This window comes from Phyllobates terribilis, unplaced genomic scaffold (genome assembly GCF_046119375.1).
Source record: "Phyllobates terribilis strain yellow unplaced genomic scaffold, ASM4611937v1 Scaffold_7__3_contigs__length_470593459, whole genome shotgun sequence".
Taxonomy (NCBI): domain Eukaryota; kingdom Metazoa; phylum Chordata; class Amphibia; order Anura; family Dendrobatidae; genus Phyllobates; species Phyllobates terribilis.
In genome coordinates, this window is record NW_027362767.1 from 144,321,909 (window position 1) to 144,466,087 (window position 144,179).

The 144,179-nt window shown below is 42.2% G+C and overlaps 4 protein-coding genes across 4 annotated transcripts; 3 read left to right on the top strand and 1 right to left on the bottom strand.

The window, feature by feature from the left end:
• The first annotated feature begins 634 nt into the window (after nucleotides 1-634).
• Nucleotides 635-8,975, top strand: BNIPL (BCL2 interacting protein like). The gene is given in 11 exon segments (XM_073639372.1): nucleotides 635-659; nucleotides 662-725; nucleotides 4,221-4,325; nucleotides 4,419-4,480; nucleotides 4,582-4,806; nucleotides 4,902-5,066; nucleotides 5,152-5,254; nucleotides 5,594-5,725; nucleotides 5,990-6,076; nucleotides 6,510-6,608; nucleotides 6,727-8,975. Coding segments are annotated over 11 exon segments (1,101 nt in total). The 3' UTR covers nucleotides 6,761-8,975.
• A 3,154-nt stretch (nucleotides 8,976-12,129) lies between these two features.
• Nucleotides 12,130-89,055, bottom strand: CDC42SE1 (CDC42 small effector 1). The gene is made up of 5 exons (XM_073639373.1): nucleotides 88,872-89,055; nucleotides 34,998-35,241; nucleotides 23,972-24,082; nucleotides 23,740-23,825; nucleotides 12,130-12,906 (listed from the first exon to the last, which is right to left on the bottom strand). The coding sequence occupies exons 2-4, from the start codon at nucleotides 35,049-35,051 to the stop codon at nucleotides 23,751-23,753; spliced, it is 240 nt and encodes a 79-aa protein (XP_073495474.1). The 5' UTR covers nucleotides 35,052-35,241; nucleotides 88,872-89,055; the 3' UTR covers nucleotides 12,130-12,906; nucleotides 23,740-23,750.
• Nucleotides 89,056-102,197: 13,142 nt separating this feature from the next.
• On the top strand, nucleotides 102,198-105,713 carry MLLT11 (MLLT11 transcription factor 7 cofactor). The gene is made up of 2 exons (XM_073637627.1): nucleotides 102,198-102,480; nucleotides 104,292-105,713. Exon 2 carries the CDS (start codon nucleotides 104,298-104,300, stop codon nucleotides 104,517-104,519), a length of 222 nt encoding a protein of 73 aa, XP_073493728.1. The 5' UTR covers nucleotides 102,198-102,480; nucleotides 104,292-104,297; the 3' UTR covers nucleotides 104,520-105,713.
• A 14,465-nt stretch (nucleotides 105,714-120,178) lies between these two features.
• On the top strand, nucleotides 120,179-137,663 carry GABPB2 (GA binding protein transcription factor subunit beta 2). The gene is made up of 9 exons (XM_073639374.1): nucleotides 120,179-120,377; nucleotides 120,848-120,952; nucleotides 127,206-127,373; nucleotides 127,456-127,650; nucleotides 127,787-127,925; nucleotides 128,001-128,111; nucleotides 135,370-135,549; nucleotides 135,626-135,741; nucleotides 135,860-137,663. The coding sequence occupies exons 2-9, from the start codon at nucleotides 120,848-120,850 to the stop codon at nucleotides 136,151-136,153; spliced, it is 1,308 nt and encodes a 435-aa protein (XP_073495475.1). The 5' UTR covers nucleotides 120,179-120,377; the 3' UTR covers nucleotides 136,154-137,663.
• The last annotated feature ends 6,516 nt before the right edge of the window (nucleotides 137,664-144,179 follow it).

Below are 144,179 nucleotides of genomic sequence, written 5' to 3' on the forward strand. Positions count from 1 at the left end.
AAGAACACATACTGGTGAGCTGCCTGAGAAGGGCTGTGACAGGAGAAGAAATAAATCTTCTCGTCTGTTTGAGCGCAGAGGACAGAGGCTTGATTTATTTCTTCTCCTGTCATAGCTCTGCTCACACGGATATTTGTGCTTACTATAAAGATCTCAGCCGCTGTGTGATTTTTAGACTGCAGAGCATCCTGCCACGTGACCGGGACAGGCTTCTGTTTGAATTATGTGACGAATAGCCATTTTATTACATTTTTGGAGAACCCCTTTAGGAGCTACAACCACGTTAAGAACCAAACCAGCATATTGGTGGTTCAGGTAATGCTGGGATTTTCTGCTGTGACTGAGGCAGAGAGAGCTGCTTTCTTCATAGTCTTGACTCCATCCTACGCTCCCATGAAAGAGTCCAGTGAAGAACCTGTTGCTGTGGTGTCCAGAAACTTTTTGGGCCATGTAGGGCCGTTGCATAAATATTATTCCCCCTGTAGAATTTATGGAGCATGGGGGGGGGGGGAGGAGGGAGGTAAGAAGAAAAATAAAAACTCAGCTGAATTGACAAAAATGAGAAAAAAAACAACTTGATGCTGGTCTGAAAGGCAGAAGAACCGGTTTGTGATAGGTGTGTATTCCCTGCATAATGAGGCTGGGCGATGAGAAAACCTCACAACTATCACACATCACCTTCTAAAGATGGAGAATGCCGCCGAGCTGGGACCTCTGCACCGAAGGTGAGTGCTCTCCTCCGTCCCCCCTGTACGTCTGATTGGAATAATGGCGGTGTCGTACTATGGCTGCTGCTTCTTTGGCGATCGGAAATCATAATCATCTTGGGGAATAATTCCTATATACACACACACACACACACACACACACACACACACACACACACACTCTCTCTCACTCACTATCAGATGTAATCAGTCCATCTGTACTCGTATTTTTTTTATGGTGTGTGTGGCCTAAAAAATTGAGTCAGTGGTCCAGGTACTCTCTCCCTGCCATTGTCCACCTATTGAAGCATCATCTTATGTCCCATAGTGGAGTGCTGCTCTTCGCGTAGTACCATTACTGACATGACATACTGTACATAGAAACATCATTAATATGGTTTTTAATATCTGTAGGGGTTAATGGCAGGGAGAGAGTACCTGAACCATTGACTCACGGCTGCATCTGTATATTGCAGTAAGCTGGCAACCCCGGGGTTGTCTGGTATTTTAGGACGTGGCGTTTTTTTTTTTTTTTTTTTGATAAATCCAGGAGGAATAGGGTATGGGTTACATTATTTTGTGACACGTTTTAACAATGGAATTTACCTTTGTCATGATTCTAAAATTTGCCAGTGGTTCACGAGAAGAGCCCCATACTCAGGAGGTGAGGGAACTGTTCCCAATGACTGGTTTCGTATGACTAGAGCAGAGGAGTCCAGGGGGTGGGGTCTATTCTGAGCTGGATCCGCCCTTTTATGTGGCCTATAGTCATGGTGGCTTATTCCTGCATTCTGACGACTTTGTTGGATGCGGTAATCACTGGAGATTACCTCCTTGTAATATTAACAAGTCTGGCAGTATATAAACGCACACAGGATCTTTACAAGGCCCTAAAAATGTCACCTCCAAGCTGTACATGTCCTGCTCACTGGCCCTTTAATTACTGTACACATATATATCCATTACTCAGAAGTGAGTCTCAGGTGTGTTTGGCCCAAGGCAGCAGCCATATTTGTAGTAAAAGACACTCCCACTTTTAAAATTTCGGACAGGTGGGGACTTGCCCTTGTCTCATCTCCATGCTGAGGTGACAACCATAGGCGGCCATGACAGATCCTTATGAGGTTGTCACTAGTCTAGAGATCAACAGAGCAACTCAGAGCTTCGGATGTGAACTACAATTACAAGCATGCACGCTACTGCCTAACTGGGCATTCACATACTTGCTGATGGTCTCCATCTGTGAGAGTGTGTCCTACTCTATGTCTACACACAAATGATCGACACCCCTTACACCTAACTGCAAGTGGCAATTATATAGTTAAAGGGGTATATAACTTAGATTAGTGCTGGGTTACCCCACAGATTGCCAAAAGGGGGGATGCCTGTGTTCTCGCCTGGTTCCGGGTCGGAACATTGGGCATGCACACTGCCACTTTATCTAGAGATCATCATCATCATGCCCGTAGGTAGATGATCATTTTTTGGAAAGACGGATCCAAAACTATTAGTGTCGATACCAGAAAAGACATGACGGCACACTCTGTATTTAGACCTGCCCCTTTAATTAGGTATTATAAGACCACCTTTTTTTATTCAAATTAGCAGACACCTGGGGGATTATGGGAAGAGTCTCAATGAGTTGAAAGATCAGCTCAATATAAAAGGGCAGAGTCCTGAAGAATCTCTCCATACATGAGGCCGGACCTGGCGTTGTGCGTGTTTGTACTTGTGCCGTGTGTACAGGGTGTGCTGCGGGCTGATTGTGCCGTTACTAGGTAACATGAGCTTTTTTTGGGAGTCACCCATTATCCTGTACCTTCCCTACCCCCCAGCTACATGGGTGATGTCAGCCGCCTATTTCAGGGTCCCCAACCTCCTGGCACACAGCGTGTAAGTATCTTCTCAGCACAGTATGGCGGTATTATTTATCACCCCGAGTTCAACGAGCAACAATGGTGTATATAGAAGATAAAGGCGTATGCTATCTGCACATATTGTATGGGGGTACTCTATGCAAACGTAAGGGGGGGGCACTTATTTTTTAATGCTTATAAAGCACACCTGTGCAGCAGTTTACTCCACTATCCGCCACCGCGCCCATAACTACATAATGAGGTAAGAACTGGCAGCGCAGGATCCGATCATCCGACTAATCCAGTCACCTGGGACTATTAACCCCTAAGGTGCTGGATTTCCAGACTATTGGAAGTTGCACTGTTACGCTAGGGTCACACAGTGGCGGTAAAATCTGACAGAAACATCAGCAAACTTTCCGTTAAGGGGTATGCTGGTCATCAACAAAGCGTTGTCTCTACCGCCCCATGTATGAAATGGGGACGTCGCCCGTAGCAACCTATCTGAGTTCAGCGCCATCTATCAAGGCGGCCACGATTGGTTTCATCTTGGACCGCTCCTCCGATCTCCTTGTTTTTGCGATATACCTGCGCCATTTTCTGTAGTGATTTATATTACGAATCGTTTTTTATGAGCCGTAAAATCCTTTTTATGAGCCGGTGTTGGCCATTTTGGATGACGGTCATGTGATGTGTGTGTTTTATTGACTCAGTCATTGGATAGCAGAAATTAAAGAAACCTCATTGATGGGGTTAAGTCATCACGCTGGGCCTCGGTTATTAACACTGTCCTGGTGGCCTTTAGCAGCCAATCAGAGCTCAGCTTTCATTTCTTAAACTGCTCTGTTAAAATGAAAGCTGCGCTGTGATTGGTTACTAGGGGCAACATAGACAGATTGTTATTGTTTCTGTCTTTTGGAAAAAAAAAAAAAAATAGGCGACATCCAAAATGGCCGTCATCAGGGGGCTAGGAAGATAAATCACTGACAGAAAATCCATAGGAGATATTTACCATGGCAGTCTGTGCGATCAATGGGAGGTCAATCCCTACACGCCGCTCTGACCGAGCCTTAAAGGCAGTCTCCACTTTTCTCACCAGGTTCTATGACATAAAAATCCTTCATAAATTTTGTTTGTTCTCAGTAATGTGAGTGTTTGCCCTGACAGAACCGCCCACCCTTATGGGACCCGCGAGCGTCCGCCCTGACCGACCCGCGAGCGTCCGCTCCGACGGAACCAACCACCCTGACGGGACACGCCTGTCAGCCCCGGAGGAACCGTCAGCGACCGCCCAGACGCAACCGACCGCCCTTACGGGACGCGCCTGTCAGCTCCGAAGGGTCCGCCCCGACGGAACCGACCGCCCTTGCGGGACACGCCTGTCAGCTCCGGAGGAACCGTCAGCGACCGCCCAGACGGAACCGACCGCCCTTACGGGACACGCCTGTCAGCCCCGAAAGAACCGCAAGCGTCCGCCCAACAGAACCGCAAGCGTCTGCTCACAGTTTAGCCAAAGAGGCTGTTGAGTTTGGTTCAGGAGACCCGTGATCGTTCTTAACCCCAAGTGTATGAATCCGACCTTAGTAAGGGTCCGCTCACACATAGTAGTAAGTGTGGTTAAAATGTGACCCTCCATTGTCCCATTCTCTCCCGGCAGCTCCAGTGGCGTCGTGCAGCGTCCAGCAGCCCCGTCCGCTACCACCCGTCTGGGTATCGATGACATGGAGCTGAAAGAAGAATGGCAAGATGAAGAGTTTCCAAGGTCGGTCTCCCCCTCCCACCTGACACGACTACGGGACCTGACCTTACTAGACTGTTTATTATCATCACGTAACGTCTCGGTCTTGGTTTTTAGGTTCCTTCCAGAGGAGGCGGAGACAGAAGAAGATTCAGATTCCAAAGAGGATAAACCCTCAGGTGAGGACGGGGACAAACTTGCACCAGGTTCTCCCAGCAGCACAAAGTATTTCAGGAAATCTGATTTATTTATTTATTTATTGCCTTATCTGTGACTGCAGCTTGTCCTCCCAGTACGCTGGAGCTGTGTGGTAACCGCCACATGAAGAAACGATTGTCCGCCCCGGATATCAGCATTAATCTGGAGAACAGCCAGGAGTCGGCGGTCTCCAGTGACCCCTGCGACTATCAGACGACCGAGGAAGATTTAGATTTTGACATCGATGATCTGGAGACCCCAAACAGCAGCGAACTCCTGGATCTGAGCCACGAGTTTGAGTGGGAAGGTAATGTCCTCTGTGTGGACGGGCTACGGCAAATAGGGTCGGGGCCATGTGATCGCGGAGCGGCCATAGTGACCCCCCCATATCCTTCATTACAGATGACCTCCCGAAGGCCAAAGGGGCAGAGAGTTTTTCTGATGTTGAAAACCGCGTGACTGACATGGAAGATCAAAATGGCCGAAAATGGAGAATATTCCTCATGGGGGAACACAAGGTGGACATGACGGCCATCGAGCCATACAAGAAGGTGGTGTCCCATGGAGGTAAGCATAAAAAATGTATCTAACCCTATAACGTGATACTGGGCATTGAGCCGTGTATCTAATCCTATCCTGTGCTTTCCCGCAGGCTATTACGGTGACGGACTGACCGCCATTATTACTTTCGCCTCCTGTTATCTACCAGACAGTAATAATCCAGATTACCAGTACATCATGGACAATCTCTTCAGGTACACACAGTACAAGGCTCGGACACTGGGGGCAGCACCGCCACACAATACTGATGAACAATGCAGAAAGCCATTTAAAGGGAAACTCCACCCCAAATGCAAAAATCTATTCTGATGATCCAGGAGGAGCAGATCATGATCTGACAACCACTTCCCCTTAGAAATATTAATAAAAGGTTGTCATAGCTTCGCCCCCTTCCAAGCAGTAATATAGTCTTGTGTATAAAGGAGAACTCCACGCACGATTCTCTTTCTGATGTTAGATTTTTCAACGTCTTTTGACAAGAATTGTCATTTGGGTTGGAGTTCCCTTAATAGTTTGTTGTGCTGTGTATTCAGGTACATTGTAGGAACTCTGGATCTTCTGGTGGCGGAGGACTACATGATGATCTACCTGAACGGATGTACCCCGCGTAGTAAAATCCCCCCGATCAGCTGGATCAAGCGCTGTTACCAGGCCACAGGCAGACGGTAAGTGCGGGACGTCCAGAGACCCTCACGCTGATCTGTGCAATCGACAGTGTGGAAATAATAAAGGGAAACTCTGATTTAAAAAAAAATGGCATTTTTCTGTGGACGCCCAAAAAGTTCAGACTTTATAAAACTTTTGGATCTTTATGTAGAGAATCAATCAAAAGTTGATTGCAACGTCTTTGTATCAAGGTCTTGTAGGCGGTGTTCCCCTTTTTAAATATTTTTTTTTTTCATTCTTATTTTTTTTTTTTACCTTTTTAGGTTAAAGAAAAATCTGAAATCTGTCCTGATTGTGCACCCGACATGGTACGTGAAAGTCTTACTGGTCATCACGCGGCCGTTTATCAGGTTAGTGTCCCCCCCCCCCCCCCCCAAATTCAGGCATTAGATATTTAAAGGGGAACTCCAGTAAAAAAATAAAATAAAATAAAAAAATATATATATAACTCCAGTAAAACAGATATATTTTAAATTGATAAAATTGAACTCCAGTAAAAAAAAAAAATAAAAAAAATCGCAATAACCAAGCAACAGGCACAATAAAAAGTGAGTACCTTAAAGGGGTTGTACCTTGATAATAAGCTAATCACAAAGTTTCTCTCTTGTGATCTGGGTGGAAACCTGGTTGGAATTGTTCAGTTTCCCCACAGTGCCACCCATGGAGAAATGAGGAATTACAGTGTCTAATTGTGGGTCCTCCGGATAGCGAGATGCTCTTTGTAACTGCTCTTCATTCTCTCTCTTGTTTATTTTTTAAAACTTGTAATTTTATTTTTTTAAGCTCCAAATTTGGGAAAAAGATAAAATTTGTCAGCAGCCTCGCGGATCTGGCGCATCTCGTTTCGCTAGAAAACGTTCACATACCGGACTGTATTCAAGAGTGAGTCGCCCCCTGTGATTCAGATATTCTCTGCTTTCTCCACCTCCAGCCTCATCCAAGACTCACACTGTCTCTTTCCCCCATGCTTTACACTACAGCTCTGCTTCTCCTCTTTCAGGTTGGACGATGAATTAAAGAGAGAGCGCACGTAATACTATAGCTGTGAAACCCTATGACAACTCTTATACTACAGTGAGAACAATAACTTGCACTGTAAATGGAGACATGCACTAGAGATACCTCTTGGGTTGAGACACTACAAGGGCCCACTATGCGCATCCCTCCGGAAAGCTGCACGGATGAGACTCTGTACATAAAGAGAATAGCGCCATCTGGTGGCCAAAGTTCGCAAATTATTACATGTCAAAAAAATTGACTTTTCCCTATGATAACACTTCCAGCTCCACTGCCCTTTGGACAATCAAAGCCAAGATGGGATCCATTGACGTTACGTGTCCTTTCTTGTGACTTCTGACGTTCCTCTGTACAGCTACGACGTGAACGGAACAAGTTGTAGAATATTTTAATTTACTGTTTACATATACATGTATATATTTTTGTGTCGTGGTAACTTTTTTTTCTTATTTTTTTTTGCATGTCTCATACACTGCACATCGGTTAATATTTATTTTAATAATGTTTAAGGGAGGGTTTAAGTCCCCATGACAACACTTCCAGTCCCTGTGCAGTGGCAGATCAGAAACACCTGGATATCACCTAAACAAATCAGCTCTTGCATAATATTTTTATCAGTAATGATTATGAAATCACTACCTAGAAATTTAATTATTGAAACATTTTTTTAAAAATCAAGTCCCCATGACAACACTTCCTGTCACTGCTCTCTGGCAGACACTGGACAGCTCTTGGTTTAACATCTATATCAGTACTGTTTATAAGATGACCAAGAAAAAAATAAAAAATAAATAAATAATAATAATATATATAATATTGAAAAAAATGTCCACATGATGACACTTCTGGTCATTGTGCTCTGGCGGTTGAGAAGGACACTGGTTGAGGTGATATCCAATCAGCTCTTTCATTTTGTTTCTGGCAGAAAATGAGAGCTGGGTTGTGATTGGCCTCACTGACGCCCCTATGATTACCCCGAGGTGTTGGGGCAGGAAGTCTTGTAGTGGGGATTACAACATATGACAAACTTGGGGTCTAGTCCTATATATGACAATTGGTATTTACACACAGTCATGATGGTCAATTAATGGGGAAATATATCTTTAAAAAATATATCTTCTGACCTTTCATGCTGATTGGTAATGGTCTGTTCCTCATGGGTGGGGTCTGGCCTGTCCCTCATGGATGGGATTTAACATATCAGAAGATTTATTTTTGGGGGGCAGATTTTTCCTTTAAGTATCAGTCCTATCTATTACTTTAAATTGAAAACGATTAGATTTGGACATCAAATAATCTCTCATAAAAACAAAATCTTTTTCTTTAAGGGGAAGCTTCGCCTTCACTTATCGCCAATCAAGTCACTAAATCTAAAATCTTGCTTTTATGTCATGTTGTTGTGATTTGATTGCACTTTTTCAGTTTCTTTCTTGCCACATGATTGTACCTGGAAACCACCAGCAAGCTGCTGTTGATGATGGATCCATCAGTTTTCCGCTGTGTTTTTATTTGTGCCTTTAAAGACCTGTGACTTGCCATTAATATATAACTTTCTCACCTGGTGTAATTGCCGCTGTTCTCCTGAATCCGGCGAGGTTTCTCTTGTGTTCCTGCGCCTCTCCGTTCCTGAGATATGGCCTCCTCTTCCCTGTGTATAAATCTAGTCTTATTATCCAAGTGGGCGTACTCCTCAACGCTTCTTTGTGGGTGTGTTCTTGAGGACCATGCCCATTTGGAAAACAAGACTAGATTTGTGAACAGAGGGCCATATTTCGGGAACGGAGAGGCGCAGGAACAAAAGAGAAATATTGCCGGATTCAGGAGAACAGCGGCTTTTATATTTGGTAAAATAATTACATATTTATGGAAAGTGACAAGTCTCCTTTAAGCGTAGAATAGCACCCTGACAAAAATGGGTCTTTGCCTCTCTACTATAATTTAAGTTTTGATTATGCCCTCGGCACCAAGCTCGTTAACCCATAAATACATAATTGGCACATTAAATATTGGCATATATGAATGTTAATAATTGTCAGGTATTCAAGTCAAGCCCATATTAATGTCTGTGTTCTCCCGCTGCCCTGTGTACCTTTTATATCGGGTGTGTACCATATGTGTATATATATATATTACAGGTTTACATCAGGGGCTTTAAGTGACTAATTTCCACATTTTGACTGTTTGTACTTTTCCCCTTTTCTATTTAGATTTGCTTATATTAATAATAAAAAAAAGGTTTTATATTCTGAGGCTTTATTGTGGGGGCAATTTTGTGGTGTAAAAATAAATCCTGCCCCTAGATGGTGCACAGAGACATGACGCATCGCCACCTGGGGACATAACTTGGTCAAAATCAGCAGAAGAAATTTATACTATTAAAGGTGTATTCCCATCTCCAAAATCCTATCCCAATATGTAGTAGGTGGAATAATAATAATATTAGCAAATACCTCCAATTAGAAATGTAGTATAGTTTTTCTGATTCACACTGTTTCTTTCCTCATGTGCAGGTATCCGTGGTTACGACCACTGTTATAGTGACAGTTGGTTAGCTAGTTGCCAGTGGTCGTAACCACGGATACCTGCACATGAGGAAAGAAACATAGCGAATCAGAAAAACTATACTACATTTCTAAATGGAAGTATTAGCTAATATTATTATTATTACACCTACTACATATTAGGACAGGATCTTGGAGATGGGAATACCCCTTTAATTTACGGGGGTCAAACTTTAGAATGTAGGGGTATAAATGAAAAAGAAAAACTGTTCCATAATCAGCAAAGGAGCGGCGATTAGAGGAGGTACTTTGTTTAAATAAAATAAAAAATCCAATGAAAGGTCCTCTTTCAATGCAAAAAGAAAAAAAATCTGCCACTAGATGGTACCCGGTGACATAGCACAGCGCCATCTGGTGACATAAATTGGTGAGAATCAGAAGACGACTATAGAAGTTGCACAATTTTATGTTTATTTTTTTTTTATATTTAATGCTAAAAAACAAACAAAACATAATGCGTTTTATCAGAATTGCATTTATTGTGCACAGAAAGACCTCATTTACAAGCAGAACTAGGAACAACAGCTCCGGATACAATGACATAGAAATCCATATCGGACTGGCTTTATAGATCTGATTAACTAGAGCGACTCTGGATTTATCAACGCACAAAAAAAAAAAAAAAAAATCTCCAGGAATAGACCCGCTATTCCGGTCCAATCACATTATAACAGACCAGCTGCACATGAACGGGGTCGGATGTTTGTATAAAAGCTACGAATTTTACATCTACAGATCACAAGTCGCGACGTCCCATAAAAGGGGCGTCTCTTCGATTTTCGGTGCGATTTTTGTATATTATATGGGTTATGTCGCTGCGGCAATCCTCTAGCTCTCAACGTAGAAATACTGAAGTGACTATATGGAGTAGAAGGCTCGTGGCACAAACGGGCAAAGCAAACTCGAAGCCAAGCTGATAGGGATCGAAAACGTAAAGGCATACAAGAAAATCTATAAAAATTAAAGGGATCCTGTTATTAACCGAGGTACCCTTTTATAAACTTTGTGAGAGAGCTTAGTTTGTGAGGGTTTTTTTTTTTTTTTATACTCTGTCTTTTGCGCCAAATTCTTCAGTTAATGAATTTTGCGTAATGTGAAAAATTCTCCTTATTTGTTGTCTGTTATCATTTTTTTGCGCCTATTTATAGGGGGGAAAAAAAAAAAAATCGCATATTCCGCTAAAATTTAGCCAAAATTTTGGGGTGTTCATTTTGCGTCGGGGAGGAGTACATTTTAACAAAAAAATTTTGTAGCTTTTTAAAAAAGCCGCCATTGATAAATCAACTACATCTAGAAAGAAAAATCCACAACCGTAATGGCAAACGTTAAAAAAAATAAAAAATAATAATAATAATTGGCGGACGTGTTTAAAAAGAATTTTAAAGAAGTTGGCACAAATAAAAAAAATTGGATAAAAAGACTAAAAACTGGGGGGGGGAAGCGCAAACGCAATAATCGAGAGGACCTTTTCTGTTTGCTTCCATCTGCTAATTATGTCCTGTGGAGTCATGTGGGCGGGGCCATCAGGTGTATAGTCAGGTAGGCTGTAACCACACCCATTACTTTACTGGGCATGCTCAACAAGCGTGACCTCACTCAAGCCAAAATGGCCATGATTACAATCTGGACTGCATGACAATTAATAGGAATGGCCCCGCCCATATGACTACTCGCGGTAATTAGTATAAATTATACATGGCAGAAAATATTAAAAGTGATGAATAATATGGTGGTGGCGCTTTATTGTTGGAAGTGCAAGTGACGGGTTCCCTTTAGCTGGGAATGACTCCTTCAGGACAGCGGGTTAGAAGAACAAATTTTGGAAAAAATTAGCAAAAAAAAAATCTTCATTTGTGAAACCTTGGGTACATTTTAATGAACAAAACAGGTTTAGATTTTTTTTATGAAGGTTTTAGAATATTTATGGCAAAATTGTCCTAGTCCCGCCCTTTTAATAACATTAACCAACAGTAACATTGCACATAATCTTACACGTTGGATGAAAGTCGCCTGAATTCACTCGTTTTTGGAGAAAACGGCCGACCATGTAATGTGTGTGAGGTCTTCCCGAGAAAGATGATTGTCAGAAGGATTGGACAGATTGAATTTACATGCCTGATCCTATTGTTCTCAGGGGAGATGAGCTGCCTGGGAACCACTTTTTCCCTTTCCTCCATTGATTTTTGGTGGAAATAGAATATCATGTGATAGGACTGCCTCTTCACTTCCCAGTCTGATGACTGACTTAAAGATTGGGCAGTTTAAATACATATGTCCGATCCTTTTGATATCAGGGGAGATAAGCAGCCACTAACGCTGTCTGGCTGCAGCTTTCTCCCCTACCTTTTTGATTTTGGAGAGAATGTCCGACTATGTGATGTGTTTGGTCTCCTCTGGAGCCTTGCCAGATGGAAGATCTACAAAAGGATTAGGCAGTTTACATTGATATGTCCAATCATTTTTGGTTATTAAAAAAAAATAAAAAAATAATAAATATATATATATTATATATATATATATATACATACAAAACTTGTTCTTCCAACCTCAGCCTTCATTAGAGTCTTTTTTTTAAGCTCTTTTTATGTTTTCTTTTAACATTTTTTTTTAATTCTCCATTAATACTAAAACAAGCTTTAACATTGACATAATTTGAACGAAAAAAGAAAAGAAAAAAAAAACTCAAAATGGAATTAGTTCATACAACATATTTCAACCACATAGATTAAATTTTGGGTAGGCGGTAAAAAACTGTGAGGGAAGAGGGCCTACTACTAGTCAGTAAGTAAAGTGTCAGCTTCTGGCACCGCGGTCGGGATGTAGAGGTAGTAGACTGGCCTGTGTTTTATCATTATTATTGCGGATGTTTTGTATAATTTCAAGTGCAGTTTTAATTATTTATTTATTAAAAAAAAAAAAAAAAAAACTTTTATTTTATTAAGGCAGTGTGGGCAAATCCTCTAAAAAAAAATAAAAAATCAACTATGTAACATTGGGTCTTTAAAAATACAAAGCCATTTATAGAAATGTTATTATTTGTGCTTTGCATAATATATACTTATTTAAAAAAAATTAAATTTTTGTATTTTATTTTTTTTTTTTCAAAGTAATTAATAGAAAAAAACTAAAATAAAAAGCAATAATGTTTCCTAAAATTCCTATTCGTATAGAATACTTTTCGAGCAAGATGGCGAATCACAGAATAAAGAAAAAAAAAAAAAATGATTTTTTTTTTTTTTTTTATGGGAAGCAGTGAAATATTTTGGAATGTGGAGACAAAAAAAAAAAAGCACAGAAAAGTCTATGAAGTGTTTTCAATTTCACAATCTGTCATCACTTCACTCATTCCAGCCGTAAAAAATAAAATAGATAATCCACGGCATAACTCATACAGCAGGCGTCTCCCAGCCAAAAAAGAAAGCTAATACATACATAGAATATTCTAGAAAAAAATATTGCACATTCTTTAGAAATTTCTTTATCAGTTCTCCAAAAAATGTTTTCAGGCAAAAAAAAAAAAAAAAAATGTTGGGAAGATGAAATAATTTATCCAGTGGTTGCGGCACTGTGCTTTGTTCCTGCTCCTCGTGACGACTCCATCCCTGAAATAAATATACAGTAAATTAAAATTTTTCAGGAAAAATTGTATTTTGATAATCTTAGTTTTTTTTTTAAATAAGTTCTAAAGATGCAAAAAATAAATGATGACATTATTTCCCAAAATTTACAGGTCACTGAAAATTCCATATGACGGCGCTGCGGCACAAGGAATGTATGAAAAGCGCTTGTGGTGAACGGACGCCCACATGTTCTTCACAGCGGAGATGATAATCCATTTAGAAGTATAAAGGGTTTACTAATTGCAAGGTATTTAATCTAAGTCAATTACAGAAAGAAACTAAATCCAATTAGTAATTGTGCACAGAAAGTATTACTTATTAATATCCCGAAACTGGCAGATAATAAATAATGATGTTATATCTCTGTGTACAGCAAATGGGAAAACACCAAGATAGGTGATTATGGGCAATAACTACTATAATACTGCCCCTATGTACAAGAATATAACTACTATAATACTGCCCTTATGTACAAGAATATAACTACTATAATACTGCCCCTATGTACAAGAATATAACTACTATAATACTACCCCTATGTACAAGAATATAACTACTATAATACTGCTCCTATGTACAAGAATATAAGTACTATAATACTGCCCCTATGTACAAGAATATAACTACTATAATACTGCTCCTATGTACAAGAATATAACTCCTATAATACTGCCCCCTATGTACAAGAATATAACTCCTATAATACTGCCCCTATGTACAAGAATATAACTACTATAATACTGCCCCTATGTACAAGAATATAATTACTATAATACTGCTCCTATGTACAAGAATATAACTACTATAATACTGCCCCCTATATACAAGAATATAACTACTATAATACTGCTCCTATGTACAAGAATATAACTCCTATAATACTGCCCCCTATGTACAAGAATATAACTCCTATAATACTGCCCCTATGTACAAGAATATAACTACTATAATACTGCCCCTATGTACAAGAATATAATTACTATAATACTGCTCCTATGTACAAGAATATAACTACTATAATACTGCCCCTATGTACAAGAATATAACTACTATAATACTGCTCCTATGTACAAGAATATAACTCCTATAATACTGCCCCCTATGTACAAGAATATAACTCCTATAATACTGCCCCTATGTACAAGAATATAACTACTATAATACTGCCCCTATGTACAAGAATATAATTACTATAATACTGCTCCTATGTACAAGAATATAACTACTATAATACTGCCCCCTATATACAAGAATATAACTACTATAATACTGCCCCCTATGTACAAGAATATAACTCCTATAATACTGCCCCTATGTACAAGAATATAACTACTATAATACTGCCCCTATGTACAAGAATATAACTACTATAATACTGTCCCTATGTACAAGAATATAATTACTATAATACTGCTCCTATGTACAAGAATATAACTACTATAATACTGCCCCCTATATACAAGAATATAACTACTATAATACTGCTCCTATGTACAAGAATATAACTCCTATAATACTGCCCCCTATGTACAAGAATATAACTCCTATAATACTGCCCCTATGTACAAGAATATAACTACTATAATACTGCCCCTATGTACAAGAATATAATTACTATAATACTGCTCCTATGTACAAGAATATAACTACTATAATACTGCCCCTATGTACAAGAATATAACTACTATAATACTGCTCCTATGTACAAGAATATAACTCCTATAATACTGCCCCCTATGTACAAGAATATAACTCCTATAATACTGCCCCTATGTACAAGAATATAACTACTATAATACTGCCCCTATGTACAAGAATATAATTACTATAATACTGCTCCTATGTACAAGAATATAACTACTATAATACTGCCCCCTATATACAAGAATATAACTACTATAATACTGCCCCCTATGTACAAGAATATAACTCCTATAATACTGCCCCTATGTACAAGAATATAACTACTATAATACTGCCCCTATGTACAAGAATATAACTACTATAATACTGTCCCTATGTACAAGAATATAATTACTATAATACTGCTCCTATGTACAAGAATATAACTACTATAATACTGCCCCCTATATACAAGAATATAACTACTATAATACTGCTCCTATGTACAAGAATATAACTACTATAATACTGCCCCCTATGTACAAGAATATAACTCCTATAATACTGCCCCTATGTACAAGAATATAACTCCTATAATACTGCCCCTATGTACAAGAATATAACTACTATAATACTGCCCCTATGTACAAGAATAAAACTACTATAATACTGCCCCCTATATACAAGAATATAACTACTATAATACTGCCCCCTGTGTACAAGAATATAACTACTATAATACTGCTCCCTATGTACAAGAATATAACTACTATAATACTACCCCTATGTACAAGAATATAACTACTATAATACTGCCCCTATGTACAAGAATATAACTACTATAATACTGATCCTATGTACAAGAATATAACTACTATAATACTGCCCCTATGTACAAGAATATAACTACTATAATACTGCTCCTAAGTACAAGAATATAACTACTATAATACTGCCCCCTATGTACAAGAATATAAGTACTATAATACTGCCCCCTGTGTACAAGAATATAACTACTATAATACTGCCCCCTGTGTACAAGAATATAACTACTATAATACTGCTCCCTACGTACAAGAATATAACTACTATAATACTGCTCCCTATGTACAGGAATATAACTACTATAATACTGCTCCCTATGTACAGGAATATAACTACTATAATACTGTCCCTATGTACAAGAATATAACTACTATAATACTGCCCCTATGTACAAGAATAAAACTACTATAATACTGCCCCCTATATACAAGAATATAACTACTATAATACTGCCCCCTGTGTACAAGAATATAACTACTATAATACTGCTCCCTATGTACAAGAATATAACTACTATAATACTACCCCTATGTACAAGAATATAACTACTATAATACTGCCCCCTATGTACAAGAATATAACTACTATAATACTGATCCTATGTACAAGAATATAACTACTATAATACTGCCCCTATGTACAAGAATATAACTACTATAATACTGCTCCTAAGTACAAGAATATAACTACTATAATACTGCCCCCTATGTACAAGAATATAAGTACTATAATACTGCCCCCTGTGTACAAGAATATAACTACTATAATACTGCCCCCTGTGTACAAGAATATAACTACTATAATACTGCTCCCTACGTACAAGAATATAACTACTATAATACTGCTCCCTATGTACAGGAATATAACTACTATAATACTGCTCCCTATGTACAGGAATATAACTACTATAATACTGTCCCTATGTACAAGAATATAACTACTATAATACTGCCCACTATGTACAAGAATATAAGTACTATAATACTGCCCCCTATGTACAAGAATATAACTACTATAATACTGCTCCCTATGTACAAGACTATAACTACTATAATACTGCCCCCTATGTACAAGAATATAACCACTATAATACTGCTCCTATGTACAAGAATATAACTACTATAATACTGCCCCTATGTACAAGAATATAACTACTATAATACTGCCTCTATGTACAGGAATATAACTACTATAATACTGCTCCTATGTACAAGAATATAACTACTATAATAGTGCCCCTATGTACAAGAATATAACTACTATAATACTGCCTCCTATGTACAAGAATATAACTACTATAATACTGCTCCTATGTACAAGAATATAACTACTATAATGCTGCTCCCTATATACAAGAATATAACTACTATAATACTGCCCCTATGTACAGGAATATAACTACTATAATACTGTCCCTATGTACAAGAATATAACTACTATAATACTGCCCCCTATGTACAAGAATATAACTACTATAATACTGCCCCCTATGTACAAGAATATAACTACTATAATACTGCTCCTATGTACAAGAATATAACTACTATAATACTGCCCCTATGTACAAGAATATAACTACTATAATACTGCTCCTATGTACAAGAATATAACTACTATAATAGTGCCCCTATGTACAAGACTATAACTACTATAATACTGCCCCCTATGTACAAGAAGATAACTACTATAATACTGCCCCTATGTACAAGAATATAACTACTATAATACTGCCCCCTATGTACAAGAATATAACTACTATAATACTGTCCCTATATACAAGAATATATCTACTATAATACTGCCCCTATGTACAAGAATATAACTACTATAATACTGCTCCTATGTACAAGAATATAACTACTATAATACTGCCCCTATGTACAAGAATATAACTACTATAATACTGCTCCTATGTACAAGAATATAACTACTATAATACTGCCCCTATGTACAAGAATATAACTACTATAATACTGCCTCTATGTACAGGAATATAACTACTATAATACTGCTTCTATGTACAAGAATATAACTACTATAATAGTGCCCCTATGTACAAGAATATAACTACTATAATACTGCCTCCTATGTACAAGAATATAACTACTATAATACTGCCCCTATGTACAAGAATATAACTACTATAATACTGCCTCTATGTACAGGAATATAACTACTATAATACTGCTCCTATGTACAAGAATATAACTACTATAATAGTGCCCCTATGTACAAGAATATAACTACTATAATACTGCCTCCTATGTACAAGAATATAACTATTATAATACTGCCTCCTATGTACAAGAATATAACTACTATAATACTGCCCCCTATGTACAAGAATATAACTACTATAATACTGCTCCCTATGTACAAAACTATAACTACTATAATACTGCCCCCTATGTACAAGAATATAACTACTATAATACTGCCCCCTATGTACAAGAATATAACTACTATAACACTGTACCTATATACAAGAATATATCTACTATAATACTGCCCCTATGTACAAGAATATAACTACTATAATACTGCTCCTATGTACAAGAATATAACTACTATAATACTGCCCCCTATGTACACGAATATAACTACTATAATACTGCCCACTATGTACAAGAATATAACTACTATAATACTGCCCCTATGTACAAGAATATAACTACTATAACACTGCCCCCTATGTACAAGAATATAACTACTATAATACTGCCCCTATGTACAAGAATATAACTACTATAATACTGCTCCTATGTACAAGAATATAACTACTATAATACTGCCCCTATGTACAAGAATATAACTACTATAATACTGCCCCCTATGTACAGGAATATAACTACTATAATACTGCCCCTATGTACAAGAATATAACTACTATAATACTGCCCCCTATGTACAAGAATATAACTACTATAATACTGCCCCCTATGTACAAGAATATAACTACTATAATACTGCTCCCTATGTACAAAACTATAACTACTATAATACTGCCCCCTATGTACAAGAATATAACTACTATAATACTGCCCCCTATGTACAAGAATATAACTACTATAACACTGTACCTATATACAAGAATATATCTACTATAATACTGCGCCTATGTACAAGAATATAACTACTATAATACTGCTCCTATGTACAAGAATATAACTACTATAATACTGCCCCCTATGTACACGAATATAACTACTATAATACTGCCCACTATGTACAAGAATATAACTACTATAATACTGCCCCTATGTACAAGAATATAACTACTATAACACTGCCCCCTATGTACAAGAATATAACTACTATAATACTGCCCCTATGTACAAGAATATAACTACTATAATACTGCTCCTATGTACAAGAATATAACTACTATAATACTGCCCCTATGTACAAGAATATAACTACTATAATACTGCCCCCTATGTACAGGAATATAACTACTATAATACTGCCCCTATGTACAAGAATATAACTACTATAATACTGCCCCCTATGTACAAGAATATAACTACTATAATACTGCCCCCTATGTACAAGAATATAACTACTATAATACTGCTCCCTATGTACAAAACTATAACTACTATAATACTGCCCCCTATGTACAAGAATATAACTACTATAATACTGCCCCCTATGTACAAGAATATAACTACTATAACACTGTACCTATATACAAGAATATATCTACTATAATACTGCCCCTATGTACAAGAATATAACTACTATAATACTGCTCCTATGTACAAGAATATAACTACTATAATACTGCCCCCTATGTACACGAATATAACTACTATAATACTGCCCACTATGTACAAGAATATAACTACTATAATACTGCCCCTATGTACAAGAATATAACTACTATAACACTGCCCCCTATGTACAAGAATATAACTACTATAATACTGCCCCTATGTACAAGAATATAACTACTATAATACTGCTCCTATGTACAAGAATATAACTACTATAATACTGCCCCTATGTACAAGAATATAACTACTATAATACTGCCCCCTATGTACAGGAATATAACTACTATAATACTGCCCCTATGTACAAGAATATAACTACTATAATACTGCCCCCTATGTACAAGAATATAACTACTATAATACTGCTCCCTATGTACAAGAATATAACTACTATAATACTGTCCCTATATACAAGAATATATCTACTATAATACTGCCCCTATGTACAAGAATATAACTACTATAATACTGCTCCTATGTACAAGAATATAACTACTATAATACTGCCCCCTATGTACACGAATATAACTACTATAATACTGCCCACTATGTACAAGAATATAACTACTATAATACTGCCCCTATGTACAAGAATATAACTACTATAATACTGCTCCCTATGTACAAGAATATAACTACTATAATACTGCCCCCATGTACAAGAATATAACTACTATAATACTGCTCCTATGTACATGAATATAACTAGTATAATACTGCCCCTATGTACAAGAATATAACTACTATAATACTGCCCCCTATGTACAGGAATATAACTACTATAATACTGCCCCTATGTACAAGAATATAACTACTATAATACTGCCCCCTATGTACAAGAATATAACTACTATAATACTGCTCCCTATGTACAAGAATATAACTACTATAATACTGCCCCCTATGTACAAGAATATAACTACTATAATACTGCTCCTATGCACAAGAATATAACTAGTATAATACTGCCCCTATGTACTAGAATATAACTACTATAATACTGCCCCTATGTACAAGAATATAACTACTATAATACTGCCCCCTATGTACAAGAATATAACTACTATAATACTGCCCCTATGTACAAGAATATAACTACTATAATACTGCCCCCTATGTACAAGAATATAACTACTATAATACTGCCCCCTATGTACAAGAATATAACTACTATAATACTGCTCCTATGTACAAGAATATAACTACTATAATACTGCCCCCTATGTACAAGAATATAACTACTATTATACTACTCCCTATGTACAAGAATATAACTACTATAATACTGCCCCCTATGTACAAGAATATAACTACTATAATACTGCCCCCATGTACAAGAATATAACTACTATAATACTGCTCCTATGCACAAGAATATAACTAGTATAATACTGCCCCTATGTACTAGAATATAACTACTATAATACTGCCCCTATGTACAAGAATATAACTACTATAATACTGCCCTATGTACAAGAATATAACTACTATAATACTGCCCCTATGTACAAGAATATAACTACTATAATACTGCCCCTATGTACAAGAATATAACTACTATAATACTGCCCCCTATGTACAAGAATATAACTACTATAATACTGCTCCTATGTACAAGAATATAACTACTATAATACTGCCTCTATGTACAGGAATATAACTACTATAATACTGCTCCTATGTACAAGAATATAACTACTATAATAGTGCCCCTATGTACAAGAATATAACTACTATAATACTGCCTCCTATGTACAAGAATATAACTACTATAATACTGCTCCCTATGTACAGGAATATAACTACTATAATACTGTCCCTATGTACAAGAATATAACTACTATAATACTGCCCCCTATGTACAAGAATATAACTACTATAATACTGCCCCCTATGTACAAGAATATAACTACTATAATACTGCTCCTATGTACAAGAATATAACTACTATAATACTGCCCCTATGTACAAGAATATAACTACTATAATACTGCTCCTATGTACAAGAATATAACTACTATAATACTGCTCCTATGTACAAGAATATAACTACTATAATACTGTCCCTATATACAAGAATATATCTACTATAATACTGCCCCTATGTACAAGAATATAACTACTATAATACTGCTCCTATGTACAAGAATATAACTACTATAATACTGCCCCCTATGTACACGAATATAACTACTATAATACTGCCCACTATGTACAAGAATATAACTACTATAATACTGCCCCTATGTACAAGAATATAACTACTATAATACTGCCCCCTATGTACAAGAATATAACTACTATAATACTGCTCCTATGTACAAGAATATAACTACTATAATACTGCCCCTATGTACAAGAATATAACTACTATAATACTGCCTCTATGTACAGGAATATAACTACTATAATACTGCTTCTATGTACAAGAATATAACTACTATAATACTGCCTCCTATGTACAAGAATATAACTACTATAATACTGCCCCTATGTACAAGAATATAACTACTATAATACTGCCTCTATGTACAGGAATATAACTACTATAATACTGCTCCTATGTACAAGAATATAACTACTATAATAGTGCCCCTATGTACAAGAATATAACTACTATAATACTGCCTCCTATGTACAAGAATATAACTATTATAATACTGCCTCCTATGTACAAGAATATAACTACTATAATACTGCCCCCTATGTACAAGAATATAACTACTATAATACTGCTCCCTATGTACAAAACTATAACTACTATAATACTGCCCCCTATGTACAAGAATATAACTACTATAATACTGCCCCCTATGTACAAGAATATAACTACTATAACACTGTACCTATATACAAGAATATATCTACTATAATACTGCCCCTATGTACAAGAATATAACTACTATAATACTGCTCCTATGTACAAGAATATAACTACTATAATACTGCCCCCTATGTACACGAATATAACTACTATAATACTGCCCACTATGTACAAGAATATAACTACTATAATACTGCCCCTATGTACAAGAATATAACTACTATAACACTGCCCCCTATGTACAAGAATATAACTACTATAATACTGCCCCTATGTACAAGAATATAACTACTGTAATACTGCTCCTATGTACAAGAATATAACTACTATAATACTGCCCCTATGTACAAGAATATAACTACTATAATACTGCCCCCTATGTACAGGAATATAACTACTATAATACTGCCCCTATGTACAAGAATATAACTACTATAATACTGCCCCCTATGTACAAGAATATAACTACTATAATACTGCTCCCTATGTACAAGAATATAACTACTATAATACTGTCCCTATATACAAGAATATATCTACTATAATACTGCCCCTATGTACAAGAATATAACTACTATAATACTGCTCCTATGTACAAGAATATAACTACTATAATACTGCCCCCTATGTACACGAATATAACTACTATAATACTGCCCCCTATGTACACGAATATAACTACTATAATACTGCCCACTATGTACAAGAATATAACTACTATAATACTGCCCCTATGTACAAGAATATAACTACTATAACACTGCCCCCTATGTACAAGAATATAACTACTATAATACTGCCCCTATGTACAAGAATATAACTACTATAATACTGCTCCTATGTACAAGAATATAACTACTATAATACTGCCCCTATGTACAAGAATATAACTACTATAATACTGCCCCCTATGTACAGGAATATAACTACTATAATACTGCCCCTATGTACAAGAATATAAGTACTATAATACTGCCCCCTATGTACAAGAATATAACTACTATAATACTGCTCCCTATGTACAAGAATATAACTACTATAATACTGCCCCCTATGTACAAGAATATAACTACTATAATACTGCTCCTATGTACAAGAATATAACTACTATAATACTGCCCCTATGTACAAGAATATAACTACTATAATACTGCTCCCTATGTACAAGAATATAACTACTATAATACTGCCCCCTATGTACAAGAATATAACTACTATAATACTGCTCCTATGTACAAGAATATAACTACTATAATACTGCTCCTATGTACAAGAATATAACTACTATAATACTGCCTCTATGTACAAGAATATTACTGCTATAATACTGCTCCTATATACAAGAATATAACTACTATAATACTGCCCCCTATGTACAAGAATATAACTACTATAATACTGCTCCTATGTACAAGAATATAACTACTATAATACTGCCCCCTATGTACAAGAATATAACTACTATAATACTGCTCCTATGTACAAGAATATAACTACTATAATACTGCCCCCTATGTACAAGAATAGAACTACTATAATACTGCTCCTATGTACAAGAATATAACTACTATAATACTGCTCCTATGTACAAGAATATAACTACTATAATACTGCCTCTATGTACAAGAAGATTACTGCTATAATACTGCTCCTATATACAAGAATATAACTACTATAATACTGCTCCCTATGTACAAGAATATAACTACTATAATACTGCCTCTATGTACAAGAATATTACTGCTATAATACACAGCAGGGTCTTACAGTGTGTACAGCTACAAGATCCTGGAGTTATTCCACAGTCTATCTCGTCCACCTTTTGATCTCATTTGTTCTTGCATTGGACCTGCCTGCAAAAAAAAAAAGAGACATCCCAGGTTATACCGTTATACTGTGCGGCGTTCATGCGTTTTCTGGCTGCAGTGGATGTGTAGTGATTAGGTGCCGCTATACAGTAACACAGCAGCAGTGGACGTGCGGTACATACAGGACGTACCATCTGTACGCCGTCCCCCGCCCCCATGTCTCCTGAGCCGATGTGTGTCAGATGCACAAAGTTCATGGGTTCTCCGATCATGGAGCGATCGATTCTCCTCCTCTTCTTTTTCTGTACGAAACAGAACACATGATTAGATGATTGTATCGTATCTCATCATACCTGGTGTATCTAAGCAAAGCGTATCTAAGTCTGTCATCATATAATGTAACGTATCTAATCCTATCATGTGTGATACTGTTTGTCGATCACAGGGGATGTTGGTGGTGGCGGTAGCCGCCTGATAACTGCGGGCAGAGGAGGAGGTGGCGGTTATCTCTGACAGCAGGCCCTGGCGGTAGGGGCAGAGGTCCAGCAGATCAGTGAGGATTCGTGGACGGTGGCTGTAGAGGGACACATGTCTCCAGCTGTGAGATCTGATCCCTCTGAGTGCAGTGGGCAGGGGTCTCGTGTGTCTGGAGCTGATGGCGGAGTGTCGCTCTTCGCCGGGGCTGGGTCTTCCTGTTTTCACCACGTTCTCGGTTTCCTGTAGACATTGACACACTGAAGACATGTTTTTCTTAAGAGCCGTGTACAGGAACCCGCGGGGTATATAAAACTCACGCTTCCCGTGCATAGGAAGTCACCCCGCTCTCACACACAAAGCTGTTTGGCACTATGTGGCAATATGTCTGGGTGGAGTGGCCCCTTTTTTGACAAACGTTTTCTGGCCCTTTAAATAGTCGATCAAAGATTAGGATTTGCCAAATCAATTGATGGCTGCTATTTTTAATGAAACTGGTAACAATCCGTCCCACCACCCTTCACTGCCCACGAAATGACCCCGATCACAGGCAGTGCCCCCTGGCACAGAGGGAAGGGAGGAGGAATACCGGGAGGTGTGGGGGAATGTGGACGATGCAAGACATTCCTAAAAATGAGCCAAACTGCGCGTTACTGATTAATCTACGTCCATGTGACTGATCCTGCAGTTATACAGGATTTAGAGGTCCTCCGCCATAACACTACAAGAACTAACAAGCTTCTCATGAGGCCAGGGCACTGCCACCCCGAGAAGGGGCCCTGCTGCCAACATATGCTCCGTCTCCTGGAGACAGAGCGACAATGAAACTTTACCTCCATGTTAAAGCTTTTTGGGGGTTCTGTATGGTGGTATTATATGGGCACTGTATGGTGGTATCATATGATCTCTGTACGGTGGTATTATATGGGCTTTGTACGGTGGTATTATATGGGCTTTGTACGATGGTATTATATGGGCTCTGTATGGTGGTATTATATGGGCTTTGTACGGTAGGATTATATGGGCTTTGTATGGTGGTATTATATGGGCTCTATGTGGTGGTATTATATGGGCTTTGTACGGTAGGATTGCATGGTCCTTGTACGGTGGTATTATATGGGCTCTGCATGGTGGTATTATATGGCCTCTGTTTGGTGGTATTATATGGGCTGTGTATGGTGGTATTATATGGGCTTTGTATGGTGGTATTATATGGGCTCTGTATGATGGTATTATATAGGCTTTGTATGGTGGTATTATATGGGCTCTGTATGATGGTATTATATGGGCTCTGTATGGTGATATTATATGGGCCCTGTATGGCCGTGGAATTATATGGGCTCTGTATAAAGGTATTATGTGAGATCTTTGGGGTAATATTATAGGTCTCTGTATGCTGTTATTATATGAGCTCTATATGGCCATGTTTTATGGGCTCTGTCTATTATGTGAGATCTGTATGGTCATATTACTTGGGCTATGTAAGCTGGTTTTGTATGGGCTCTATATGGTGGTTTGTATGGGACCTGTATTCCGGTATTATATGGGCTCTATATGGTGGTATATGATATCTGTATGGGGTTTTTATATGGGCTCTGTATGGTAGTATTATATGATCTCTGTACGGTGGTATTATACGGGCTCTGTACGGTGACATTATATGGGCTTTATATGGTGGTATTATATAGTCTCTGTATGGTGTTACATCAGCTGTGTATGGCAGATTCATATGAACTGTGTGCAGAATTATTAGGCAAGTTGTATTTTAGAGGATTATTTTTATTATTGATCAACAACTATGTTCTCAATCAACCCAAAAGACTCATAAATATCCAAGCTTAATATTTTTGGAAGTTGGAGTAGTTTTTTTTAGATTTGGCTATCTTAGGAGGATATCTGTTTGTGCAGGTAACTATTACTGTGCAGAATTATTAGGCAACTTAATAAAAACCAAATATAATCCCATCTCACTTGTTTATTTTCACCAGGTAAACCAATATCAGTGCACAAACTTTAGAGATAAACATTTCTGACATGCAAAAACAAAAACCAAAATAATTAGTGATGAATATAGCCACCTTTCTTTATGATGATACTCAACAGCCTCCATCCATAGATTCTGTCAGTTGCTTGATCTGTTTTCGATCAACATTGCGTGCAGCAGCCACCACAGCCTCCCAGACACTGTTCCGAGAGGTGTACTGTTTTCCCTCCCTGTAGATCTCACATTTTATGATGGACCACAGGTTCTCTATGGGGTTCAGATCAGGTGAACAAGGGGGTCATGTCATTATTTTTTCTTCTTTTAGACCTTTACTGGCCAGCCACGCTGTGGAGTAGTTGGATGCATGTCATGGAGTATTGTCCTGCATGAAAATCAAGTTTTTCTTGAACGATACCGACTTCTTCCTGTACCACTGCTTGAAGAAATTGTCTTCCAGAAACTGGCAGTAGGTCTGGGAGTTGAGCTTCACTCCATCCTCAACCCGAAAAGGTCCCACAAGTTGATCTTTGATGATACCAGCCCATACCAGTACCCCACCTCCACCTTGCTGGCGTCTGAGTCGGAGTGGAGCTCTCTGCCCTTTACTGATGCAGCCTCTGGCCCATCAAGAGTCACTCTCATTTCATCAGTCCATTAAACCTTTGAAAAATCAGTCTTAAGATATTTCTTGTCCCATTCTTGACGTTTTATCTTATGTTTCTTGTTCAAAGGTGGTGGTTTTTCAGCCTTCCTTACCTTGGCCATGTCCCTGAGTATCGCACACCTTGTGCTTTTTGATACTCCAGTAACGTTGCAGCTCTGAAATATGGCAAAACTGGTGGCGAATGGCATCTTGGCAGCTTCACGCTTGATTTTCCTCAATTCATGGGCAATTATTTTGCGCCTTCTTTGGCCAACACGCTTCTTGCGACCCTGTTGGCTATTTGCCATGAAATGCTTGATTGTTCGGTGATCACGATTCAAAAGTTTGGAAATTTCACGACTGCTGCCTCCCTCTGCAAGACATCTCACAATTTTGGACTTTTCAGAGCCCGTCAAATCTCTCTTCTGACTCATTTTGCCAAAGGAAAGGAAGTTGCCTAATAATTAAGCACACCTTATATAGGGTGTTAATGTCATTAGTCAACACCCCTCCTCATTACAGAGATGCACATCACCAGATTTACTTAATGGGTAGTTGGCTCTCAAGACTATGCAGCTTGGAGTAGGACAACATGTATAAAAAGTATCATGTGAGCAAAATACGCATTTGCCTAATAATTCTGCACGCGGTGTATAAAGGTATTATAAACAGTATGTGGATGCGGTGGTGCCAGTGAAAGCCGCGCTTCCTCCAGGAAGAGACAGTAAGATAGGTTGATTTGAAACTTTTATTGAAAAGCTACAATACTGTAGCTATTTTATTGTAGTATTGTAGCTTTTCAATAAAAGTTTCAAATCAACCTATCTTACTGTCTCTTCCTGGAGGAAGCGCGGCTTTCACTGGCACCACCGCATCCACATAGTATTTGTTTCGCTAAGGATCCCTGGAGATTCGTGCCGGCTGCAGCCCCTCGTTTTATATCTTCTCAATGAGTTGTGCATGTCACAACTCTGAAAGGTGAGCAATTTCATTTATTATTATTTTCACGATTGGTTATCGTATTTCTGCGCTATTTTTTACTTATAAAGGTATTATGTGAGATCTGTGTGGTGGTATTATATAAACCCTGCATGGTGGTATTATATGATCTCTGTACGGTGGTATTATCTGGGCTTTATATGGTGGTATTATATAGTCTCTGTATGGTGTTACATCAGCTCTGTATGGCAGTTATATGGACTGTGTATAAAGGTATTATGTGAGATCTGTGTGGTGGTATTATATGGGCTCTGTATAGCAGTATTATATGGGCTTTGTTTGGTGGTGTTATCATTCTTGGTATGAGAGCGAAGTGAGCACTTGGCTTGATTCTCGCTATGTTTGGCCCTGTTCAGATTTACGCTCTGTATGGGGAAGAATAATGGAGCCTAGAGGGGGCGGTGGAGGAGGGGATATTTAAGGACAAAAATTGCCTTAATCTTTCTGAAACAAGTATTTCTCTAAAGTTTGGATCTTATTAAGTGATGTTCAGATTCCGCAGCTCGGGTTCAGCGTCATCCATGATCCACGTCCCATCAATCACAGATCTTGTCTGGTCACCGGAGGCTTTCTGCAGCAAGTCTGATCACAAAGTCACCCCGCAGGCGGCAGATGTGGGGGGGAGAGGAGTCGCCTTGTGCCTCTCACCTCGGCTTCAAACATCTGCTGCAGATTTTTCTTTTTATATTTTATGTCACTGTAGGCCATTGAACGCCTCTCGGAAATAACAGGCCGTCCAGGAGAACCCTTTTAAATTCTACAAATGAGAAATGACCAGAAAAGGGGCGCCGCGCAACTATGTCAAAGTTTGCGCATGAGGTTTTTTTTTTTTCCCTGCAATTTTTGAATGGCATCTGCAACGATTTAACACAGCCTTAAAGGGGTTTAAATGCAAGTGCATGTAAAAAAAAAATCCTTTCCAGCAATTTCAGTGCTGTGTTTGCAGGCGCTCATGTTGTTCACACTTCTCTTGGACAAAAACAGTTTTTTGGATGAGTGAAGGATGAAGGCTGCAGACAATCAGTGGCAGCTAATAGGCTGCAGCACTCACGTGGCATAACAATGTCACATGAGCGCCGTCAGACACATGGCCAACATCGCTGGGACAGCGCCGATCTGAGAAGTGAGTATATGCTTGCTTTTATTTTATATGGGGCACTGTTTTATTTAAGAGTAAGGGGTGGTTCAAATTGTGGACAACCCCTTTAAGAGAGAGTGGTTATCAACCTGTCCCCATTAGTACCCCTATTAATCATGAGAACAGGAGTCCAAAATATCCCTGTATAAATATAGTGGTAATGAGCACGTTTGACCGATGCCCTATTCACCATCTACAGAAGAGGTGGTCGCACACGCTCACTATCACCTCATTCACCGTTTATAGGAGAGGGGGTCGCGCGCACTCAGTACTGCTCTAGTCACGGTCTACAGGAGAGGTGGTCGCACACGCTCACTACCGCCACAGTCACTGTCTCTAGGAGAGATGGTCGCACACGCTCACTACCGCCCCAGTCACTGTCTATAGGAGAGGGGTCACACACGCTCACTACCGCTCCAGTCACTGTCTATAGGAGAGGGGGTCACGCACACTCAGTACTGCTCTAGTCACGGTCTACAGGAGAGGTGGTCGCACACGCAAACTACCGCCACAGTCACTGTCTATAGGAGAGATGGTCGCACACGCTCACTACCGCCCCAGCCACTGTCTATAGGAAAGGGGGTCACACACGCTCACTACCGCTCCAGTCACTGTCTATAGGAGAGGAGGTCGCACACGCTCACTACCGCCTCAGTCACTGTCTATAGAAGAGGGGGTCACACACGCTCACTACAGCTACAGTCACTGTCTATAGGAGAGGAGGTCGCACACGCTCACTACTGCTTCAGTCACTGTCTATAGGAGAGGGGGTCACACACACTCAATACTGCTCTAGTCACGGTCTATAGGAGAGGTGGTCGCACACGCTCACTACCACCACAGTCACCGTCTATAGGAGAGGTGGTCGCACACGCTCAATAAAGCCGCATTCACCGTCTATAAAAGAGGTGGTCACACACACTCAATACTGCTCTAGTGACGGTCTATAGGAGAGGCGGTTGCACTCACTCACTACTGCTCCAATCACCATCTATAGGAGATGTGGTCACACACGCTCACTATCATGTCATTCATCGTCTATAGGAGAGGTGGTCGCACACGCTCACTATTGCTCCATTATCCGTCCATAGGAGAGGTAGTAGCACACACTCACTACTGCTCCACTCACTGTCTATAGGAGAGGTGGTCGCACACGTTCACTATTGCTCCATTATCCGTCCATAGGAGAGGTAGTAGCACACACTCACTACTGATCCAGTCACTGTCTATAGGAGAGGTGGTCGCACACGCTCACTACCTCTCTAGTCACTGTCTATAGGAGAGGTGGTCGCACACGCTCACTACCGCTCCAGTCACCATCTATAGGAGAGGTGATCACACACGCTCACTACCGATCCAGTCACTGTCTATAGGAGAGGTGGTCGCACACACTCACTACCGCTCAAGTCACTGTCTATAGGGGAGGTGGTCACATATGCTCACTACCGCGCCAGTCACTGTCTGTAGGAGAGGTGGTCGCACACGCTCACTAACGCTCCAGTCGCCATCTATAAAACAGTTAGTCACACACGCTCACTGCCGCCCCAGTCACCGTCTATAGGAGAGGTAGTCGCACATGCTCACTACCGCCACAGTCACCGTCTATAGGAGAAGTGGTCGCACACGCTTTCTACTGGTCCAGTCACCGTCTATAGGAGAGGAGGTCGCACACGCTCACTACCTCTCCAGTCACTGTCTATAGGAGAGGTGGTCGCACATGCTCACTATCGCCCCAGTCACCGTCTATAGGAGAGGTGGTCGCACACACTCACTACCTCTCCAGTCACTGTCTATAGGAGAGGTGGTCGCACACGCTCACTACCGCTCCAGTCACCGTCTATAGGAGAGGAGGTCGCACACGCTCACTATCTCTCCAGTCACAGTCTATAGGAGAGGAGGTCGCACACGCTCACTACCTCTCCAGTCACCGTCTATAGGAGAGGTGGTCACACACGCTCACTACCGCTCCAGTCACCATCTATAGGAGAGGCAGTCGCACAAGCTCACTACCGCTTCAGTCACGATCTATAGGAGAGGTGGTCGCACACGCTCACTACCGCTCCAGTCACCATCTATAGGAGAGGTGGTCGCACACGCTCACTACCGGTTCAGTCACTGTCTATAGGAGAGGAGGTCGTACACGCTCACTACCTTTCCAGTCACCGTCTATAGGAGCGGAGGTCGCACACGCTCACTACCTTTCCAGTCACTGTCTATAGGAGAGGAGGTCGCACACGCTCACTACCTTTCCAGTCACTGTCTATAGGAGAGGAGGTCACAAACGCTCACTACCGCTCCAGTCAGGGGCGGAACTACCGCCCGTGCAGCCGGTTCAATGAACGGGGGCCCCGAGGGAGAGGGGGCCCCTCCAGCCTCTAGCAGGGCCGCCATCAGGGCATGACTGCCCTGACTCCAGTATGGGGTCCGGCCGGTAGGGGCCCCCTCGGGGGCCCCCCTCTTGTGCGTCTCTCTCCTCATGGGGCCCCCGGCCCCATGCTATGCGCCGGGTCCGGGACATTTCAGCGCTGAGCTGCGCTGTTGCAGCAGCGCCTTCATGATTCCCCTGACTTCCGGTCATGTGACGGTGCCGTCACATGGCCGGAAGTCAGGAGAACCTGCTGTCAGCGATTTGGACGAGCGCCAGGATTCTGCAGGGATCGCATGGGGGTAAGTATAACAAGTTTTATTTTTTTTAAAATACAATTAACTAGGAGTGGAGAGATGGGAGATGCACGTGTGTGTGTGTGTGGGGGGGGGGGGGGGGAGATGGGAGATGCACATGTGTGTGTGTGTGGGGGGGGGAGATGGGAGATGCACATGTGTGTGGGGGGGGAGATGGGAGATGCACATGTGTGTGGGGGGGGGATGGGAGATGCACATGTGTATGGGGGGGGAGATGGGAGATGCACATGTGTGTGGGGGGGGGAGATGGGAGATGCACATGTGGGGGGGGGTGAGAGAGGTGCACATGTGGTGGAAGGGGATGAGAGAGGGGCACATGTGGGGGAGGGGGATGAGAGAGGGGCACATGTGGGGGAGGGGGACGAGAGGGGCACATGTGGGGGCGGGGGTGAGAGATGTGCACATGGGGGGGGATGAGAGCTGCACATGGGGGGGTTTGAGAGCTGCACATGGGGGAATTGGGAGTAGGGGGATAATGAGCTGCACATAACGAATGTGGGGTGGGGGAGAGTAAATGATAAATGATGATGGGGTGGGGAGAGCACGGACATGATATAATGAATTGGGGCAGGGGGTGCATGTAAATATTGAATGCGGGGAGCAGGAAGTATAGAGTAGGGGGCGTTGCGGATGCAGGAGTGTGACTGGTAACAAATTGGCGGAAAGAGTAGAGGTTCTAATTAAATTATATATTAAGTGCCTATTTACAGTTAATGGGGGCACAGTGGTGGATTACAATTTATATTTGGAATGGTAGGTTGCATAATAACTAACCATATATTGATAGTGGATGCACGTCTGTATTCAGCTGCGTAATGTAGAAGTTGGGGAATGTGCTCTAGATAACTGTGTTATTTTATGCAGAGACGAGTCCTGGCTGGAAGACGTGATGGCGGTCTGTGCTGGATGAAGGAGAAAAGCGAAGATGAAGGACTTCACCTAGAGACGTCACCGGTGAGTCAGTCTATTACATGTACACTGTGTATAATGTCACTGGTGATCACTGTATTACCTGTACACTGACACTATATACAGAGCTCCTGTGTATAATGTCACTGGTGATCACTGTATTACCTGTACACTGACACTATATACAGAGCTCCTGTGTATAATTTCACTGGTGATCACTGTATTACCTGTACACTGACACTATATACAGAGCTCCTGTGTATAATGTCACTGGTGATCCCTGTATTACCTGTACACTGACACTATATACAGAGCTCCTGTGTATAATGTCACTGATGATCACTGTATTACCTGTACACTGACACTATATACAGAGCTCCTGTGTATAATGTCACTGGTGATCACTATATTACCTGGACACTTACGTTATACATACCATGTATAGAGCTCCCGTGTATAATGACACTTATGGTAATATTAGTAATGTGGTGGTAATATTAGTAATGTAGTGGTAATATGTGGTCTGGTCATGGTGTGGCAGTTTTTCTCCCTTCTGTGTGGTATTATTCGGTCACTATGTTGTGGTAATATGTGGTCTGGTCATGGTGTGGCGGTATTCCCTGTATGTGGTATTATTGGTCATTTAAAAAAAAAATGTATATGACACATTCCCTTAAAGAAAACTAAATAAAAATATATCTAAAAAGAGTATTGGATATTTTAAGAAAATTTTAATAGGTTAGAGTAGGGCCCGCCCAGAAGAGTCTACCTTATCGTGGTGGCGGCTTTAAAAATCTTTTGGCCAAAACAAAAGCTGATGGCTATGTATGTGGCGCCGTCACATGGCAGAACATCAGGAGAACCTGGTGGCAGCGACGTGGACGAGCGCCAGGATTCTGCAGGGATTGCATGGGGGTAAGTATAACAAGTTTTATTTTTTTTAAATACAATTAATTAACTAGGAGTGGGGGGAATCAGAGATGCACATGGGGGGGGTGAGAGATGCACATGGGGGGGTGAGAGATGCACATGGGGGGGTGAGAGATGCACATGGGGGGGTGAGAGATGCACATGGGGGGGTGAGAGATGCACATGGGGGGGATGAGAGATGCACATGGGGGAATGAGAGATGCACATGGGGGGGATGAGAGATGCACATGGGGGGGATGAGAGATGCACATGGGGGGGGTGAGAGCTGCACATGGGTGGGATGAGAGCTGCACATGGGGGGGTGAGAGATGCACATGGGGGGTTATGTTTACATAACTTTGTTGCCTTATGAAGGGCAGGGGGGGGCCCCCCAAAATTTCTTGCACAGGGGCCCACTACAGTCTGTGTCCGCCCCTGGCTCCAGTCATCATCTATAGGAGAGGTGGTCGCACACGCTCACTACCGCGCAAGTCACTGTCTATAGGAGAGGAGGTCGCACACGCTCACTACCGCTCCAGTCACTGTCTATAGGAGAGGAGGTTGCACACGCTCACTTCCTCTTCAGTCACCGTCTATAGGAAAGGAGGTTGCACACGCTCACTACCGCTCCAGTCACCATCTATAGTAGAGGTGGTTGCACTCGCTCACTATCACCTCATTCACCGTCTATAGGAGAGGTGATCACACACACTCCAGAAATACCGTTCTTTTAAACACCCACTGACACCAATGAGGCCACACCACTGCTGATAGCGCACACTGTGCTTTACACTTAATCCCCCTTGAGTCCTGATTGACGGTCAGTAAGATACTTATATTCTTTCCATATGTTTTTTTTTTTATATATACTCCGGCCATTTATATAACCTATTCTCCACAGCCCTTCTCTGGATACCACACTATAGCTCTGCAGCGCTCAGGACACAGTTACCCCATTTATTGGGCAAATTTGGACATAGGTTAGTACCATTATACAATTTCTTCTGCTCATGTTGCTGATTTTTATTTCTTGAGACATGCGCTCTACCTCTATGCCTCCCATTCTTAGTATTAGAAGCTCTTTTATCAAGCACTGTGGTCAACTACTATATTGTATTGAAATAAACACAAACACCATTTGCAATCTTCTGTGAGTGCGGCTGATTATCTTTTATTTGACTATTTGGGGTTCTCCAGTCCAGCCGGCACCCCCGTATATGCTGAATGCGCACCTTTTCTATTGCAAACTGAAAACACATGTATGCTTGGCGGATCTGAGCGTGCATGTGTATGAGGGAGTGATGAGAGGTAGATTCGTGTGAACAAACAGCTAAGAAATGAACAAATGAAGTTCCATTTCCCAGAAGTGTTGACATAGTATAAGCTGTAACATATAACAATACTAAATAATAGCTGCCGGAGAGAACTATTGATTCCCAATAGGTCCCCACTGATTGATGGCGGTGTATTATAACTTACCGGTTGTGGCTTTTCTACGACACAGCAGCCTAATTTATGCCAAAAGTCGCTCATTTTTGAGACTTCCAGTTTGGTCGAAATTCTGATTTGCCAACGGCAGAAGATCTCTTAAGTCAGACCTAAAGTAGTCCTCCGGGAAGGCGGGTGCGTCCAGATCACTCCATAGCAATTCACAACTGACAGCCCGTGAAGATAATGTGTGGATTATGTTCTTGCACCTCAGGGAGAATAAATTTTTATTTTCCTGCAATTTTAAAAAAAAATATATATATATATTTTCTCAAAAAGTTTTAAATTTGAAAAATAGTCCAAAATACAATTTAAAACTCATAACACAGTGAACAACCAGACATAATATTAAGGTAAGGCTACTTTTTCTTTGTTTTAGTGCTCACTTATGAAGCCTTGACCTGTCTTCCGCTCGGGGGTCGGGCCACACCCTATTGTGCTTCCCATCATTAAACACCCCAAGTAGCCCTAGAGGAAGTCACCGAGCATTATACAAGAACAGGAAGAACAGAGCCGAACAACACCCCAGGTCCTCGAAATGTTTTGTTGTTTTTAGATGTGATGGAAATAGAAGATCATTGAAAGGTTCATAGTCACAGATACACCAACACGTGGCCGTTACGGGTCAGGGTGAGATTCACAATAAGGGGTCATGGTGGTATGCAAAACTACGTCAGGAAGAATCTAGGGATGGTAATAATACCTATTCAAAAACTCCAAACTGCTCATATACTTCTACAAAGAAGATAGTATTATAGTAGTTATATTCTTGTACATAGGGGCAGTATTATACTAGTTATATTCTTGTACATAGGAGCAGTATTATAGTAGTTATATTCTTGTACATAGGAGCAGTATTATAGTAGTTATATTCTTGTACATAGGGGGCAGTATTATAGTAGTTATATTCTTGTACATAAGAGCAGTATTATAGTAGTTATATTCTTGTACATAGGGGGCAGTATTATAGTAGTTATATTCTTGTACATAGGAGCAGTATTATAGTAGTTATATTCTTGTACATAGGGGCAGTATTATAGTAGTTATATTCTTGTACATAGGAGCAGTATTATAATAGTTATATTCTTGTACATAGGGGCAGTATTAAAGTAGTTATATTCTTGTACATAGGGGCAGTATTATAGTAGTTATATTCTTGTACATAGGGAGCAGTATTATAGTAGTTATATTCTTGTACATAGGGGCAGTATTGTAGTAGTTATATTCTTGTACATAGGGGCAGTATTAAAGTAGTTATATTCCTGTACATAGGGGGCAGTATTATAGTAGTTATATTCTTCTACATAGGGGCAGTATTATAGTAGTTATATTCTTGTACATAGGAGCAGTATTATAATAGTTATATTCTTGTACATAGGGGCAGTATTATAGTAGTTATATTCTTGTACATAGGGGCAGTATTATAGTAGTTATATTCCTGTACATAGGGGGCAGTATTATAGTAGTTATATTCTTCTACATAGGGGCAGTATTATAGTAGTTATATTCTTGCACATAGGGGGCAGTATTATAGTAGTTATATTCTTGTACATATGGGCAGTATTATAGTAGTTATATTCTTGTACATAGGGGCAGTATTATAGTAGTTATATTCTTGTACATAGGGGACAGTATTATAGTAGTTATATTCTTGTACATAGGGGGCAGTATTATAGTAGTTATATTCTTGTACATAGGTGCAGTATTATAGTAGTTATATTCTTGTACATAGGGGGCAGTATTATAGTAGTTATATTCTTGTACATAGGGGCAGCATTATAATAGTTATATTCTTGTACATAGGGGCAGTATTATAGTAGTTATATTCTTGTACATAGGGGCAGTATTATAGTAGTTATATTCCTGTACATAGGGGGCAGTATTATAGTAGTTATATTCTTGTACATAGGGGCAGTATTATAGTAGTTATATTCTTGCACATAGGGGGCAGTATTATAGTAGTTATATTCTTGTACATAGGGGCAGTATTATAGTAGTTATATTCTTGTGCATAGGGGGCAGTATTATAGTAGTTATATTCTTGGACATAGGGGGCAGTATTATAGTAGTTATATTCTTGTATATAGGGGCAGCATTATAGTAGTTATATTCTTGTACATAGGGGCAGTATTATAGTAGTTATATTCTTGTTTAATAGAGGGCAGTATTATAGTAGTTATATTCTTGTACATAGGAGCAGTATTATAGTAGTTATATTCTTGCACATAGGGGGCAGTATTATAGTAGTTATATTCTTGTGCATAGGGGGCAGTATTATAGTAGTTATATTCTTGTACATAGGGGGCAGTATTATAGTAGTTATATTCTTGTATATAGGGGCAGTATTATAGTAGTTATATTCTTGTACATAGGGGCAGTATTATAGTAGTTATATTCTTGTTTAATAGGGGGCAGTATTATAGTAGTTATATTCTTGTACATAGGAGCAGTATTATAGTAGTTATATTCTTGTACATAGGGGCAGTATTATAATAGTTATATTCTTGTACATAGGGGCAGTATTATAGTAGTTATATTCTTGTACATAGGGGCAGTATTATAGTAGTTATATTCCTGTACATAGGGGGCAGTATTATAGTCGTTATATTCTTGTACATAGGGGCAGTATTATAGTAGTTATATTCTTGCACATAGGGGGCAGTATTATAGTAGTTATATTCTTGTACATAGGGGCAGTATTATAGTAGTTATATTCTTGTACATAGGGGGCAGTATTATAGTAGTTATATTCTTGTACATAGGGGGCAGTATTATAGTAGTTATATTCTTGTATATAGGGGCAGTATTATAGTAGTTATATTCTTGTACATAGGGGCAGTATTATAGTAGTTATATTCTTGTTTAATAGGGGGCAGTATTATAGTAGTTATATTCTTGTACATAGGAGCAGTATTACAGTAGTTATATTCTTGTACATAGGGGGCAGTATTATAGTAGTTATATTCTTGTACATAGGGGGCAGTATTATAGTAGTTATATTCTTGTACATAGGAGCAGTATTATAGTAGTTATATTCTTGTATATAGGGGGCAGTATTATAGTAGTTATATTCTTGTACATAGCAGCAGTATTATAGTAGTTATATTCTTGTACATAGGGGCAGTATTATAGTAGTTATATTCCTGTACATAGGGGGCAGTATTATAGTAGTTATATTCTTCTACATAGGGGCAGTATTATAGTAGTTATATTCTTGCACATAGGGGGCAGTATTATAGTAGTTATATTCTTGTACATATGGGCAGTATTATAGTAGTTATATTCTTGTACATAGGGGCAGTATTATAGTAGTTATATTCTTGTACATAGGGGACAGTATTATAGTAGTTATATTCTTGTACATAGGGGGCAGTATTATAGTAGTTATATTCTTGTACATAGGTGCAGTATTATAGTAGTTATATTCTTGTACATAGGGGGCAGTATTATAGTAGTTATATTCTTGTACATAGGGGCAGCATTATAATAGTTATATTCTTGTACATAGGGGCAGTATTATAGTAGTTATATTCTTGTACATAGGGGCAGTATTATAGTAGTTATATTCCTGTACATAGGGGGCAGTATTATAGTAGTTATATTCTTGTACATAGGGGCAGTATTATAGTAGTTATATTCTTGCACATAGGGGGCAGTATTATAGTAGTTATATTCTTGTACATAGGGGCAGTATTATAGTAGTTATATTCTTGTGCATAGGGGGCAGTATTATAGTAGTTATATTCTTGGACATAGGGGGCAGTATTATAGTAGTTATATTCTTGTATATAGGGGCAGCATTATAGTAGTTATATTCTTGTACATAGGGGCAGTATTATAGTAGTTATATTCTTGTTTAATAGAGGGCAGTATTATAGTAGTTATATTCTTGTACATAGGAGCAGTATTATAGTAGTTATATTCTTGCACATAGGGGGCAGTATTATAGTAGTTATATTCTTGTGCATAGGGGGCAGTATTATAGTAGTTATATTCTTGTACATAGGGGGCAGTATTATAGTAGTTATATTCTTGTATATAGGGGCAGTATTATAGTAGTTATATTCTTGTACATAGGGGCAGTATTATAGTAGTTATATTCTTGTTTAATAGGGGGCAGTATTATAGTAGTTATATTCTTGTACATAGGAGCAGTATTATAGTAGTTATATTCTTGTACATAGGGGCAGTATTATAATAGTTATATTCTTGTACATAGGGGCAGTATTATAGTAGTTATATTCTTGTACATAGGGGCAGTATTATAGTAGTTATATTCCTGTACATAGGGGGCAGTATTATAGTCGTTATATTCTTGTACATAGGGGCAGTATTATAGTAGTTATATTCTTGCACATAGGGGGCAGTATTATAGTAGTTATATTCTTGTACATAGGGGCAGTATTATAGTAGTTATATTCTTGTACATAGGGGGCAGTATTATAGTAGTTATATTCTTGTACATAGGGGGCAGTATTATAGTAGTTATATTCTTGTATATAGGGGCAGTATTATAGTAGTTATATTCTTGTACATAGGGGCAGTATTATAGTAGTTATATTCTTGTTTAATAGGGGGCAGTATTATAGTAGTTATATTCTTGTACATAGGAGCAGTATTACAGTAGTTATATTCTTGTACATAGGGGGCAGTATTATAGTAGTTATATTCTTGTACATAGGGGGCAGTATTATAGTAGTTATATTCTTGTACATAGGAGCAGTATTATAGTAGTTATATTCTTGTATATAGGGGGCAGTATTATAGTAGTTATATTCTTGTACATAGCAGCAGTATTATAGTAGTTATATTCTTGTACATAGGGGCAGTATTATAGTAATTATATTCTTGTACATAGGGGGCAGTATTATAGTAGTTATATTCTTGTACATAGGGGGCAGTATTATAGTAGTTATATTCTTGTACATAGGAGCAGTATTATAGTAGTTATATTCTTGTACATAGGGGCAGTATGATAGTAGTTATATTCTTGTACATAGGAGCAGTATTATAGTAGATATATTCTTGTACATAGGTGCAGTATTATAGTAGTTATATTCTTGTACATAGGGGCAGTATTATAGTAGTTATATTCTTGTACATAGGGGCAGTATTATAATAGTTATATTCTTGTACATAGGGGCAGTATTATAGTAGTTATATTCTTGTTTAATAGGGGGCAGTATTATAGTAGTTATATTCTTGTATATAGGGGCAGTATTATAGTAGTTATATTCTTGTACATAGGGGCAGTATTATAGTAGTTATATTCTTGTTTAATAGGGGGCAGTATTATAGTAGTTATATTCTTGTACATAGGAGCAGTATTATAGTAGTTATATTCTTGTACATAGGGGCAGTATTATAATAGTTATATTCTTGTACATAGGGGCAGTATTATAGTCGTTATATTCTTGTACATAGGGGGCAGTATTATAGTCGTTATATTCTTGTACATAGGGGCAGTATTATAGTAGTTATATTCTTGCACATAAGGGGCAGTATTATAGTAGTTATATTCTTGTACATAGGGGCAGTATTATAATAGTTATATTCTTGTACATAGGGGCAGTATTATAGTAGTTATATTCTTGTACATAGGGGCAGTATTATAGTAGTTATATTCCTGTACATAGGGGGCAGTATTATAGTAGTTATATTCTTGTACATAGGGGCAGTATTATAGTAGTTATATTCTTGCACATAGGGGGCAGTATTATAGTAGTTATTTTCTTGTACATAGGGGCAGTATTATAGTAGTTATATTCTTGTGCATAGGGGGCAGTATTATAGTAGTTATATTCTTGGACATAGGGGGCAGTATTATAGTAGTTATATTCTTGTATATAGGGGCAGCATTATAGTAGTTATATTCTTGTACATAGGGGCAGTATTATAGTAGTTATATTCTTGTTTAATAGGGGGCAGTATTATAGTAGTTATATTCTTGTACATAGGAGCAGTATTATAGTAGTTATATTCTTGCACATAGGGGGCAGTATTATAGTAGTTATATTCTTGTACATAGGGGCAGTATTATAGTAGTTATATTCTTGTGCATAGGGGGCAGTATTATAGTAGTTATATTCTTGTACATAGGGGGCAGTATTATAGTAGTTATATTCTTGTATATAGGGGCAGTATTATAGTAGTTATATTCTTGTACATAGGGGCAGTATTATAGTAGTTATATTCTTGTTTAATAGGGGGCAGTATTATAGTAGTTATATTCTTGTACATAGGGGGCAGTATTATAGTAGTTATATTCTTGTATATAGGGGCAGTATTATAGTAGTTATATTCTTGTACATAGGGGCAGTATTATAGTAGTTATATTCTTGTTTAATAGGGGGCAGTATTATAGTAGTTATATTCTTGTACATAGGAGCAGTATTACAGTAGTTATATTCTTGTACATAGGGGGCAGTATTATAGTAGTTATATTCTTGTACATAGGGGGCAGTATTATAGTAGTTATATTCTTGTACATAGGAGCAGTATTATAGTAGTTATATTCTTGTATATAGGGGGCAGTATTATAGTAGTTATATTCTTGTACATAGCAGCAGTATTATAGTAGTTATATTCTTGTACATAGGGGCAGTATTATAGTAATTATATTCTTGTACATAGGGGGCAGTATTATAGTAGTTATATTCTTGTACATAGGGGGCAGTATTATAGTAGTTATATTCTTGTACATAGGAGCAGTATTATAGTAGTTATATTCTTGTACATAGGGGCAGTATGATAGTAGTTATATTCTTGTACATAGGAGCAGTATTATAGTAGATATATTCTTGTACATAGGTGCAGTATTATAGTAGTTATATTCTTGTACATAGGGGCAGTATTATAGTAGTTATATTCTTGTACATAGGGGCAGTATTATAATAGTTATATTCTTGTACATAGGGGCAGTATTATAGTAGTTATATTCTTGTTTAATAGGGGGCAGTATTATAGTAGTTATATTCTTGTATATAGGGGCAGTATTATAGTAGTTATATTCTTGTACATAGGGGCAGTATTATAGTAGTTATATTCTTGTTTAATAGGGGGCAGTATTATAGTAGTTATATTCTTGTACATAGGAGCAGTATTATAGTAGTTATATTCTTGTACATAGGGGCAGTATTATAATAGTTATATTCTTGTACATAGGGGCAGTATTATAGTCGTTATATTCTTGTACATAGGGGGCAGTATTATAGTCGTTATATTCTTGTACATAGGGGCAGTATTATAGTAGTTATATTCTTGCACATAAGGGGCAGTATTATAGTAGTTATATTCTTGTACATAGGGGCAGTATTATAATAGTTATATTCTTGTACATAGGGGCAGTATTATAGTAGTTATATTCTTGTACATAGGGGCAGTATTATAGTAGTTATATTCCTGTACATAGGGGGCAGTATTATAGTAGTTATATTCTTGTACATAGGGGCAGTATTATAGTAGTTATATTCTTGCACATAGGGGGCAGTATTATAGTAGTTATTTTCTTGTACATAGGGGCAGTATTATAGTAGTTATATTCTTGTGCATAGGGGGCAGTATTATAGTAGTTATATTCTTGGACATAGGGGGCAGTATTATAGTAGTTATATTCTTGTATATAGGGGCAGCATTATAGTAGTTATATTCTTGTACATAGGGGCAGTATTATAGTAGTTATATTCTTGTTTAATAGGGGGCAGTATTATAGTAGTTATATTCTTGTACATAGGAGCAGTATTATAGTAGTTATATTCTTGCACATAGGGGGCAGTATTATAGTAGTTATATTCTTGTACATAGGGGCAGTATTATAGTAGTTATATTCTTGTGCATAGGGGGCAGTATTATAGTAGTTATATTCTTGTACATAGGGGGCAGTATTATAGTAGTTATATTCTTGTATATAGGGGCAGTATTATAGTAGTTATATTCTTGTACATAGGGGCAGTATTATAGTAGTTATATTCTTGTTTAATAGGGGGCAGTATTATAGTAGTTATATTCTTGTACATAGGAGCAGTATTATAGTAGTTATATTCTTGTACATAGGGGCAGTATTATAATAGTTATATTCTTGTACATAGGGGCAGTATTATAGTAGTTATATTCTTGTACATAGGGGCAGTATTATAGTAGTTATATTCCTGTACATAGGGGGCAGTATTATAGTCGTTATATTCTTGTACATAGGGGCAGTATTATAGTAGTTATATTCTTGCACATAGGGGGCAGTATTATAGTAGTTATATTCTTGTACATAGGGGCAGTATTATAGTAGTTATATTCTTGTACATAGGGGCAGTATTATAGTAATTATATTCTTGTACATAGGGGGCAGTATTATAGTAGTTATATTCTTGTACATAGGGGGCAGTATTATAGTAGTTATATTCTTGTACATAGGAGCAGTATTATAGTAGTTATATTCTTGTACATAGGGGCAGTATGATAGTAGTTATATTCTTGTACATAGGAGCAGTATTATAGTAGATATATTCTTGTACATAGGTGCAGTATTATAGTAGTTATATTCTTGTACATAGGGGCAGTATTATAGTAGTTATATTCTTGTACATAGGGGCAGTATTATAATAGTTATATTCTTGTACATAGGGGCAGTATTATAGTAGTTATATTCTTGTACATAGGGGCAGTATTAGAGTAGTTATATTCCTGTACATAGGGGGCAGTATTATAGTAGTTATATTCTTGTACATAGGGGCAGTATTATAGTAGTTATATTCTTGCACATAGGGGGCAGTATTATAGTAGTTATATTCTTGTACATAGGGGCAGTATTATAGTAGTTATATTCTTGTGCATAGGGGGCAGTATTATAGTAGTTATATTCTTGGACATAGGGGGCAGTATTATAGTAGTTATATTCTTGTATATAGGGGCAGCATTATAGTAGTTATATTCTTGTACATAGGGGCAGTATTATAGTAGTTATATTCTTGTTTAATAGGGGGCAGTATTATAGTAGTTATATTCTTGTACATAGGAGCAGTATTATAGTAGCTATATTCTTGCACATAGGGGGCAGTATTATAGTAGTTATATTCTTGTACATAGGGGCAGTATTATAGTAGTTATATTCTTGTGCATAGGGGGCAGTATTATAGTAGTTATATTCTTGTACATAGGGGGCAGTATTATAGTAGTTATATTCTTGTATATAGGGGCAGTATTATAGTAGTTATATTCTTGTACATAGGGGCAGTATTATAGTAGTTATATTCTTGTTTAATAGGGGGCAGTATTATAGTAGTTATATTCTTGTACATAGGAGCAGTATTATAGTAGTTATATTCTTGTACATAGGGGGCAGTATTATAGTAGTTATATTCTTGTATATAGGGGCAGTATTATAGTAGTTATATTCTTGTACATAGGGGCAGTATTATAGTAGTTATATTCTTGTTTAATAGGGGGCAGTATTATAGTAGTTATATTCTTGTACATAGGAGCAGTATTATAGTAGTTATATTCTTGTACATAGGGGCAGTATTATAATAGTTATATTCTTGTACATAGGGGGCAGTATTATAGTAGTTATATTCTTGTACATAGGAGCAGTATTATAGTAGTTATATTCTTGTTTAATAGGGGGCAGTATTATAGTAGTTATATTCTTGTACATAGGAGCAGTATTATAGTAGTTATATTCTTGTACATAGGGGCAGTATTATAGTAGTTATATTCTTGTATATAGGGGCAGTATTATAGTAGTTATATTCTTGTACATAGGGGCAGTATTATAGTAGTTATATTCTTGTTTAATAGGGGGCAGTATTATAGTAGTTATATTCTTGTACATAGGAGCAGTATTATAGTAGTTATATTCTTGTACATAGGGGCAGTATTATAATAGTTATATTCTTGTACATAGGGGCAGTATTATAGTAGTTATATTCTTGTACATAGGGGCAGTATTATAGTAGTTATATTCCTGTACATAGGGGGCAGTATTATAGTCGTTATATTCTTGTACATAGGGGCAGTATTATAGTAGTTATATTCTTGCACATAAGGGGCAGTATTATAGTAGTTATATTCTTGTACATAGAGGCAGTATTATAATAGTTATATTCTTGTACATAGGGGCAGTATTATAGTAGTTATATTCTTGTACATAGGGGCAGTATTATAGTAGTTATATTCCTGTACATAGGGGGCAGTATTATAGTAGTTATATTCTTGTACATAGGGGCAGTATTATATTAGTTATATTCTTGCACATAGGGGGCAGTATTATAGTAGTTATTTTCTTGTACATAGGGGCAGTATTATAGTAGTTATATTCTTGTGCATAGGGGGCAGTATTATAGTAGTTATATTCTTGGACATAGGGGGCAGTATTATAGTAGTTATATTCTTGTATATAGGGGCAGCATTATAGTAGTTATATTCTTGTACATAGGGGCAGTATTATAGTAGTTATATTCTTGTTTAATAGGGGGCAGTATTATAGTAGTTATATTCTTGTACATAGGAGCAGTATTATAGTAGTTATATTCTTGCACATAGGGGGCAGTATTATAGTAGTTATATTCTTGTACATAGGGGCAGTATTATAGTAGTTATATTCTTGTGCATAGGGGGCAGTATTATAGTAGTTATATTCTTGTACATAGGGGGCAGTATTATAGTAGTTATATTCTTGTATATAGGGGCAGTATTATAGTAGTTATATTCTTGTACATAGGGGCAGTATTATAGTAGTTATATTCTTGTTTAATAGGGGGCAGTATTATAGTAGTTATATTCTTGTACATAGGAGCAGTATTACAGTAGTTATATTCTTGTACATAGGGGGCAGTATTATAGTAGTTATATTCTTGTACATAGGGGGCAGTATTATAGTAGTTATATTCTTGTACATAGGAGCAGTATTATAGTAGTTATATTCTTGTATATAGGGGGCAGTATTATAGTAGTTATATTCTTGTACATAGGAGCAGTATTATAGTAGTTATATTCTTGTACATAGGGGCAGTATTATAGTAATTATATTCTTGTACATAGGGGGCAGTATTATAGTAGTTATATTCTTGTACATAGGGGGCAGTATTATAGTAGTTATATTCTTGTACATAGGAGCAGTATTATAGTAGTTATATTCTTGTACATAGGGGCAGTATGATAGTAGTTATATTCTTGTACATAGGAGCAGTATTATAGTAGTTATATTCTTGTACATAGGTGCAGTATTATAGTAGTTATATTCTTGTACATAGGGGCAGTATTATAGTAGTTATATTCTTGTACATAGGGGCAGTATTATAATAGTTATATTCTTGTACATAGGGGCAGTATTATAGTAGTTATATTCTTGTACATAGGGGCAGTATTATAGTAGTTATATTCCTGTACATAGGGGGCAGTATTATAGTAGTTATATTCTTGTACATAGGGGCAGTATTATAGTAGTTATATTCTTGCACATAGGGGGCAGTATTATAGTAGTTATATTCTTGTACATAGGGGCAGTATTATAGTAGTTATATTCTTGTGCATAGGGGGCAGTATTATAGTAGTTATATTCTTGGACATAGGGGGCAGTATTATAGTAGTTATATTCTTGTATATAGGGGCAGCATTATAGTAGTTATATTCTTGTACATAGGGGCAGTATTATAGTAGTTATATTCTTGTTTAATAGGGGGCAGTATTATAGTAGTTATATTCTTGTACATAGGAGCAGTATTATAGTAGTTATATTCTTGCACATAGGGGGCAGTATTATAGTAGTTATATTCTTGTACATAGGGGCAGTATTATAGTAGTTATATTCTTGTGCATAGGGGGCAGTATTATAGTAGTTATATTCTTGTACATAGGGGGCAGTATTATAGTAGTTATATTCTTGTATATAGGGGCAGTATTATAGTAGTTATATTCTTGTACATAGGGGCAGTATTATAGTAGTTATATTCTTGTTTAATAGGGGGCAGTATTATAGTAGTTATATTCTTGTACATAGGGGCAGTATTATAGTAGTTATATTCTTGTTTAATAGGGGGCAGTATTATAGTAGTTATATTCTTGTACATAGGAGCAGTATTATAGTAGTTATATTCTTGCACATAGGGGGCAGTATTATAGTAGTTATATTCTTGTACATAGGGGCAGTATTATAGTAGTTATATTCTTGTGCATAGGGGGCAGTATTATAGTAGTTATATTCTTGTACATAGGGGGCAGTATTATAGTAGTTATATTCTTGTATATAGGGGCAGTATTATAGTAGTTATATTCTTGTACATAGGGGCAGTATTATAGTAGTTATATTCTTGTTTAATAGGGGGCAGTATTATAGTAGTTATATTCTTGTACATAGGAGCAGTATTATAGTAGTTATATTCTTGTACATAGGGGCAGTATTATAATAGTTATATTCTTGTACATAGGGGCAGTATTATAGTAGTTATATTCTTGTACATAGGGGCAGTATTATAGTAGTTATATTCCTGTACATAGGGGGCAGTATTATAGTCGTTATATTCTTGTACATAGGGGCAGTATTATAGTAGTTATATTCTTGCACATAGGGGGCAGTATTATAGTAGTTATATTCTTGTACATAGGGGCAGTATTATAGTAGTTATATTCTTGTACATAGGGGGCAGTATTATAGTAGTTATATTCTTGTACATAGGGGGCAGTATTATAGTAGTTATATTCTTGTATATAGGGGCAGTATTATAGTAGTTATATTCTTGTACATAGGGGCAGTATTATAGTAGTTATATTCTTGTTTAATAGGGGGCAGTATTATAGTAGTTATATTCTTGTACATAGGAGCAGTATTACAGTAGTTATATTCTTGTACATAGGGGGCAGTATTATAGTAGTTATATTCTTGTACATAGGGGGCAGTATTATAGTAGTTATATTCTTGTACATAGGAGCAGTATTATAGTAGTTATATTCTTGTATATAGGGGGCAGTATTATAGTAGTTATATTCTTGTACATAGGAGCAGTATTATAGTAGTTATATTCTTGTACATAGGGGCAGTATTATAGTAATTATATTCTTGTACATAGGGGGCAGTATTATAGTAGTTATATTCTTGTACATAGGGGGCAGTATTATAGTAGTTATATTCTTGTACATAGGAGCAGTATTATAGTAGTTATATTCTTGTACATAGGGGCAGTATGATAGTAGTTATATTCTTGTACATACGAGCAGTATTATAGTAGTTATATTCTTGTACATAGGGACAGTATTATAGTAGTTATATTCTTGTACATAGGGGGCAGTATTATAGTAGTTGTATTCTTGTACATAGGGAGCAGTATTATAGTAGTTATATTCTTATACATAGGAGCAGTATTATAGTAGTTATATTCTTGTACATAGGTGGCAGTATTATAGTAGTTATATTCTTGTACATAGGAGCAGTATTATAGTAGTTATATTCCTGTCCATAGGGGCAGTATTATAGTAGCTATATTCTTGTACATAGAAAGCAGTATTATAGTAGCTATATTCTTGTACATAGGGGGCAGTATTATAGTAGTTATATTCCTGTACATAGGGGCAGTATTATAATAGTTATATTCTTGTACATAGGGTGCAGTATTATAGTAGTTACCGCATATTCTTGTATATAGGAGCAGTATTATAGTAGTTATATTCCAGTACATAGGGGCAGTATTATAGTAGTTATATTCTTGTACATAGGGGCAGTATTATAGTAGTTATAGTCTTGTACATAGGAGCAGTATTATAGTAGTTATATTCCAGTACATAGGAGCAGTATTATAGTAGTTATATTCTTGTACATAGGAGCAGTATTATAGTAGTTATATTCCAGTACATAGGAGCAGTATTATAGTAGTTATATTCTTGTACATAGAGAGCAGTATTATAGTAGTTATATTCTTATACATAGGGGGCAGTATTATAGTAGTTATATTCTTGTACATAGGGGGCAGTATTATAGTAGTTATATTCTTGTACATAGGAGCAATTGTGTCTTTTGTGCATTCATGGTTGTTGAACATCAGCTGAAATTCAGGACTCTCTGAAAACTAGTGAAGTGGCTGTTTCAAGATGCACAATAAGGAGGCACTTTAAGAAAAATGGGCTGCATGGTCGAGTCACCAGAAGAAAGCCATTACTGCACAAATGCCACAAAGTATCTCGCCTACAATACGCCAAACAGCACAGAGACAAGCCTCAATACTTCTGAAATAAGGTAATTTGGAGTGATGAGACAAAAATTGAACTTTGTGGCCACAACCATAAACATTACATTTGAAGAGAGGTCAACAAGGTCTATGATGAAAGGAACACCATTCCTACAGTAAAGCACAGAGGTGGATCGCTGATGTTTTGGGGATGTGTGAGCTACAAAGGCACAGGAAACTTGGTGAAAGTTGAAGGAAAGATGAATGCAGCACATTATCAGCAAATACTGGAGGCAATTTTGCACTCATCAGCCTGGAAGCTGCGCATGGGACGTACTTGGACGTTCCAACATGACAATGATCCAAAATACAATGCCAAGTCGAACTGTCATTGGGTACAGCAGAACAAAGTCAAAGTTCTGGAGTGGCCATCTCAGTCTCCTGACCTCAATATCATTGAGCCACTCTGGGGAGATCTCAAGCGCGCAGTTCATGCTAAACAGCCCAGGAATTTACAGGAGCTGGAGGCTTTTTGCCAAGAAGAATAGGCAGCTTTACCATCTGAGAAAATGAAGAACCTCATCCACAACTACCACAAAAGACTTCAAGCTGTCATTGATGTTAGAGGGAGCAATACACGGTATTAAGAACTGGAGTATGTGAACTTTTGATCAGGGTCATTTGGATGTTTTTGATTGTCATTAAGATATAAAAAGAGAAATCACAGTAGTTTGACAATAAATGGCTTCACCCAACCAATAACCACGAGTGGAGAAAAAGGTTTTTGTTATCATTCATATTCTCTGAAACAAGGCCAAGAAAGGAAAAATTCTCCCGGGGTATGTAAACTTTTGAGCACAACTGTATGCTTCAATAAACTTTGGAATTTCTCAGATCTGCCTGCTGCTGGAATCCTTGTTTTTCTATCCAGTTGTAGTAGTATTTATATTCTTGTACATAGGAGGCAGTATTATAGTAGTTATATTCTTGTACATAGGGGGCAGTATTATAGTAGTTATATTCTTGTACATAGGGAGCAGTATTATAGTAGTTATATTCTTGTACATAGGGGGTAGTATTATAGTAGTTATATTCTTGTACATAGGGAGCAGTATTATAGTAGTTATATTCTTGTACATAGGGGGCAGTATTATAATAGTTATATTCTTGTACATAGGGGGCAGTATTATAGTAGTTATATTCTTGTACATGGGGGGCAGTATTATAGTAGTTATATTCTTGTACATAGGGAGCAGTATTATAGTAGATATATTCTTGTACATAGGGAGCAGTATTATAGTAGTTATATTCTTGTACATAGGAGCAGTATTATAGTAGTTATATTCTTGTACATAGGGGGCAGTATTATAGTAGTTATATTCTTGTACATAGGGAGCAGTATTATAGTAGTTATATTCTTGTACATAGGGGGTAGTATTATAGTAGTTATATTCTTGTACATAGGGGGCAGTATTATAGTAGTTATATTCTTGTACATAGGGAGCAGTATTATAGTAGTTATATTCTTGTATATAGGGAGCAGTATTATAGTAGTTATATTCTTGTACATAGGGGGCAGTATTATAGTAGTTATATTCTTGTACATAGGGAGCAGTATTATAGTAGTTATATTCTTGTACATAGGGGTAGTATTATAGTAGTTATATTCTTGTACATAGGGGGCAGTATTATAGTAGTTATATTCTTGTACATAGGGGGCAGTATTATAGTAGTTATATTCTTGTACATAGGGAGCAGTATTATAGTAGTTATATTCTTGTACATAGGGGGTAGTATTATAGTAGTTATATTCTTGTACATAGGGAGCAGTATTATATTAGTTATATTCTTGTACATAGGGGGCAGTATTATAATAGTTATATTCTTGTACATAGGGGGCAGTATTATAGTAGTTATATTCTTGTACATGGGGGGCAGTATTATAGTAGTTATATTCTTGTACATAGGAGCAGTATTATAGTAGTTATATTCTTGTACATAGGGGGCAGTATTATAGTAGTTATATTCTTGTACATAGGGAGCAGTATTATAGTAGTTATATTCTTGTACATAGGGGGTAGTATTATAGTAGTTATATTCTTGTACATAGGGGGCAGTATTATAGTAGTTATATTCTTGTACATAGGGAGCAGTATTATAGTAGTTATATTCTTGTATATAGGGAGCAGTATTATAGTAGTTATATTCTTGTACATAGGGGCAGTATTATAGTAGTTATATTCTTGTACATAGGGTCAGTATTATAGTAGTTATATTCTTGTACATAGGAGCAGTATTATAGTAGTTATATTCTTGTACATAGGGGCAGTATTATAGTAGTTATATTCTTGTACATAGGGGGCAGTATTATAGTAGTTATATTCTAGTATATAGGGAGCAGTATTATAGTATTTATATTCTTGTACATAGGGGGCAGTATTATAGTAGTTATATTCTTGTTCATAGGGAGCAGTATTATAGTAGTTATATTCTTGTACATAGGGGGCAGTATTATAGTAGTTATATCCTTGTACATAGGGGGCAGTATTATAGTAGTTATATTCTTGTACATAGGGGCAGTATTATAGTAGTTATATTCTTGTATATAGGGGCAGTATTATAGTAGTTATATTCTTGTACATAGGGGGGCAGTATTATAGTAGTTATATTCTTGTACATAGGGGCAGTATTATAGTAGTTATATTCTTGTACATAGCAGCAGTATTATAGTAGTTATATTCTTGTACATAGGAGCAGTACTATAGTAGTTATATTCTTGTACATAGCAGCAGTATTATAGTAGTTATATTCTTGTACATAGGGGCAGTATTATAGTAGTTATATTCTTGTACATAGGGGTCAGTATTATAATTGTTATATTCTTATACATAGGAGCAGTATTATAGTAGTTATGTTCTTGTAAATATTGAGCAGTATTATAGTTATATTCTTGTACATAGGGGCAGTATTATAGTAGTTATATTCTTGTACATAGGGGGCAGTATTATAGTAGTTATATTCTTGTACATATTGAGCAGTATTATAGTTATATTCTTGTACATAGGGGGCAGTATTATAGTAGTTATATTCTTGTACATAGGGGGCAGTATTATAGTAGTTATATTCTTGTATATAGGGAGCAGTATTATAGTAGTTATATTCTTCTACATAGGGGCAGTATTATAGTAGTTATATTCTTCTACATAGGGACAGTATTATAGTAGTTATATTCTTGTACATAGGAGCAGTATTATAGTAGTTATATTCTTGTATATAGGGAGCAGTATTATAGTAGTTATATTCTTGTACATAGGGGGCAGTATTATAGTAGTTATATTCTTGTACATAGGGTCAGTATTATAGTAGTTATATTCTTGTACATAGGGGGCAGTATTATAGTAGTTATATCCTTGTACATAGGGGGCAGTATTATAGTAGTTATATTCTTGTACATAGGGGCAGTATTATAGTAGTTATATTCTTGTATATAGGGGCAGTATTATAGTAGTTATATTCTTGTACATAGGGGGGCAGTATTATAGTAGTTATATTCTTGTACATAGGGGCAGTATTATAGTAGTTATATTCTTGTACATAGCAGCAGTATTATAGTAGTTATATTCTTGTACATAGGAGCAGTACTATAGTAGTTATATTCTTGTACATAGCAGCAGTATTATAGTAGTTATATTCTTGTACATAGGGGGCAGTATTATAGTAGTTATATTCTTGTACATAGGGGGCAGTATTATAGTAGTTATATTCTTGTATATAGGGAGCAGTATTATAGTAGTTATATTCTTCTACATAGGGGCAGTATTATAGTAGTTATATTCTTCTACATAGGGACAGTATTATAGTAGTTATATTCTTGTACATAGGAGCAGTATTATAGTAGTTATATTCTTGTATATAGGGAGCAGTATTATAGTAGTTATATTCTTGTACATAGGGGGCAGTATTATAGTAGTTATATTCTTGTACATAGGGAGCAGTATTATAGTAGTTATATTCTTGTACATAGGGGGCAGTATTATAGTAGTTATATCCTTGTACATAGGGGGCAGTATTATAGTAGTTATATTCTTGTACATAGGGGCAGTATTATAGTAGTTATATTCTTGTATATAGGGGCAGTATTATAGTAGTTATATTCTTGTACATAGGGGGGCAGTATTATAGTAGTTATATTCTTGTACATAGGGGCAGTATTATAGTAGTTATATTCTTGTACATAGCAGCAGTATTATAGTAGTTATATTCTTGTACATAGGAGCAGTACTATAGTAGTTATATTCTTGTACATAGCAGCAGTATTATAGTAGTTATATTCTTGTACATAGGGGCAGTATTATAGTAGTTATATTCTTGTACATAGGGGTCAGTATTATAATTGTTATATTCTTATACATAGGAGCAGTATTATAGTAGTTATATTCTTGTAAATATTGAGCAGTATTATAGTTATATTCTTGTACATAGGGGCAGTATTATAGTAGTTATATTCTTGTACATAGGGGGCAGTATTATAGTAGTTATATTCTTGTACATATTGAGCAGTATTATAGTTATATTCTTGTACATAGGGGGCAGTATTATAGTAGTTATATTCTTGTACATAGGGGGCAGTATTATAGTAGTTATATTCTTGTATATAGGGAGCAGTATTATAGTAGTTATATTCTTCTACATAGGGGCAGTATTATAGTAGTTATATTCTTCTACATAGGGACAGTATTATAGTAGTTATATTCTTGTACATAGGAGCAGTATTATAGTAGTTATATTCTTGTATATAGGGAGCAGTATTATAGTAGTTATATTCTTGTACATAGGGGGCAGTATTATAGTAGTTATATTCTTGTACATAGGGTCAGTATTATAGTAGTTATATTCTTGTACATAGGAGCAGTATTATAGTAGTTATATTCTTGTACATAGGGGCAGTATTATAGTAGTTATATCCTTGTACATAGGGGGCAGTATTATAGTAGTTATATTCTAGTATATAGGGAGCAGTATTATAGTATTTATATTCTTGTACATAGGGGGCAGTATTATAGTAGTTATATTCTTGTTCATAGGGAGCAGTATTATAGTAGTTATATTCTTGTACATAGGGGGCAGTATTATAGTAGTTATATCCTTGTACATAGGGGGCAGTATTATAGTAGTTATATTCTTGTACATAGGGGCAGTATTATAGTAGTTATATTTTTGTATATAGGGGCAGTATTATAGTAGTTATATTCTTGTACATAGGGGGCAGTATTATAGTAGTTATATTCTTGTACATAGGGGCAGTATTATAGTAGTTATATTCTTGTACATAGCAGCAGAATTATAGTAGTTATATTCTTGTACATAGGAGCAGTACTATAGTAGTTATATTCTTGTACATAGCAGCAGTATTATAGTAGTTATATTCTTGTACATAGGGGCAGTATTATAGTAGTTATATTCTTGTACATAGGGGTCAGTATTACAGTTGTTATATTCTTATACATAGGAGCAGTATTATAGTAGTTATATTCTTGTAAATATTGAGCAGTATTATAGTTATATTCTTGTACATAGGGGCAGTATTATAGTAGTTATATTCTTGTACATAGGGGGCAGTATTATAGTAGTTATATTCTTGTACATATTGAGCAGTATTATAGTTATATTCTTGTACATAGGGGGCAGTATTATAGTAGTTATATTCTTGTATATAGGGAGCAGTATTATAGTAGTTATATTCTTCTACATAGGAGCAGTATTATAGTAGTTATATTCTTCTACATAGGGACAGTATTATAGTAGTTTTATTCTTGTACATAGGAGCAGTATTATAGTAGTTATATTCTTGTACATAGGGGGCAGTATTGTAGTAGTTATATTCTTGTACATAGGGGCTGTATTATAGTAGTTATATTCTTGTACATTGGAGCAGTATTATAGTAGTTATATTCTTGTACATAGGGGGCAGTATTGTAGTAGTTATATTCTTGTACATAGGGGCTGTATTATAGTAGTTATATTCTTGTTCATAGGAGCAGTATTATAGTAGTTATATTCTTGTACATAGGGGGCAGTATTATAGTAGTTATATTCTTGTACATAGGGGGCAGTATTATAGTATAGTCTTGTACATAGGGGGCAGTATTATAGTAGTTATATTCTTTTATATAGGGGGCAGTATTATAGTAGTTACATTCTTGTACATAGGGGCAGTATTATAGTAGTTGTTTTGTACATAGGGAGAGGTATTATGGATGTGATATACTTGTACATGGAGAGTATCTCTATAGATATATTATATTATTATATTACCAGATTGAGCTGGTGTTTTATTGCATTTTATTAACAGTGACCTTTGGATCTGACAGTTTTGAAGGTTTTTGAGCTGACGCTCTCCTTACACTATTATGATGTCCTCCGTAAGTGGCAATTGAGTGATTTTTACCTTTCAGACGGTAAATTCGGGGGTCTGGGAAATCCAGTGTCAACCCCTGTGGAACATTCTGCAGAATGGTAAAAATAAAATCAAACTAATTCTGTTACTAGCTGGTGACTAGTGTGTCCCTTCAATGGCCGAGAACAGCTAAAGCAGCTGGGAAATCTGCGGACACCACCAAACAGCTCCTTGTATCTCCACTTTCTGGACCCCTCTGTATGTCACACACTAGGAATAGGATATTGGGATTCTCATTAGTGTTTGGGTTGTGAGAGGGATTCTGCCCTAAGTCATCAGGACAGGTCTTGGTCTTGTAATTGGTTTTTATAAGACTTCACATTGAGGGCGGTGAATAAACGTTGCTTTGACCACAAACATGACCTGGTTTTCGGGTAGAAGCGCATCCTGCCAGCTTCCTTACGAGCAGGGGCAGAGCGGGAGCTGACTGCTGCACACAATTGTGTCTTTTGTGCATTCATGGTTGTTGAACAGCAGCCACCATTCCCCGACCAGAAGTGACAATAGGCTTGTTTCACTGCAAGGCCGAAAGGAACTTCTTCAAAGTCACATGGAGGGAGGCAGGAAATGGCAGCTTTATCTGTCCACAATATACTTTACAGCATCTATAAGAAACCTCCATCACAAGACCTCACATCCCTTGTCAAAGACGGCCATACTTATGATAGGACAGTCCTGGGTTGTGACATCACTGTGCTGATTATAGGACAGTCCTGGGTTGTGACATCACTGTGCTGATTATAGGACAGTCCTGGGTTGTGACATCACTGTGCTGATTATAGGACAGTCCTGGGTTGTGACTAGTGTTGAGCCACCCCCGTAGTGTTCGAGTTCGGTTCGGTTCGTCGAACACCTTCGAACACCGTTAAAACCAATGGCAGGCAAACAAAAACACATAGAAACACATAGAAAACACCTTCAAAGGTGTCCAAAAGCTGACAAACTGCTCAGAAGACACAACTAACACATGGAAAAGTGACAAGTACATATAGTCATGCGAAAAGAAAAGAGGTGGAGGAGTAAAAGGAGGGGGAGACACAGATATAGGCATGTCATGCCCTTCTAAAATCCAAAAAGTGAGAAGCCGAGACGGCCAGTCCGCTCCTGCCCGTGCCACCTCCGTGTCGCCGGGTTTGTGCCAGAGCCGCGGTGAACCCTGACGGCCAGCCCCCCTCTCCCAATACTGGTGCCTGTCCGCTGGTGGGTCGAGAGAGCCCCCCTGTGGTGGAGGCAGCTCTAAGCTTTTTAATTTAAATTTTCCCTCTAATTTGAATGAATACACTTTAAATCCATTTACAAGGATCTATTGGAGGGCAAGTCTCATGCCAGCAGCCGCGAAATTCCAGCTCCAGTAGCGTCCACTAAAGCTGCTGCAGTTAAAAAGCTTTTATAAGGATCGAGCTCGGCTGTCCACCGCAAAGCATCCTAGTGCCAGTCCCAGCCCCTATGCCTTGGGGTGCCTCCTGATGCTCTTCACTAAGTATCCCGTGGTCCCGAAGCATTTCCTTTGAAAAAATTAAGTGTCCAAACTACAGGTGGTGTAGCTTGCTTAACAGCCGGGATAATCCGCTGACTAGCAGACACTGCTACTAGGCACAAAGTATTTCCTGGGCTAGATGCAGTTAAAAATTTGTAAGTAGATACTCTCGTTGGATGCTGAGAAAGCATTCCATAGAGTCTCCTGGCACGCCATATATGATTCTCTTAAAAAGCTTGGGGTAGGGGTCTAGGGGACCCTTTTATAGCCAAAATCACGGCCCTGTATCACAATACGTCACCTAGGCTGAAGATAAATGGAACTGTAGCACCGAGGGCTCGGTTGCTACAGACGTATTGCACCTCACCCAGAGGTGTGATATCTCACTCTCAGATAAGGATGGAGTGTGGATCAGGACCCGACACCTGCATGCATTACACCACATTGCCGTGGGGCAGGGCGACCAATATGCCCCTGAGATGGGCACGACAGTCCCTGTCCCTGGCTGGAGTGGGGGGAGGGAACACTGAGGAAGGGGAACCCTGCAGTGCAGGAGCAGGGAGGAAGCAGTTCCTGGGTGCATTGAGAAGGGAGTATAAAAGGTGGGCACCATCTTAGTTCAGTGCAGAGAAGTCTGAGCAGAAGTGGCAGGGAGCAGGGGCTCTGCATGAGCTCTGCTCCGGAGGCGGGCCTAGTAACAGAGGCCCAGGCCTGCAAGAGGGAGAAGGAAGGAAGAGGAGCGGAGAAGGCTCCAGGAACGAGGAATGAAGGGATCGCAGGGGTGCGGACGGGCGAGTCGCCACCGCACGCCCGAATCCACCTGCGTGGAGGGGTCAGGCCAAAGGGGGAGACCGGTCCCCGAACTAGTGGAGGCAGGAAACGACCCTCAGCTAGAAACCGGAGGCTCTGACATTTTATGTGGCGCAGCCCCTTGCTCCACCCGCTAGGAAGGCACCACATAGGGTCAGGGAAACTGGCGCCAAGTTTACCAAGAGGAGGCCCGAGGCAGCCGGACAGAAGTGTTGGTAAGAAAGGCCAGACAAAGGACACACAAAGGGGGTCCTGTGAAGCGCTCCAAAGTTATCTGGGAGTTGTCTGAGCCCCTCACCTGGTGAGCACAGTACGACGTGGGCAGCCGTTACCTGCAGACGTGGTCTGTCTAATAAGAACTGTGAGTAAAGGCCCTGAACTGCATCACTGACTCCGTGTCGTTACTGCTGCTGCCCTGCACCATCACCCCCATCCTCCGCATACACTGCCCTGAGGCTATACTCCTCCCGTGGGGAGTTATGCTACGCTCTGCTGCACCCACAACACCAGCCTTAGCGGTCTGCCCTCTAGCGGCGGTTCACTCTGACCGCAATCCACGGGTGGCGTAGTTGGACATTTAAACATCAAAACCACATAAATAGTTCCGCCACTGGTTTGACCGCCCTGAGCCACGGAACCGGATCGCCGCCACGAAGACTACAACCACCAGCATCCACCAAAAAGGGTCCGGCTCCGGGTGTCCCAAGGCCCAGGGGGTGCGTCAGAACATTTTCATCACCTTTCACAATCACCAATGGGACAAGGCAGGGATGTCCTCTGTCCCCTCTCTTATACATCCTAGTGACGGAGCACCTGCTCTCATCAATTCGCCATAACCCCAATATTAGGTGGACTGAGGTGGGAGGCACCGAGTACAAGTGCTCTCTATTTGCTGATGATGTCCTAGTATATATCACTCAATCACATATATCCATCCCTGCTGTTATGGCTGAAATAGATCACTTTGTTACATGGTAAAATTTTAAAATCAATGCAGCGAAGTCTGAGGCCCTCGATGTCTCCCTCCCCAAATCCATATAGGATTCCATCCAGTCCAACTTTCCCTTTGCCTGGCCCTCACAGGGTATCAAATACTTAGGAATTCCTATTCATAAAGACCTCTCCCATCTATGTTATCTTAATTTTGGGCCCTTTATTGAACAATTCCATACAGACCACGGTTGGCAAGTTAGAACTGTAAGATTCACTACGTGAACCACTGGTGTTTTGTGGAAAAGCACATGTACACCGCGTTCCAAATTATTATGCAAAAAGTGTTTAGGAGTGATAAGGGAAGAATTTGTTTGTTTGTCAGTTAAACTCATTGATGGTGATGTGTGTCAGGGCTCTTTATATCACTGTAAGCAATTGCAGACACCTGTGCTAATTAGTTTGGCAGGTGTGTCCAATGAAAGGCAAGACTACTTAAGAAGGCTCTCTCACATTATTAAGCAGCCTACATTTTCTGCCAAAATGGGAAAGAAAAAGGATGTGTCGGCTGCTGAGAAGCAACAAATTGTGGAGTGTTTAGGTCAAGGCATGACTACAATCAACATTGTGCGATGATCAGGATGAAGTGTCTTGGCAATCAAGAAGTATGTAGCTGATTCACAGTACACACGTGTGCGTGCTGATAAGGGCAAATTGAGGACTCTTTCCTACAGGCAATTACGTCAGGTTGAAAGAGCAGCGGCAAAAAAGCCTTGTCATAGCAGCAGACAAGTTTTTGAAGCTGCTTGTGCCTCCAACGTCCCCCGAACAACAAGATACAGGGTCCTTCAGAGGTTTGCAGCTGTGCATACGCCATCCTGTCGACCTCCTCTATCCACTTCACACAAGCAGAAACGGCTCCAGTGGGCCAAACATTACATGAAGACTGATTTCAAAACTGTTTTGTTCACGGATGAGTGCCGTGCAGCGCTCGATGGTCCAGATGAATGGAGTGGAGGATGGCTGGTTGATGGACACCCCACGCAAACACGGCTACAGCGCCAACAAGGAGGAGGTGGAGTAATGTTTTGGGCTGGAATCATGGGGAGAGAGATTGTCGGCCCCTTTAGGATCCCTGAAGGCGCTAAAGATGAACTCCATAATGTATGTGGATTTTCTCAAACAGCACTTCCTGCCATGGTTCAAGAAGAAGAACCGTGTATTTCACAGCAAGATCATTTTTCTGCATGATAATGCACCATCTCATGCTGCACATAAAACATCTGCATCTCTGGCTGATATGGGCATAAAAGGGGACAAACTTATGGTGTGACCCCCATGCTCCCCTGACCTCTACCCCATTCAGAACCTTTGGAGCATCATTAAAAGGAGTGTCTATGATGGCGGGAGGCAGTTCACATCTAAGCAACAGCTCTGGGAGGGTATTCTGTCCTCATGCAAAACAATTGAAGCAGAAACCATCCAAAACCTGACAAATTCAATGGACGAGAGAGTTCAGAAGCTCCTTTCGAACAAGGGGTCCTATGTGAAAATGTAACATCACGTAGAATAAAGTTTTGAGTTGAAAACTGTTTGATTTCAGTTTCTAACAACCTGCTAATGCTTATAATTTCAAAAATGACCATTTTTTTGGTCTTTATTAAAATGAAAAGGTTGATCGAAAAGTTTGGGGGATCTAAGAGTGTGGCAACCCAGTAGTCATGATTACTTCGAATTCTGACAATATGAGGGTCATGCTGAAGGTAGTGCAGCAAGAAGGCACTTATGTGTCTTGCGCATCTCGGAGCCCCAAAATTATTTTCCGGGCTAGATGCAGCTAAAAATTATTTTTAATTTTAAATCTGGTGAAGCTTATTATAGATGGCCTAATAGGATCAGTGCTGCACACTGCTACAAAGCCCAAATTATTTTCCAGTCAAGATACAGATAAACATGATTAGTAATTTGAAAGCTTAAAACGGTTGGTAGGGTGATTTTAACCAATCATCAAGCTTTTACTCTCCCCAGGATGACACAGGGGTAGAAAAGTCGTTTCGGATCCATGATTTGTTCATCTTTATGAACGTGAGTCTGTCTACATTGTCAGTGGAGAGCCGCGTGCGCTTATCTGTCAGCACACCACCAGCAGCGCTGAACACACGTTCAGACAGAACGCTGGCTGCGGGGCATGACAAGATCTCCAAGGCGTAAGTGGCTAGCTCCGGCCATTTATCCAGATTGGAAGCCCAAAAAGAGCAAGGGTCCAGTGACACAGTCGTGGCTTCAATGTTTACTTGGAGATACTCCTGTACCATCGTCTCTAGGCGTTGACTATGTGTCAGACTTCTTGTCTCCTGTGGCCTTGCAAAGGATGGGCTAAAAAAGTGGTGAAATGATTCCGCAAAATTGATGTTACCAGCAGATACTGTGGTTCTGTTACGGTTTGAGTGCTGAACACTTGACGGTCCCACGGTTGGCAAGTTGGAACTGTGAGATTCACTACGTGCACCACTGGTATTTTGTGGAAAAGCACATGTAAGATTCTGCAACAGTCTCTGCTGATACTCCTGCATGCGTGCATCCCTTTCTATGGCAGGAATAATTTCTGCAAATTTACTTTTGTACCGGGGATCTAACAGTGTGGCAACCCAGTAGTCAGGATTATTTCTAATTCTCACAATTCGAGGGTCATGTTGCAGGTAGTGCAGCAAGAAGGCACTCATGTGTGTTGCGCATCCAGGAGCACCAAGTCCCTGTTGTGTTGGTGGCGAGGTAACAATCATGCTTCCTTCCTCTGTCCTCTCCCCCCAACCTCGCACAACAGAAATGTGATCAAGGTCTCCCTCATCTGATGAGTCTTCCATCAGTTCGTCCTCCACTTCTTCCTGGGCTCCTGCACCTTCCTCACTAGTTTGGCTGCTACCATGCGCCCTGGTAAAACCATCTCCCCCACCCTCACATGCCTGCCGCCTTGGTGCTGCCGACCGTCTGGACCTTGCAGATGTTAGCCCTTCCGCATACAACTCCTCCTCCTCTACTTCCTCCACCTCCTCTTGTGCCACCACCTGACTCCGAATTCTGTTTAACATGTGCTCCAGCATGTAAATCACCAGAATAGTCAAGCTGATAATGGCATCGTCAGCACTAAACATCTTCGTCGCCATTTCAAAACTGTGCAGAAGGGTGCATAGGTTCCTGATCTGAGACCACTCCTCCAGCGTGATTTGCCCCACCTCTGAATCTCGTTGGCCCAGGCTATACGTCAGAACGTATTGCACCAGGGCTTGTCGGTGCTGCCACAGTCGCTGCAACATGTGCAGAGTTGAATTCCACCGGGTAGGCACATCGCATTTTAGCCGGTGAAGTGGCAGGCCCAACGACTTCTGTAGAGATGTAAGTCGCTGAGCTGCGGGATGCGAACGGCGGAAGTGAGCACACAGCGACCGTGCCCTCTGCAGAAGGCCATCTAGTCTGGGATAGTGGGCTAAAAATTGCTGGACAACCAGGTTCAACACGTGAGCCATACAAGGCACGTGTGTGACATTGCCCCGGCGAAGGGCCGCACCCAGGTTTGCAGCATTGTCGCACACGGCCTTCCCTGGTTTCAGGTCCAGTGGAGACAACCATTCATGAAATTGGTTCTCCAGAGCTGACCACAACTCCTCAGCTGTGTGACTCACATTTCCCAGACATTTCAATGTAAAAACCGCCTGATGACGTTGAGCCCTACTGCCAGCATAGTAAGGAGGTGTGCAGGATCCCTTCTGCGCAGTTAGAAAGCTTGTGGCATGACCAGACAGGCTTTGGGTGCAGGTGGAAGACCGAGAGGAGGTTGAGGAGGCAGAAGCAGTGGAGGAACTTTGACATAAAGAGGATTGACGCACAACTCGTGGGGACGGCAAGACTTGGACAGCAGCCCCTTGTCCTGCTGTCACCATAGTTACCCAGTGCCCAGTCAGTGACATGTAACGCCCCTGTCCATGCCTACTCGTCCAAGTGTCTGTGGTGAAATGCACCCTGTCACACACAGAGTTTCTCAAAGAAGCGGTGATGTTGTGTGCGACATGCTGGTGGAGCGCAGGCACACCTTTCTTTGAGAAGTAGTGCCGACTGGGCATCTGGTACTGGGGCACTGCGACGGACATAAGGTCTCGAAAATCCTCTGTGTCCACCAGGCGGAAAGGCAGCATTTATGTAGCCAAGAGCTTGCAGATGGTGAAATTCAACCTCTTAGCTTTCTCATGGCTAGGAGGAAATGGTCTTTTACTTGTCCACATCTGAGGGACCGAGGGCTGGCTATTGTGCTTAGACGGGGTTGATAAGGGTGTCCCCGGCAAACTGCCGGTCTGTGAGGAAGATGCAGGCGGACATGTTAGGTTGCCTTGATCCAAAGGTGGTGCTATCGATGTCGGACAGCGCTCAACACCAGCTGGTGTTACCACCTCCAAAGAAAATGATGACCTGCCAATCACGCTGGCTGTTGCGGGTAAAGAGGTGGCAGGTCTGCGCCCCAAAACAGGTGTGACTGCTGTCCCCCAGTCACAGAGGATGAAGAGGCCGCGGATGCACAAGATATGGCAGACGGTGATTGGCCCGGCCGGCTAGGCCGCATTGTAGCACACTGAGCTTCCCACTGCAACTTATGCTTCATGTCCATGTGCCGGTTCATGCATGAAGTACTCAAACTATGTATTTTTTGGCCTCTACTTAGCTTTTGCTGACAAATGTTACAGATAACACGAGTTGGGTCATCTTTATCGATCTGAAAAAATGCCCAGGCTATGCAAGGCTTAGCACCCATGCGACCTGAAGAGCCACCACGACTTGTGGTGAGAGGCAGAGTTGTGTTTGAGGATGCAGTTGTTGACGTGCTTCCAGTACTACGTCTCTGTCCAGGAAGGCGCAACCTGACCTCGTCGTCACTAGCATCTTCCTCCACCTCCTCTGCTGACCTCATCTCTTGGCTGACTGTGGGTTGACAGTAAGTGGGATCTCCGACCTCATCATCATCACCCTGTGCGTTATCACACCCGTCGTCCTCAGAGCCAACCTGTTCCTGCCCTGACAAAAAACTAAAGTTGTCGCTCCAATCAGGTATTTGAGTCTTATCATCGTCTTCCTCATTGTCTCCACCAACAGGAGTTACAGTTTGGGAATGAGGGTCTACATTATGGTCAGAACCTTCTGCGTCTGGTCCTGGATCCGACTCATAAAGATTCTGGGCATCAGTGCAGATCATTTCCTCGTCTGGATTCACAGAAGCGCTGGAGTCGACCTCTGATTCCCAGGCTATAGTATGAGTAAACAGCTCTGCAGACTCAACCATCTGTTCTACCTCATACTCAGACGGGCAGCTGGAGATTTGGGAGCTGTGAGGAAGCAAGTGCGATTTGGGTGACACCTTTGAGGACTGGAGTATTTGTGATGTTGAAGTTGATGTGGAGGAGAGCCCACTTAAAGGAGCACTTGATATCCGTTGAAGCACCTGCTGTTTTTGTGCCTCATCTGGAATTTGTAGCGATTGGCGTGGCCGTAAGAAAGGGATCTTATCACATTGTCCGCTAAAAGAAGTAGACATTTTAGTTTGGCTGGAAGATGGTCTTTCTTCTGCACCTACCCCACGGACACAACCTTTTTTCCCCTTCCCAACACGCCTATTCCCCTTTCCACCAGCAGCAGGCCTTTTTCCACTCATTTTGGTGGTTAACTAATTCACAACTCTGGAGTTGTTTGCACAAAAAAACAATGGATGGTAACCGAGCAGAGCTGAGTGGCCAAACTGTGGTATTAGGCCAAAACTATTGGCTGGGCTAGATGCAGAAAAAAATTATTTTTAATTTGCAACCTGATGGAGGTCAGTATAGATGGACTAATAGACCAAGTCCCACACACTGCTAGAAGCCCAAATATTTTTTCAGAGCTAGATGCAGAAAAAAATTATTTTTAATTTGCAACCTGATGGAGGTCAGTATAGATGGACTAATAGAACAAGTCCCACACGCTGCTAGAAGCCCAAATATTTTTTCAGAGATAAATGAAGAAAAAAATTATTTTTAATTTGCAACCTGATGGAGGTCAGTATAGATGGACTAATAGACCAAGTCCCACACACTGCTAGAAGCCCAAATATTTTTTCAGAGCTAGATGCAGAAAAAAAATATTTTTAATTTGCAACCTGATGGAGGTCAGTATAGATGGACTAATAGAACAAGTCCCACACGCTGCTAGAAGCCCAAATATTTTTTCAGAGATAAATGAAGAAAAAAATTATTTTTAATTTGCAACCTGATGGAGGTCAGTATAGATGGACTAATAGACCAAGTCCCACACACTGCTAGAAGCCCAAATATTTTTTCAGAGCTAGATGCAGAAAAAAATTATTTTTAATTTGCAACCTGATGGAGGTCAGTATAGATGGACTAATAGACCAAGTCCCACACACTGCTAGAAGCCCAAATATTTTTTCAGAGCTAGATGCAGAAAAAAATTATTTTTAATTTGCAACCTGATGGAGGTCAGTATAGATGGACTAATAGACCAAGTCCCACACACCGCTAGAAGCCCAAATATTTTTTCAGAGCTAGATGCAGAAAAAAATTATTTTTAATTTGCAACCTGATGGAGGTCAGTATAGATGGACTAATAGACCAAGTCCCACACACTGCTAGAAGCCCAAATATTTTTTCAGAGCTAGATGCAGAAAAAAATTATTTTTAATTTGCAACCTGATGGAGGTCAGTATAGATGGACTAATAGACCAAGTCCCACACACTGCTAGAAGCCCAAATATTTTTTCAGAGCTAGATGCAGAAAAAAATTATTTTTAATTTGCAACCTGATGGAGGTCAGTATAGATGGACTAATAGACCAAGTCCCACACACCGCTAGAAGCCCAAATATTTTTTCAGAGCTAGATGCAGAAAAAAATTATTTTTAATTTGCAACCTGATGGAGGTCAGTATAGATGGACTAATAGACCAAGTCCCACACACTGCTAGAAGCCCAAATATTTTTTCAGAGCTAGATGCAGAAAAAAATTATTTTTAATTTGCAACCTGATGGAGGTCAGTATAGATGGACTAATAGAACAAGTCCCACACGCTGCTAGAAGCCCAAATATTTTTTCAGAGATAAATGAAGAAAAAAATTATTTTTAATTTGCAACCTGATGGAGGTCAGTATAGATGGACTAATAGACCAAGTCCCACACACTGCTAGAAGCCCAAATATTTTTTCAGAGCTAGATGCAGAAAAAAATTATTTTTAATTTGCAACCTGATGGAGGTCAGTATAGATGGACTAATAGAACAAGTCCCACACGCTGCTAGAAGCCCAAATATTTTTTCAGAGATAAATGAAGAAAAAAATTATTTTTAATTTGCAACCTGATGGAGGTCAGTATAGATGGACTAATAGACCAAGTCCCACACACTGCTAGAAGCCCAAATATTTTTTCAGAGCTAGATGCAGAAAAAAATTATTTTTAATTTGCAACCTGATGGAGGTCAGTATAGATGGACTAATAGACCAAGTCCCACACACCGCTAGAAGCCCAAATATTTTTTCAGAGCTAGATGCAGAAAAAAATTATTTTTAATTTGCAACCTGATGGAGGTCAGTATAGATGGACTAATAGACCAAGTCCCACACACTGCTAGAAGCCCAAATATTTTTTCAGAGCTAGATGCAGAAAAAAATTATTTTTAATTTGCAACCTGATGGAGGTCAGTATAGATGGACTAATAGACCAAGCCCCACACACTGCTAGAAGCCCAAATATTTTTTCAGAGCTAGATGCAGAAAAAAATTATTTTTAATTTGCAACCTGATGGAGGTCAGTATAGATGGACTAATAGACCAAGTCCCACACACTGCTAGAAGCCCAAATATTTTTTCAGAGCTAGATGCAGAAAAAAATTATTTTTAATTTGCAACCTGATGGAGGTCAGTATAGATGGACTAATAGACCAAGTCCCACACACCGCTAGAAGCCCAAATATTTTTTCAGAGCTAGATGCAGAAAAAAATTATTTTTAATTTGCAACCTGATGGAGGTCAGTATAGATGGACTAATAGACCAAGTCCCACACACTGCTAGAAGCCCAAATATTTTTTCAGAGCTAGATGCAGAAAAAAATTATTTTTAATTTGCAACCTGATGGAGGTCAGTATAGATGGACTAATAGAACAAGTCCCACACGCTGCTAGAAGCCCAAATATTTTTTCAGAGATAAATGAAGAAAAAAAATATTTTTAATTTGCAACCTGATGGAGGTCAGTATAGATGGACTAATAGAACAAGTCCCACACACTGCTAGAAGCCCAAATATTTTTTCAGAGCTAGATGCAGAAAAAAATTATTTTTAATTTGCAACCTGATGGAGGTCAGTATAGATGGACTAATAGACCAAGTCCCACACACTGCTAGAAGCCCAAATATTTTTTCAGAGCTAGATGCAGAAAAAAATTATTTTTAATTTGCAACCTGATGGAGGTCAGTATAGATGGACTAATAGACCAAGTCCCACACACCGCTAGAAGCCCAAATATTTTTTCAGAGCTAGATGCAGAAAAAAATTATATTCAGTTTGCAACCTGATGGAGGTCAGTATAGATGGACTAATAGAATGATGCTATGCCCAAAAGATTTTACTTCACTAGGTGCAGTAAAAAAATTGGTATTCTATACACAGGTGGTATATCTTGCAACACAGATAGGCTACTCCACTGACTAACACACTCTGCAATAGGCCAAAAAGGATTAGCTTTGCTAGATTCAGCCAAATGCTGTGAAAAAAACTTGCACAGCACTGGCACAGACCTGCCTGGCAAAAACTGATAGGAACTGATGTAACCTAGTCCTGAAAAGGACTCCAATTACAATTAGTCTTTACTCCCACAATCTATCTATTTAAGAGCACAGACCTGCCTGATAAAAGTCGTAGGAAATGCTGTAACCTAGTCCTTAAAAGGACTGCAATCACAACTATTCCCTACTCCCAAGCTATCTGTATATTTGTGCGAAAATTGGCTTGAAATTAACAAGGTATAGCGCACACAGCAACAGCGGTGCCGTCTAACACGCAGCTGCAGCAGTGAGAAAATGGTGGCGACGGGGAAAATGGCTTGGTCTTATAGGGCAAGGACATGTGACATACACTGCCAATCACACATGCCCTTGCTTGTGTGAAAAAAAGCACTTCGCTCCGTGTGTGCGCTGCTGATAGGCTGACAGATTGCACCTCCCCACTGCAAATGCGGGAAAGAGAAAAAAAAATGGAGATCTTCATTGTTCCTGCAGAGATCCATCCCCTGCCCCTCCCCCCGCCCCGCTGTACACTCAAACTGCGTATTAACATTAATTTTCATCATTACTGAGAAAAAATCCAGTTATGATTTTGGTGCACGAACAGTTATCGAACATAACCTCGAACAGCCGAATTTTTCTCAAATTGTTCGTGTTCGCCGACCGGCTCGAACACCGCCCAAAACAGCTCGAATTTGAGATTGGCGAACAGTTCGAGTAGAACAACGCTCATCTCTAGTTGTGACATCACTGTGCTGATTATAGGACAGTCCTGGGTTGTGACATCACTGTGCTCATTATAGGACAGTCCTGGGTTGTGACATCACTGTGCTCATTATAGGACAGTCCTGGGTTGTGACATCACTGTGCTCATTATAGGACAGTCCTGGGTTGTGACATCACTGTGCTCATTATAGGACAGTCCTGGGTTATGACATCACTGTATTCATTATAGGACAGTCCTGGGTTGTGACATCACTGTATTCATTATAGGACAGTCCTGGGTTGTGACATCACTGTGCTCATTATAGGACAGTCCTGGGTTGTGACATCACTGTGCTCATTATAGGACAGTCCTGGGTTGTGACATCACTGTGCTCATTATAGGACAGTCCTGTGTTGTGACATCACTGTGCTCATTATAGGACAGTCCTGGGTTGTGACATCACTGTGCTCATTATAGGACAGTCCTGGGTTGTGACATCACTGTGCTCATTATAGGACAGTCCTGGGTTGTGACATCATTGTGCTCATTATAGGACAGTGCTGGGTTGTGATATCACTGTGCTCATTATAGGACAGTTCTGGGTTGTGACATCACTGTGCTCATTATAGGACAGTGCTGGGTTATGATATCACTGTGCTCATTATAGGACAGTCCTGGGTTGTGACATCACTGTGCTCATTATAGGACAGTCCTGGGTTGTGACATCACTGTGCTCATTATAGGACAGTACTGGGTTGTGACATCACTGTGCTCATTATAGGACAGTCCTGGGTTGTGACATCACTGTGCTCATTATAGGACAGTCCTGGGTTGTGACATCACTGTGCTCATTATAGGACAGTCCTGGGTTGTGACATCACTGTGCTCATTATAGGACAGTCCTGGGTTGTGACATCACTGTATTCATTATAGGACAGTCCTGGGTTGTGACATCACTGTGCTGATTATAGGACAGTCCTGGGTTGTGACATCACTGTGCTCATTATAGGACAATCCTGGGTTGTGACATCACTGTGCTCATTATAGGACAGTCCTGGGTTGTGACATCACTGTGCTCATTATAGGACAGTCCTGGGTTATGACATCACTGTGCTCATTATAGGACAGTCCTGGGTTATGACATCACTGTGCTGATTATAGGACAGTCCTGGGTTGTGACATCACTGTGCTCATTATAGGACAGTCCTGGGTCGTGACATCACTGTGCTCTTTATAGGACAGTCCTGGGTTGTGACATCACTGTGCTCATTATAGGACAGTCCTGGGTTGTGACATCACTGTGCTCATTATAGGACAGTCCTGGGTTGTGACATCACTGTGCTCATTATAGGACAGTCCTGGGTTGTGACATCACTGTGCGCATTATAGGACAGTCCTGGGTTGTGACATCACTGTGCTCATTATAGGACAGTCCTGGGTTGTGACATCACTGTATTCATTATAGGACAGTCCTGGGTTGTGACATCACTGTGCTGATTATAGGACAGTCCTGGGTTGTGACATCACTGTGTTCATTATAGGACAGTCCTGGGTCGTGACATCACTGTGCTCTTTATAGGACAGTCCTGGGTTGTGACATCACTGTGCGCATTATAGGACAGTCCTGGGTTGTGACATCACTGTGCTCAATATAGGACAGTCCTGGGTTGTGACATCACTGTGCTCATTATAGGACAGTCCTGGGTTATGACATCACTGTGCTCATTATAGGACAGTCCTGGGTTATGACATCACTGTGCTGATTATAGGACAGTCCTGGGTTGTGACATCACTGTGTTCATTATAGGACAGTCCTGGGTTATGACATCACTGTGCTCATTATAGGACAGTCCTGGGTTATGACATCACTGTGCTCATTATAGGACAGTCCTAGATTGTGACATCACTGTGCTCATTATAGGACAGTCCTGGGTTGTGACATCACTGTGCTCATTATAGGACAGTCCAGGGTTGTGACATCACTGTGCTCATTATAGGACAGTCCTGGGTTGTGACATCACTGTGTTCATTATAGGACAGTCCTTGGTTGTGACATCACTGTGCTCATTATAGGACAGTCCTGGGTTGTGACATCACTGTGCTCATTATAGGACAGTCCTGGGTTGTGACATCACTGTGCTCATTATAGGACAGTCCTGGGTTGTGACATCACTGTGCTCATTATAGGACAGTGCTGGGTTGTGACATCACTGTGCTCATTATAGGACAGTCCTGGGTTATGATATCACTGTGCTCATTATAGGACAGTCCTGGGTTGTGACATCACTGTGCTCATTATAGGACAGTCCTGGGTTGTGACATCACTGTGCTCATTATAGGACAGTCCTGGGTTGTGACATCACTGTGCTCATTATAGGACAGTCCTGGGTTGTGACATCATTGTGCTCATTATAGGACAGTGCTGGGTTATGATATCACTGTGCTCATTATAGGACAGTGCTGGATTGTGACATCACTGTGCTCATTATAGGACAGTCCTGGGTTGTGACATCACTGTGCTCATTATAGGACAGTCCTGGGTTGTGACATCACTGTGCTCATTATAGGACAGTCCTGGGTTGTGACATCACTGTGCTCATTATAGGACAGTCCTGGGTTGTGACATCACTGTGCTCATTATAGGACAGTCCTGGGTTGTGACATCACTGTGCTCATTATAGGACAGTGCTGGGTTATGATATCACTGTGCTCATTATAGGACAGTCCTGGGTTGTGACATCACTGTGCTCATTATAGGACAGTCCTGGGTTGTGACATCACTGTGCTCATTATAGGACAGTGCTGGGTTATGACATCACTGTGCTCATTATAGGACAGTCCTGGGTTGTGACATCACTGTGCTCATTATAGGACAGTCCTGGGTTGTGACATCACTGTGCTCATTATAGGACAGTCCTGGGTTGTGACATCACTGTGCTCATTATAGGACAGTCCTGGGTTGTGACATCACTGTGCTCATTATAGGACAGTCCAGGGTTGTGACATCACTGTGCTCATTATAGGACAGTCCTGGGTTATGATATCACTGTGCTCATTATAGGTCATTACTTATGACCCACTGAGAAGAGTGGATCAGTTTAGGCGTCAGGCAGTGGTTCCTGATGGGGAAGTCTGGAAGTTTGTGAACCATCTCAGCTCCTGGCTCGTGGCAGTCCTATAACCCTTGACTGCATTAGACGTTACAGCTCCTCTTCCAAAACCTTCTACATAAGAAATTCATATCACATATTAAAATGGATTCCAGTAATTGAGTTTTCAGGCTCAAAGAGGTCAACAAATGTCACTGAATGTTGGTGTCAACTTCCAGGTCATAGTAATCTCTACCTTGGTTAATGTTTTCTCACCACTTCGAGGACAACAAAAATTGCTGGCACACTACTGAGGACTCCATAACTTCAAGAATAGTAGTAACCCAAGACAAGGTTATGGGACAGAGCAGAGAACAAGCACTTCTGACTTACATGGCATCCACAGTAAATTATTATTCCACGTACTGATGAAAATATGCAATACATATTTAATATTGACCATGAGACAGATACTCTTACTTGTTTCCATTGTGCATTACTGATGATTTTTGGCTATCACAACTCACATAATTTATCTGGCACTTATGAAAGGTTCTCTCCATGAGAATCTAGTTAGTTGGCCTAATGGGCGTTACTGGCTGATAGTGCTAAGCAAAAAGATTTGCAGTACCCTGGTCCAGCAGCCCGGTCAGTAGTCAATGGCCAGCGGATCAGAGCCTTGTGAACCTCCTCCTTCCTGCCAGCATTCCCGACTCAACTTTTGATTAGTAGGTCCGACACAGTGTCACCATTGTGACGCAATGCAGGCAGAACGTCACCATGGTTCAACAAAACCAAAGAAGAGCTGGGTATGCTGACAGATAGGAGAAAGTTCAGAGGGCTGTGGTCACTAACAGGTGATCTCTGGTCCAGTGTCCTGCAAATCATTTTGCTAAACCCTACTGGCCGATGTATAGACTTCATATGCTAGCACACATAATAGCCCATATAGCAGTCTTAAAAGTGTTCTCCGTACCTTATGAACTTTTTACAACTTTTCAACACTTATTTGGACCTTTGTAGAGTCTATTTATTAGGTCAAAAGCACCAAAAATGACTCGTAAGACAACCATCCATATTTTAGAAGACTTATTTAAGAATGCGACTAAGAACGTGATAACCACTCGAAGTGTCATGTCACTTTTCTGACCTCAATGGGATCAAAGGACAGAATGGTGAAGAAGGGACATGACTTCCTGTTCTACGTTTTTGAGCTTTGGTGGCAAGAACTGGTTCCAGGAGATGGACTTAAAATAATTTCTGCTACATGGCACCCTTTTCTCCATGATTTCTTTGCTTAATGATGAGAGGTTTAACCATACCCTTAACAAAGGACAAATTATAATCAGTCACAGCCTTCCATATGTAAAGTCAAAATTTCCTATTTTGAGAACCTTTGGCAAGTGTTTTCAGGCATTAGGAAATTCCACTGAACGTTCGGCTTCTGCATCTGTGCTTCCCTAAAACCAAAAACAGTTGGATCATTGGAAAAGGGAAGTGATTTAGCAAAATCCTTGGGAAAGAAAAGAGGAGGGATAGAGTAATTTGACAAATCTCATGTGCGGGTGGGTGAAGGGGAACTTCTGGAATGTAAATGGCCAGAAAGTGCTGATTTTCTATGGTATGCCTTAAGACGAGATTTCATGATAAGCCATTGTGGAGAGCCCACAGCCAGGACATCCCTTCATAAACAAAACTGAGAATGTAAGTCTTAATGGAGGACCTGCTAAAAATATTCGATGTCCGTTGCCGGAATTGACGCCATTACAGTTCATGTTTAGGTCCTATCTGAATTGTCCCTTATACTATACATCAAGGGTTGATGTTAGGTGAGTGATGTCCCACTTTCAATGTAGTATGAAGACATGACAACAGACGACATCTTCATCTTTGGTCAGATATTTCCATAATTGGAATCTTGAATCATAGACATCTCCATTTTGGCGCAACTCACTGCCGCAGCACGTGCTGCTCATCCAGAGCGTTTGTTTCTACCTGTGCTGTCTGCATTCTCAGCTCTGTTGCATGAAGGTACCTTCCTGCAAATCCAACTCTACTAACCCGAGGTGACGAAACAACGCTTCTAGTTTTTGCATGCTTACCCAACCATATCTATTTCATTGCTCACTGTGTTGGCATTAGAGATGAGCACTTCAAACACACCCAATCAGGCCAAAAATAAGTCATCAGTCATTTCTCATGATCAGAAGAACTTGAGCCTCTACAGAGATCTCATGATCTGTTTGAAAACTTCTTCTAATAAAAAGCAGAAGGGTCAGAACCTGAATTCAAAAAAAGAAATTAGTCTTTTACTGACCATCAGTGTCAATAAAGTTTAAACATCTGGCCATATCGGGCCCAAAATCAAGTCATCTACAAGATAATGTCTGGGAAAAGGTAGAAGAAACCTTAATACCCCAAATATAATTTCCTGAGCAAACAACTAGGAGATGAGATCTTTTGAAACAATTGTCCAACTTGTTGAAAACTTACCGACTTTGTCAGGAGAGTGTCAAGATACAAGGACAGTCAGCCATAGGGCCACCAAAAAAAACTAGATCTACTATTGTTCAAATAACAAATATGGCAAATTATATGGCATGGGACGTACATTACAGGACCCAATATTGATTGGACTAAGTACTTGGATTTTGCCTTTAGGCCTCCATCCCCGATCTTTTTTTCAAGATCTACAATGGTGCTGTCGATCAGATTTTACATTGTACCAGAGGCCCTCCAAATCTTGGTATAGAGATGATAGCAAAAGGCTTTATCACCTTGTCTAAGGAGTTAATTGGGGTGATCACCAAAGGTAGACCCTTATTTTTTTTGGGCTCACTACGTATTCAGTGTACATCAGCAATAATGGACAGATCTATGTCTCATTAAACATTCTGAAGAGAAATACATAATGTGACAGCGGCCTGCAAAATACAGGTTCTTAGACAAGGATGCAATAACATTATTTAACGTTCTGTATTGATTTCCAATATCTCTCCAGCACTGATGATGTGTGACTGCAATATTCAAAAAGGATATATCTGCAGGGAAAAAGCTATTAAACAGTCTGGCTGGAACAAGTTCACAAAACTTTAACGTGAGAATGTCACGACGTAGGCGAAGTGTGGGGAGAATTTTTCTGAAGATGTCAGATGTGTCATGAGATGTGCATCAGAAATGTTAAGAGAAACAAATTACCCTCTGTGACCTCGACTTTCACTCAAGACAGAAAGTTAAACAAGTTAAAAAATAACTACTATAATACTGCCCCCTATGTACAATAATATAACTACTATAATACTGCCCCCTATATACAAGAATATACCTACTATAATACTGCTCCTCTGTACAAGAATATAACTACTATAATACTGCTCCTATGTACAAGAATATACCTACTATAATACTGCTCCTATGTACAAGAATATAACTACTATAATACTGCCCCTATGTACAAGAATATAACTACTATAATACTGCTCCCTATGTACAAGAATATAACTACTATAATACTGCTCCTATGTACAAGAATATAACTACTATAATACTGCCCCCTATGTACAATAATATAACTACCATAATACTGCCCCTATGTACAAGAATATAACTACTATAATACTGCTCCTATGTACAAGAATATACCTACTATAATACTGCTCCTATGTACAAGAATATAACTACTATAATACTGCCCCTATGTACAAGAATATAACTACTATAATACTGCCCCCTATGTACAAGAATATAACTACTATAATACTGCCCCCTATGTACAAGAATATAGCTACTATAATACTGCTCCTATGTACAAGAATATACCTACTATAATACTGCTCCTATGTAAAGAATATAACTACTAGAATACTGCCCCTATGTACAAGAATATAACTACTATAATACTGCCCCTATGTACAAGAATATAACTACTATAATACTGCTCCCTATGTACAAGAATATAACTACTATAATACTGCTCCTATGTACAAGAATATAACTACTATAATACTGCTCCTATGTACAAGAATATAACTACTATAATACTGCCCCTATGTACAAGAATATAACTACTATAATACTGCCCCCTATGTACAAGAATATAGCTACTATAATACTGCCCCTATGTACAAGAATATAACTACTATAATACTGCTCCCTATGTACAAGAATATAACTACTATAATACTGCCCCTATGTACAAGAATATAACTACTATAATACAGCCCCTATGTACAAGAATATAACTACTATAATACTGCCCCTATGTACAAGAATATAACTACTATAATACTGCCCCTATGTACAAGAATATAACTACTATAATACTGCCTCTATGTACAATAATATAACTACTAGACTACTCCCTATGTACAAGAATATAACTACTATAATACTGCTCCTATGTACAAGAATATAACTACTATAATACTGCTCCTATGTACAAGAATATAACTACTATAATACTGCCCTCTATGTACAAGAATATAACTACTATAATACTGCCCCCTATGTACAAGAATATAACTACTATAATACTGCTCCTATGTACAAGAATATAACTACTATAATACTGCCCCTATGTACAAGAATATAACTACTATAACTACTATAATACTGCCCCTATGTACAAGAATATAACTACTATAATACAGCCCCTATGTACAAGAATATAACTACTATAATACTGCCCCTATGTACAAGAATATAACTACTATAATACTGCCCCTATGTACAAGAATATAACTACTATAATACTGCCTCTATGTACAATAATATAACTACTAGACTACTCCCTATGTACAAGAATATAACTACTATAATACTGCTCCCTATGTACAGGAATATAACTACTATAATACTGCCCCCTATGTACAAGAATATAACTACTATAATACTGCCCCCTATGTACAAGAATATAACTACTATAATACTGCCCCCTATGTACAAGACTATAACTACTATAATACTGCTCCTATGTACAAGAATATAACTACTATAATACTGCCCCCTAAGTACAAGAATATAACTACTATAATACTGCTCCTATGTACAAGAATATAACTACTATAATACTGCTCCTATATACAAGAATATAACTACTATAATACTGCCCCCTATGTACAAGAATATAACTACTATAATACTGCCCCCTATGTACAAGAATATAACTACTATAATACTGCCCCTATGTACAAGAATATAACTACTATAATACTGCTCCCTATGTACAAGACTATAACTACTATAATACTGCCCCCTATGTACAAGAATATAACTACTATAATACTGCCCCCTATGTACAAGACTATAACTACTATAATACTGCTCCTATGTACAAGAATATAACTACTATAATACTGCCCCCTATGTACAAGAATATAACTACTATAATACTGCCCCCTATGTACAAGAATATAACTACTATAATACTGCCCCCTATGTACAAGACTATAACTACTATAATACTGCCCCCTATGTACAAGAATATAACTACTATAATACTGCCCCCTATGTACAAGAATATAACTACTATAATACTGCCCCCTATGTACAAGAATATAACTACTATAATACTGCCCCCTATGTACAAGAATATAACTACTATAATACTGCCCCTATGTACAAGAATATAACTACTATAATACTGCCCCTATGTACAAGAATATAACTACTATAATACTGCTCCTATATTTAAAGAAGTTGTCCACTTCTTTATTCCCTCCCCCCAATGTATCCTCCTGGGGCCCCTAAGACTTTTTGTAATTACCTTACGTTGCTGATAATGCTGTGAGCAGCGCTATCGGTGGCCGCTCGCTGGCTGCAGCTGGGGGTCACGTGATGCCTGTGAGCGGCCAGTGATAGCGCCACTCACAGGCAGTATCTGCAACAGAAGGGATTTACAAGAAGTCTTAGGGGCCCCGGGGGGATACATGGGGGGGTGGGGAATATAAAGTAGTGGACAACCCCTTTAAGAATATAAGTAGTATAAATTTGGAAAGGGAGGGAATGAGATGCCTCATAAATGTGAACTTATTTAATATGCGGGTGAGTACTGACTGTACCTTCCTTGTAAGTAATGTATGATTCTCTGTCTCTCATTATTGTTTCTTGGTTGTTTCTAGGGGTTTTGCTTCAGTGAGATGACGGCTGTATTGCCCCATACAACCACTTCCTGTATGTCACACAGGTGCAGGCATTCTGACTCAAACCCACACGTCTGGTTTATTCTTTTGTGTCTTTTTTTTATTACGATTTTCTATTTAGGTTTTACTTTTTCGTTGTGTAGCTTTGGTGTGAATTGGAATATCTTTATCTATTGATACACGTCAGCCACAAATCCTGGTTCTGGAGGTACATACATGGTGACAAAGATCGGTACTCAACACTGTGGCTTTTATTTTTTTTCTATCATGGTGGATAGAATACTGTCAAGAACACTGGAGATGGAATAGGAGGGAATGTAATAAGGGAATATAGGTTATTTTCCTTTCTTACCATATTGCCTGCCTCGGCCTAATTTTTTTATAGCCTTGGAAAACCCCTTTAAAACCCAGTGTTTTCGATCACCCATGAGCAACAAAAATTGGAGTCCTCATTAGGAACTAGCGGTGGATACCGTGTTCCCACGTTCAGGTCCTCTTCCTTACTACAATTTCACCCAAGCCAATATTGTGGACTTAGTCCACTACAGGCAAACTTACTACTGAGTACTGTACACTGATGAAGGTCATATGCGACCGAACCGTTTGTGTTTTGTACTATTATTTACTTAATTAAAATCAAGAAAAAATATTTGAGTCTCCGAGTGCCGGGTTTTGTTCTATATTGACACTCTCTTTAAGGGAGACACTTTTAAACTAGTACATGCATCCTGATCAGAACACATTCAACACATGGACAAAAAGTGGGCCCTCTATCACATAAGGGCCCACTTCAACTGGGATTTGGCCCCACGTAGAAGGATTTAGAGCCAACACATATCTCATTGACCAAGAGCGTTGTTGTTACATCTATGCGTGTGTAGCCAAAGTAAAAAAAATCTTCAAAAATGTCACCATTATCATGACTTTTACTGTCTTCTTCTTGGGTCCTAGATGTTCAGCACTCGATGGATGTTCTAAAGTTCTCAGAACCTCAGCAAAACGCTGGCCTGAACCTGCCTCCTGAACATAAGGTAAGCCCACGCCCGAAGGTCGTGAAAAGCCCCATGAGCTGCAACGTGTTAGTCATGCCTAATAGGAGATGGATGTTCCTGTCCAGGCCTGCTCCCCTCGTCGTATCCCTCGCCCCGCAGCAGGCATGCTGCAAGTATGGACAGAACGTGGCTCGAGAACACACATCTTCCCTCCACTTGTATTATCAGGCTGACATTAGAGAAATCAGAGGATGAGAACCAAATACTTTACACATTTGATGAGAAAATCTGATTAATAACGTTGCGGAGATGACTACTTGGTCTTATCTTAGTCTTGTCTGCCAGACTGGTGACTATGGAGACACTTCCTTGTAACCAGTCTGTCTTAGGTTACTTAGGTCTTTGCCTTGAGTTGGCACTAAACCGAGGGCACTTGTGGAATAAGGAGGCCTAGAAATTCCTCCCGATTCAGGACGGTCAGCCCCTCAAAATAAATTGTGGCTGGCACTGTTATAAGGGAACCTCAGTACTTTTTATATCTGTCCCTCGTTTTATTAGCCAATTCAACAGAAATTGTCAAAAAAAATTGACTTTTATTAGCGGTGGCCAGGCATCATATCCATAGCAACTGGTGCCTCAGGAAATAGTGACAGGGTCAAGTGGGAGGTACCTAAGAAATCTAATTAATAAAGCTTCAAGTATAAAACCCAGTAGGTACAACCTTTAAACCCTGCTTATAAAAGGTACATAAATTAGTCAGTCCCACTGTCAAAAAAAAAAATCAGTCTATAGTCAGTATTGGGGTGCTGTCAGGCATCATATTCCTAGCATTCAGTCCGATACAGTGCTAAGGGGCCCCAAAAGAAGGTACCCTAAATATCTGATTAATACAACTTTAAGAATTAAAGTGATGGAAAAGTTGGGTGGAGACTTCCTTAGACTCCTCCTGCATGACACTTTCCCTTCAGATGTTAATATAATGGTGAATGTCAACTCCCTTGTAAAGGCACCAAAGAAAGGTGTCTTGTGGGTGCTCGGTGCCCAGTATATGCTCCAGTATGGAATATTAAAAACAGATTGTCTTTATTTTATAATTAGATCAAAGAACCATCCCAAATATTCAGAGGGTTCACAAACATTTCACTCCTATACCCCTTTATTGTCAGCCATAAGGGGTTGTAAGTTTTCCACAGACCCTTAAGTGTATATCTGCATTGAGATTGAGGGGGTTGCAAAAGGCTTGGCACCCACTAGTCAAGTCATCTACCATGGGTCTATACAAAGAAATGCTCAGGGCCTAATACTGAGTACTGCAGATATAAAACTGACCATGTACAGATTTGGAAGCAGAGAAGTGTGCGTGATGTAATAATTACAGGGCTGAGTCACTCGCCTCTGCCGCAGTAAATAAGCATTTTCCCCCATAGACACGACGTCTCAGCGCTCAGCTATATCCAGCGTCTCTGTGTGACTGAAGCATCGAGCCCAGACCTCCGACCATACACCTCCATGGTGGGCACAAAACACGCCTTGTCTGTAAGAGCAGAGCCAGGCAGGAGTCTGTGCCCGCAGTGTGGGAATGTGGCATCCATGTTATAAATATGGATGCATTATACAAGACACTGTGGGCTTGACGTACGATGGCGGAATGATGCCCGTCTTGGCAGAATGCCCTATCAACCATGTCTCAGTGCTGATGATTTTTTTGTTAATTGGTTATGGCGCTATTACTTGGACAATGTATGCCATTATTATTTGGTTACTTGCCACTATTTGGAACTTTATAGTGCTAATACTTTAGTAATGTATGGCGTTATTACTAAGGCATTGTATGACACTACTAATTGGCCACAGTATGGCATAATTATTTGAACAACGTATGGCACTATTACTTGGACACTGTATGACACTAATATTTGGACTTTGTATGGCACTATTGATTGAACACTGTATTGCAGTTTGGTGCTATTACTTGGACCCTGTATGACACTATTACTTGGACACTGTATGATAGTATTACTTGGACCCTGTATGACACTATTACTTGGACACTGTATGACACTATTACTTGGACACTGTATGATAGTATTACTTGGACACTGTATGATAGTATTACTTGGGCACTCTATGGTGCTATTACTTGGTCATTGTATAGCGCTATTGCTTGGTCATTGTATAGCGCTATTGCTTGGTCATTGTATAGCGCTATTACTTGGGCACTGTATGGCACTGTTATTTTGATTCTATCTGGCACTATTATTTAGACACCATATGGCACTATTACTTGGACACTTTATGGCGCTATTGCTTGGGCACAGTATGACACTATTACTTGTACACTGTATGCTGCTATTACTTGGACATTTTATGGCACTCGTACTTTAGCACAGTATGGCATTGTTCTTTGATTGCTATTTGGCACCATTTGGCAGTATAATGCTTCCCACCATACAGGAGTTGTCATAGACATCCTTAGATCATGGTCCAGCATTCACAGGGCCGTGCATTACCCAAATGGTAATCTTCCCAGGGAGCACTTGGACAATGTGAGAGTCACTGCATCTGTGGAGATAACCTCTGACCTCTGTGGTCATAGAGGGTGATTTTCCGCTGATATACACATCATAAATTAGATGGCTACACCTAACTTGGATATAACTGGGACAATTCACCCATCTGGATGGTCACATTTAAATATTAGTCTGAAAATTTCAGACTTTCCTCACACCTAATATCAATCCAAATCCATTCAGTAACTGTCAGACATCAATTAAAGGGAACTGGCCATTAGGACAAGACTTTTTCAGACTATGACCTCCCTTTATAACTTTATCAAAACTGAACACATACATCCACTAAATGGTTCCCCCAAAGCACCAATTAGGTCTCTGCCCCTGAGAAGATAAGCCCTCCAGCAGTATCTTAGAGGCAGGGATTATTTGAAATGTGTCATGTGACTCTACTCAACTCAGCAGATTGGCGAAGAGCGCTCACAATGGGGAGGGGCATCCATGACAATCTGGGAGGCTGCTTAGTCTGTACTATAACACCCACCCTCCCCGGTTTATTAGAATGCTTGTAAGATAAAATACCTACTAGGAGGCCTTTAACTTTCAGAGGTTTCCAATATGGCTATAAAGCATAGTCATGAGAGGACTGGTAATCCCTATAAAATTCACTGCCGCATATTACGGTGTATTTTACGCCTAAAGCCTGATTCCACCCAACCGCGCTAATATACCAGTCATTATTATGTCACAATCCAGGAAGCTGAGATGTTTCCCAGGTCCTCACATTGCTTTAGCATGTTTGCCAACAATCTCGACATGGCCATGGGACCCAGAGAACAAACGCGATACGACTTAGAAAAAAACCCCGCCCAAAAGTGGGCATTTCTGGATGTTTCAGTTTTCCTCTGATAGTCCAGGGGGTGTGGCCTAAAGGTTCGACTCCTGCCTGTTAGAATGTTGGTAAATATTTACCAACATTCTAATAGGCAGAAGCAACAGAGCGCCGAACAATCAGGGTGTGAAGTTCTGGAGCCCTCCTGTCCTTCCAGGAGCCTCCCACAAGTTCCAAGAGGGTTGACAAGTAAATTTATATGCAATACAGACAGTGACATCCGCAAAAAAAACTCCAGGGCGGGGTGAAAACAGTGCGCAATAACAAAATTTGTGACTTTCTTCCCGATCCTCTCTCTAGCTGTATCATTTCTTTCCTCCAGTCGGATGATTTCGCCATGTGGGATATCTAATGCACAAGCGCTGCCGTTGTCCCCGGCCGGTTACAACACCCAGGGTGTGTTATACAGGAGCAGAGGTGGGGGCGGCGGGGCTGAGTACAACAAACGAGATGCTGCAAATCGCTTCCTGTTCTTTGAACAAAACAAGTGGAGCGATGTGAGGAAACATAAAAGTTTTTTTTTTTAATTTTTAAAACCAGTTATAATGTTCTTCGAGGACACAATGAAGGACGCAGATCTGTAGAGGACGTCAGGAAGAAAGGCCGACAACGACAAGGAGTATGAGACGGGCAGGAAGTGCAATTTGATATACCCAGCATGCACTGCACATACCAAGAGGTCATAGGTTCAGACTGGACCAAGACAGTATCACAACAGACAGGATTAGATACACAACTTAGCAGACTGTATCAGACAGGACTGGTTTAGATATACCAGCTCTACAGAAAAGTAATGGTGGAAACACATATCTGGTTGCATTTATAGATGACTGGTTCCTGTAGTCATCTTATAACTATACTGGAGACGCTGCAGCCCCAGTTGTACTGGGACTTTTGGTTCCCCAGCCACAGTTTGCACATCACTAGATACATATTTCACAGACTGAGGATTGCACAGAACGAACCCACTTCTGCTAGTTGACAGTGGGATCACGTCAGCGATAGTACCCAGTCTGTCTGCGGTTCTATGGGACTTTTGTGCAGACACAGCTGAGGCAGGGGGAGCAAGGACTGGAGTCTGGTGAGAGGAATCGGAGCGCCCCCTCCCCTCTGTCAGTACGTCAGCCAGAATTGCTGGAATCAGGATTCACTAAATACACTTTTTATACACCAGTCACTAATCGTATAAAGGACACCAAACCCGTTTTTATACAGAGTGTCATGCATCATATTACAGGAGAAGAGAAGGGATGTGATAACTATGGTGACAACATTTTGGGGTCCAAAAAATATGTCACTTGTTAGCCTTTTTAGCTGCTAAGACCCCCGTACAAAGAGGGAGAGAAGGATCGGGCAGTTGCATTTGGAATTTCAACCTCCAATCCCTTTGCTGATAAGTAAGAGAAACCGCTGGCAGAGGAGTCTCCCCGCAGCTTTCACTTCTCTCCTTATTGAAAACTTATAAATGAGCCAAATGTTCATGTGTATGAGGGAGCCAGGAAGATATCTGTCTACTGAACAAACATATTGCCCCCTATTTAGAAGAGTATAACTACTATAATACTGCCTCCATGTACAAGAATATAACTACTATAATACTGCCCCGCATGTACAAGAATATAACTACTATAATACTGCTCCTATGTACAAGAATATAACTACTATAATACTGCTCCCTATGTACAAGAATATAACTACTATAATACTGCTCCTATGTACAAGAATATAACTACTATAATACTGCCCCTATGTACAAGAATATACAGTGCCTACAAGTAGTATTCAACCCCCTGCAGATTTAGCTGGTTGACACATGCGGAATTAACTTGGCATTGTGACATTTGTACTGTAGATCAGCCTGGAAGTGGGAAACGCACTGCAGCAAATTTTTTTTTTTTTTTTTTAAAACGTAAAAAGTTAATTCAGAGTGTCATTTATTATTCAACCCCTCAAACCACAAGAATTCTGTTTGGTCCCCCAAAAGTATTAAGAAGTAGTTCAGGCACCAAGAATAATGAGCTTCACATGTGTGGATTAAAGATCTCTTTTGCCAGCCTTTTCTGACTATTTAAGACCCTCCCCAAACTTGTGAACAGCACTCAGACATGGTCAACATGGGAAAGACAAAGGAGCATTCCAAGGCCATCAGAGACAAGATCGTGGAGGGTCACAAGGCTGGCAAGGGGTACAAAACCCTTTCCAAGGAGTTGGGCCTACCTGTCTCCACTGTTGGGAGCATCATCCGTAAGTGGAAGGCTTATGGAACTACTGTTAGCCTTCCACGGCCAGGACAGCCTTTGAAAGTATCCTCCCGTGCCGAGGCCAGGCTTGTCCGAAGAGTCAAGGCTAACCCAAGGACAACAAGGAAGGAGCTCCGGGAAGATCTCATGGCAGTGGGGACATTGGTTTCAGTCAATACCATAAGTAACGTACTCCACCGCAATGGTCTCCGTTCCAGACGAGCCCGTAAGGTACCTTTACTTTCAAAGCGTCATGTCAAGGCTCGTCTACAGTTTGCTCATGATCACTTGGAGGACTCTGAGACAGACTGGTTCAAGGTTCTATGGTCTGATGAGACCAAGATCGACATCTTTGGTGCCAACCACACACGTGACGTTTGGAGACTGGATGGCACTGCATACGACCCCAAGAATACCATCCCTACAGTCAAGCATGGTGGTGGCAGCATCATGCTGTGGGGCTGTTTCTCTGCCAAGGGGCCTGGCCATCTGGTCCGCATCCATGGGAAGATGGATAGCACGGCCTACCTGGAGATTTTGGCCAAGAACCTCCGCTCCTCCATCAAGGATCTTAAGATGGGTCGTAATTTCATCTTCCAACAAGACAACGACCCAAAGCACACAGCCAAGAAAACCAAGGCCTGGTTCAAGAGGGAAAAAGTCAAGGTGTTGGAGTGGCCTAGTCAGTCTCCTGACCTTAACCCAATTGAAAACTTGTGGAAGGAGCTCAAGAATAAAGTCCACATGAGACACCCAAAGAATCTAGATAACTTGGAGAAGATCTGCATGGAGGAGTGGGCCAAGATAACTCCACAGACCTGTGCCCGCCTGATCAGGTCTTATAAAAGACGATTATTAGCTGTAATTGCAAACAAGGGTTATTCCACAAAATATTAAACATAGGGGTTGTATAATAATTGACCCACACTTTTATGTTTAAAATTTAATAAAATTCAACTGAGCAACATAACTTTTTGGTTTGTAAGATTTATGCTTCTGTTCATAAAACCTACTCTCGTTTGCAGTTTGAAGGCTCTAACTTATTTGCATCTTATCAAACCAGCTAAATCTGCAGGGGGTTGAATACTACTTGTAGGCACTGTAACTACTATAATACTGCCCCCATGTACAAGAATATAACTACTATAATACTGCCCCTATGTACAAGACTGTAACTACTATAATACTGCCCCCTATGTACAAGAATATAACTACTATAATACTGCCCCCTATGTACAAGAATATAACTATTATAATACTGCCCCCATGTACAAGAATATAACTACTATAATACTGCCCCCTATGTACAAGAATATAACTACTATAATACTGCCCCTATGTACAAGAATATAACTACTATAATACTGCCCCCTATGTACAAGAATATAACTACTATAATACTACCCCTATGAACAAGAATATAACTACTATAACACTGCCCCTATGTACAAGAATAAAACTACTATAATACTGCTCCTATGTACAAGAATATAACTACTATAATACTGCCCCTATGTACAAGAATATAACTACTATGATACTGCCCCCATGTACAAGAATATAACTACTATAATACTGCTCCTGTATACAAGAATATAACTACTATAATACTGCCCCCTATGTACTAGACTATAACTACTATAATACTGCTCCTATGTACAAGAATATGACTACTATAATACTGTTCGCATGTACAAGAATATAACTACTATAATACTGCTCCCAATGTACAAGAATAGAACTACTATAATACTGCTCCTATGTACAAGAATATAACTACTATAATACTGTCCCTATGTACAAGAATATAACTACTATAATACTGCCCCCTATGTACAAGAATATAACTACTATAATACTGCTCCTATGTATAAAAATATAACTACTATAATACTGCCCCTATGTACAAGAATATGACTACTATAATACTGTAAGCATGTACAAGAATATAACTACTATAATACTGCTCCCAATGTACAAGAATATAACTACTATAATACTGCCCCCTATGTACAAGAATATAACTACTATAATACTGCCCCCTATGTACAAGAATATAACTACTATAATGCTGCTCCTATGTACAAGAATATAACTACTATAATACTGCCCCCTATGTACAAGAATATATCTACTATAATACTGCCCCCTATGTACAAGAATATAACTACTATAATACTGCCCCCTATGTACAAGAATATATCTACTATAATACTGCTCGTATGTACAAGAATATAACTACTATAATACTGCCCCCTATGTACAAGAATATAACTACTATAATCCTGACCCAATGTACAAGAATATAACTACTATAATACTGCCCCCTATGTACAAGAATATAACTACTATAATACTGCCCCCTATGTACAAGAATATATCTACTATAATACTGCTCCTATGTACAAGAATATAACTACTATAATACTGCTCCCTATGTACAAGAATATATCTACTATAATACTGCTCCTATGTACAAGAATATAACTACTATAATACTGCCCCTATGTACAAGAATATAACTACTATAATACTGCCCCTATGTACAAGAATATAACTACTATAATACTGCCCCTATGTACAAGAATATAACTACTATTATACTGCCCCATATATACAAGAATATAACTATTATAACACTGCCCCTATGTAAAAGGTAAATTTAGTAGACAAATTAAATATAGAATTAGTTTTGTACTACTAATATATCCTGGAATATGTCACAGGGGTTAAAATATAGTTGCACTGTCCACCGCCAAACCCCACCCCCATCTAAACCTCGTGGTTCATAGGCAAATAGAGCTTATGTTTTTTGTTTGAATACATGATTGTATGAAATGATATTAAATGGGCGCCCCAGGACATAGCAGATATGGGTTAGCTGACTTCCCTAGCGTTCTAATAAGTTAAAAAATGTATTGAAATGAGCCACTTCATCGCAATCTCGGGAGGTGTGGGGTGGGAAATCCTTGTTTACATGCATACAATGGAGAGTGGGGACAAAGCAAATGTAACACACAGTATTTTAGGAAATCACAGCAACTCATGTTCTCAGCCATTGTTTGCCCCGTTTACTTAGTCCCGGAGCAGCCATTTAATTTTCCCCTCTAGACCGCAATCCTCATGGCTTGTAACTTGACCTTCGGCGCAGCGTCATTTCACTGTCTTGCCTGATAAAACATGCTTTACCTTGCTCATGCTGCACAAAGTGTACCTTTCCCTATTATCCTGAGTCATGGATGATGGACACACCTAGAACCCTCCATCATGACTGGATTACAAGAGCCTAGACTCAGGTTATATAACTCACCTAATATAAAGAGTTAAGGAAGGGGAGGGTGTAAAATAAAGACCAATAACCTCCTAGAATTAATTGTCACTTTCCCTCCCCCATAGTGATTATTACATGTCAGGATGGTGGACTATCCAGCTATCATCATGCTGCAAAGCATCAAGGCCTAATTTTTCTTTTAAAACCGTGTCCCTACCATTTTCAACTTTTTTGGAAGTAATGTAAAAATAGAAATAGGGGTCCTTCTTCCTGTTATGCTTTCATGACAACCTTACCTTTCCTATCTAAATCAACACTTATTTGGTTGCCCACGAACCCCTCCGTGATTGTCCTCAACTGCTCCTGGAAGATGCAGAACAGTGACGGTCTGGACCTTCCCCTTGGGCCATATTAGAATTTTTAATTTCATGCCGACCTAGTAAATCACATATGGAAACACCACGGTGGTAGCTTCATATTTTGCAATGAGAATGGGAGAGAGATGGAGACAGGATCTCAAAAAGTCTGGAGGAGCATAGGCCCAACCAGTACGATTCTTGGTGACCGCTACACAAGGGTTTGAATTCATGGTTAAGGTGGACTGCTGGTTGCACCACAAGACTATCTTAAATTCATTACGTATTGACCAATGGTGATCAATATGGCTGAAACATTTAGCAGCAGGTCAATAATAATTTCCTGTACAGTACAATAAAAAACAGTCAATCGTATTGATTTTCGTTTCGGACAGAAAAAAGTTCTTGATATATCTGAGAATGTCATCGAAGGATTGAACGAAATATCATAGGACTCGTGTGATCAAGACTTCACCTTGATGTCTAGAGCTTAAAAGTTGGTTCTAATGGTTTGTGGTGGTCCACCATCGAAGTAGCTCCAGCTTTACAATCATAGTAGACAGGCCCAGGAACTAAGTCGACATGATCACGACCCACAAGAATGTCAATCATATCACAATGTATAGAGAGTAAGACTTCCGTAGCAACATACTCATCCTAAAGAGTAGAGCCATATAACCAAGCTGAACATCCACGATCAAGTCCCACACCCGATGCAAGCAGAATGAAACCTCCTCCGTAGTCAAGGGGTTAACCTCCGTAATTGGTTTTCCCAGGAGCAACCTACATTATTCCGTAATCTATGAATCGCTTCATCTCAAAGGAAATTTCCACACAGCTCTGGAGCAACTCCTGAAATAACACAATTCTACTTTTGCTTTCAACACAAAAAAGAAAAAATTGCAGCAATCTTTTACGGAATTTCATAAAGTTTGCAGATACGTAATGTTTAGTTGAAGATTGTTTTAAGACTAAAGATCATGTGTTGGACACAGAATTGTAAAGACGGTCAGCTAGCGCGGGGACCCTCAGAACCTCTTACCTGGTGTCGGTGACCCTGACAGACCATAGGACACCGGTTGGCTTTTCTGATCTTCTCGGCAGCTGGTGTAAAGTTGCTGTGAAGTTGTGTTCCCCAGCGAGGTGTGGTTCCTGTGTGAGAATAAGGAAATGCTTCTGCTCTCTGCTGTGTTTGTTCAGAATCTCACAGAGCACTCACAGTGGACGAGATGGAAAGTACAAGGCGAAGAAAGAGGAGGAGGGAGGTGGCTACAAGCTTCAAACTCTTTCCCAATGCTGAGAAACTTACTTCCCCAGGGTGGAGGGAGGAGAAGAGACTCGCACAATAATGGTAACTTATCTAAGGATGACATAACCTGGAAGGACAATCGACAATTTAAAGATTATAGGATGAAATACGGATACAATATCGCTCCTTTTACCCTCCTGCACAGGTAAAAAATTTAAAAATAATGTATCTACCTAAAAATATACCACCAGCATTCTCTTTGTATTGACGGTGACTACCAGAATGCCCACAAGAGCATGGAGATGGACCTATTAATCACAAGTAGAGGGCATCTATTAGGGCAAAGTCTACAAGGTGATACCCTGATGCCTACAAGAGTCTGGAGGTCTAATCAAGTCATCACTGGTGGATTTGGGCACGGTCTAGTAGGTTTGTGGTGTAGCTTGCAGAGAGTATAAATTGGAATCGGAAAAAAATTCTATTAACTAAGTTTTTCAAGAGAGAACCACTGATGTCACCTCGACACTGGCGTGATTCCATATCTATAGTTACATTTCCATCTTGGTATATTATTCCATCTCCTCATTCTGATCTCTACATGTCAATCCCACGCGCCTTCCACCTTCTTCAGGCCTGTAAAGTGCAGAGCCCGTCCTGTGTGAGTCACACCATGAATCGTACTTCATACAAGTCCTAACGCGTCAACTTCCAGGGAACCCAACATAGCATCGTTCTCCGGTTACCTCAGGTCTGGAGAAATGCATTAGAAACCATTTGCTCAGAACCGGAGGAAAGTAAAATGCTCAGGGTGTAATTAACAAACCATAATGACAGACCGGACTGTTATTTAGAAAGTTGATAGAAAAACAAAAGTAAACTCCAGACTTTTCCCGATCCTCAGTAAAAGTCGCTGGGAAGGCGCAATATTTCGCCTTTAAATTATGAGATTTTTTTTCTGCCTTACAGTCATGTGACACTACTCCCAAATAACAGCCTAAAAAGTACAATGAGTCTTTATTCCAACTCTGAGCCTAATCTTACATATCACATTTTTGAAGAGAAAACTGCCTTTTGAAAGTAGGATATCATGATGTCTATTGGCTTTTAGCAATATTGATAGTCAATAAGTATAGTGAAATACAGCAATGCCTTTACATAAACACGTAAATGTCCCCTTCATGTGAATCCACATTGGCACATGTTGAAAAATGACTTGTTTGGAACAGCGTGCATATTTTGTGAGTCCGCTCCTGACTGATCGACCCCTGATAAGGTACATTTACCTCCTCAGAACAGGAACTACACAAAGTACCTCCATTCACTAGAGCGGCCAGGGTGAATTCTGGGAATTGGACATTTGTTATCCAAGGCTTTAGGTAGTTCCATAGGAAGGGAAGGCATTGTTCTCTGCTGGGCTATTTCTGGACATGGAGGAAAGCAAGGAATTATTTGCTTTTCTTGGGCCTTGTTTTGTCTCTGCATAGCTGGAAAAATTCTCAGGGCTAAATAAAAATATAACTGCTCTGTCGGTCAGTTCTCACTGTAGATATGGAATTTATTAATGAATCAGAGGGATCAGACTGAACAGAGGTTATAGGTCCATCCCATAAAACTACACTCAGCTACATTGAATTTTATAAAATGCAACTTGTAGTGTCATGGATCAGCCACCATTTTCTATCTGCACTCGTCCTAAAGTCTGCAGGAAGCCACAGTTTTATCACTACTCATCATCGCGGCAAGACGAGAAATGCAGACAGTGAAACACACAGAAACAAGGTCTATACAATACAGTCCACAGATGAGCCGTGTGAGGGGGCACAGTATAGAGAGGGGGCAGCATGAGAGGACAATGTGAGGGCACAGGGTGTGGAAAAGTATGCAGAGGGGGAAGTGGAAGTGCAGTGTGAAAAGGGGGCCCAGTATGGAAAGGGGGAGACGCTGAAGATAGATGGACAGTGTGGCAGTTATATCTAATAATGGCGGACAGTGTGGTGGTGATAGTTAATAAGGCCGAATAGTGTGGCAGTTGTAGTTCATAAGGGGGACAGTGTGGTGGTTATATCTAATAAGGGCGGACAGTGTGGCGGTTATAGTTAATAAGGCTGAATAGTGTTGCAGTTGTAGTTCATAATGGCGGAGAGTGTGGTGGTTATATCTAATAAGGGGTGGACAGTGTGGTGATTATATCTAATAAGGGCGGACAGTGTGGCAGTTATAGTAAATAAAGCCGAATAGTGTGGCAGTTGTTGTTCATAAGGGGGACAGTGTGGTGATTATATCTAATAAGGGCGGACTGTGTGGCGGTTATAGTAAATAAGGCCGAATAGTGGGGCAGTTGTAGTTCATAAGGGGGACAGTTTGGCAGTTATATCTAATAAGGGAGACAGTGTGGCGGTTATAGTTAATAAGGCTGAACAATGGGACAGTTGTTGTTTATAAGGGGGACAGTGTGGCGGTTATAACTAGTAAGGGCGGACAGTTACTTATTTAGGAGCGCAGGGCAGATATTTTTCCCCAGGAGCATTATAATGTGTAACGGGTCTGGGAGGCGGAACCTCTGAGCAACTATACAAGGGGGCGATCCTTGTAAGGAAGCGGGTGGTGACCAGGGAAGACGGGCAGGTAGTCACAGCAGGTGACCGGGACAGTCTCTGGGTAAACGGGCAGGAGGTCACGGCAAGTGACCGGGACAGTCTCTGGGTAAACGGGCAGGAGGTCACAGCAAGTGACCGGGGCAGTCTCTGGGAGAACGGGCAGGGGGTCACAGCAAGTGACCGGGACAGTCTCTGGGTATAGGGTTGGTACGACCTGTGACGGCTGAGCCTCCAGGTAGGCTAGCAGGCGGATGGCAGGTGTGTGCTCCCAGGTGAGCAGGCGAGAGTCTCTGGATAAGCAGGTGGTCACAGCATGTGACGGCGGAGCCTCCAGGTAGGCTAACAGGCGGATGCAGATGAGTGCTCCCAGGTGAGCAGGCGAGAGTCTCTGGATAAGCAGGTGGTCACAGCTTGTGACGGCGGAGCCTCCAGGTAGGCTAACAGGCGGATGCAGATGAGTGCTCCCAGGTGAGCAGGCGAGAGTCTCTGGATAAGCAGGTGGTCACAGCTTGTGACGGCAGAGCCTCCAGGTAGGCTAACTGGCAGGTAGCAGATGAGCGCTCCCAGGTGAGCAGGCAAGAGTCTCTGGACTGGCAGATGGTCACAGCACGTGACGGCGGAGCCTCCAGGTAGGCTAACAGACAGGTAGCAGGTGAGCGCTCCCAGGTGAGCGGGCAAGCTGGTCCATAGACAGACTGACAGGTGTCAGAAGGCAGACCGTCGGACCTCAGGCTAGCAAGCAGGAAAGCGGATGACAGGCAGCAAGCTGGCAGGAAACTGGCAGGCAACTGGCAGGTAACTGGCAGGTAACAGGCAACGGGACCTGAGGGCTGAAGCAGAGTAGTGAACAGTGCAACAACATTGCTCGGGCACCTCCATTTTGGAGGAGGTGCCTTATATATGGTGAAGTCCTCCGGCCATTGGCCGGGGACTCCTTAGGACGGCGCGCGCGGCCCCTTTAAGAGGGGGGGAGCGCGCGCGCCCTAAGCACCGTGGCCGGGAAGGAGCGCGTGCTGCCAGCAGAGCGGGAGGAGGACGCCGGGCTCGGAGCGGAGGGGTGAGGGGAACAGCGTCCCTGCCTAGCAGGGGGCAGGGTCGCCGACGCTTCATAATGACACTTATATTTAAGGTACTGTGTCGGGATATCATGCAGAACATCAGAGATAATGGAAGTCTGCAGAGATGAGCTGAGGATGTGAAAAGGCATCTGGACAATATAGAGACGAAAGGGATGAGAATGACTCCCAATCAGAGAAGACATAATATACAGGGTGGTCCAAAAGTAGGTGGACAGAAAGTGTAATAAGGTTATGAAGGGGGAGATTTATCAAACACTAAATTGCAGCCGCCTGTCTGGATCATCGTCCAATAAACCATGAATTAGACGTGGACGATAAGATTCCACCCAATAGATTTCAGGATTCGCATGATAGAAGCTCGTGAAATTCCCAATTCCAAAGAGGCTCTTCTGTGGACTTTTTTTGGACTCTGAACAAATGTTTCAGCAACAAGTTGTTTATTATCTTCTGTACAGACTGTTTTGGGTCGACCAGTTTTTGGAGCATTAAGGATTGAGCCAGTGGCATTGAATTTGTCGCGAATGCGGTAAATGGTTTGTCTCTTTGGGGCTTGAGTACCAAATGTTTCAACCCAATTTGCTCTAATATTTTCACCTTTTTGAGATTTCCAATACTCTGCTAAAATCCATTTTCTTTAATCTGTATTTAAATTATTTGCCATTATGTGTTATCTGAATTATCTGAAAAGAAAACAGATTTGGGGGAGATCTATCTGTGAAAACTAGATCTGTGAAACTGGCTCAGTTGCCCTTAGCAACCAATCAGATTCCACCTTTCATTTTCCAAAGAGTCTGTGAGGAATGAAAAGTGGAATCTGATTGGTTGCTAGGGGCAACTCAGCCAATTTCACTTTACACCATGTTTGATAAATCTCCCCCTTCATAACCTTATTACACTTTCTGTCCACCTACTTTTGGACCAACCTGTATAATGTACATGCATGTAAATGTTTATTTGTGATACTGACAAAGTCTTATCTGTACTCTGGTTCCTGTATTGTTGGACGTCTGGTGATGGCTGTTAATGACGCGCCCCCTGGGACATATTCCTTTTTGAGGGGAATACCCGGCACCGGATCAGATGGGGGGTTGTAGTCTCCGAGCGGCTGTGACCCGGTCCCGTGCCCAGGGCGTCAAGCTCAGTGTGATGTGGCAGCTTTACAGATGTTACTAAAGTTCTTTTGTGTCGACTACGCCACCCGTTGTGATGCGGTCACTGTGGCCGCCGCTGCAGCAGGGTCCGCTGAGGCTGATGGTGGGTGCGCAGCTTGGTGAGATAACCCCCAACGGGAGGGGTATAGCCTCAGAGGGGACAGGCGCAGAGGATGGGGGTTGTGGTGGTGCGATGCAGCCGGCAATGAAGACAGACTCGGGTTGTGCAGTTAAGGGTGTTTACTTACTGCTGATGTTGTACTGGTCACTCCAGCTGCTAGTGACCACCCGAGCCGTGCTGCGTCCACCAGGTCCTGGATCCGGCCAACCCCCAAACAAGTCCAAAGCGTGGCCCTGAGCTCTCCCTCTGTCCTTTCTTCAGCCGTCCCCACCAGTGATTCACCTAGGTCCAGCTCCCTCGGGCCTTCTTTTGGGACACCCTTGGCCCTGGGTTCCCTGACCCTTCATGTGGTGTGCCTTCGGGGTGAATGTGGTGGGTGACCGTGACAGACACTGCCCACGGTCTCCGGTCTCTGGCTGGGGAATGTCTTTGCCCCCACCAGCTTGGGTTCCGGTACCCTCTTGCTGACTCCTCACCCGGTGCTCTAATTTGGGTTCTTGGGTCCCTTCAGTCTTCCCCCTCTGGGTCTTTCTCTGCTCCACTCTCTCTCTCTCCAGGGCTGCTGTTTCCTTCTCTCTCCTCTCCAACTGACTTGTTCTCAGCGTCTGACCCTGATCTAAGTTGGTGCCCTCCTTATATATCCCTCTATGTGTGAGCTCAGGTGACCAGCACCCAATGAGCTCCTATCACTACCCAGACTGCTCCCCCTATCTGCCCCTACACTACATGGGATGTACCACCCCCCTCCCACTCCAGCCAGGAACAGGCTCGGTTGTACCTGCACATTTCTAAGTGGGAGTACCGTCGGCCTGCTCCTCTGGAATGGGATGTATGTAGTGCATGCAGTCTATCTGAGCTCAGTTCCACACTCCTTCCTTACCCGGGAGTGGAATATCACACCTCTGGGTTGAGGTGCAATACCCCTGTAGCAGCCGAATCCTCAGGGTGCTACATTCCCCCCTGGTAAATCACAGCACGTCCTCGGGCTGTAAGACATAAAACACCAAAACATACAAAATTTTTATATGAACATATAAAACATATAAACATTATATATATATAAAACTTTTTATATAAACATTCTCGTAGACTTCTCTTGTCTCTGGTTCCTCCTCCGGACACTGTGCAACGTGTGTCCGGGAAAAGTGCGACAGTCTCTTAGAAAAATCTGGTTTTCTTATAAAACCGGTAGGGGGCGCTTTAGGACGCGCAACTATATACAGGGGAAGTTGAAAGTTGGCCGCTCTCAGTCCTCGGCCAGGTAGAGGGTAGGGAATGGCTGCTCACAGTCCTCAGCCTGTAGGATGAAGGGGTTAACGGGTAAACAGTTCCCTGGTCCCAACGGGGACTATTTTAGCAGCAACAGTTTCAGTTTCTATATACCCCGATTGGGTAACTATTTACAGCTCCTGCTCTGCCGCACTCAACGGCGTCTTCCTCCTGCTCTTTCTTGATATGATGTTTCTTCAGACCCGTCCGGGTCCTCTGGCTCCTCCTCCCCGTACCGCAACTCCTCCTCCGTCAAGCGGTGTACGTGGAGGGCGTAAGGTCCTTTGGCACACTTGTGCCGGGTGAAAGTGACCTCGTCTCCGACGTAGAGGTCACGGCCCTTGTGACCTTCCGGCAGGTGGGACTCGACGTCTCTGCGGGTCACAAAAACGTCACCGCGGTTGTTACGGTCCCGAATAAAGCCCCACCCATGCTGCGGGTTGAACTTTATCACTGTCCCGATGGTGCGGGGACAATGCGCTGCACGGGGGTTCCTCCTAGTCCGGCTCTTCTGCTCCGCGCTCTGGATTTGGGCCTGTTGTTCTCTGACCCGCCTCTCCTCCCGTTCTCTCTTAAACTCTGCCAGCTGTTGACGGCAACACTCTGTACGTTCAGCTGCGGCTGCCCGAGTTTCTCCGGTGAACCCCATCAAATCTTCTCCCGTGGGGTCCCACACGAATTGGGCTTCTGCTAGAGGAGGCGAGACCCGAGCCACGGGCTTCGGAGCCGGGATTAGGGGCTCACACAAGGGCCCTAGTCTTTGCTGCCGCTCCAGCTCAGGGTACCCTTCGGGCCAGATGAAGGGCCGCCCGTCCGGCCATGTGAGCTGGCCGAAGAGGTCCTCCCCCAGGTGTGGCACCCTTGGTATTGCGGGCGCGGGCGCGGTGGTGGTGGCGCCCGGGTTGCCCAGGCCTTGCGGCCAGGCCTGGGGCACCTGGAAGGTGAAGGGCACCGTTAGGACGGCGGCGCCCTGGGCTACCTGGCCTTGCGGCCAGGCCGGAGGCTCCGCGGAGGTAGGGGGCGCTGTTGGTGATGCGGCGCCCGGGGGTACTAGGCCTTGCGACCAGGCTGGTGGTATTTCCTGCTTTGTCACGCTCCGGGTCGAGGCGCGTGACGTCACAGGGGTCGCTGCGGCGGCTTCCGGTCGGGGCCTAGTCCATAGCGGTGACATGGCGGCTACGGGCACAGCAGGGGGACTTTCGGGCTCTGCGACGGGGAGCTGGGGCAGGTAAGCGGTGTCACGGCTTGGGGTATAGGCGTCCCCTTTACCTGCCTCCATGCGTTCGGCTCCCTTCTCGGCGCCGTCTCCGGCCTTGGGTCCTCCCGCACCATCCTCAGAGGCGGTCTGCTTCCTCTTCCAGGGTAGCGTGCTCCGTTGACTGGTCTTTGCTTGCTGGGTCATCTCCCGGCCCCACTCCGCCAGTATCTCGCGCTGTACCCGGGCCATCCTCCTTGCGAGGCCCTCCAGGGCAGTTTGTGCACACTCCCGGTCTCGGGGGAGCTGCGCTAGGATCTCCGCTAGACCTAGCGGGGTTGTGGACTCTAGCAGGCTCCTGACCATCGGGTCGGTGCTGCTCTGCTCTGCTCTCGGCAGGCTCCTGGCCAGCGGGCCGGTGCTGCTCTGCCCTCCTTCCTCGGTCTCTAGCAGACTCCTGGCCAGCGGGCCGGTGCTGTTCTGCTTTCTCTCCATCTCCGGGTGAGCTTCTCCGCTACTCCTTGTTAGACCTCTTGCCTCCGGGTGCGCTCGCTCCAGACTGCTCCAAGCGACACCCATCTTTTCTCTTCCCTTTCGTCTCCTCCCACTTAGAGGGCGGTCCCGGGGCAACTCGGTGACTGTCAGCTCCAGGGGGAGTTCTTTCACGCTGACAGACACCTCCAGCATCACAGTCTCTGTTGGTGGGGGCGGTTTCCACTTTTGGCGCCATTTTCTGTCCTGGCCCACGATGGGAGGTGGCCTCTTGCCCTCCTTTGGCACGCCCATAATGGCGTCCGCTGCTCTTCCAAGGCGGGAAATCTGCGGTTTTGGCGGGAAGCGTCGCCCAGTGGCGGGAAACTCTGCAGATGGCGGGAACAAGCTGGAAATGGCGGACAATCGGCGGGAAACGACTGGTGATGGAGTCCGATGGCGTGGACCCTCCGGAACCGGCAGGAGTCTTCTCTCTGAGGTAAACTTGCACTTTTCTTCAGGCACGCAGTACCCGGGTGTTGCGGGCACGTAATCCTGCCGACTACGCCAAAGTTGACGCGCCCCCTGGGACATATTCCTTTTTGAGGGGAATACCCGGCACCGGATCAGATGGGGGGTTGTAGTCTCCGAGCGGCTGTGACCCGGTCCCGTGCCCAGGGCGTCTATCTGAGCTCAGTTCCACACTCCTTCCTTACCCGGGAGTGGAATATCACACCTCTGGGTTGAGGTGCAATACCCCTGTAGCAGCCGAATCCTCAGGGTGCTACATTCCCCCCTGGTAAATCACAGCACGTCCTCGGGCTGTAAGACATAAAACACCAAAACATACAAAATTTTTATATGAACATATAAAACATATAAACATTATATATATATAAAACTTTTTATATAAACATTCTCGTAGACTTCTCTTGTCTCTGGTTCCTCCTCCGGACACTGTGCAACGTGTGTCCGGGAAAAGTGCGACAGTCTCTTAGAAAAATCTGGTTTTCTTATAAAACCGGTAGGGGGCGCTTTAGGACGCGCAACTATATACAGGGGAAGTTGAAAGTTGGCCGCTCTCAGTCCTCGGCCAGGTAGAGGGTAGGGAATGGCTGCTCACAGTCCTCAGCCTGTAGGATGAAGGGGTTAACGGGTAAACAGTTCCCTGGTCCCAACGGGGACTATTTTAGCAGCAACAGTTTCAGTTTCTATATACCCCGATTGGGTAACTATTTACAGCTCCTGCTCTGCCGCACTCAACGGCGTCTTCCTCCTGCTCTTTCTTGATATGATGTTTCTTCAGACCCGTCCGGGTCCTCTGGCTCCTCCTCCCCGTACCGCAACTCCTCCTCCGTCAAGCGGTGTACGTGGAGGGCGTAAGGTCCTTTGGCACACTTGTGCCGGGTGAAAGTGACCTCGTCTCCGACGTAGAGGTCACGGCCCTTGTGACCTTCCGGCAGGTGGGACTCGACGTCTCTGCGGGTCACAAAAACGTCACCGCGGTTGTTACGGTCCCGAATAAAGCCCCACCCATGCTGCGGGTTGAACTTTATCACTGTCCCGATGGTGCGGGGACAATGCGCTGCACGGGGGTTCCTCCTAGTCTGGCTCTTCTGCTCCGCGCTCTGGATTTGGGCCTGTTGTTCTCTGACCCGCCTCTCCTCCCGTTCTCTCTTAAACTCTGCCAGCTGTTGACGGCAACACTCTGTACGTTCAGCTGCGGCTGCCCGAGTTTCTCCGGTGAACCCCATCAAATCTTCTCCCGTGGGGTCCCACACGAATTGGGCTTCTGCTAGAGGAGGCGAGACCCGAGCCACGGGCTTCGGAGCCGGGATTAGGGGCTCACACAAGGGCCCTAGTCTTTGCTGCCGCTCCAGCTCAGGGTACCCTTCGGGCCAGATGAAGGGCCGCCCGTCCGGCCATGTGAGCTGGCCGAAGAGGTCCTCCCCCAGGTGTGGCACCCTTGGTATTGCGGGCGCGGTGGTGGTGGCGCCCGGGTTGCCCAGGCCTTGCGGCCAGGCCTGGGGCACCTGGAAGGTGAAGGGCACCGTTAGGACGGCGGCGCCCTGGGCTACCTGGCCTTGCGGCCAGGCCGGAGGCTCCGCGGAGGTAGGGGGCGCTGTTGGTGATGCGGCGCCCGGGGGTACTAGGCCTTGCGACCAGGCTGGTGGTATTTCCTGCTTTGTCACGCTCCGGGTCGAGGCGCGTGACGTCACAGGGGTCGCTGCGGCGGCTTCCGGTCGGGGCCTAGTCCATAGCGGTGACATGGCGGCTACGGGCACAGCAGGGGGACTTTCGGGCTCTGCGACGGGGAGCTGGGGCAGGTAAGCGGTGTCACGGCTTGGGGTATAGGCATCCCCTTTACCTGCCTCCATGCGTTCGGCTCCCTTCTCGGCGCCGTCTCCGGCCTTGGGTCCTCCCGCACCATCCTCAGAGGCGGTCTGCTTCCTCTTCCAGGGTAGCGTGCTCCGTTGACTGGTCTTTGCTTGCTGGGTCATCTCCCGGCCCCACTCCGCCAGTATCTCGCGCTGTACCCGGGCCATCCTCCTTGCGAGGCCCTCCAGGGCAGTTTGTGCACACTCCCGGTCTCGGGGGAGCTGCGCTAGGATCTCCGCTAGACCTAGCGGGGTTGTGGACTCTAGCAGGCTCCTGACCATCGGGTCGGTGCTGCTCTGCTCTGCTCTCGGCAGGCTCCTGGCCAGCGGGCCGGTGCTGCTCTGCCCTCCTTCCTCGGTCTCTAGCAGACTCCTGGCCAGCGGGCCGGTGCTGTTCTGCTTTCTCTCCATCTCCGGGTGAGCTTCTCCGCTACTCCTTGTTAGACCTCTTGCCTCCGGGTGCGCTCGCTCCAGACTGCTCCAAGCGACACCCATCTTTTCTCTTCCCTTTCGTCTCCTCCCACTTAGAGGGCGGTCCCGGGGCAACTCGGTGACTGTCAGCTCCAGGGGGAGTTCTTTCACGCTGACAGACACCTCCAGCATCACAGTCTCTGTTGGTGGGGGCGGTTTCCACTTTTGGCGCCATTTTCTGTCCTGGCCCACGATGGGAGGTGGCCTCTTGCCCTCCTTTGGCACGCCCATAATGGCGTCCGCTGCTCTTCCAAGGCGGGAAATCTGCGGTTTTGGCGGGAAGCGTCGCCCAGTGGCGGGAAACTCTGCAGATGGCGGGAACAAGCTGGAAATGGCGGACAATCGGCGGGAAACGACTGGTGATGGAGTCCGATGGCGTGGACCCTCCGGAACCGGCAGGAGTCTTCTCTCTGAGGTAAACTTGCACTTTTCTTCAGGCACGCAGTACCCGGGTGTTGCGGGCACGTAATCCTGCCGACTACGCCAAAGTTGACGCGCCCCCTGGGACATATTCCTTTTTGAGGGGAATACCCGGCACCGGATCAGATGGGGGGTTGTAGTCTCCGAGCGGCTGTGACCCGGTCCCGTGCCCAGGGCGTCAAGCTCAGTGTGATGTGGCAGCTTTACAGATGTTACTAAAGTTCTTTTGTGTCGACTACGCCACCCGTTGTGATGCGGTCACTGTGGCCGCCGCTGCAGCAGGGTCCGCTGAGGCTGATGGTGGGTGCGCAGCTTGGTGAGATAACCCCCAACGGGAGGGGTATAGCCTCAGAGGGGACAGGCGCAGAGGATGGGGGTTGTGGTGGTGCGATGCAGCCGGCAATGAAGACAGACTCGGGTTGTGCAGTTAAGGGTGTTTACTTACTGCTGATGTTGTACTGGTCACTCCAGCTGCTAGTGACCACCCGAGCCGTGCTGCGTCCACCAGGTCCTGGATCCGGCCAACCCCCAAACAAGTCCAGAGCGTGGCCCTGAGCTCTCCCTCTGTCCTTTCTTCAGCCGTCCCCACCAGTGATTCACCTAGGTCCAGCTCCCTCGGGCCTTCTTTTGGGACACCCTTGGCCCTGGGTTCCCTGACCCTTCATGTGGTGTGCCTTCGGGGTGAATGTGGTGGGTGACCGTGACAGACACTGCCCACGGTCTCCGGTCTCTGGCTGGGGAATGTCTTTGCCCCCACCAGCTTGGGTTCCGGTACCCTCTTGCTGACTCCTCACCCGGTGCTCTAATTTGGGTTCTTGGGTCCCTTCAGTCTTCCCCCTCTGGGTCTTTCTCTGCTCCACTCTCTCTCTCTCCAGGGCTGCTGTTTCCTTCTCTCTCCTCTCCAACTGACTTGTTCTCAGCGTCTGACCCTGATCTAAGTTGGTGCCCTCCTTATATATCCCTCTATGTGTGAGCTCAGGTGACCAGCACCCAATGAGCTCCTATCACTACCCAGACTGCTCCCCCTATCTGCCCCTACACTACATGGGATGTACCACCCCCCTCCCACTCCAGCCAGGAACAGGCTCGGTTGTACCTGCACATTTCTAAGTGGGAGTACCGTCGGCCTGCTCCTCTGGAATGGGATGTATGTAGTGCATGCAGTCTATCTGAGCTCAGTTCCACACTCCTTCCTTACCCGGGAGTGGAATATCACACCTCTGGGTTGAGGTGCAATACCCCTGTAGCAGCCGAATCCTCAGGGTGCTACATTAACAACGCCAAGAATCTCTTTACCATTATTAATGACATACTTGGAGTTGTAGGTACATGTGATACAATTGTGTATGGAGCTGACCTCACATTGCAGTTGATCACTGCACTAAGCTTAGTATTGTAGTAATGGTGGTTCTGGTGATGTATTTCTGTACTGATGATGGTTCTGGTGCTGTATTCATGAACTGAGTGAGGGTCTGGTGATGTATTTATGTACTGATCGCGGTTCTGGTGATGTATTTATGCACTGATTGTGGTTCTGGTGATGTATTTATATACTGATGACAGTTCTGGTATAGGATAATGACACTGACACTTGGGGAACAGGATAAGGAAACACTGACATTTTGGGTACAGGATAATAAACCACTTACACTTGTAGAATAGTAAAGTAAATTTCCCTTGCAGAGTAATATTGCAGGAAAATATTATTTGCTTTATATTGCAAAGAGTGAAATCCATGGTGAAAAGCTGCAGCAGCACTGATGAGATTTCTTAAAATCTCTTGCACTTTATGGTCCGTATGGTATGAATTATTTATGATAAGAACTTGTACTACATTTCATTTAACCATTTGAGGAACAGATGATAATTCTTAGACTGGTTGATGCTACAGTCATCTCAGCCATTTATAGCACATGTCTCCTCAGTGTTATTTAGTTTCTGTCCTCGGGAGGGGGATGATGTCCCTTCTTGTCTGGCTCCTTCCAGCAAACACACTAGTAGATCCAGTCCCTGCTGGGAGTTGTCATTTAAGGTAATGAGCATCCAGCAGAATTTGGCTGAATCATTGGCCCAGAATCCTCTGCTGTGAGAGGATTGAGGTGTTAGGTAGGAGGAGTTGCTATCTCACATACAGACAAAGCCACACATAAGATTATCCAGCAACCTCCCTGTATCCAGGAGGAGCCCTGACAATACCCTGCCTGCCGCCAGCACCTTATCAGCAGCATCCCCATCTCCACTACCTGTACCGTAAGTACCAGCACCACCATCATCCTAATCCCATGCACTGTATCCATTTATCTACATATTTCATTATAATCTATGTATTTATCTGGCAGCTCTGCCAAATGGAAGGAAAAGCTGAGTTTAATGATAAGGCAACCAGATCACTACCAGGCGAATGATGCAATTCTATTTAATATAACACATAATGTATATCTATTGCATATACGTCGCTGTTATATATATCTCATGTCAATCAATCCATCTCCTGCTGAAGTTTTTTATCCACATGTTATCATCCATGGACACATCTTTCCACTGACTTCACATGATGACTATTAGTAAATTCTCTTGATTTTGCTGTAAATATATTAGCAATTTAGAAGGCACTTTCTTTATCTACAATTTTTCTATTTTTTCATTTTTTTCTTGAGGAGGATAGGATTGAAATCAGAGAAGGGAATTGTCTTTGTGAGGGGTGGGGGGGGGGGCACAAACATTGGAGAATTCCCTATATCCTCGATGTAGTGTGGGGGCAGAATGTAAATGAATGATCCAGTGCCACGGTATCTAATAAAATCTGATTATTGTATTTGGTACCGGACACTTAGGCGGATGCATTCATCATACAGGAACGTGTGTCCAATATCAGATGCGACCTGGAGGGCAATGTAAAATTAGTATTCTTTATTAATAGCAGGCTGATGGTTTGCTACTGTCATGGGTGTGGCGGGCACACTGCGGTATGTGCGGTGCTATTTCAGTCATGGTGAATGCATAATGGAGGGAGCTGTTTGCAGGGCGGCGGCTGTATTTAGGTGACTAGAGGAAAGGATCTCATGGAAAAAATCAGGTACATCTCAACTCATTAATGGACTCCCAGAAGTGCTGATGGTGAAGAGAAAGGGGACCTTCTCAGAGCTGAATCTCAAGTCCAAAGCTGATTTTTATTCTCAACAGCTATTGCTTCCACATCTCTTCTCCTTAAGCGCATATATTAGCGACGTCAGACACACATGTTCTTAACGACTTGCCGTTTATGGTTTGTCTGTGAAGATTGTCGTCTTAGGCCATAAGTTAAAACAGCAAATTACCGACCGATCACTGCCACGAACTGTGATCCTTTCTCAGTTTCTACTGACAAGATGTAGATTTGTTGTTCACCATGAATGACCCTTCTGAGAAAGTCTAAGAAGTCAACTTTTCGAGAGATATCTGACATTGGTGGTCACCATCAGGCTAATTAGTGTCACAAAAAGATGTTGATGTTTGGTTGAAAATGGGCTAAGGCATCCTTTTTGGTCATCCAAAATCTATAGTGTATGGCCACCTTCATTTCTCCACATGTTGTTATGAATTTTACTTCACTTATGACATGACATTAAGTCTTCTTCTTTTTCTACGTGATATTATCTATTCTTCTTTGGAAACTTCATGTCTTCTCCATAGTTTGCTTTCTATTTAATGTGTTTTCCTTTAGTTCCTACGTGGTGATATGACTTTTCCTTCCTTTTCCACGTGATATCTTCTCCTTCATTTTCTACATGATATTGAGTCTTCTTCATTTTCTATGTGGTATTAAATATTCTTCTTTGGTTTCTACTTCGTCTTCTCTTAAGCTTGCTTTCTAATTAATGTTTTTATTCCTTTATTCTTCATTTTCTATATGATATTGTATTTTACTTTTTTATATGATATTATGTCACTTCCTTCGTGATATTTTGTCATCTTCTTTATTTTCTACATTATGTTGTATTCTCTTTGTATTCTAAGTGATGTTGTCTTCTTCATTTAGGTGGCAATTTATGATGGTTTTTTTGTTTGTTTTTCATTTGTAGGTAATAATGCTGGACACACTAAGCAGCCAATATGATTCCTTCCTGTTCTGGAAACTTCCTATCCCAGAGTTGGATCTCTCCGAACTGGAGTGCCTTGGCTTAGAAGCAACGACCAAGACTTCCAAAGCTGGATCAGTAGAGGAAGACACCCTGCTTGAGTACACTGCCTTCAACTTCTGGCGAGAACCTATCGCCAGCATTGATACTTTGGACTTTGACCTGATTTAAAAGAAAAAAAAAAGATCTTAAAATCCCCAAGGCCTTGCTGTAATCTACCTGCCTTTCAACCACCGATCACTCATTGAGCTTGAATAATTTATTTATTTATATCACAACCCTGGCGGTTTCTCTTTGACTGTGTTCTTTTATTTGCTGGTATTTATTTAGTTTTTTTAAATTACAGAACTTAGTTTTGAAAAGTTTGGGTGATCTCACAGATGTGATGCTGAATTACCGAAACCAACTAAAGCCGATTCCTTAGCAAAGGGGCTGTTCTTCTCAGATCATCTGAGCCATCCAGCCAAAAGGCAAATTATCTGCTCTCTCTGATGTAGATGCCAACTCTGAGAAGTTCAGATATGGCCGATTTCATTCTAATCCTGTTTAGTCCTTATGTTAGCTACACGTGAAATGGTTTTGTACTGCCTTGTTCTTCACAAAAAAATCCAAGAACTTTTGTTGGTTTGTAGAATGTGATTACCAATAATGGGTGCGGGGATGTTATTTCTGTAGAGGCTAAAAATTATTTGGTTGGCTGTTCATGCCCAAGGTGTTAGGGCTGAGCTCTAGTTATAATTTTTGGAAGAATTTGTAAAAAAAACAATGCTAATTTAATCTAAAATAGCCATTGAAAAATGTGTCCAATAATAGGCAGAAAACAGCAACCATTCTGAATGATTTTTCCTTCTCAGCTATGTAATTGACAGTTGTTCTTGTAGACAAATTATAAAGTGATGTTGGCCTTTCGAAGAATTGTAGAGGCTCGATATTGTCTAGCAACATTGAAAAATAAAGAAAATATCCCAAAATCCATGCTCCATCCTAAAAATCAGCCACCACCTTTCGCATATAAAATGCAAGAGATGGAAGTGGTACATATTAACACCTTCTACCAGTCCTTCTGTCCCAACCCAAGTAATGATCAGATCTTTGCAGAGATGTGGATGGTGATTTGGCTTGTCATAGTATTTATTTATAATAGATGAGGCAAGAAGTGTTATCGTGGGGTCACAGAAACAGACTTTAAGCTATTTCCATTGTATTTCTGAAGGACCATGAATGTTATAAGACAGTATCCACTTTATGTTGTAGCCAGGTTCCACAAGACATTTCACCGAGCAAAAGACTGTGAGGCTCTTAAGTGTTACAAATATGACAAAATGTCGAAATTTGCACTGCGCCAAATAAAATATTTCAGTTGTGGCTTGGACTTTTGTATTATTATTGATGTTGTTGTAGTCTGTGTGCGCTTCGAGGTTGTCACGTCAAGTGAAAGATACCAACCCATAAAAAAAACTTTTTCCAATAATAATGCTATCATAGTTGTCTGACATGCATGTACTTCATATATTCTGGAATCTTCCACATGAATGCTTACCGTACGTCAGGGTGCTCACTGTCCATCTGCTGGAGAAAGAAGTAACTGCAGCATGAAATGCATTTACTGGATTGGCTATAGTTAATCCTAAAAATGCTAAATTTAACTGCACTTGTAAAATAATACATATGAAAGACCTCAATAATCAGTAAATAACAGTATTTATATAGGGACTCATCATTCAGGTATATAAACCTTGGCTATTTTATAGTACAAGGATGAAGATTGCGATGTCACGAGCAGCGTCACATCTACTCATTGTCCAAAGAATCTCGATTCGACCTTGTGCAATAGTTATGCCAGCATTGTAAAAATTGCAAAACTCTTACATTTTGGGCCGGAGGAATTAAATTGCAAATGCCACGAACAACATATCTGCAATTTGGGTGTGTAAATTGCACAAATATTTTTGGTTGCAGCTAGGTCCACATAATTATTATTATTATTATTATTTATTATTATAGCGCCATTTATTCCATGGCGCTTTACATGTGATAGGGATATACATAACAAAAGCATTTACATAATCTTAACAAAACGAGTCAGCGACTGGTACAGGAGGAGCGAGGACCCTGCCCGCGAGGGCTCACAGTCTACGAGGGATGGGTGAGGATACAGTAGGTGAGGGTAGAGCTGGTCGTGCAGTGGTGTTTACTGCAGGTTGTAGGCTTGTCGGAAGAGGTGGGTCTTCAGGTTCCTTTTGAAGGTTTCCACGGTCGGCGAGAGTCTGATATGTTGGGGTAGAGAGTTCCAGAGTAGGGGGGAAGCACGGGAGAAATCTTGTATACGAGTGTGGGAGGAGGAGATAAGAGGAGAGTAGAGCAGGAGATCTTGTGAGGATCGGAGGTTGCGTGCAGGTAAGTACCGGGAGACTAGGTCACAGATGTATGGGGGAGACAGGTTGTGGATGGCTTTGTATGCCATGGTTAGAGTTTTGAACTGAATTCTCTGGGCAATAGGGAGCCAGTGAAGGGATTGACAGAGAGGAGAGGCCGGGGAATAGCGGGGGGACAGGTGGATTAGTCGAGCAGCAGAGTTTAGGATAGATTGGAGAGGTGCAAGAGTGTTGGAAGGGATGCCACGGAGCAGGAGGTTGCAGTAGTCGAGGCGGGATATGATGAGGGCATGCACTAGTGTTTTTGCAGAGTCTTTGCTGAGGAATGCACGGATCCGGGAGATGTTTTTGAGTTGGAGTCGGCAGGAGGTGGAAAGGGCTTGAATATGTGGTTTGAAGGAGAGATCAGAGTCCAGGGTTACCCCAAGGCAGCGAGCTTGTGGGACTGGGGAGAGTGAACAGCCATTGATGTTGATGGATAGGTCAGATGGGGGATGTGAATGAGAGGGTGGAAAGATGATGAACTCTGTTTTATCCATGTTGAGTTTTAGAAACCTGTCGGAGAAGAAGGATGAGATGGCGGACAGACATTGTGGGATTCTGGTTAGTAGGGAGGAGATATCGGGTCCAGAGAGGTAGATCTGTGTGTCGTCAGCATAGAGGTGATACTGAAAGCCGTGAGACTCTATGAGCTGTCCCAGGCCGAAGGTGTAGATGGAGAAGAGCAGGGGTCCTAGAACTGAACCTTGGGGGACACCGACAGATAGGGGGCGAGATGAGGAGGTGGTGCGTGAGTGGGAGACGCTGAATGTCCTGTCTGTTAAGTATGAGGAGATCCAAGATAGAGCCAAGTCCGTGATGCCAAGAGATGAGAGAATCTGGAGTAAGAGGGAATGGTCCACTGTGTCAAAGGCAGATGACAGGTCCAGAAGGAGGAGGATGGAGTAGTGTCGCTTGGATTTGGCATTTAGTAGGTCGTTTGTGACTTTGGTCAGGGCAGTTTCAGTCGAGTGATGCGGTCGGAAGCCAGATTGTAGACGGTCGAAGAGGGAGCAGGAGGAGAGGTGGGAGGACAGTTCAAGGTGGACATGTTGTTCTAGAAGTTTTGAGGCAAAGGGGAGAAGTGATATGGGGCGGTAGCTGGTCAGAGAGGAAGGGTCAAGGGAGGGCTTTTTGAGGATGGGTGTGATTGCGGCATGTTTGAAACATGAGGGGAAGACTCCGGTTGTTAGTGATAGATTGAAGAGGTGGGTTAGGGTTGGGATGAAGACTGAGGTGAGGTTAGTGATGAGGTGGGATGGGATTGGGTCAAGTTCGCAGGTGGTGAGGTGTGATTTGGAGAGTAAAGAGGAGACTTGACCTTCTGTAATGGTGGAGAAGTGGGGTTTGGAGGAGGATGGTTGAGTAGATATGAGGAGGGGTTGTGTGGACTTTAGGCCAAAGTTTTGTCTGATGGTGTCAATCTTCTGTTTGAAGAATGAGGCAAAGTCGTCGGCTGAGATGAGAGAAGAGGGAGGAGGTGCTGGGGGACGAAGGAGAGAGTTGAAAGTGTTAAATAGCTGTTTAGGGTTGTGAGATAGGGAGGATATGAGAGATGAGAAGTAGGTTTGTTTTGCTGTAGTGAGTGCGGACTTGAAATTAGTGAGGGATTGCTTGAATGCCATGAAGTGCTCGATGGAGTGAGACCTTTTCCATCTCCGCTCCGCAACCCTGGAGGCCCGGCGCAGTTCTTTGGTAAGTTTAGTGTGCCAGGGTTGCCTGTTGAATGTGCGAGGTGTGGTGTGTGTGAGAGGGGCGATCGAGTCTAGAGCTGCAGCTATTGTGGTGTTATATGAAGCAGCAGCAACGTCTGCATCGTGCAAGGAATTTATGTCTGTGAGAGGAAGGAGGGATTCAGAGAGAGAGTGTAGGTCAAGGTGTTTGAGATTTCTGCGAGGGTGTGTGAGTTTGTGGAGTGGGGATTGTGCACCCGGAGAGGAGAGGGTAGAGAATGTGAGGAGGTTATGGTCAGAGAGAGGGAGTGGTGAGTTAGAGAGGTTAGATAGGGAACAGAGGCGGGTGAAGATGAGGTCCAGTGTGTGGCCATCTTTGTGGGTGGGTGTGGAAGACCATTGAGTGAGTCCAAAGGAGGAGGTGAGGGATAGGAGCTTAGAGACAGACGAGTGGGGAGTGTCAATGGGGATGTTGAAGTCACCCATTATGATAGTGGGGATGTCAGTGGAAAGGAAGTGAAGCAGCCAGGTAGTGAAATGGTCTAAGAAGGTGGTGGCTTGCCCTGGGGGTCGGTAAACGACGGCCAGTTGGAGGTTGGAGGGGGAATAGATGCGCACACAGTGCACCTCAAAAGAGGGGAGTGTAACGGAGGGTGGCAGTGGGATTTTGGTGAAAGCGCAGAGTTCCGATAGGAGGAAACCTACGCCTCCACCATGTTTGCCATTGGGGCGGGGGGTGTGGGAAAGGTGGAATCCGCCATATGAAAGGGCAGCTGGGGAGGCTGTGTCAGAGGGGGTGAGCCAGGTTTCAGTGATGGCGAGGAAGGAGAGTTTGTTTGTAATGAAAAGATCGTGGATGAAGGAAAGTTTGTTGCAGACAGAGCGAGCGTTCCATAGAGCTCCTGTTAGTATAGCTGAGGAGGTGGGTATTAGTTGGATGGGTATGAGGTTAGAAGGGTTGCGACAGTTTGAGGAAGGTCGTGGATAGGAGGTAGAAGTGACTGTGGGGATATGGCGAGGAGGACCAGGATTTGGAGAGATATCTCCAGCAGTGAGGAGGAGCAGAGAAAGTGTTAGCAGGTGGGAGCAAGAGAGAGCATGAGGTGGTTGTCTGTGTTTGGAGATCCAGGATTGAATGCTGAGGAATAATTTGGAGGAGGAGGTGAGATGAATGGGGAGAATAGAGGGAGAGATGAAGAGTTTGTACAACTTGCCTGTGACTTGTTGTCATGCGACAAAACAACCGAACAGATGTTTCAACATATTGAGAAGATGACTCAAGGATTTATCGGTGATTTTTAAAAAGAAATTTAAACCAAAAATTTTTTAAACATCTACTGATCTTGGTTACGTCATCCATTCATGTGCCAGCAGATAAAATATTTCATGCCTTCCCATGACCTCAGAAATATAAACAAAAACTAAATCCTGACTTGAAAGCAGAGAATCCTTCCATACAAGTTCAAACAGAAATAAAGCCGTACACAGATCTCCTCCCAGAGATGCCGAATGTTCATGAAATCCAATAGGTGAAGTAGCTTCTGTAATCTCCCCGCCACATCCAGCTAGTCTGGGAACATCCATTGTCAGATCTAACTGTGGAGATCATGTTTGATTGGTAATGAAGGTCAGGCATCAGTAGTGCAGTTTTTTTAAGGCATTTTGTTGTAAAAGTCTGATTTATAAAATGGTTTAACCCATAAGATAAATAACGTATAGAGAAATAAAACATCAAAAATGCCATTTCAGTCACTGAAACTTCCCAAAAAGTGATCAAAATGTTGTAAGTACCACAAAATAGTAGCAATAAAAATTACAACTCACTAACAAAAAAACAAGCGGTCACGCAGCTCCATCGATGGAAAAATTAAAAGTGAGGGAAAAGGGTATCTCAAACCATTTTTTTTTTTACAAAGTTCAGAATTCTTTCATTTTTTTTAATGGCCTTCGGCTCGATCTCAAGCCATGGTGGTTTCATGGATGAATGGTCTGTAGGTAGATCGATCTTGTACAAGCCTAGATAGGTCCACCAGGGTCTTCTCCGCCGTTATCTTGATAGTATCAAGCCATCGGGTTGTTGGTTTTCCTCTCCTGCTTGTTCCTTCTATTCTTCCGACCATGATGTCCTTCTCCAGTGATTGCTCTCTTCGTATGATGTGTCCATAGTAGGCAAGTCACTTGGTGATCCTTGCATCCAGTGACATATTTGGCTTGATTTTTACCATAATTGATTTGTTTGTTCTTTCCATCCATGGTATTGATAACATCCATATCCAGCATCACATTTTGAAGGCATCGATTCTTCTTCTGTCTGGATTCTGCATTTTTTATTGCAATGTTGTGGCGAACAAAAAAATTTAATTCTGGCGGTTTAGAATTTTTTTCTCGTTACGCCGTTTACCAATTGGATTCTTTTTTTATATTGATAGATCGGGCGATTCTGAACGCGGCGATACCAAATATGTGTTTTTTTTTTACTGTTTTATTTTGAATGGGGCGAATGGGGGGTGATTTAAACTTTTATATATATATTTTTTTTAATATTTTTAAAAACATTTTTTTACTTTTTGCTTGCTTCTATAGTCTTTATGGGAGACTAGAAGCAGCACTTGCCTGATCGGCTCTGCTGCATACAGGCGATCATCAGATCGCCTGTATGTAGCAGATTTGCTCACTTGCTATGAGCGCCCACCACTGGGAGGTGCTCATAGCAATCTAGACATGACAACCACAGGGGTCTGCTGCAGACCCCGGGTTGTCTGCCCACCCATCGGTGACCCGCGATCATGTGATGGGGTGCAGCGCTGTTAAATGCCGCTGTCAGAGATTGACAGCGGCATTTAACTAGTTAACAGCCGCGGGCGGATCGCGATTCCACCTGCGGCTGTTGCGGGCACATGTCAGCTGTATAAATCAGCTGACATGTGCCCAGTTCAGTGCGGGCTCAGCGTCGGAGCCCGCGCTGAACGGGGTGACGACTTGGTGCGTAATATTATGTACCACGTCAGAAAGGGGTTAAACAACTAAAATATAATAAAGTTTGGTATCACCGTAACCATACTGACCCGGAGAATTATGTTTTCGGGTCATTTTTACCATGCAGTGAACACAAAAACCCCAGAAGTGATACCGTTATAAGAGCAGCACCCCTCAAATTATTTCAAACTGATATTAGAAAATGTGTAAACCCTTCAGGTGCTTCACAAAAATTGAGGAAACGTGCAATAAAAAAAAAGGAAAAAATTACCCTTTTTCCACTAAAATACTGCTTTAGCTGCATTTATTTTCTTTTCCACAAGAGGTAACAGAAGAAAATAGACCCTATAATGTATTACGCAATTTCCTTCTAACATGGCAATATACCATATGTGATGAAAATCTGCTGTTTGTGCAAACGACCGGGCTCAGAAGGGAAGAAGCAATATTTGATGTCTAGAAATAGACTGCGGACGCCATGATGCATTTGCAGAGCCCCCTGAGCTACCAAAGTAGCAGACCCCCCCCCCAACAAGTGACCCTATTTTGGAAACTAGACCCATGAAGAAACTCATCTAGGAGTGAGTTCAGCATTTTTAACCCCCGGGTGATTCACAAAACTTTAGAACATTTAGACGTGAAAACTAAATATTACATTTTTTAAATGTATAATTTAAATGGAAAGTAATAGGATAAAATGGACCCCATAATATGTTATGCAATTTCTCCCGAATGCAGTGATACCCCTTGTGTGGTAACAAAGTAATGTTTGGGCATATGGCAGGGTTTGGAAAGGAAGAAGCGCTATTTAATTTTTGGAACAAAAATTTTGACACCATGTTGCATTTGTAGAGCCTCTGAGGTGTAAAAAAAAAAAAGCAGAATCCCCCAAAAGTGACCCCATTTTGGAAACTTCACTGCTTATGGAATTCATCTAGGGGTGTAGTGAGTATTTTGAACCCACAGGTGCCTGATAGAATTTTATAATTTTGGGACATGGAAATATACCAATTTAGTGGTAAAAATTAGTGATGAGCGCAAGTGCTTGTTACTTGAGTTTGCCTAGGGTGCTTGGGCACCGAGTATCGCGGGTGCTCGAGTGACATGTTCAAGTCCCCTCACCCGCATATTTTGCAGCTGTTAGACAGCCACAAAACATGTGAGAATTGCCTGACATACACGGGCAATGTCTATATGTTCTGTGGCTAACAGTCACTAAACATGTGGGTGCAGGGACTTGAACATGTCACTCCAGCACCCTAGGCAAACTCAAGTGACGATCACTTGCGCTCATCACTAATAAAAAAATATTTTTTTTATTTGCTATAGATTTGTCAACTGCACATGGGTTAATACGTGAAACTGGACCCCACAATTTATTGCGTAATTTCTCCTGACAGCGGCGGTGCCCCATATGTCAACGGAAACTACTGTTAGGCCACACGTCAGGGCTGAGCAGGAAGGAGCGCTATTTTGCTTTCAGAGCAGATTTTGCTAAAATAGTTTGCGGGTGACATTTACGGAGCTTTGAATGTGCCAGAACAGCAGGAAAACTCCCCCAAAGTGACCCCATTTATTATATTATTATTTATTTATATAGCGCCATTGATTCCATGGTGCTGTACATGAGAAGGGATTACATACCAAATACAGATATCACTTACAATAAACAAACTAACAATGATAGATTGGTACAGAGGGAAGAGGACCCTGCCCTTGCGGGCTTACATTCTACAGGAACGGGGAAGGGACAGTAGGTTGAAGGGTTGCAGTAGCTCCGGTGTTGGGGGTGGCAGAAAGCAAGGTCATGGCAGGCTGTAAGCTTGTTTGAAGAGATGGGTTTTCAGGTTCCGTCTGAAGGATCCAAATGTGGCGGACAATCGGACGTGTTGAGGTACAGAATTCCATAGGATGGGGGATATTCGGGAGAAATCTTGGAGGCGATTGGGCGAGGAACGAATAAGTGTGGAGGAGAGAAGGAGGTCTTGGGAGGACCGGAGATTACGTAAGGAAATGTATCGGGGAATTAGTTCAGAGATGTACGGAGGAGAGAGGTTATGGATGGCTTTGTAGGTCAGTGTTAGTAGTTTGAACTGGATAAGCTGGGCAATTGGGAGCCAGTGAAGGGATTTGCAAAGGGGGATAGCAGCGGAGTAACGAGGCAAGAGATGGACCAGTCACGCAGCAGAGTTAAGGATGGACTGGAGGGGTGCGGGAGTGTTAGGAGGTAGGCCACAGAGGAGGATGTTGCAGTAGTCGAGGCGGGAGATAATGAGGGCATGCACAAGCAATTTACTAGATTGAGGGTTGAGGAAAGGACGGATTCTGGGAATATTTTTGAGCTGGAGGCGACAAGAGGTGGTGAGAGCTTGGATGTGGGGTTTGAAGGACAGGGCAGAGTCAAGGGTTACTCTGAGGCAGAGGACTGTTGGTACAGGGGAAGGAGTGATGTCATTTATTGTGATAGAAAGATCAGGTGGGAAAGATATGCGAGATGGAGGAAAGATGATGAGTTCAGTTTTGTCCACATTGAGTTTGAGGAAGTGGGAGGAGAAGAAGGAAGATATGGCTGCTAAACATGCTGGGATTCTGGTCAGCAGAGAGGTGACATCTGGGCCTGAGAGGTAGATCTGGGTGTTATCAGCGTACAGATGGTACTGGAAGCCATTGGATTTTATGAGTTGTCCCAGGTCAAGGGTATAGATTGAGAAGAGTAGGGGTCCTAGGACCCCATTTTAGAAATTACTCCTCTCAATTAATTTACACCTGCAGTGACTATTTTGGCCTCACTCTGCAGCATCCACTCTATGCTTTATTTTGGAGAATTGCAAATATGTCTGCTCCGTGTCCATACATTGTACTCAGCTTTTGCTTCTGGAGACACGCACCTTGTAAATTGTTACGAGGGCTCATCCCCATGGCAGTAATGCTAAACATGTGGCCACTTACTGCAGTTTAATCATAGTGTGGGGCTCAGAAGGAGGGGGAAATGAATTTGGGAGCACAGATTTCAGTGGCTTTTCTTTGAGGGGGTGGTGTCACCCACAGTGTGGGAAAGACTAAGTGCAACACGAAGGGATGAGGGGAAGGAAGTCCAGACACTAGGGAAAGGGGGAGTTGAGACCCCTAGGCAAATCCTAGATAGGGAGGTGGGGTGAGCACTGGTCAGTCCCCACTATAAACTAAAGACAACAAGGGAGACAAACAAAGGGGGAAAACTTAGCTTGAGCAGACACCAGAGAGATAACACCAAACATCCTCCAAGGGCACCAGAGAGGAAGCTAGCCGACTGCTCTAACTCTAAGCCTTCACAAGGGGAAATGTGAATATCACCGGCGACTCCCTGCAGCAGACTGAGAGTTTATAAACACCTAGACCAGGTGTGTCAATCAGAACAGAAGGGAGGTTGCCGCTGGGTCCAAAGGAAAGAAGGATTTAGGAAGACGTCAGCAATGCCAAACGCAGTGACCTTCTGCAGCCAGATTCAGAGTGACTGTCTGTCACATCTGACACACTGGTGACAGTACCCCCCTTTCTACGAATGGCCTCCGGACACTCAGGACCAGGTTTCTCAGGATAAGAGGTGTGGAATGAATGAACCAGCCTGGGGGCATTCACCTCTGATGCTAAAATCCACATCCTTTCCTCTGGACCATAACCCTTCCAGTGCACCAAGTATTGTAGGGAATGACGTTGGAGACGAGAATCAACAATCCTTGAAATCTGAAACTCCAGCTTACCATCAACTATCATTGGGAGCGGCGGTAGGGGTGAGGACTCAAGAGGTTTGACATATTTGTTGAGCAGAGACCTGTGAAAGACATTGTGGATCTTAAGGGCCTGAGGTAGCTCGAGACGAAACGCTGCTGGGTTTATGACGGCAGTTATTTTATAGGGACCAATAAATCTAGGTCCCGACTTCCAAGAAGGAACCTTCAACTTGATATTCCTGGTAGACAGCCACACAAAGTCATTCACATTCAGGTCCGGACCTGGCAAGCGTCACACAACACCTGAGGTAAGTCTCCAAATTCTGATTAACGCGCTTGGTCTGTCCATTCGACTGAGGATGAAAGGCAGAGGAAAAGGACAGCAGCAACCCCAGTCGAGAACAGAACGCTTTCCAGAACTTGGAAACAAACTGGGTCCCCTGATCTGACACCACATCGGAGGGAACCCCGTGAAGCTTCATGATCTCATTTATAAACACCTGAGCAAGAGTCTTGGCATTCAGAAGTGCCGATAATGCGACAAAATGAACCATTTTACTGAACCTATCTACAACCACCAAAACCACAGTTTTGCCTGCAGAATCCGGTACGTCAGTAATAAAATCCATGGACAAGTGTGTCCATGGCCTGCTAGGAATAGGTAGCAGAAGAAGAGTACCAGACGGACAGGTATGCGATACTTTAGAACGTGCGTAAATACTACAAGCAGTTACCTGTTCAACCACATCCCGATGCAACCCCGGCCACCAAAAACGACGAGTTTGTTATCCCTTAATATCTGAAGCACCTGTCTAACATGCCCCCGATGTGTCTCAAAATCAGGTGAGTAAACCAAAATATCATCCAGATAGACCACAACAAACCTGCCCACCAAATGATGGAAAATATCATTTATGAAATGCTGGAACATCGCAGGTGCATTGGTCAGACCGAAAGGCATAACCAGACTCTCAAAATGCCCTTCAGGGGAATTGAAAGCTGTTTTCCATTCATCCCCCTCTCTGATTCTAACCAGATTGAAGGCTCCCCTTAAATCTAACTTGGAGAACACATGAGCTCTCACAACCTGGGTGAACAGATCTAGAATCAGGGGAAGAGGGTATGGATCCCGGATGGTAATTTGATTGAATTCCCGGAAATCTAAACAGGGACGTAGATCGCCATCTATTCTCTTCACGAAGAAGAACCCTGCCGCCACGGGCAAAGATGAGGGTCTGATATGTCCCTTCTCCAGACTTTCCGCAATGAAATCCTTCATGGCTTGTCTCTCAGGGCCAGAATGATTATACAGTCTGGACTTCGGTAGTTTAGCTCCAGGGGTCAGGTTAATAGGACAGTCATATGCACGATGAGGAGGCAAATCCTGACACCCCCTCTCAGAAAAAACGTTCTCAAAACCGGACAAAAATGCAGGTAAGGCCTCTGTAGAGACTGTAGAAAGGGAAATATTTAAACAGTTGTCAAGGCAGTAAACTCCCCACTCAATGATCTCCCTGGATTGCCAGTCCACCAACAGATTATGTTTCACCAACCAGAGTAGACCCAAAACAATTGGGGTGGGAAGGACATCTAGGACATAGCAAGGAATACTCTCACAATGGACCGACCCCACCCTCAGTTTTACACCATGTACAATCTGAGTCAGAGCTCTCTGTGCAAGTGGCGCTGAGTTGATGGCGAAGATGGGAATGGGCTTAGCTAAAGTACAGCAAGCAATACGATGAGTTCTCACAAACTCAGCATCAACCATGCTGACTCCAGCTCCACTGTCAACAGACATACATTTTCTCGGTTTTGCTCTCTAGGACCACCTCTGCTGTCAGGACAAACCGGGAACTGCAGGTTGACGATAAATGCACCCCTTGCTTATCCAACTCCAGACTACCAAGGGGTAATCAAGTTTCCTTTTGCTTAGGAATCGAAGGACAGGCCCCAATAAAATGTCCTTTTTTTTCCACAAAAAAACACACGCCCTTCTTTTTGCGGATCTCCGGGGAAATGTACGATGCAGAGGCACCCCCTAACTGCATGGGTTCCTCCACCTCCCCCTGTACTGGTTCACCGCCAGACCATCCTCCTTCCCCTGGCAAAGGAGCAACACCCCGAAAAGAAGGCTCCGGAGAAGGTGGTCTCACCCACCTATCCCGAAGGTGTGTATCAACACGTAAAGCCAACGACATGGCAGCCTCCAAGGACTCTGGGGTTTCATACACTGCCAAAGCATCTTTCAACTTTTCAGTAAGGCCCTCACAAAATTGGCTTCTAAGAGCTGGGTCATTCCATTTTGTATCAGTTGCCCATCTGCGAAATTCGGAGCTGTATGTCTCTCCACTGGCTGATTCCCCTGATGAAGGTGACGCAATCTGGACTCAGCTGAGGAGATTCGGTCAGGGTCATCATAAATGAGGGCTAGAGCCCTGAAAAAACACTCCACAGACTGGAGACAAACCGAACCCTGCGGCAAAGAGAAAGCCCAGGATTGAGGATCTCCTTGCAGCAGTGACAATTCCCACTTGTTGCTCTTCACCTGCAGAGGAGTAAGGACGAAGTGTAAAATAGAGTTTACAAGCTTCCTTGAACACTAAAAACTTGTCCCTACCTCCTGAAAACCTTTTCGGGAGGGCAACCTTGGGTTCAAGCTGGACAGGCCTACCTGCAGAGACCCCATTATTAGGGACCTGCAGCTGCTGCTGAACCTCATAGCGGAAGTCAATCACCTGAAGAGACAGCCTGTGCAGCTGCTCTGGCAGCTCAGCAATGGAATCCATGAACCAAAAAAAAAACAACAAAAAAAAAAACACACTCAAAAAAGAAAAAAACACACAAAAAAACACGTGTCAGTTATATATATATATATGTATATATATATGCACGGCCGATGATAATGTCACGCACAGTGTGGGAAAGACTAAATGCAACACGAAGGGATGAGGGGAAGGAATCCCAGACACTAGGGAAAGGGGGAGTGGAGACCCCTAGGCAGATCTAATGACACCCTGCCTACTCTACCATCCCTGTATTGGTTCCACACCAATCACCGAGCAGGAAACCTAAGCCCTGAATATCCTTAGAGCTAGGCCCTAGATAGGGAGGTGGGGTGAGCACTGGTCAGTCCCCACTATAAACTAAAGACACCAAGGGAGACAAACAAAGGGGGAAAACTTAGCTTGAGCAGACACCAGAGAGATAACACCAAACGTCCTCCAAGGGCACCAGAGAGGAAGCTAGTCAACTGCTGTAGCTCCAAGTCTTCACAAGGGGAAATGTACCAGACATATCATTTTTTAATTATGGTTTTGATACTTTTACACACTAAAAAATGCTTTTTCTGAAAAATAGTTTTATTTGCCATATTCTGAGAGCTGTAACTTTTTTATTCTTTGGCCACCACAGCTGTATGGGGGCTTTTAGTTTAGCCGGACAAGTTAAAGTAATTATATGTGTGATTATGGGGTACATAACAATTTTTGATCGCTTTTTATTCAGATTTTGCAGACGCAGAATGAGCAAAAACCAGCGATTCAATAATTGTTTTATATTTTATTTTTTTTCGCCTGGTTCAGTGCCGTAAAATTGAGAAAACCTGTTTATTCTTCGGGTCAGTACAATTATGGTGATACCAGATTTATATATATTTTTTTAATGCTTTGCTACTATTACACACTAAAAGCAATCACTATATGCTGAGAGCTATAACCTTTTCATTTTTTTACCCGAAAGAGTCATATGAGGGCTTTTTTGAGGGCCGATTTTGCGTTTTCATTGATACCATTTTTTTTTTTTTCAGATGTCTTTTTTTTATTGCTTTTAATTCACTTTTGTTTGTGTCAGTATGATAAAAAAACAAAATTTTGGTTGTTTTTCTTTTATTTTTACTGTACAGAATAAATAATGTGCAACATTTATAATTATTGTCATTCCGGATACCAATTATGCGGACGTTTTTTTTTTACACAAAAGCTGCGGTTTTAGTGGTGTAACAACTTTTCGTTATTTTTTTTGCACATCTTGCGGTTTTTTTTTTTACACATTTTATTTAATTTATTTGTACTTGATCCCATTGTGGGGTGTGAATATTTTTTATTATGCTTTCTAGTCTCTTGTTATTCCCCTTAATGACTGTTGGCGTTCGTTAAGGGGTTAATAAATCAGGCAAATTGCCGCTAAATACTGGCACCAGGATGGTGGCGCTGTAGTGACTTCTTGCTTTATTCACATCCAATTGCAGATTCTCTCATATTTGACAGGAAGAAGAGCACAGTGTGAAGTATGAGGCACCATTTTTCAAGTCGAAATGGCGGACGCCGATAAGGACCCCGATGCAAATAAATGGCGACCGACGAGCGAGGTTGTGACAAATTCGACACTGCGATGTGGTTCTGGGATAGGAAACCAGGACGCAGATGTGAACATCAATGTAATGGCGTCTCATAGTCTGGAAAACTGGATTATTTGGCACCTCAGGAGTCTGGAACATGCCAAATTAAAGGATTTTTTTCATTGCCTGAGAGGAAATTATTGATAAACCTGAAATCCCACCGATATATTTCTAATAAACGTCTCTCTGAAGAGTCACGTCGAGGAGACGCTCATTTTGGGAACTAAACTCTACGCATTTAAGCAGAATTTTGCCTCCGCCATAGCATTTGAGGGCAGAAAATGGCACCTAAAGGTAATAACCGCACCATTTTTCTGTCGCTGACTGACTTTTGACCTAATTTGTTTTATAATATGATTTTGAGGCGCTTTTCTCCTCAGAGAAGCGCCCACATCTGGCACAACTGCCCCATTGTTAGATTTTTCTGAAGTGTGCAGCACCTCATAACAAAATGACTCATATTGTGACCATTTTTGGCTATAATAACAAGACTGTGAAGAGCATGATTGCCAAAAGCAGCAAATCTGGCCTTTTATATATTGCTGAGGTGAAGTTTTCGCGCCCTTTTGCTCTGCGCAGCCGCAGTTCTGCACTTTTTAAAAAAAAAAATAAGTCCCGTCTTGCAGGAGGAGTGAAGCGTCCAAGTCCACAACCGGATTCATCCGCGGCATCGTTGACGCTGTGCGCCTTACTTCCGCCCTGTACTCCTCCGCTGTTGTCGCCGCCATTTTGTTGGCACTCAAACTTTTGAAATAGATGAAATTTCTACAGTAACGTGACGGATTCTCACCGAGGAGGGCGGACGGAGGAGCGGATAGGCTTGGCAAGCTGGCTGTGAGCGCTGACCGGCCGCGACGGTGAGTGCGCCTGGAAATCGGTCGATATAGTCCGCCGATGTCCATGTGGTCTCCCTGTGTGCGATTAAGGGGCGGAAGCTACAGGGGCACCACAAGTAGCAGCTTACTTCACCACCCCACATATGTTATTTCCCCACCTCCTGATAATTGACCCCTCAGCCACGACCAGATTACTGCAATGGATTTGCTCCAATCCGCTGGCATGTCCTCTGGGGTCGCTCCGCTTTCTTGGAGGGGGATGTAACAGATATCTTGCGTATATGGGGGTTTCCAGCCCGATGCCCCTGTGGCCGTGCCGGAGTCCTCGGAGGCGGCCATGTTTGTTGTCGCTGGATTTCTGTGCCGTTCCCATCATATGAGGTCGATCATTATCCCCTCGTTTCATATTGGACCTCCGGACCCCCATCCCTCGTCACATCTTCCCTCAGACAGTCGCATGTGTGGCAATGCCCTATGATTGTGTCTTGCAGATGGCGCTGGACCTGGGGAAGCGGTTACTGGAGGCGGCTCGCAGCGGAGAAGATGACGAGGTGCGACAGCTGATGCAGAATGGGGCGCCCTTCACCACGGACTGGGTACGTCCTCCGGCCGGGTGTCGTGGGGGGCGACAAGTCCTGACAACCCCCCCTTTACATTTGTTGTTTTTTTTTCTTTCCTTTCTTCTTCCAAGAGCTAAAACTTATATTTTTCCATCCAGCACCGAGTCTCCACCGCTGCTCCTAGTTCTGTTACTTTCTTCAGCGCTGCTAATCGGTAAAGCCACCTAGCTCGCTGATGGGCAGTAACAGACACAGGAAGCTGCAGCAGAGACTCTGCGCTGGACCCGGGAAGGTGAGCAGCTTGTATGGGTGCGACGTGCGCTGGGTTTGCTTGGCTTGTAGTGTATTATTTATTACTTATATAGCGCCATTGATTCCATGGCGCTGTACATGAGACGGGGGTTACATACCAAATACAGATATCACTTACAGTAAACAACTAACAATGATAGACTGGTACAGAGGGAAGAGGACCCTGCCCTTGTGGGCTTACATTCTACAGGAACGGGGAAGGAGACAGTAGGGGTTGCAGCACATCTGGTGGTGATGAGTCAGCTGGGTCATGGCAGGCTGTAAGCTTTCTTGAAGAGATGGGTTTTCAGGTCCTGTCTGAAGGATATGAATGTGGCAGATTATCGGAAGTGTTGGGGCACAGAATTCCAGAGGATGGGGGATTTTCTGGAGAAGTCTTGGAGGCGATTGGGTGAGGAACGAATAAGTGTGGAGGAGAGAAGGAGGTCTTGGGAGGACGGGAGATTAGTTCTGAGCTGTACGGAGGAGAGAGGTTATTGATGGCTTTGTAGGTCAGTGTTCGTAACTGGATATGCTGGGGAATTGGGAGCCAATGAAGGGATTTGCAAAGTGGGGTAACAGAGGAGGAGGGAGATGAACTAGTCGGGCAGCAGAGTTAAGGACGGACTGGAGAGATGCGAGGGTGTTGGCAGGTAGTCCACAGAGGAGGATGTTGCAGTAGTCGAGGTGGGAGATGATGAGGGCATGCACTAACATTTTAGTAGATTCAGGGTTGAGGAATTGACAGATTCTGGAAATACTTTTGAGCTGGAGGCGAGAGCTTGGATGTGGGGTTTGAAGGACAGGGCAGAGTCAAGGGTTACTCAGAGGAAGCGGATTTATAGTACATGGGAAAGAGTGATGTCATTTATTGTGATAGATCAGGTGGGGAAGATACGGGAGATGGAGGAAAAATGAGTTCAGATTTGTCCACATTGAGCTTGAGGAAGCGAGAGAAGGAGGAGGATATGGCTGATAGACACTTCTTGACAGCAGAGAGGTGACGTCTGGGCCAGTGAGGTAAACCTGAGTGCCATCCGTGTATAGGTGATACTGGAAGCCATGGAACTTCTAGTTGTTCCAGGCCATGGGTATAGATTGAGAAGAATAAGGATCCTAGGACAGAGCCTTGAGGGACTCCAAAAGAGAGAGAGAGGACGGGATGAGGAGGTAGTGTTGGAGTGGTAGACGCTAAATGTGCGGTTGGAAATGTATGAGGAGATCCAGGATAGGGCAAGGACTTTGACACCAAAGGAAGAGAGAATCTGTAGTAGGAGGCAGTGGTCAACTGTGTTGAATGCAGAGGACAGGTCAAGAAGGAGGAGTATAGAGAATTTTCTGTTGGCTTTGGCTGTAAGTAAGTGGTTAGTAATTTTGGTCAGGTAGGTTTCAGTGGCGTGGTGGGGACGGAAACTGGATTGTCAGTTGTCAAAGAGAGAGTTAGGTGAGAGGAAAGTTCAATGTGAGCTTGCTGCTCAAGGAGTTTGGGAGCATCGATATGGGGCGATAGCTGGACATAATGGTCAGGTCGACGGATGGCTTTTTGAGGATAGGTGTGATTGAGGCATGTTTGAAAGTAGAAGGGAAGGTACCAGAAGTTAGTGATAGGTTGAAGAGATGGGTTAGGGATGGGATAAGTGTGATAGTGAGGTTGGGGAGATGGCATGGGTTCAAGTGCACAAGTGGTGAGGGGTGATTTGGAGAAGAGACGAGTAAGCACTCCTTAACTGATGTTGGAGAGGTAGGTTATGGGGTAAGGGCATTGGTCTGGTATACAAAGGACTTTTGGTGGTCAAACAATAAAGATTAACTGTGTTTGGTCGATCTTCTTCTTTTTGAAGCGTGTGGCAAACTCCTCAGCAGAGATTAGGGAGGTCGCAGGGGGCAGTGGTGTGTACAGGAGGGAGTTAAAAGTGTTGCATAACTGTTTGGTGTTGTAGGATAAGGAAGATATGAGGGTTGTGAAGTAGGCCTGTTTAGCAGAGGTGAGGGCTGATTTGAATGTGAGTGTTGCTTGTTTGAATGCAGTAAAGTCATCTTGCGAATGTGTTTTCTTCCAACACCGCTCTGTAACCCTGGACGCTTGCCGAAGCTTTTTAGTGAGATTATTGTGCCAGAGTTGTCTATTAATTCGTCGCGCTCTGCCATTCACGAGAGGGGCAACCGAGTCAGTAGCTGATGCGAGAGTGGCATTGTAGAAGCAGTGGCCCTGTCTGTGTCGTGGAGTGAAGATATGGATGTCAGTGGTAGAATAGAGTCAGGGTGTGAGTGGTTAGATGTGCGAGGTTTCTGCGGGGGTGTGCTAGTTGCTGGACATGGGTGGCATGTAAGGAGGACATGAATGTGAGTAGATGGTGGTTAAATAGGTGGAGAGGGGAGGTTGTGAGGTTAGATTGGGCGCAGTCGGGTGAAGATAAAGTCTAATGTATGTCTTTGTGGGTGGCTGAGGAGGACCACTGAGTGAGTCCAAAGGATGAAGTAAGCGACAGGAGTTTGGAGGCTGCTGACTGGCGGGTGCCAGTGGAGATGTTGAAGTCGCCCATGATGATGGTGGGAATGTCAGCAGAGAAAAAGAAGAAGCCCTGTGGAGAATTGGTCAATAAAGGCAGTGGCCGGGTCTGGAGGTTGGAGGCAGAGTAGATGCAGACAGTCTATTTCAAAAGAAGGAAGGATAAGGGACGGTAGAGATAGGATTAGGTTGCAGTTTGTAGAAAGGAGAAGACCCACTTCTCCACCATGTGGAGTGTGGGTGAAGTGGAGGCCACCGTAACACAGTGCTGCAGGGGAGGTAGTATCGGAGGGCGTCAGCCATGTTTTGATGATGCCCAAGAAGGAAATATTGTGAGTGGTAAAGAGGTCATGAATCACGTGTATGTAACTGAACAGTGTGCCGGCAGCGCGGACGGGCGTTCGTGGGTTTATAAAAGAGCAAAACGCTCAGCCATTGAGTAGCTAGATAGCGTATGCTGGAAGAAAAATTGTTATTCTCAGCAGCACATCGACGGCATTTGTCTAGGGCTACACGGCGTTCAGTTCACACCACACATTTTTGTTGCCTTGTGACCAGTGATTTTTCCATTGTGTTGATTATTCTGTCACTGGTTATACACAATCTGCGACTCGGGTACAGTTTAGTGCTAAAATAGATACACAAATATTTTTTTTTTTTCCCGACACACTGACATGTCACAATATATCTTCAGCCTGAACAGGGCGTGCTGCCAATCAGCTGTTCTGTATGGTCATTGAGGCGGTCACCGACAGTCACGGATCACTACACTGTGAGCGCAACATAATCACTACCCTGCACTACGATTGACAGGCCGCTCTGCGTGAATGCGCACATGCTCTGCAGCTGCAGGAAGAATCGAAGTACATTTTCTCTTTGTGGCCGTACTTCCATTAAGGCGGCCAGACATGATTTCAAGGCTATGTTCACACATGGCATTTTTGCAGATTTTTTTTTTTGTTTGCAGAGAAAACACTGCGTAAAAAATGTGTGTTTTTGATACATTTTTTCCTAGTTCATTCAAATGGGTGAAAAATGCCAAAAAGATTGACTTGCTGCAAATTTAAAACAAAACTCTAGGTAAAAAAAAGCATGTGTATTAGATTTTTGAGATCATTCACTTTGCTTTACTGTAAAACACAGCTTTTTTTGCCTTAGCGTTGTTTGCAGCTGTTTTTCACTATGTGTGGAGGTAAGTGACGTTTCTGCATGTGACGGGCCCCCTCTTACTTTGCCTAGGGCCACACTTTATCTATAACTGGCCCTTTTTGCGGGACTAAATTGAACTTTTGAATTACGCTGTTTAGTGTACTTTATAATGTACTGGAAAATGGGGGAGAGAAATTCCAAGTAGGATGGCATGGTGGAAAAAAAATGCAATTGATTTTTGGGTTTTCTTACGGCATTCATTGTGCTGTAATAATGTCCCGGTAACGCAAGTCTCCATGTCAGGGTAATTACAGTGACACCAAGTTTGTATATTACATTGGTTTTTACAGTCTGTATTTTGTGTATGTATAAAAATGTTTGTCTCCATTTTGTGAGACCCGTAACTTTTTTATAGAGCAGTGCGGGCTTGTTTTTTTGTGTTCATACCATTTTGGGGGCACATGGGACATTTTGATCGCTTTTTGTAGGCCCCTGGCTGACATGCCAACCCGTCGGCGATATGGTCACGAGGGGGAGGTGATGGTGACAGAATAGTTATGATACTATTATTGTCATAGATTGACAGCAGCACCTAAACGGTTAACAGCAGGGACATGAACTGGATCAGATCTCTAGTGTTAGGGGCTGATAACTTTGCTCCCATACACCCCTCACCAGACACTAGCACATTTGTACTACAGTGCCTACAAGTAGTATTCAACCCCCTGCAGATTTAGCTGGTTGACTCATGCGGAATTAACTTGGCATTGTGACATTTGTACTGTAGATCAGCCTGGAAGTGAGAAATGCACTGCAGCAAATTTTGGTTTTGTTTTGTTTTTGTTTGTTTTTTTAAAACGTTAAAAGTTAATTCAGAGTGTCATTTATTATTCAACCCCTCAAACCACAAGAATTCTGTTTGGTCCCCCTAAAGTATTAAGAAGTAGTTCAGGCACCAAGAATAATGAGCTTCACGTGTGTGGATTAAAGATCTCTTTTGCCAGCCTTTTCTGACTATTTAAGACCCTCCCCAAACTTGTGAACAGCACTCAGACATGGTCAACATGGGAAAGACAAAGGAGCATTCCAAGGCCATCAGAGACAAGATCGTGGAGGGTCACAAGGCTGGCAAGGGGTACAAAACCCTTTCCAAGGAGTTGGGCCTACCTGTCTCCACTGTTGGGAGCATCATCCGTAAGTGGAAGGCTTATGGAACTACTGTTAGCCTTCCACGGCCAGGACAGCCTTTGAAAGTGTCCTACCGTGCCGAGGCCAGGCTTGTCCGAAGAGTCAAGGCTAACCCAAGGACAACAAGGAAGGAGCTCCGGGAAGATCTCATGGCAGTGGGGACATTGGTTTCAGTCAATACCATAAGTAACGTACTCCACCGCAATGGTCTCCGTTCCAGACGAGCCTGTATGGTAACTTTACTTTCAAAGCGTCATGTCAAGGCTCGTCTACAGTTTGCTCATGATCACTTGGAGGACTCTGAGACAGACTGGTTCAAGGTTCTATGGTCTGATGAGACCAAGATCGAGATCTTTGGTGCCAACCACACACGTGACGTTTGGAGACTGGATGGCACTGCATACGACCCCAAGAATACCATCCCTACAGTCAAGCATGGTGGTGGCAGCATCATGCTGTGGGGCTGTTTCTCAGCCAGGGGACCTGGCCATCTGGTCCGCATCCATGGGAAGATGGATAGCACGGCCTACCTGGAGATTTTGGCCAAGAACCTCCGCTCCTCCATCAAGGATCTTAAGATGGGTTGTAATTTCATCTTCCAACAAGACAACGACCCAAAGCACACAGCCAAGAAAACCAAGGCCTGGTTCAAGAGGGAAAAAGTCAAGGTGTTGGAGTGGCCTAGTCAGTCTCCTGACCTTAACCCAATTGAAAACTTGTGGAAGGAGCTCAAGAATAAAGTCCACATGAGACACCCAAAGAACCTAGATAACTTGGAGAAGATCTGCATGGAGGAGTGGGCCAAGATAACTCCACAGACCTGTGCCGGCCTGATCAGGTCTTATAAAAGACGATTATTAGCTGTAATTGCAAACAAGGGTTATTCCATAAAATATTAAACATAGGGGTTGTATAATAATTGACCCACACTTTTATGTTTAAAATTTAATAAAATTCAACTGAGCAACATAACTTTTTGGTTTGTAAGATTTATGCTTCTGTTCATAAAACCTACTCTCGTTTGCAGTTTGAAGGCTCTAACTTATTTGCATCTTATCAAACCAGCTAAATCTGCAGGGGGTTGAATACTACTTGTAGGCACTGTATGTGCTGGATGGATCCACCTAACCCGTGGCGTAATTTATCTTCCAGCTTGGGACGTCTCCTCTCCATCTCGCTGCTCAGTGCGGACACTTCTCCACTGTGAAGGTTCTCCTGCAGGCAGGGATCAGCCGAGACGCCCGGACCAAGGTGGACCGGACTCCCCTGCACATGGCGGCCGCCGAGGGCCACACTCTCATCGTGGATCTGCTGATCAAGGTGTGGCCACACCCATTTGGTGGAAATCGCTCATCATCCCCCTCTTCCTGATTGGTTATTAATGGTATCTCCCCTTCTTTAGAACGGTGCCAATATCAACGCCAAAGACATGCTGGAGATGACTGCACTGCACTGGGCGACGGAGCACAATCACCAGGACGTGGTGGAGCTGCTCATCAACAACGGGGCCGACGTCAACCTCCAGAGCAAATTTGGAAAAACACCTTTCGATATCGCCCTCGATCGAAATTACCCTGAGCTGCTGATTACCTTACAGGTAAGGCGGCGGGCATTGGGGTGTGGCTCTCCGTTATAGATACTGGTGCCACTAAACATGTTTAAACCCTTGGTGGTCAAGTATATTCAACCTTCGGGCTTCACTTAATCACATGATCGCTCTTCTTCCACCACAGGAAACTATGCAAGGACAGGGACACTTCCACATCCAGCCGGCCAGGACCAATGCCATCACTGTCTCCTCACCGCAGATCATCCTGACGCCCAGAGATCTGGCCAGCCTAGTGTCTACGTCCAACTTGACCACTTCTACAGGTATGGTGTAACGGGCACAGTCCTGCGCTTTCTGATGTTGAGCATTTCATATGTAATATTTTTTTTCTCTTACAGTCAACAGCAATGGAGGCACCATAGAGATTACCAACCCCAATTCTGTGCTGGCCACACTGGCAGCGCTGGCAGAGGCCTCCTCCCCTATATCTGGCTCAGACTTTACCGGTGGTGAGTGTTGCCCTCGTACCAGTGAGATCTTTATTTTTCTATATACACACATGGTAAAAATTGTTGGTACTTGCATGTTTTAATCCCATCGTGTATATTGTATCCCCCCCCCCCCCATTAAAAAAAACCATAAAGATAATTTGAAGGTAAAATTGTTGGTACCCCTCATTTAATGAAAGAAAAAACCCACAATGGTCACAGAAATAACTTGAATCTGACTAAAGTAATAATAAATTAAAAATCTATGAAAATGAACAGATGAAAGTCAGACATTGCTGTTCAACCCTGCTTCAACGGAATTCTTTAAAAAATTAAAAACATGAAATAGTCCTGGACAGAAATGATGGTTCTTAACTTAATATTTTGTTGAACAACCTTTTGAGGCAATCGCTGCAATCAAACGATTCCTGTAACTGTCAATGAGACTTCTGCGCCTCTCGACAGGTATTTTGGCCCACTCCTCATGAGCAAACTGCTCCAGTTGTCTTGTGTTTGAAGGTTGCCTTTTCCAGGCGGCATGTTTCAGCTCTTTCCAAAGATGCTCAATAGGATGTAGGTCAGGGCTCATAGAAGGCCACTTCAGAATAGTCCAATGTTTTCCTCTTGGGTGTTTTTAGCTGTGTATTTTGGGTCATTATCCTGTTGCAAGATCCATGACCTGCGACTGAAACCAAGCTTTCTGACACTGGACAGCACATTTCTCTCTAGAATCCCTTGATAGTCTTGACATTTCATTGTACCCTGCACAGTTTCAAGACACCCTGTGCCAGATGCAGCAAAGCAGACCCAGAACATAACAGAGCCTCCTCCATGTTTCACAGTAGGGAAAGTGTTATTTATTCGGTCGCCCATGACAGCACCACGTGAGAGAGAGGATCCGCCCATCAAGGACAGGAAACCTACAGGTTAAAAAGGGCGGCCCTCTCTTCCCGCCTCAGTTTAGGTTTCCTGTCCATGATGGGGGACCTTGCAGGCTTACCTGCAGAAGATGGACTCCTGTCCCAGAGAGGGCCACAGCAGGTGGTTGGAGCTGGTCCGTCCTGGTCCTCTGGAGACGCCACGGCAGGGCTCATGGGGGCGCCTCCGTGAGCGTTGCGGCGGGCGCGACATCGCCTCACGGGAGGTAGATGTCCGCCAGGAGTGGGGCCGCTAGCGGGCTCCCCCCCCCCCCCCCCCCCCCCAAAAAAAAAAAAAAAAAAAACAGCTTGCAGGAGATCCAGGTCGCGCCGGCAGCGCACGTGACGGGCGCGACCTTCTGACGTGACTTCCGGTGCGTCGGGCAGGAAGCCCTGTGATGTCACCGGAAGGGGCGGGGCTCGTTTGAATTTTTTTGGCGCGAGCAGCTGAACGCCGGGGGATTGAGGACCTGACGGCGAGGAGCCCACCTGGATCCCACCTGGACCTGGGGAGGAAGACCAAGGAGCAGGTAACGCCCTCCTGGGTTTAAAAAAAAAAAAAAAAACACACATGGTACCGGCATGGCCAGTATATAAAGGGTCTGGTAACATACAGAGGTGCTTCCCAGCCCATTCTTACATTGTAAGCTATGGAAGATTCACAGAAGCTGTCACCTAGGCAACAACATCTGCTGCAGGAGCAGCCCTCTGGGGAGCCCTCACAACTAGTGGCGCAGCGTCATTCCCGGCTAGGGTCTGGTCGTACAGCTAGAAGAGCTACCACTAAGAGCAGGAAGGACGGTCCGGTGCGGCGTGATTCCTCGCCATGCATGCTGGATTCTTCTGCTTCTACGGTACCGAAGGTTCTGTGGGGTGAGTGGAATCTTCGTGAAAGTTCTACTAATGTTTCCTCCTTCTTTCTATCTATGACTTTCTTTTAGAGCAAGAAATGTTCCTCGAAGTCCAAGCACAGAGAGTGTGCCTTATGCAGCTGTCCGCTCCCTGATTCATATAGCAAAAGGTTATGTCAGCTTTGTATCAGCAAAATGATATCGGAGGAGACCCCAGATTTTTCCCTAGGCCTAAGAACTTTAATAAGGGAAGAAATAGGCAAAGCATTGCAAGGTTCAGAGTCTGGGCATATTCCTCAAGAAACCCAGCTGGGTTCAGACTCTGAGCTATTGGTTGCTTCCTCCTCCGCCTTCTCTTCTTCTGACAGTGAGCCAGATACAGTGCTTTCCCCTGAAGGAGGTCGATGCCCTAGTAAAAGCCGTCCGATCTACAATGGGGATAGTGGACTCGAGGGTAGAGAAGTCAGCTGAGGATGTTATGTTTGGTGGTCTGGGGCTAAAGAAGAGAAGGGTCTTTCCAGTAAATTCAAAGGTGAAAGACCTCATTGATAAGGAGTGGAGAAAGCCTGACAAGAAGGGTAGTGTTCCTCCATCCTTTAAAAGGAAATATCCGTTTGAGGATGCTATGTGTTCCTCCTGGTTAAAAGCACCCAAGCTGGATGTTGCTGTTACCAAAGCAGCGAAAAGAACTTCCCTCCCGTTCGATGATATGGGTGCATTGAGAGATCCCCTAGACAGACGGGCTGATACTTTCCTGAAAGGGGCATGGGAGACAGCTGCGGGAGCACTGAGGCCAACAGTAGCAGCTACCTGTACGTCCAGAGCCCTGATGGTGTGGCTTGAACAGCTAGACAGTCAGTTGAAGGATGGGACTTCTAGGAAAGACATTATTTCTTCCCTTCCACTGGTTCAGGGGGCGGCAGCTTTTCTTGCTGATGCATCTGTGGACTCGGTGAGGTTGGCAGCAAAGTCAGCAGCACTGTCAAATGCGGCTCGGCGAGCCTTGTGGATTAAAAGCTGGCCAGGGGATTTACAGACTAAGTCCAGACTGTACAATCCCGTGTGAAGGGGAATACCTCTTTGGTCAGACCATGGACGACTTATTGGAGCAAGCGGGGGACCCTAAGAAGGGGTTTCCATCAGTACCTCTACCCTCCTTTAAGAGATCTTTCCGGAAGAGGAAATTTTTCCGGAAGAGATATTTCAGGGAGGAAGACAAGTCTGATGAAAGAGGTTGAAAAGGTAGAGGTCTACTCTTTGGTCCGTCTCCAAAAATTGTGCAGAAGCCAGGGGATACACAATCAGCCCAGGTGGGAGGGAGATTGTCATTTTTTTTGTCCCAGCTTGGGAACAGATTTCTCATAGTAATTGGATTTTGAGCCTGATTAAGTATGGTCTTAAATTTCAATTTAAAGCATTGCCTCACAAAAGGTTCATGGTTGTTCCCTCCAGTTCTTCCCCAGAACGCCAGGCTGCCCTAGTTTCGGAAGTACAAACCCTAATAAGAAAGCACGTCCTGATTGAGGTTCCGGAAGCTGAAAAGGGTCTTGGTTTCTACTCCCCGCTCTTCTTGATTCCGAAACCGGATAGAAGTTTCAGGACAATTATAAATCTGAAATCCCTGAATAATTTCCTTAAAATACACACCTTTAAAATGGAGTCTTTAAAATCCGTAATAAAGTTACTTTTTCCCCACTGCTATATGGTAGTGCTCGATCTCAAAGATGCGTATTACCATATCCCAATTCATAGTAATTACCAGAAATACTTGAGGCTGGCCATTGAAATAGACGGGGTGGTTAAACATTTCCAATACACTGCACTCCCCTTCGGTTTAGCTATAGCCCCACGGGTTTTTACTAAAGTAATGGTGGAAGTTATGGCCCATATAAGAGTAAGGGACATTCTAATTATCCCTTACCTGGATGATCTCCTGATAGTGGGGAATTCGTTGGTTCAATGCGAGACCCACCTGCAGGAGACCATGTCGGTCTTAAAGAGTTTGGGGTGGTTTCTAAATTTAGAAAAGTCTAGACTATCTCCACTCAAGGTACAACAATATCTGGGGGTCATATTAGATTCCAGGAAACAGCTATGTTGTCTTCCAGAAGAGAAAATTGATAGAATCCGGGAGTTGGTAGAACAATGTATACGTAAACCTTCTATGTCACTCCGTAAGGCCATGTCACTATTGGGAACCTTCACCTCCACTTTTCCTGCGGTTTGTTGGTCACAATTGCATTCAAGAGCCTTTCAGTGGGATGTGTTGTACAATAACGCAGCTTTAGAGGGGCATCTAGACCTTAAGTTTACGCTAGGTCCTCGTGCCATATGGTCCCTTTGTTGGTGGTTACGACAAGACCATCTTGCTAAAGGGGTTCCCTGGGAATGTAGTCCAACTGCAGTCTTGTCCACTGATGCAAGTGCTACAGGTTGGGGAGCTCACTTTGAAGGGAAATTAGTGCAGGGAACCTGGTTAATCAGTGAGCAACAGTTGTCATCAAATGTTAAGGAGCTTCTGGCTGTGCAGCATGCGTTCAACGAGTTCCTTATATATTTTCAGGACCAGCATGTCCGTGTACTCTCGGACAATCAAGTCATGGTAGCTTACTTAAACCACCAAGGGGGAACCCGCTCAAGAAACTTGATGAGGGTAGCGAACGCACTTCTGCTGAAAGCCGAAGATCACTGTCTCTCTCTTTCGGCTACTCATCTAAAAGGCAAGGAAAACATCACAGCGGATTTCCTCAGCCGTACTTCTGTAAAAGAGGGGGAGTGGTCCCTAAATACACAAATATTCTCCAGAATCTTAGAAATGTGGGGCCTTCCGACTGTGGACTTATTCGCAACAAGAGCCAATCGGAAAGTGGAAAATTTTTGTTCCTTGGACCCCTGGCAGTGGACGCCTTCATGGTTCCCTGGAGATTTCCTCTGGCATATGCCTTCCCTCCCATGATCCTGCTCCCAGCGGTGATGAGAAAGATCAGGGCAGACCGGGCCAGAGTGATACTCGTATGTCCCTTTTGGCCCTAAAGACCCTGGTTCCCTTGTCTCCGGAAGATGTCCATATCAGATCCCTGGGTTCTTCCGGAGATTCCGGACCTCCTCACTCAAGGGCCACTTTCCCATCCTCCAACCCCGAGTCTACATTTGACGGCGTGAAATTTGAGAGGGTGTTATTGACCAACAAAGGATTCCCCGCAAATGTAGTGAATACTCTCCTGGCTAGCAGAAAACCTGTTACCACCCGTATTTATGCCAGGACCTGGAGGAAGTTTCTGTCCTTTGCAGAAGTTAAGGTGGAGGAGGGGCCCCCTATTTGGAAAATTCTGGAATTTCTGCAGCGAGGCTTAGAATTAGGTCTCACTACCAGTACCTTGAAAGTACAGGTGTCGGCTTTGGGAGCTTTATTTTCTTCCAATATTGCAGATAACTATTGGATAGCCTGTTTTTTAAAAGCTTCCTTTAGGTGTAGACCCATTACCAAAGTAAAGATGTCTCCCTGGGATTTGAATTTTGTCTTGGATGCCTTGACCAGTCCTCCTTTTGAGCCACTAGATTTAGTCTCCCCCAAAATTATTTTCCTAAAGACGGTCCTGTTAGTAGCCCTAACTTCAGCCAGGAGAGTCAGTGACCTACAGGCCCTTTCAATATGCCCTCCACTTACGCAAATTCTGGACGACAGGATTATATTAAAACCTGATCCAGCCTTTCTTCCTAAAGTGGCCACTCGATTCCATAGAACCCAGGAAATAGTTCTCCCAACTTTTTGCTTTCTGCCCAAAAATCAAAAAGAGGAGAGACTTCACACTTTAGACGTTAGGAGGTGCGTACTAAGGTACTTAGAAGTATCACGTGGCTTTAGAAAGGATAAGTCCCTATTTATTTGCTATCAGGGGGCTAGGAAGGGTTGTAAGGCCTCAAAGGCTACAATCGCTAGATGGATCAAGGAGGCCATTTCCCTCGCATACTCCTCAGGGGATAAAGAGATACCGGAGGGATTGAGGGCGCATTCTACCAGAGCGGTATCAACCTCATGGGCGGAGAAGACAGGGCTTTCCATTGAGGAAATTTGTAAGGCTGCCACTTGGTCTTCTCCCTCTACTTTCTATAGGCACTATAGATTGGATCTGGGTGGCTCTGCAGATCTCACTTTCGGGAGAAGGGTGCTTCAAGCTGTGGTCCCTCCCTAATTTCCTTCGTCTCTGTAATTCTCTCACGTGGTGCTGTCATGGGCGACCGAATAAAGCCTTAGTTACTTACCGGTAACGGGATTTTTCGGAGCCCATGACAGCACCTTTATATTCCCTCCCTTCACTGGTGGTGTGCACTCCTGTAGATTTGATTTCTTTTTGTGCACCCTTGCGGGAAATTGATGAAAAGTAATGTACTTAATGTGATTATGTTTTGTTATAACTAACCTTGGCGGTACTCTCATGCTCTGTTAACTAAACTGAGGTGGGAAGAGAGGGCCACCCTTTTTAACCTGTAGGTTTCCTGTCCTTGATGGGCGGATCCTCTCTCTCATGTGGTGCTGTCATGGGCTCCGAAAAATCCCTTTACCGGTAAGTAACTAAGGCTTTTCTTGATATGCTTCATTTTTCTGTCTGTGAACTTAGGGCTTCCATTTTTGTCTCATCTGTCCATAGGACATTCTCCCAGAAGCTTTGTGGCTTGTCAGCATGTAGTCTGGCTTTTTTATGATTTTTTTCAACAATGATGTTCTCCTTGGTTGTCTCCCATGAAGTCCACTTTGGATCAAACAACGACGGATGGTGCGATCTGACACTGATGTTCCTTGAGCTTGACGTTCACCTTTAATCTCTTTAGAAGTTTTCCTGGGCTCTTTTGTTACCATTCGTATTATCCGTCTTTGATTTGTCATCAATTTTTCTCCTGTAGCCACGTCCAGGGAGGTTGGCTACAGTCCCATGGATCTTACATTTCTAAATAATATGTGCAACTGTAGTCACAGGAACATCAAGCTGCTTGGAGATGGTCTTATAACCTTCACCTTTTATCATGCTTGTCTATAATTTTCTTTCTAATCTCCTGAGACAACTCTTTCCTTTGCTTCCTCTGGTCCATGTTGAGTGTGGTACACACCATGTCACCAAACAGCACAGTGAGTATCTGTAGCCCTATATACAGGCCCACTGACTGATTACAAGATTGTAGACACCTGTGATGCGAATTAGTGGACACAACTTGATTTAACATGTGACAAAAGGGACATTATTTTCAGGGGTACCATGATTTCTGTCCAGGCCTATTTCATGAGTTTAATTTTTAAGTTCGGTGGAAGCAGGGCTGAAAAGCAATGTCTGACTCGCTATTTTTCATTTCCATAGATTTTTAATTTATTATTACTTTTGTCAGATTCAAGTTATTTCTGTGACCATTATGGGTTTTTCATTCATTAAACAAGGGGTACCAACAAATTTAACCAAGTGTGTGTATCTATCTATCTATCCATCACTGGACTTTTACTCATAAAAGTGTTGTCCCCAGGCTCCACCACTGAGCTTGTGGATTCTGTGGGCACCTCCGTGGGGCAGATTATGCAGAACCGAGGCCAGAGGGTGATCACCATTGTGACGGATGGCGTAGGGCTCGGAAACCTGCATGGGGGGTTTACTGCTGACCACATCCAGCATCCGCTCCTAGTGACCATACAAAATGGGGAGCAAGGTGAGCAGATGTGGTGTATAGAGCGTGAAGGGAAGGAAGGATGCGTGCCACGTGTAACTGCTGCCATTTTGTTTAGTTGTTGCCATTCCTGAGGAAGAGGTGTTAGAAGAAGAGGTGATTGCTGAGGAAGACGCGCCTCCGACCAAAAAACCTCGCATAGAAATGGTGTCAAATGCTGCAACAAAGAAAATGGTGAGGAGACTAAAGCGCAGGGGTGAACCGGTGGGGAAAGGCGAGACAGAAGCGGCGCTGTAGGAGGGGGGGGTGAATTTGATAGTGGTTAATCCTTTTTATCTCCTCTTCCATCCAGGACAACCATCACGATGAGGACGCCAGGAAGCTTCTCCAGCAGCAGCTGCATGAAGCAAACGTACGGGCACAGGAATTCCGGCAGCAGCTCCTGGAGAAGGAGCAGGAGGCGGAGGAGTACCGGGTGAGGCTGGAGAACCTGGCCCGACAACACATCAACGGGGACAGCTTCACGGTGGTGGGCGATGGGGACACCATTATCATCTCCACCGAGGAGTTACAGGGCACGGAGATGACTGAGATAGAGACAGTGGAACATTACTGCGACTTTCCTGTGGAAAGTGTTGTGATGTGATCGAGCCGCCACCATCATCATACGAGGTTGGCAAACTTTCCAGCTTTATCTGGGGTCTGAGGCCAGAAGAGGTGGGTGACTCTTAGGTTGGTGAGGTGCGATGGTCCTCAGGAGACAAGCCCCTCGGTCGCTCTACTAATGCTATCCTGTATTATGAAGGCCACAAGGTGGGCACAGCTCGGCTTCCGGGATGCGTTGGCCTCCAGATGGTGGTCCGCAGCTGACTTGGCTGAGCGTCACTGTAAATGTACATATGTACTGTATATAGACTCTTCTATATTTATAAGTTCTCCAGCCGCTCTCGTGTCGCTGCAGCCCCCTCTACCCCTTCTTCCCTGCAGTATATATCGTCTATCCATTCACTACACAACGCACAAAATGCTTGTTTTCCAGGCGTTCGTGACCAGTCATACTGAGACTTGTAGTTTAAGTGAAATTAAAACATGACGCTTGTGAGCTCAGCTATGTCCCCATTCCACTTGGGACTCCCGAGACGAGAGATTGACGCTTTGTATTTGCTGCGAAACGTGGCGGAATGCGAAAGACAGAACAGACCAGGAAAAGGTTACGCTGCCGTGACAGTGTCTCCAGTCGGCAAACTGTTACCATGGCAACTGCCCACTTAATATTCATTAAAATCCACGATGTTGGAATATAGCGCTCATATCTGTGGTCGTTCTTCATTAACTCCATGATATCTGATGCTAAAAATACATAAACCACAGTACGTACAGTCTAGGACCGAAACTGTGTGGAGGCGACGGTTCCCTGTATGCTACTTTACTGGGAATTATATAATTTTTTTTTTTTTTTATTATTACTAGACTTGTCTTTTTTTCCCTTGTCTGTAATTTATTCGTATATAATTAACTTTTTTTTTGTATAAAAAAAAAAACACATGATGTTTTGCCTCGTTCTCTGCTTTACTGCACATAATAATCTACTTTTGTGGGGGAGAAATATTGTAAAATTGAAGGAATTTTAAAGGTAAATTTTATTCCTTGGCCTATACATTTATTTTTTTTTTATATATTTTTTTTTTTACACCGCGTTGCAAAATACCCCGAAAATTTTTGTGCCACTGTTTTAAGTAAAATCTTGTGCATGATATATTCTGTATGAATGTTATTTATATGTTGGAATTGGAGATAATTATATAGAACATTATGTGGAGAGAAACTTCTTTTTTTTTTTTTTTATCTATAAATATATATTATACTGACTGCAACACAAAGACTATGATTTTTATTTTTATTTTTGGAGGGGGGGTGGGGGAAGAGGCCTTGTGTGGAAAATAAACTTTGGCGAGTTTGAGTGGCCCCTAGGAACCAGTGAATCAGACTGATTGCTCCACGTTCCGTTATGTGATGTCTCCTGTCCTGTGTAAAGCATGGGGGTTTGGGCGCGTTGGGAGAATATTGTTTATGGAGCCTCTTTTCTACAGTTAAACTATTTTGTTAATAATGTGAAATAATTTTCTTGTACTCTGTACATATGTTTTGTTTTTTTTTTACTAATTTGTAAAGCATTTTATATTTCAATAAAAGCCTTTTTTTTTTTTTTTATATATTTTCAAATAAAAAAACAAAACAAAAAACTCATCGGCAATTATTTGGTTTCCAAGTTTCCCTTAACGATGTCAATGGAGCTCAGTCATATTTATAAAGGTTGTGGCTTTATTGTGCCACTAAGCGAGACCGTTGCTGTAATCCTTTTATTTCCTAGCGGCTTCCGTGTTACCGATTTGAACTAATGGTGATCTAATTCCTGTGATCTCTGGAGTCTGTGAATTAAGGGTCTCCTTAACCGGTTCAGGACCGCCCACTGTACATAAACGTCGGCGCTGCCTGGGCTCTGTGCAGCGCCAACATTTAAAAACGGTGGGTGGTCCCGCGGCGCTCAGGACCCCCAGGCTCCTGCAAGCGCTGCGGTTCCGGTGCAGAGCGATGGCTCTGACAGGGGACATCATCGGGACCTGATTGGATCAGGTCCCAATGATGTTAACCCTTTGCTATCTTCTATATGCCGTGATCTATAGTGATCGCGGCATATAGAAGATAGTGAGAAGAGAGCGAGTCGTCCACTTCCCTCTCCGATGGCCCCCTGATATCTTCTAGGACCTGCCTTTGTTATGGCAGCTGGAGGTCACATGACCGCCTCCAGATCTGCCATATATGGTGTCCTGCTAGGCTCAGCCTGCAGCTGAAGCCTGGCAGGAGACACTGACTGTGAAACAGTCAGCAAAGATGTCATGCTGATGTTAAATAAAAATTAATGTCCCATGCAGGGACTAAGTAAAAATGTGAAAACATTTTTTAGACTTTTTTTTTTTTTTAAACTGTTAAAAAAAAAAATCACAAAATAAATAAAATATTGAACCAATAAATCTGTATATTTATGCAAAAACAAAAAAAGTACACACATTTGGTATCGGCGCGTCCGAAACAACCCGATCTATAAAACTGTCACACTAATTTAACTCCTTCTGTGCACACCGTAATAAAAATAAATAAAAAACGGAGCAAAAAACTGCTTTTTCATCATATCGCCAAACAAAAAGTGGAAAAAAATGCGATCAAAAAGCAAAATGGAAATAAAAATGGTACCGCTGACAACATCATCTTGTTCCGCAAAAAAAAAAGTCGCCGTACCGCTCCATCAGCCGAAAAATAAGAGTTATAGCGCTCAGAATAAAGCAATGCAAAAAAAAATTTGTTCTATAAAATAGTTTTATTGTGTAAAAGCGCCAAAACATTGAAAAAATATACAGTAAGTGTATTATCACTGTAAACGTACTGACCCAAAGAATAACGCTGCCTGATCACTTTTACCACACGCAGAACGGCATAAAAAAAACCCTCAAAAAACAATTCCTGAATTGTTGGTTTTTGTTAATTTTACCTCCCAAAAAACAGAATAGAAAGCGATCAAAAGAATGTCACGCACCCAAAAATGGTACCAATAAAAATGTCAACTCATCCCGCAAAAAACAAGCCATCACATGACTCTGTCGGCCGAAATATGGAAAAATTATAGCTCTCAAAATATGGTGATGCAAAAACTAGATTTTGCAAACAAAAGCGTCTTCGTGTGTGACAGCTGTCAATCATAAAAACCCGATATAAATCTGGTATCTCTGTAATCGCATCGACCCGAAGAATAAAGTAATCTCATCACTTATACCGCACGAGGAACGGCGTAAAAAATAAATAAAACCAAATCCTGACCTGCTACTGATTTGTTTATTATTTTTTGTCTTTTGTAGGTTTTGCTTCTTTTTGCTAGTTTGAACATGCTCCTATTTCTTGCATGTGTACCATCTTAGACCTCAGTTCACATTGCTTGTTTTTTTTTTTTTTGTCTTGTTTGCATTCTGTGCAAATTAAGGGTGTGGCATCCCCTTTGTTGAGCTGATTAGTATATACAGTATGTAGCTTACCATGGGCCTAGGTGGTCTGAAGTTGGGACCCGGTCCTATTTGTCTACCCTTTTATATGCATTACTTCAACTTTGATATACAGTAAGGTTTTTAATATAGACAGTGTAGGTACCGTCCCAATTTTGGGTCACCTTGTCGCTGGTGGGACGGCTTGTATACTTTTTTTGATCAAAAATAGTTCACTAAGTACCCTATATTTCATATGCAACTTTGCTTTACATTTATATATAATGATGGTAGGGTATGAGATATATTTTTTGTCTTTTGTAGGTTTTGCTTCTTTTTGCTAGTGTGAACATGCTCCTATTTTTTTAGATGTGTACCATCTTAGACCTCAGTTCACATTGCTTGGTTTTTTGATTTGTTTATTATGTCTCCCAAAGATCGCAGTAAGGCTCTGTTCACATTTATCCTGCGCTCTGCGCTGAGCGCTTACACCAGAGTTTCCGTGTAAATCGCTGAAATACGTGATTCAGCCAGAACCCATGACGGAAGATTCCCTGTAATGAGGCAGATATAGGCCACTGTGGATGCCGTCTGGCCTGTGATCCCACGGTGTCAGTTTTTTTTAGGCGTGCATAAAAGTGAGGTTGGCCACAGTTTTGTGCACTTCTGAAAAAAAGGACACAGCTAAACAGAGGCCAGACGGAGTCCAGAGTAACTCTGCTGCCTCATTACAGTGAATGGATCCCGCAGGGGTTTCATCCGAATTACATCACTTGGAAATTTAGATGGAAACCCCGATGTAAGTGCTCAGCCTAGAGCGCCGGATAAATGTTACGTAAAATGTTCCCAATAAAAGCTTCAACTCAGTCCTCAAAAAAAGCTAGTCCCCACTCAGGTCCGTCATCTGTTAAAAATATAAGGGACTTCCAAATTACTGGTAGCAGAAAGGCTCTGGAAAAGCGAAATGGCCCTTGCCCCCCAAAAGAAATTCAGAAAATTTTGTGCTCCCAAATCCAAATGCCTATTCTACAATAATTTGTTCTCCAATTGTCAAATAGCGCTCCGTCCCCCCCAGATCTCGCCGTATGGCTGAGCGGTACGATACAGCCACATATGGGGTATTGCCACTTTTAGAAGAAATTGTGTGACACATTTCGGCACCATTTTTACCCATTGCCCTGTGTGAAAATGTAAAATCTGGGGGTAAAACATTTTTTTGTGGTAAAAATATAATTGTTTTTTTTCACTGCCCAATGGTATAAATGTAAAAATTAAAAAAATACTCACTACTTCCCTAGATGAATTCCTTGAGAGGTGTAGTTTACAAAATGGTGTCACTTGTGGGGGTTTCTGCTGTTTCGGCATGTCAGCGACTCTTCAAATGTGACATGGTGTCTGCAACCTATCCCAGCCAACATAGCGCTCCTTTCTCTTCCGAACCCTGCCGTACACCAAAAGCAGTGGTTTTCCCCCACATATGGGGTATCGACGTACTCAGGAGAAATTGTACAACAAATTTCATGGTGCAATTTATCCTGTTACCCTTATGATAATGCAAAATTAGGGAATGAAAAACATTTTTTGTGGGAAAAATGTGAAAATTTTATTTTTATGCCTCAATATTATAAACTTCTGTGAAGCACCTGGGGGTGCAAGGTGCTCACCACACATCTAGATAAGTTCCCTAAGGGGTCTAGTTTCCAAAATGGTGGCACTTGTGGGGGGTTTCCACTGTTTAGGCACATCAGGGGCTCCCCAAATGCAACATGGCGCCCGCTAATTATTCAAACAAATTTTACATTCAAAAAGTCAAATGGCGCTCCTTCCCTTCCGAACACTGCAGTGCGCCCAAACAGTAGTTTTCCCTCACATATGGGGTATCAGCGTACTCAGGAGAAATTGCACAGCAAATTTCATACTGCAATTTTTCCTATTACCCTTATGATAATGCAAAATTAAGGGAGGAAAAACATTTTTTGTGGGAAAAATGTGAAAATTTTATTTTTACGGCTCAATATTATAAACTTCTGTGAAGCACCTGGGGGTGCAAGGTGCTCAACACACATCTAGATAAGTTCCCTAAGGGGTCTAGTTTCCAAAATGGTGTCACTTGTGGGGGGTTTCCACTGTTTAGGCACATCAGGGGCTCCCCAAACGCAACATGGCGTCCGCTAATTATTCAAGCAAATTTTACATTCAAAAAGTCTAATGGCGCTCCTTCCCTTCCGATCCCTGCAGTGCGCCCAAACAGTGGTTTTCCCTCACATATGGGGTATCAGCACGCTCAAGAGAAATTGCACTACAAATTGTGTATTCCATTTTTCCTGTTACCCTTGTGAAAATAAAAAAAATGGATCTAAAGTAACATTTTTGTGAAAAAAAAGTTAAATGTTCATTGTTTTCTTCCACATTCCAAAAATTCCCGTGAAACACCTGAAGGGTTAATAAAGTTCTTGAATGTGGTTTTGAGCACCTTGAGGGGTGCAGTTTTTAGAATGGTGTCACTTTTGGGTATTTTCTGTCATAAAGGCCCCTCAAAGTCACTTCAAATAAGATGTGGTCCCTAAAAAAATGTTTTTGTAAATTTTGTTGGAAAAATGAGAAATCGCTGGTCAACTTTTAACCCTTATAACTTCCTAACAAAAAAAAATTTTGGTTCCAAAATTGTGCTGATGTAAAGTAGACATGTGGGAAATGTTATTTATTAACTATTTTGTGTGACATATCTCTCTGATTTAAGGGCATGAAAATTCAAAGTTTGAAAATTGCAAAATTTTCGCCAAATTTCCGATTTTTTCACAAATAAACGCAAGTGATATCAAAGAAATTTTACCCCTATCATGAAGTACAATATGTCACGAAAAAACAATCTCCGAATCAGGGGGATCCGTTGAAGCGTTCCAGAGTAATTACCTCAAAGTGACAGTGGTCAGAATTGAAAAAAATTGGCCTGGTCACGAAGGCAAAAACAGGCTCTGGCGCGAAGTGGTTAAAAAGTAGTTACAGACTCCCATCCCCCGGTCCAATCACCCACCAATCTCTTCTTGATTGTGCCATCTCGACATATTAAAAATGCCGCTCAGTCAATCAGTGGCTGTGTTGGGTCCTGTGCAGTGACCAAATGATTGGCAGAGCGGGTGTTTCATGTGTGTTGAGAAAAGGAAGCGGTTAAGTTTTGGAACAGGAGCATGGAGGGTTAAGTACTCACTGATTTTAAAAGGAATAATAAGGGGAACACTTTGCAAAAAAAATAGTTTCTACCCTGGACAACTCCTGTAAAAAATAATTAAAGGTTCCTTACTCTTCTCTGGAGTCAGAGGGGCGGAGCTTGGGTAATTTCCAATCTACAATTTGACTTTTTTAAGCTGTTATTTTATGTTTTACACCAATAGATGCCCACTTGATTGGGCGTTGTACAAATGTGCAATATTAATGGGAGCCCTGATCTATTCAAAGAGAGAACATCGTGATTTTGGCCGTGAGCGTCAAGTGGGCGGTTCCACAGGTTTGGATACATTAGTACAAGCCAGTTCTGCTGTCTTCCCATTTTGTTGTGAAAGGTGAGCAGAGCTGAGCTGCAGTACCCAATCCTCTACCCCCACCAATTTGCTATTGATCTATTCTAAGGATAGGTCCTTAAAATGTTAGTCCAGGGCAATCTCATTAAGCGCTGGTGAAGAGTCATCTGGGCGAGCTTGCTGAGGCCATTCGTGACGCATGCTCAGGATGAGTCTACCGTGATAAGAGGCAGAATTCGGGAAGAGTCGTGTCAGAGCTGTGGATTTCATGTACTTGTCGAGATGCATTTGCAGCAGCCGTTGCCATGGAGATGGAATGCAACTTGTCACTTGATTTCGCTGGTCTGACAGCTTGATGGTGGACGTGACTCCGCCACATTCTAGTGATGTTGTGTGCCTGGAATAATCATTAAGGGGAGTTGTGTCAACACAGAAGGACTGTTCAAACCAAGTACAGGTGCTTGGAGCACCCATGGTGTGGCCAAATATTTGAGTGCACTTTACCACTTTGCTTGTTTTTCATTTATCTCTATCCTTCTCTAGATTTATAAAGCCTGAGCTGTCAATCAAAGAACAAAGGGGGGGGGGGTGGAGATTAAGGGCACCGTCCCACCTACTTGTTTTCTCTTTAAGGGGATGTCTGCTACTTGGGACAAGCCCTTCTCAATTGCTATAGTCTGTCTTCACCTCCTCTGCCTGCACCAATCCAGTGATGTGAGCTCTGCAGCCAATCAGAGGCCGCTTCATTCTCGCTTCCTTCGGATGAAACAGACACCCAGAAGTCAGAGCTGCTGTTGCTCTTTGACATTTTCCGAATGTCAGTTACATCCAAAGGAAGGGAGAGTGAAGCTGATGCTTATTGTCTGCTGGGCTTGCGCGACAAAGACGTGAGCTAATGCTGACATCACTGGAATGACACCTGAGTTGAGTATTTTATAAGAGGAATTACAACAATCGAAAACTGGTTTTCCAAGTAGTGGACAACCCCTTTAACCCTTTTCCGACGTGCTACGTAATATTACGCACGACGTTGGAACCCCCGACACAGACACAGACCCGCGATAATTTACATCTAGCTGTTGAGGCTTGATTCCCAGGATGTCAAAGGGAATTTTACTGAAGC

Coding starts and splice junctions, on each gene's coding strand:
- CDC42SE1 (XM_073639373.1), bottom strand. CDS start 35,051: ATGAGCGACTTTTGGCATAAATTAGGCTGCTGTGTCGTAGAAAAGCCA. Junction 24,083..34,997: donor TCGTAGAAAAGCCACAACCG/GTAAGTTATAAT, acceptor TGTTTCGTACAG/AAAAAGAAGAGGAGGAGAAT. Junction 23,826..23,971: donor CGGGGGACGGCGTACAGATG/GTACGTCCTGTA, acceptor TTTTTTTTGCAG/GCAGGTCCAATGCAAGAACA.
- MLLT11 (XM_073637627.1), top strand. CDS start 104,298: ATGCTGGACACACTAAGCAGCCAATATGATTCCTTCCTGTTCTGGAAA.
- GABPB2 (XM_073639374.1), top strand. CDS start 120,848: ATGGCGCTGGACCTGGGGAAGCGGTTACTGGAGGCGGCTCGCAGCGGA. Junction 128,112..135,369: donor TGGCTCAGACTTTACCGGTG/GTGAGTGTTGCC, acceptor TGTTGTCCCCAG/GCTCCACCACTGAGCTTGTG. Junction 135,742..135,859: donor ATGCTGCAACAAAGAAAATG/GTGAGGAGACTA, acceptor TCTTCCATCCAG/GACAACCATCACGATGAGGA.